Here is a 144,179-nt window from a genome sequence, read left to right on the forward strand (position 1 = left end):
TTCTTTGTATTCTTATCTCTTTGAAAATCCTTGCTTGCTTCCTTCCTTCCTTGCTTGCTTCCTTCCTTCCTCCCTCTTTTCTTCCCTCCTTTCTTTCTCTCTCTTCCCCTCCTGGCACTGTGGTGTGTGTGTGTAGGCTAAAGAACAACTTTGGATTTACTTCATTAGGTGTCACACCTCCCCCCCCCCGCCCCTTTTAAATTGAATTTCTCACTGGCCTGCAAATGAGTAGGCTAGGCTGGCTAGATAGTGGCCCCTAGCAACACCGCCTGGCTCTGCTCTGGCAAGACAAGCCTTGCCACAACACTAATTTCTGGTTTTGAAAACATGGGTTCTGGAAGTCAGGTTCAGCCCTCATGGTTGAAGTCAAATACTTTACTGTCTTCACTGTGTTTCCAGCCCTGTACTATCTTTTATACATCCCATTTTTTATATAGACCATCTTTTGTATATCCCAAACACATATCTACTTCTTCCCTCAAATAAAACGTAAATTCATTTTTTTTCCCTTAACCTCGTGGCACTAGCTATTAATATCACCTTTATTCAACATGTCTTTTGCATCTCATTTCTTCTAGTGAAGATTTTCACGTTATTTTGAGTGCAATCCATATTTAGACGTATTTTACATTGCAACCCAGTTTCATGAATATATATAACAGAACACACACACAACTGAAATAGGAGTGCCAAGAAAAATCATCTCCATTACAAACGTACTCTGATTTTTTAAAAAAATTATTATTTTATGCTTTTGAATTGTTTTTCATTCTTTAATTCCAGCTGATCCAGAATTCATTTTGGAGCTTTGGTGGCTTCAGACTCTCAGGCAATCCTTCTGTCTCATCGTTGGTGGCACATGCTGTGGCATGAACCACCATGTCTGGCACCATTTACTTCCTAAAACGTGCTGCTAGGCTTCCTCATAATCGACCTCTTGACCCTCTAATGAATTGGGACCCATTCTGTTGTAAAGTTTCTTAATTTGAGGCACATAAGCATCCTTTACCAGTCTAAAAACTTGGGTGAAAACACAATTACACTTTCACTTTCACTAACTTCTGACTAAAATTTACACTTTTGTTTTATTATATGAATGTAGGTAACAGGCTGTGGCAATATTCTCAGGATATATATTGTCACCAATAGAAACAGTACACATGTTCACACCACATTGAGTATATTGTAGGTATCCTGAAATATGCTGCTGCTGGATGCTGTTAATTATGCATTAGTTCAAAGAATAGTTAGTATACCGTGGATTCCTTTTGATTATTGCATTCCATGATTGGCTTTTCTGTTATGCTATTCATTCTATGCCTTTATAAACTTTCTGCAATTCAACTTCACTAAACCACTATCCAGAAACATGCTAAGACTCCCTCTCTATAAGTAGGTCTCTGCCTTAGTATTTTTTACATAAGGAAGGATCAATAAGTATTTCTTAAACAATTTAGTTTTTCATGTTGTACAAGGGTAACTGGAACTCAGAAAAATCTAGCCAAACCGAAATCAAACAATATTATACAAATAAAACCTCATGGTCATTAGTAGAGGAAGAGCTAGTTGGCTGGGTAGGGCCTCTGGGAATTAGTAACATCTTACTATTTCTAAGAATTTCAGTAATAGAGCAGATTATATTTAGTGTGATTACATAAATCAAATAGTTAAGTAAAAAAGATTCCTTGTGCTCTTGTTAAAAAAGTTATTGTGTTATAAAATGCACAATTTCATAAGAAATTTATGCACTGTTTGTGAAGATAGAACACAAACAGATGAACATTAAATAAAATGGTCTTACAAGGGCCAAGTATTTCGTGGCATGGAAAACAGTTTGCTTCAGTGAGAAAATTGAGTTTTAAAAGGAAAAAAAATGGTAGATAAGTCTTGAACCATCAGGTACGTTGAATTATAGAAGTCCTTGAAGCAGGCTTTTATTTATTTATTATTGGCCATTTAGGCCAATAGGAGATTTTGAATGAAATCAAGGCAGGATAGAGGCAAAGTTTTAGGAAGCAATTACCTGCTGTGCAGGAGGGACACAACAGAACCTCCAGTACGTACTTTAGCATCACTTTCTGCTTTCTTCCACTTCCTCCTAATCTTATTCTGCAAAGTTGTTTCCAGATATTTCCACAGAGTCTTAAATTTAGTACTGTGTTTCAAAACCAAAGGAATTCTCCTTACAAACAAAGTTTGTATGTTGGAAACTTAATCTCTAGTGCAACAGTGTCTGTGTGTAGGATTTAAAAAACAAACAAAAATCAACAAAAAACAAAGAAGGAATATCAGGAAGATTGCCCTCGTGAAGGGTTTCATGCCATTACTGCAAAATCAGATTCCTGATAAAGGGCTCTCCCTCTCTCCCTCCCTCTTCTCCACTCCATTACCTCTCCAATCCCTTTCCTGCCCCTCTCCACTTTTTACTCTCTCCCTCCCTTTGTCTCTGCCATTGGGTCCTCCCTAGAGCCATCAATTGATCTTGAACTTCTCAGCCTCTAGATCTGTAAAACACAAACAAAACAAAACAAAACAAAAACCCCAAATATCTTCGATTTAAAAAACAGTTAAGCCTAAAGTATTCTGTTAGAGAGGCACAAAGTTAACACAGATAACCTGGAACTCCTGATTTTTACATCTGTGCTCCCTTTTCACCTGGAAGCTGTACGTTGCTTTCTCCCTCTTTATCACCCACGTTTCCCCTGGTTGCTTCCTCTTTGAGCTTATTAAACCTAGCCATCTAAAAAGCACTCATATGTTAAACTTGGGATCTAAACTTGTGAAATCTGAATTTGGCATCGTAAAACAAAAGTATAAGGTTGAGGCAGGGCGTTGCTATGCAGTTCAGGCTGATGGCATGCTCATAATCCTCTGGCCTCAGTTTCCTGGGTTTTAGGATTCACAAACTAGCACCACAATTGCAGGCTAAATTTTTTCAATGCACAAGTGGTTTTGTTCTTTGAAAGATAAACTGGACTCTACAGAATTAAAATAGAAATAGAATTTCTAACCTAGAAATAGAATTTTTTATTTTATTCCCTTCTAAATTTCACCTTTTCCTCCCCAAATAGTCAAATTATACATGATACTAAGATAGATTGACAAGGTAATGTAAGTAGCTACATAAAAAAGGTACAAAAGGAAGGAAATTAGGTGGGGACAAATAATAAATTCAGTTGTATTTATTCATACATGAAGTTTTAAGTGCTGATTTCCACACTCACCCTTTCTACTAATGGTTTGTTCTTTACACTCTGGCAGTTTTCACCCATTTCCAAGCAATTTTTGGCCTAATTGGCTTCTCACTATGGAAGCATCAAATCACACTATGTAACAACTATACAGAGCTTTCTTAGACACAGACCTCTCAGCATTTTGTTGGCAATAAAAGAAGCAGATAGAGTTTCAAGTCAATCAAAATATGTCAAAGCTTGCTGATCAAAAAACACCTCCTTAAATGGGACAAAACAGCTCTTTTCTTGAGCTTCTTAGGTATGACTGATATGTGAGATAAAGAACAAAGTGGCTGGCCAGAAGGTGCTGGCTTTCTTTCTGAGGTCTGCCTGTTCTTTCTTACCACCAGGGAAGACTTTCTGATCTTTATCAGGGCTGGGACCTGAACTCTACATAGTTTCTGTGTAGCTAACCTTTTAGGAATGGCTGAGCTTTTGTTCATCGTACAGCACAGCCCTTTGTAAGTTCCAGAATAATCAAGGACCGACAGGGAACATCAGTTACCATGTGTAGGTGTGTTGTTAGGAGTTCTAGACTTTATCGAATTGAGAGATTTTGTTATATCTGATTCTCTTATAAAAATAAAAAACAAAACAATAAAACAAATAATCCAGTTGAAAAATAAGTGAAGACCTAATGGACATTTCTGGAAGGAAGGTATACAATAACTACATGAAAAAGAATACTTTTACTATTTCTTAGGGAAATGCAGATTAAAAATAATATTATAGAAACTTACTCTAGTAAGAATGACTACTATAAAAAGGACAAAAACATCTAGCTAGGGAACAGAGAATGTGAATTCTTAGAAACTCTTCAAGGACATCTAAATGTATAGAGTCCATGCTGTCTTAGTAAGTCAGTAAAGTGAGACAGACTGTGGCACTATGGGAAGTTGGAATGTCTTATATTGTGATGTTGGCCTTAAAATGAGATCTTTAATAAACAAGAAAAGTTATAGTTGAATAGGAATGTGTGTGTCAAGTTGACAAGGAGTTAATTGTCCTCGTTGTTTTCTATTTGTTGTTCCTGTTTTGTTTATTGTCAGCTTGGCACAAGCTAGATTTGTAAAGAGGAAGCTCAATTGAGAAAATACCACCATCAGATTGCGTGTAGGCAAGTCTATAGGGCATTTTATTAATTAATTATTGATGTGGGAATTCAGGAATTCCCAGTTTACTGTAGGGGATGTCAACTCTGGGAAGGTAGTTCTGAGCTGTATAAGAAAGCAGGCTGATGGACTGGAGGATTGGCTCAGTGGTTAAAAGCATCTATTATTCTTGCAAAGAACCTGAGTTCAATTGCCAACACCCAGATAACTACTCAACACCTCTATAGGCACCAGGCACACATGTTAGTACACATATATACACACAGGGAAAGCACTCACACATACAAAATAATAAGTACTTTTAAAACAGAAATCAGACTGAGACAGCTGTAGAATATCAATAAGAAATGTTCTTCCACAGTATTTGATTTAATTCTTGCCTCTGGCCAGGTTCTTGTACTGATGTTCCTGCTCTGATTTCCTTTTGTAGTGGACTGACTGTAAACCAAATAAACCCTTCCTCACCAAATTGATGTTGGACATGGTAATTTATTATAGAAATAGAAATCCTAACTAAGATACATGAAAACAGTACAATGCTTTCTCAAAAACAAAAAACAAAACAAGTAGGATGCTAAGGAAGGGAGAAAGTGGAGTTCAAGACCAGTCTGCCCTACATGGCAACACCATATCTCCAATATGTAAAAAAACACTTGCATACTAATAATTTGGTTTTGTTTTTGAGGTAAATGCTGGTCTGCTGTGGGGAATAGACAAAAGGTTTTTATTGTCATATAACTAGAAATGGCATCAACTGTTAACTATTTAATTGACAGATAAAGGTAATTTAAGGAGAAGTCTTCTGAGGACAATGTTAGCATCTTTCATAGATTTCCTAACATATGGTTGTATTATTTCCAAGAATTACTCGGTGGGTTATTTGTCCTCTGGAATATAACAACCCATTCAACTTAGATTCAACAAAATCGGTATTCATTAGGCATTTTCCTTGCGTTTTTCCTATGAAGGCATGAATAAGTCTCGTCACTTTAAAGCCATCCACCCTACTTCCAATAACAGAAACAACTATATTATGTCCTGAGACACAGATAATTGACAGTAACCCTGTGTCCCCTTCCTCCACTTTGTTGAACAGCTTTTTCTTCGGAAAGTAGTTTTGTCTTGCAGTAGGAAAAGGCAATAAGAGCAATAAAATTGAGTTGCACTTTTTTTTTTTTTTGGTTTTTCGAGACAGGGTTTCTCTGTGGCTTTGGAGCCTGTCCTGGAACTCGCTCTGTAGACCAGGCTGGTCTCGAACTCACAGAGATCCGCCTGCCTCTGCCTCCCGAGTTTGAGTTGCACTTTTATATTTTGTATCCAATAAAAGAAATATCTATCAGTAACGACTAGTTTCTATTAGTGTCAGAGTAATTATTAGTACTAGTAAGAAGTGTGCCAGCACAGACAAGGACAAACGTTTCTTCCAACAGCTGCGTTTCAGGATCAGAAAGCTCCATAAAGCATTCTGAAGTTGCACGCTAGCGTTCCCTAAATTATGATCCCGGGTTCTCAGATCCGTACACACTTGGGGTTTCCATGCTGTGGACATCAAACACTGAATTTTCTTTTTGCCCAGTCCACAGCAAGTGTGTGGAGAAGGTGGCTTTCCCTGCTTTTGAGGTACCCTAGGATGCAGAGCGTCTGCAGTGCCTGTCTCGTTGCAGCGAACCCAAAGCCCGAAATAAGGACAACAAAAACGAATTCTATATCTCAGGAATCTGGAGGGCAGGGAGGAATGAATTCTCACTTAGGTGCAAGAAAAACAAACAAACAAACAAACAAACAAACACAAACAACTCAGTCTCTCAGTCCCAGCCAATCCTATGAGAGGAAACCTCGACACGCCTCTTTCTATCTTCCAATCAGCATTTACCTCAATAAGCCAGACCCACTGCCTTGGGTAAACCGATTTTTAAATTACGTTAGTAAGGCTTTCTTCTGACCGTCCCCAGTAATTCTAGGCCATTCCATGACTGTGCTCAAAGGAAGAAAACCGGACGTAACAATGACGAAACTAGTCAGTCTGGAGCTGAGAAGTGATAACTCAAAAATTCTAGAATCAAACCCGCCGATTCTAAGGAGCAAGAAAAGGGGTTCGGGTAGGAGGACTACAACCCCCAGGCGGCCGTGCGAGGAGGCGGCGCGCGCAGCAAGAGGGGCGGCCCATTCAAAGGCGGAAGGCCGAGGGTCACAGGACTTCCTGTTCGAACGCCAGCAAGTGGGCGGGACCCACGTAGGCAGGGCGGCGGTTGAGTCGCTCGGGAGCTTTGTCAGCGGCGGGGGCGTGGCCCGCGCGGAGCCTGGTGTAGCGAGCGGAGAAGGACGTGGGTGACGCGTCTCCTTCCAGCTCAGCGGCGTGCGTGGTGTCGGGGCCCGGGCGGCCATTGGCTGTTGAGAGGCGAGTACGCGGCGGCCGTTGGTCGCTGGCAGCACGGAGCGAGGGCTCGAGCGGGCGGGGCGGGGATGGGGAGGCAGTGGCGGCGAAGGCCGGAGGAGGCGGGCGCGGGCGAGCGGGCGGACCCAGCGGCGGCGGCGGCAGTCCCCGGAGCGTCCCTGTGAAGAAGCGTCCCTGTCCGCGCTGCCGTGGGCCTTTCGGGGAGGCCGGCCGGGAGGCAAGCCACTGCGGAGCCGCTCCCCTAGCGCCACAGCCCTTCGGACTCTCGGTCCCAGCCTCGCGCTCCTGCTCTGGCTCCTCCATCTTGGCCTCGGCAGTGACTGCTGCGGGGAGGATGTGCCGCCTCCTGGCAGGGGGAAGAAGGAGGAGAAGATGAAGAAGTACCGGCGGGCCTTGGCCCTGGTCTCCTGCCTTTCTCTCTGCTCGCTAGTCTGGTGAGTAGGGGCGACCTCGCGGGACTTTTCGTGGGCACCATAGGGGAGAGGGAGCAGGTCGGGTCACACCCCCAAGTCATCTTGGCTTTTGGGGGTTGCGGGTGCTCCTGCTTCCCAAGCAGGGGACACAGCGGCCTCCCGGCTCCTCCTCTTGAGATGATCGAGTTGTGTTTTGGAATTTACAGAGTCCGACGAGGGGGCGGGGAAAGGGAACAGAGGGGGATCACTTGGTGCCTTTGTACTCAGGTGCTCCCGCGCTGCAGATGGGGCAGTTTGGGTAGTGTTCAGAGAGCTGGCGAGCGAGTAACTCGGTTTTCCTGGCAGTCATTTGCTTTCCTTATGAGGTCAGGGCATGGGAGAGTCAGGTGTGATGCGTTCCGGACCTGTGATTTTGAAAACGTGAGTCGGCATGAGGGTAAGAGTACCGTATAAAACAGTTGTTCTTCTGGTCAGTTCTCTCGCAGTCTTGACCAGTGGTCCCTTTGGGGCTGCTGTTCTTGAAGCACAGGTCTTATGAAGCCCTTTTCTGGTTACCTTGATGGAGAAGGTATCACGGAGTGTCTACCGTAGTTTTCGGTCATGGCGTTTGGTACTGGGAGAGTAAACTAATCTGCTACCTATTCCGTTCTTTGTCTCTGAAACTTTAAGTTCGTTTTAAGCGTATCTCTGGTTTCTGAGGAGCAGAAATAGCTTGTGAGCCAAAGGATTGCCAAAGGTGTACTTGGGAAAGCCATTCTTTCTGAAGGAATTCCTGGGAGAATTCCTTCAGCGTCGTGACGTTTGGTGACCGAAAGGATGGCCTTTCTGTTGAAGTGATTTTGTTTCTTACATTAAAATCTAGGTAGACTTTCTTATTTAGCTTCTTCAAAGCACTAACAACAATTCCGTTTTATGGGTGTGTAATGGAATCCAGGGACTCTGAAGTTGTAGAGTTGTTGCTCCTATAGAATAATATATTAATAAGGGTGAAAAGAAACCTCCTGTCTGAGAAAATCTGACTGGAAGGGTCTATATTTTGGAGAACAAAATGTTTGGTCTCCTGTTTGTCATTCTGAGCCCTTTAAATACTCCTTAACAGAAACAGGTATCTGAAACGGGTGTGGGGTTAGACAGCAATTTCTTAGAGTTGATGAGCTTCTCCTTGTGGCCATTTTTCTCCTCTTGTCCAGAAGTTGTCTCCAAGTTGTGCTACCCACTTCTGTTTTGTAGTTGGAGTGTTTGTTGAATGTTCATATTATAATCAGTTTCTGGAGTTTAACTCTTTACCTTCTAGTATTACTCATTTTAGTCTGATCTTACACTGTCATCGTTTGATAGATTGTGATAAACCTTTCTGTTTTTGTCTTTCCTGCTTAGAGTATTATAGATTTACCTTAACAGAAAAACAAACCCAGCCTGTCCATCTCATTCATAATGGTTGCATTTTTTTCTTTTGCACACTGTTAATCATAATTCTTGGATAAGTAGGACATTGTATTCTAGGTGTGATTGTAGCATAGCTACAGAACAGCGGTGGTAGCCAGTGTTTGTCAGCCATGCCGGGCATGTGGCATGTGTACATTTTAGCATCTTTGTCAGTACAGCCCACTCAGGTAGGTAATGGTAACTTCATTTTGTATTTTACAGATGAGTAAGTAGAGAGGCTGAGTTAAGCTTGTAACTGAGAAACATGGTTAAGGTTAAGCAGCTACTTCATTCTGGAGCTTAGATTTGAACCTCTTTTGACTATAGGTTAAATAAGGCCCGTGTTATAGACAGATATGGTGCCATCACTTACTAGATACAACCACTCCAACATGTTATATAACTTCTTTGAACTTTAGTCATTGGAGTCTCAGTATGATAAAATTGATCCATTCGTATCCAAGTTACTAGAAGTAAATGAGGTAACACATAGGCCACTCTTTATAGTAAACAGTAAGGACATTGTATTTATGTACTTCATTACAAAAGCATTCAAAGGTGTTTTCTTACGTTATTGTGTAGTAAACATTGTGACTCTTAAAAGTGAGCAGTCCATCTTGTTTTCAGTACTGAAGCTATAGTGGCTAAGAAGCCCCTTTGTTAGTTCCTACTGCTGCTGTAACAAATTACCAGGAATTCAGTGGCTTACACGTAGTTATTTTATAGTTCTAGGGTGTGTGTGCAGGAGTCCAAAATCAGTCTCGCTAGGCCAAAATAGTTAAGGAGGAATAGCTGGTTCATCCTGGGGGATAGGGGATTCCCATTTCTTTACTTTAACTTCTAGGGGTTGCTTGTATTCTTTCTCCTGTCTCACATCACTTCAACCTCTTTCTTCAGCCTTCAACATCTGCTTATGACTCATCTTCTTGCCTCCTCTTCCTCCTCTAAGGAGTTACTATATTGGGTGTACTCCTGGTCAAATCTAGGAGACTCTTCATGTCTCAGAACTCTTAATTTGCTGAGGTCTTCAAAGTCTCTTATAGTATAAAGAAAAAAGATGCTTGAGATGCAGAACTGACAATCATTGGCATGGGAAGTTGATCATCTCACTGAAGTGGAAGATGTGATCCATGCCTTTGAATAGATGTTCTAATTACTAAAACTGTGCATGTGCCTTTAAAATGTGTCTAATTTTTTGTAAGTTATATACGTGTGCTAATATGACATAGTATATTAGTATATATAATTACATAAGTTAGGTATTTAAGAAAGTTAAACATTGTTTTAATATTACTGTTTGTTTCCATTAAAGTTGTAATTTTCAATGAGAGCTGTATGATTGACTAGATTATTTTATATCAAATGTAGATGAGGAATGGTTTACATTGGTTAGTCTTCTTAGCCTTTCTATTTTCTTAATGGCTTATGCTTGTAATACTATGTTGACTGTTTTTTGAAAAAAAAATGTTGTAAGGGTTTATTTAGTTAAAACAAGATAAGATAATCCTTCAATCTTCTTAGCTGGACACATGTGTAAACCACAGTGAGCGAATCATGGTATGCTGGAGGTAAACCCCACTGCTTTTGAACTTCCATTCTTTCTTTGGATTTCTGGCTATAGGTCCTGCAGTTTTTGATGTGTGTCCAGCTAGCCCTTAAGATGAATAAATCTGTACATCAATCTTAGTAAAGGCTTGTTTTTAAATAGTAACAGATCTCTCCTGTCTGGGCCTCAAAGGATGATCTTGGAAGAGCTAATATTTAGACCAATGAGAAGAGCTTGACATTTAACCAACTCTGATATATTTGACAAAAATATAAAGGCACATAGAAAGGACATTAGAAGCATCAAATGAAGAATTTGTATTTTAGGGTATCCTTCCTGTTATTCTATCATAAATTATGCCTTTGGGTCAGTTATTTCTATGAATCTTAGTTCTTGCCTGTTTATATTTTCCAAGGTGAATAATTCAAAGAGGGAAACTTGTATTACAAGCAAAGGGAACATTTTTGTGAGGTTATCTAGAGTGTTTAGTAGGGATGTAGAAAAGGCTAAAAGGAATGTTAGAAGTAGGTTTTTGAAGAGATTTGATTACAATGCAGGTGAACTCTGATTTTAACCAGACAATGAGCAAGTGAAGTAGGTTAAATGAGAACAAAAGAGGCAGGCCATGTTGATATTTTAATTAGATTACTAGCAAATATAAAATTGATTGACAGACTTTGGAGGTGGTAGGTCATTAATGGAGATGCAGTAGGAGAGCATTGGGAGCTGTGTAAATTAAGATGTAACCTTAGGCATATGTCAGTCCAGTTTTCATGGATGGAAGAGGTTTTTTTTTTTTCATTTTTCCCCCTTGGGTTATGATTCTATTTCTGTATTCTTAATTTTTTCCTCTCATAATTTTTTCAACGTCTTATTTTTGTTAATACATGGACAGAAAAACAAGAAACATGAGCTATGTGTTAGCTTTTTCTCTTTATTATTTGTATAAACTTTGAAAATTTCTGTTCTGTCTTTTACCTGGAAATTTTTATGAAAGATTGGGAAAAAAATGGGGTTCGTTCATGTATAGTAGGAGAATAGCATGTGGTGCTTGGAAGCAGTGGTACATCTTTATGAAAATCTGTAGCATCTGTGTCCAGACACAAAAAGGCAAATGACTCTTAATGTTCTTTGAATTATTTTTAGGAGCTGGAGATGTGGTTCATGTTGCCCTTTAAGGTTAGACATTTGAAGATGTTTTAGAATGTAAGTAGAAATAAGCTTGGCAGATAATGAAAAAAGAATCAAAGATATTAACACTTTATTTATCTTTGAGCATTATCATTTCATATTTGTTTGTGACTAGTAAATTATTCTTTCACGTCTCAAGCTGAGCAGAGAAATGAACCCAATACATATAGTTAACGTTCTTGCACTTCTAATGAAAAGGGAGATGCTTAGAAAAGTACTAAATTGCCTTTTTCCCCCCTCAAGTCATCTTCAGTTATGAATATTATACATATAAATACAGTATACACACACTTATTTTGTAGCTTATTTATATATGGAAATAAATAAAACACCCTGCTTGAAACAGTGATTTACACATTTCAAATTGTTTTTTAGTGCCAGCTACCTAATACATAGAGCAGAAAACACAGTTTTTACCTGCATTATCTATTTTGTTTTCAAGACCATATTATGAAGGGTTTTCACAAAGTATAATTCTACATGTCACAAGGGAATGGGAAATTGCTTTTGAGTATTTTCAGTATAAAATACAATCCCTTGGGTTATGCTTATTTCATAAATGGAGTGCTTTTTTGTTGTTGTTTTGTTTGCTTTTGAAGGACCTGTCTTTTTTTGTGTATAAAGCCTTGGGGTTTCTTAAGTGCTAGACAAGTACTCTACCTTGTTCTGCACCCCAACCCCATAACTTTATTTTTGTGATGAATTACTAGCTAAAGTGATTTTTGTATTTTACATACAAGTAAAAGTGACATCTAGCTTTATTTATCAATGTTTTATAATGTTGACAGGGTTCTTAGGTATCTTGTACTAAGTACTACTATTTTGTATGTTCTGATTCATTCCCTCTGGGTACTTTGGTAGCTTATTAAATAAAATAGGAAAATAGGAAAGGCTATAGATTAGTTTTATTGTTGTTTTTTTGAGACAGGGTTTCTCTCTGTAACAGCCCTAGCTGCCCTGGAATTAACTCTTGTAGAACAGACTGGCCTCGAACTCACAGATATCATCCTACTTCTGCCTCCCGAGTACTGGGATTAAAGGCATGTGCCGCCCCTACCTGGCTAAGGCTATATATTAGGATTTAGAATATTCCACATTTTTTCACAAATTTATTTAAAGTAATTCTTTGTTAGCTGCAATATATTTGGTACAGAGAGGGAAGCAGTAAGTGTGGGACTTGAGCTTTGTGTATAAGTTGCTTGTCATAATACAGGTAGACACCTGTATTAGAGTAGTGGAAAGGGTCTGGTATTAATTTTATGATCATTGCAACTCTTGTGAAATATACAGCCTTTTAGTATGGACATTTTCATTTAAAGATGGAGAAGGAAGACACATGGACATTAAGCAACTTGGCCAAGTTTTCTCACAGCTACTTTGGGATGGATCCAGAATCCAGGTAGCTATGAGTTGTGAGCCTGTGTTCTCTTAACCGTCATTTTCTGCCTCTGTGCCAGTAGAAACTTGAACTAGTTTCTTTGCCTCCTTTTTTGCAGACAGATTTCTTATTGAAAAGGTGCCTGGATGAGCCAAGAGAGGATTTAAGAGCAGGAGTTAACAATCTGAAACTCTTTTAAAAAGCACACTTTCCAGCTGGGTGGTGGTGGTGCATGCCTTTAATCCCAGCACTCAGGACGTGGAGGCAGGAGAATCTCTGTGAGTTCGAGGCTAGCCTGGCTAGAACAAGTTCCAAAACAGCCAGAGCTGTTACACAGAGAAACCCTGTCTTAAGAAAAAGAAAGAAAAAAAAGAAAAAAAGTACATTTTCCTAGGATTCTTACCTTATGGGTATTTTTGTTTTTGTATTCAATTTAATGTTACTGGATTAAATAAACTCAGCTATTTTTATACAGCCAACATCCTAGAAATATGATTAGAATGCTATTGACTTGTTAAAAAAGCTGAGTTTCATAGTAGTTATTAAATGTAAAAAAATAGGACTGGAGTTGCTAGGAAGGCTTGAATGTATGTGCCAGTTATAAACTCTCGTGTGTGAACAGGTGCTTCATGAGCTTAAATAAGATGCTCTGATGATGCTTATATGAATGATGGCTTAATCTGTATGTATGTGTTTCACTGCCTGCAGTGAGCAGGTGGTATTTAATTGTCAAGGGGAAAGAGTATGGGTAAATTAATAATGAATGGATAGAAGTGGTAATGCAGTTAAGCCTAAGGAAAAATGGCAGATATATTTGTGAGAGTATGATAAATTTTATAAGTAAAGCCAAAGAGCTAGATGATAAATATCCAACAAGGGAATTTATTTTGAGGGTTTTGTTTTGTTTTTTGACGTTGTTGTGCTAGATGTGTTTCAGAAGAGAGACTTAACGAGAACAGGTACTTTGAAGCAGAGTAATTGAGTTTGCCACAGCAAGAATGAAGAAAGTAAGTGCATTAAGCACACATTTTATGGAAGTAAATGATCTGGTTATGTGGTTGTGAATTTGACCCATAGTGCAACTGTGGAGTGAAAGTCACAGCATTAAGCTAGTATTCAAAAGAACAGTCGTAGTTTGTGTCTAGCCTGCTCTTGTTGAGCACTCCTTTCCGTTACTCATCTCACCGTCAGCAGATCTACCAAGGCTCCTCTGCATTCTTTGTAGGAGTCTGCCAGACAAGAAAAGGTAGTTTATTGAAACATGTAGATGAGAACATAAACCCTTATATCTTAAATTATGAATTCATGAAATAGGTTCAAAGAGAGAGAGAGAGAGAGAGAGAGGAGAGAGAGAGAAATGTGTGCTTTATGTTGGTGGTGTACAAAAGGAAATGGAAGAGTTAATAAAAGATTGAAAGAGGAATGATCCATTAGTTGGAGGGGAATGAACTAAACCCAGAATTGTGTAAGACTTAAAAATGCAGGCCTGAGAGATTGAAGGCTGGAGTTGTCTTCATAGAGGAAATTATTTTTAAAGCGGAATGTTTGACTTTCGAAACATTTTGAGCTTCTTAGATAATAAGAGTCAAAAATGACAAAGAAAGAGCTTTGAAGACCTGGTACACTGATGCCTTGCTGTAATCCCAGCACTTGGTGGGAGGGAGGATAAGCAATTCAAGGCCAGTCTGTCACGTGAGACAGTCAAGGATAGAAAGGAGGAAACTGGAAACAAAGGTGGAAAGACCTTTAAGATCACTTTGTCAGCAGTTAGTGTCTGATAAGGTTGAAAAGTCTGAAAACAAAAACACCTTGTTTTTTAAGAGGGAGGTGTTGATAAACTTTTGGGAATTGAAAAGATGATGTTTGGGAAGTGGCAGACATGCATTCATACATATTTGTTTGGTAATCTGAAGGAAAAAGAGTTTGTAGAATATTTATCATAAAAAAGTTAATGGCTACAGTAGCCTTACACTTTTTTTTTTTAAATTTTTTATGGTTTATTTAACTTTTTTTATTTTATGTGCATTGGTGAGAAGTGTCAGATCCCCTAGAACTGGATCTTCAGATAGTTGTGAGCTGCCATGTGGTTGCTGGGAATTGAACCTGGATCCTCTGGAAGAGCAGTCAATGCTCTTAACCACTGAGCCATCTCTCCAGCCCCAGCCTTACACTTTTTATTTTAATTTTTAAAAAGGATTAATTAAATTTTGTATATATGTGCATATCTCTGTGTGGGTATGTACAGTGTGAATGCAGTTGTATATGGAGGTCAGAAGAAGACATGGAATTCCCTGGATTTAGAGACTGTTTGTTGTAGCTATGCAACTTGAGTTTTGGGAACTGAACTCTGGTACTCATCAAGAGTTAAGAGTACTCTTAACCACTGAGCCGTCTCTCCAGCCCCATACGTCTGATATTTATCAGTCCCTTAATGAAATTCTTTTAAATGTTTGCCTGAGGATGAAAATTTGAAGACTTAGTCTCGAACCTACTTTTGAGGCTTTTTATTGTTCTATGTGTAGATTTCTGTTTTGTCCAGACTATACTGTTACCCTGGCACTAATTTATTTGGGAACTTTATTTGTATTTTGAACCGAAATTACTATAGAAAAAGCACTGTTTTGAATTTTATAGGATAAATACATCTTGCACAATTTCTTAAAATAGGCCATTTTGACTATGATTAGTGTCTGATTATTTTCAGTAGCTTAAAGAAAAATTTTATTGGCAAAATTAGTAATGGTAGGTTAAGATATAAGACATTACATACCTTGCTCAGTGCTTCTTCGTGATGGATTACTGAAATTATAGATCAATCTTTAGTCATCAATCATTGAATAGATTTGATATATGTAGTATAGTGACTTGAGAAAATCCAAGACCAGTTCTTGAGTGATGGTTGGTAATTATCTGAACTTCTAGATTGAGAGGTTTGATTATCAGCAAGCAGTAGAAAAGAGTTTTCTCAGCTAGACTGAAAGGAGAAGGGACACGTTGTGCTCTTACCTACAAAGAGACTAAGAGACCAAGCAGAAGCAAAGCAGTTTTTAAAGAACCCCATATACATATATACATCCATATCTATATGTGTATGTATTTTAAAATTTTAAAACCAGGTTCCCTATCCTCAGCTGCCCAAGGAACTAACTGGGGACATTGCCTTGGGCTCCTGGGAGCCACTCTAGGTTCAAGTCTCTTGCCAACCCTACAGTGGCTCCCTTAAGTAAGAATTGTGGTTCCGTGCTCCCCTGTCCAACCTTCCTTTATCCCAATCCTCCTGTTTCCCCAAGGCCCCCCCTCCTTCCCTTCTAACTTTTCTCTCCCCATCTCCCCTTACGAATATCTTGCATATCACCATAGAACCTTCATCTGGTGATGGATGGAGATAGAGACAGAGACCCACACTGGAGCACTGGACTGATCTCCCAAGGTCCCAATAAGGAGCAGAAGGAGGGAGAACATGAGCAAAGAAGTCGGGACCACGAGGGGAGCACCCACCCACTGAGACAGTGGAGCTGATCTATTGGGAGCTCACCAAGGCCAGCTGGACTGTGACTGAAAAAGCATGGGATAAAACTGGACTCTCTGAACATGGGAGGCTGGGAGGAGGTGGAAACTTGTTTTTTTTTTTTTTCTCCTTTTCTCAATAAAAAAAAAATAAAAATAAAATAAAAAAAAACACAGAACAGAAAGTAGAATCCTCTTCTGCCTTCATATAGTCACAAGCACTCCCTTAGTAACAATAATATTTTAAAGCAATAAAAAACAGGATTTGACTTCCTGAAAAAAAAAATTTTAAAACCAAGCATTTGAAAGAAAAAAAGTTTGTGCCTATTAAGCAAGACTCTGGAAGCCAAATGACAGTTTGGAACTATTTCATCACCAGTGTTTAACCAGAATGACTTCCGTGTCATTTACTCATTTCTCATAAGTCTTGTATTACTTCATAGAACTTCATAAACATAGTTTAAAAAAATTTAAGTAGTAATGTTAAAGAATAAAACCTGTATTTTTCACTGTTAACTTGAACCGTACTGCCCTAAATTGTCAGCACTGTATTCCTGTATGAAGAATGAGGTGTGAATTTGGTATTGGAAGCATTCTTTAGCATGAGTGTTAACTACTGTTCTACATAGTATAGATGATTAGATTCCTTTACATGCTTCGAATAGTTTAGGTTTAGTCCTTGTATGGTTATGGCTATATAAATGCTGTTCACAGCCGATTCATGTTGTATAATCTGATAGTTCCCTTTTTCCTATCATCTTCCCAGAAGTACTGACATGCTTTTACTAAATTTGCTTTGTTTTCTTTAAGTAAAAAATCTTTCCAGTTACAGGGTATACTTGAGACTTTCAAAGACTGATCATTAGGTATGAATTTTACCTTCTGTCAGGCTCATGACCTTTTGATAACCTTCCATCTAGACTGGTTCCCCTGCGTTCCTTGTTTTTAGCTGTCGTCCTGAAGCTACTCTTTCTAGACAGAAGATAGAGTCCCTTTGATCCTTCTATCTCAGAACCATATTGCTGTAATTGTAGCTTCATAGGTTAGTGAGTCCTTGTATGCATTAGAACTGTCTTTACTAGCACTAGCCTACTTTTATTTTTTTCAAAAGGTATCCATCCTTGTTTCTGGATGTGGTTTTAAAAATCTACCTTATATGTCAATAGTTTGAATTGTGTTAAGATGACATTTTTTCAAGTAAAGCAGTTGTCTTGATATTGGCAATCTCAAATAGTTTGATTTAATAGTTTTCATGTTAAGTTTCTATCTTTTATTTATTGCAAGTAAGGACTTATATAACATTTTATAACTAGGAATGTAATTTTTAATATCTTATTTGTAATAGTTAATTCCTTTATATTTTACACTTATGTGAACTCATCTGTATATGATAAACTTATTATTTGTAACTCATAATAATTTTATTGTTACTTTTCCACTTTGGTACTTTTTTAAAATTGATCCCCCCATACAGTATTTCTGATTACGGTTTTCTCTTCCCTTTTCTCTTTCTCAGCTCTGCACCCACTCAATTCCACCCCTTTTCTTTCTCTTTCTCATTAGAATACAAACGGACTTCTAAAAAATAATAACAATATAAAGTGAAAATAAGCAAACCAGAATAGGATGAAACATAAAATGGACTGGGTAGTGATGGCTCACACCTTTAATCCCAGGACTCAGGAGACAGACAGGCTCAAAAAAAGAAAGATAATAATTAAAAGGAAAAAGAACCAAAGAGAAAGCCTAAGAAGCATATGCAGACACATACACACAGAGAGAAATCCCAGCAAAATTAATATATACACGGAAGACTATAAGAGGGGAAAAAAAAAACAGTAATGCCCAGACAAAGCTGTCTAAGACAAAATGCCATTGAGTTCATTTTGTGTTGGCTGTCTGCTGATGGGCTTGGAGTCTGTCCTGAAGAGTTGTTTTTATACCCAGTGAGACTCCATTGGAGAAACTCAGTTTTCCTTTGGAAGCGATTATCAGTTGGAGATAGCTTCTGGGTTAGGGATGGGAGCTTGTGTTGGCTTATGTTCACTTCCCCTCTCAGTGCTGGTACCCCATCTGGCTTAGACCTGTGCAGGCCCTGTGCTTGCTGCTACAGTCTCTGAGTTCATATGAGCATTAGTCCTTCTGGTGTGTAGAAAGCCTAGTATCCTTGATGTCCTTCATCTTCTCTGGCTCTTATAATCCTCTTCTGAAGGATTCCCTGAGCTCTGAAGGAAGAGATTTGATGGAGGCCTCTCATTTAGAGCTGAGTATTCCAAGATCTCTGACTCATTCACTGTACATTGTCCTGTTGTGGGATATTTCTTTTTTTTTTCTTTTTTAATTCTTATAGCATATGATACTAGTGACAGGAGATAGCGATGCTGGTCTTGTTTCATGATTATTTTTGTTTGTTTTTTTTTATACTAACTTTCTATTATATGGCATATATGTTCCTATACTGTATATGTGTGCTTTTCATTTGAAGAATCTTTATAGCTGTGTAAATTTATCCAGTTGTCTTTTAGTGGAAATGGTGATGGTCCTAGGTATGCATTACAAATAAAATAGATTTGTATCTCAACCAGTTTTGACAGTCTGCTTTCTAATTTGTCTTAATTTAGAATGAAAGTAACTTAAATACTAGGCTAAAAATTTGGTAGAGATTTTTCTATTTCATTGTTATGAGGAACTCCTGAGATTATTTTGACATTAAGATAGCTCAGAGATGTTTGTGTAGTTATTTTTGTTGATTGTTTTCAGCTAAATAATCATAAGGTATTCTATTCTTCCTTGCTAAATTGGTAGAGAATTTTTTGCTTTAGAAGAGCTGTATTTTATTTCATAATATTAGCAACCTGTAGTATTTGTACTTATACAGTTTCTGTTACTTCTGGCTGTCAGAATTCTTTATGTAAAAATAGTTTCAAGTTTTAGATCCATGCTTTGAAATAATTGATGCAGGTTTTAGAGTTATCTTTAAATATTTGTAAATGTCTTCGACATCTGGACACTTTCTCAGGAGGCTAACTCTGATTACGTTCTGTACCTGCTGTGAGAATTATCAGATGCTTCTTTTGTGAGGTTGTTTTTATTGCACTCTCTAGAAATTTATGTATTACTTGGCAGTGATAGCAATAGAATTAATTAGCTTTTTCCCTTTTAAGATATTCATACTCTAAAGTTGTGTTCTTGAGATTAGAACAAGAACTTGTTTTTTATTGCCTCAGGTTGTAGTCTATAAAAAGTGTATGTTAATTTCCTTTCTGTGTTGTTCATTGTTGCTGCTGGTTGGTGTCTGCAGGCTTCCTAGTTGGCATGTGTGCTGTAAAGAGAGTTCTTCAGCTTCAGCATCATATTATCCTCAAGACGACAATTGTGCATTAGAAAGTGAAGACGCACAGTCCCAGAAAAAGGTACCTTAAATGGAATTGACAGTCTTGCTTTCTAAGACTGTCTTAATTTAGAATGAAAGTAACTTGAGAAATACTAGGCTACAAATTTGTTGGGGATTTCTGTTTGTTATGAGGAGCTACCAAGGTAATTTTGACATTATGATAGCTCAGAGATATTTGTGTGTTAATTTTTGTTGCTGTATTTCAGATTTTGGTAACATACCATGTTCTACAGTAGGGAATAAGAATGATGTATATTCAATAAGATTGCTCTTTTATTGCTAAAGAGAAATATACTTTTATAAATTAAAAGCTATCAGCAGTAAGTGCTTAGAGAAGTTGCAGTTGGAGGCTTTGTATTTCCTTAGAAATAATTAGGTGCAGTGAATAAATTAAAATACCTGATAGTTTTGAAATCATTTATAACTATTATTTCAAATGATAAAGATAAATATTGACTTGTATTTGTCTTTTGCATCCAATTCTGTGTATTTTGAATTATAGAAATAACTAAGGCTAACTATAAAACAATCCTCTTTGTATTCCCAAAGGAACCTTAGTTTACTGCTTGTTGTGAATGTTCAGGTGTTTTCCTGTGGGTATAGATATACATTTAAATAGGAACACAAATTAATATTTTCATTTCCATTGAGATAACAAAAATGTTCCACAGAGTGATTTCCTTCCTTTTCCAAGGTATATCCTCATGCTCTTTGATCGTTTACTGTTTCTTCAGAATGGCTACATTTTCGTTTTATTATATAGATACATGAGAATGTATTTTTTTCTTCATGAATTTTTGTGTTTTCCTCAGCTTGCCTGCATGTATACCGATATAGGCATGTTAAGCATATGTATTATGACATATTTTTTGTTTACATATTTGGAAGTTTGAGATCTGATAATTTGGATAAGATTATTTAATTTTTTGAGTTGTATAAAATTTATTCCTGGGATGGGTGATGTAAACATTTTGAAAATTTGTCTAAATCTTTAAAAACAAAACATAAAATTTTATGCTTTTATTCACAGTCCATAAAACTTTTCTTTAACTTCTTCTTTGATAATATATTTAAATATAAAATGGTATAAAATGAATTAAGTAAACATTAAGTGAGGAAAAATTATTTCCGGGAACATTTCGATATTTTGTGTGTGTTAGATAAGCTCAGCTTTAAAAAGGTGAATATAACTTTCCTTTTATGAAATGTGTATCCTAGGAAACATATTTAAAGGCATAGGTGTAGAAAATTTTAATGAGCATATCAAAAGAGAGGTGAAATAAAATCATGTATATTCCATGTAATTATGAAAGTTTTACTTTGTTTCTGATACATACTACTTCGTGATGTTTATTAAACAACCAAATGAAGTTCTTAAATAAACATTTTATATTTTAAGTGTGGTGGCAAGGATAGGGATAGAAGGAGATAGAAAATAAACATGTAAATATAGTTGAGAATCAAATGTATAGAAGACTGGTTCTGTAGCAAAGGAGGAGATAGGTTTGATGGCTGATTTTTTTTTTAATAAAATAATTTTCTTAGTCATTTCTTTGTCACAATGTAGGATGAAAGAAAGGAACCTAGTAATGCTGAATTATCAGGAAAATTGAATTCATATTTACCTATCCTTCCAGAAGAAAATAAATTAAAAGATGACTACACTGTGGATGTACAAGTAAGCTTTATATTGCTGTTGCTTTTTATAATATACCTTTGTAGTCTTTTTGTATAGGATTGGATGCCTTTGTCTTTCTTTACTCTAAATTACCGTATAGCAGAATGTAAAATTAGCAATATAAATAGTAGTACTTGTAATAGTAGTACTGATTTTGTAAATGTAAAATTACAGATTTAATAATAAATATGATTGTTTTCTTAGAAGTAAAATTTGAGTGAAAGTATTTATTTCTTCCTTTGTTCTATTATTTGGCTCATAAATATTTTCTTATTTTTAGGTACCGTAATTTTTTTTCTGACCTGCTTTATTTTACAACAGTAGTTGTATATAGAAGAACACAGAACATTTTTTGATGTCAATATTTAAATTTATATAGGATGCAAAGTTAAAAGAATAGATTAGATAGAATGTTTTACCCTTTTTCTTCAGATGATTGTTTTTCATTTTATGCACCAGAATTAATGGAAGATATTAAAAACCTGAATAAAAATATTGTAAAACTTGTAGAATGCTGATACATCTGGAAACCATTTAATTCAACAGTATTTGAAAGAACTAGGGATATTGGATTTGTAGACAGAAAGATTAAGAAAAAAAGCAAAACATCTTACATATTAAATGTAAGATGAGTATTACATGTTCATCACAGTATGAGGGAGTTTTGCTTTATTAGCTTTTGGAAAACATTTGCCAAATATCTATTCACAGACTAAAAAACTGCCATTTGTTGCCCTTCAATTACATGAATATTTTGAAGCATATAGAACAGCAGTTAACCTGTGGTTTGCGATCTTCTCAGGGGTCACAAATCAGATATTTATATTACAGTTCATAACGGTAGCAAAATTATAGTTAAAAAGTATCAATAAAATAGTTTTATGGTTTGGAATCACCACAACATGAGGAGCTGTGTTAAAGGATCACAGCTTTAGAAAGGTTGAGAACCATGCTCTAGAAGCTTTTATCTCTAATCCTTTGAAATTTTACTGTTAAGTACAAAATACATGTTGAATTTTAAGGACTTGGATTAAAAAATATAAAATCACTTCAGAAAATTTTGAGTATATGCTGAAATAATGTAGTATTTTATAATGTCCTTTCCTAAAGACTTCCTGCCTTAAAGAATAAACCAGTATTATTTGTGATAATTTCTCTGCTACTTATTCTCCAAATGATCACACACATTGTAACCTTTTACACTGTCCAATGTCTTCTTTTTGTTTCCATACTGGCTCACCTATTTGGCAAGGCCTACATCATCTAGTCTGAAACAGTTGATAGTTTTCCTCTTTCCTTGAACTTTATATGAATTCTTCTCACTTGTTATTCTTTGTTAAACCTTTAAATGCATTGTGTGATAGACGCTGGGGAAATTAAAGTCAAAAGAACGTTTTCCTTTTTTAATGCACTTATATTATAATTGAAAACAGGAGGGAGACAAATAATAGCAGTTGAGCTATTATGGATGTAATAAGTCTGAGTAGGGAATAGTGGAAATAGAAAGGATGGGAACTAGCTAGTTCTATTGTAGCCGGTTTGGGGGGCTGATAAAGGTTTTCAGATATGAGAAGTGTTTGATCGATTTCTGTTGGGGAGGGGTGAATGACCTAGAACATTCTAGACTGAAAGAAAAGCAAATTATTTATTGCATTGTAATACTTGTGCATATGCTATATTGTTATTTAAATGATAAACATTTTTCTATAAATTTTTAGGGATATAATTACTGTATCATACCATTTTATATTTACATAGGATTCTTTAATTACTGCTAGTATTCATTAATTAAATAGAAGTGGGATTACTTGTAGGACCTGATATAAAATAGGAAGAAAGGAGAATGGGCAAGCTGTGCCTGCTGTATGAAAAATGCACATGTTCTGTATTAGAGTAACAAATTTATTAATTTATTAATAAATAATAAATTTCTTAGGGTAGTAATGTTGGAAAAAAGGATTTTGTGTGTGTGTAAAAGTTTTTCTTTGGTAATTTTCCTTTTTTAGTTCTGGAGAATTAAACCTAGGGTTCCAGGTCTCATGTATATTAAGCACTTACCATTGGACTAAATACCCTTAGATTGTGAACATAGTCATTTTTCAACTTTCTATGAATTTTTGTCCGTCAAAAAAAAGTGATTAATCTTAACAGTTAATAAAACCTTTAATAAAACAGAACGTGGAAACAACAAAGTCAAGTCTACCTGTGGTTGACTCACTCCCTACGGTTGATTTACATGAAGATTCTTCCAGTGTAGTTGTGGACAGTGAAGACATTGAAAATAGCTCCAGCTCATCTACCTCAGAAACAACTCCAGTCTCAAAGCTTGAGTAAGTCTTTATGAAGAGAAGGTTGGGTTGGGAGTGAAGCCAAAACAACAAATTAGAAATATTCCATAATAGGACACCTTAATATACTCAGGGTTGATATTTGTCCTAAATAACAGATAAGATTTTATAGTATCTCTGTCTAATTCGTGTGTACTGAATGTAATCTTAATAGTGAGCTTATTTACTTAGCTGAGTAAATGAATAAAATCGATTATGGCCCGGCCATGAATCTCTACAAAGCACAAGTTCTACTCAGGAGAATGTATGAGTTTGTTTGTGTTTTTTTTTTTTGTAATCTGTGTAGTTATTCAAAAATTAAATGTCAGTTTATTTATTATTACTAGTTTTCAGTGATAGTTGTGACTAGTTATCTTTTTCTAACTCTTAAAAGTTATCTTTAGTAAATCAATTTTGTGCTTTTGAGTTCCTTCAGTTGTATGTAATGCAGAGAGCAAAGCCAAACACCATCTCTTAATATTACGTTATGTATTTACTCTATCCTAAGATTGACAATAGTAGGTAAAAGAATACGTAAGAGCAAATGTTATTTATTGCCACTTTAAAAAATTTTATACTGCTGCAAGTCGGTTGTTAGTGGGCTGGTGAAGTTGTGCACAAAGATAGTGCCAGTTTGGAATAAATGTTGCTTAGTTAAGGAACAGAAAGCATGTTGAGAAAAAACTAGATGCTATTTCAGAAACAATTTAAGACCAGGATACTGTTTATGTAAACAGTAGGTTCTTAATTCTCCCATATTGTTAAAAAGGATTGTGAATTACAAGTAAGGCAGGGGAAAATACTGAAATATTATCACAGTTCTTTCAAAAGTAAAATTGTAAAGGTGCAGGAAAACTTTAGCAGAATGGCCTGAGATAATTGGTAGTTTTGCTGTATGTAATGCTATTAATAGATTCAGTTTGAACAGAAATTGAATGTTAGAGAAGATACACTTAGGAAAATAACTTAAGGTCTTATCTTTTATTAGACCAAATACTAATTTAATGTTGTGTTTTAAAATTCAGTAGTGTTTTAGAACTAGGTACACTCACAGATGGTTGGTTGTACATGATTTAAAATAAAAAGCCTAGGCTGGCCTTGGCCTCTCAGTCCTGTTTTAGCCTCCTAGGTACTAGGATTAAAAGCATATGCCATTGTGTCCAATTTAAAAATAATTTTTAAAAACATTCCATAGATCCACAAAACATTCTTCTTTTGGAGGCTTAGGTTATGTTTCAGTGCCACTATTAGAATTTTAAATTTGCATTAAGTCAATTAAATTATTGGATTATTGTTTTTTCTTTCCTCTTTTAGTGAAATAGAAAAATCTGGTACTTTATCTCTAGCCAAGCCTGGTGAAACGGAGCCGTCTGAAGTTGACTGTGATGCCGGTGAGGCTCCTGATGCAGATGCTCCAGTTGAACAGCCTGCTTTTGTCAGTCCGCCTGAAAGGTGAGTGTAAGCATTTTAGTACAGTTCTTTGTTTTTTCATTTTGTTTTTTAGCATGACTGCATCTTGTGTAGACCGCTAGAACTTAATGTAACCCAGGTGGGCCTCACATACAGGATACTCCTGCTTGGCTCAGCCTTCCAGATGCTGGGACTCCAGACCTGCACCACCACATCTGATTGTGATAGGATTCTATAATTACTATTACAACTGGAATTTTGATAATCATAATTGTATAAAATTTTTATCCAGCTAAAATATGTTTAATATATCTTTTTTTTAAGCCATAAAAGCATTTATTGAGGGAGAGAGGGAGAGATAGAGATAGATAGATGATAGAGAGAGAGAGAGAGAAGAGATAAAAGATAAAAGAAAAGAGATAAAAGGAGAGAGAGACAGAGAGAACACGTGCGCACACCAAGGAAGCAAAAAAAAAAAAGGTGTTTAATATATCTTTTACTTTTAAATAGCCTCGTTGGCCAGCATATAGAAAATGTGTCATCTTCACATGGCAAAGAAAAGATAACAAAATCAGAATTCGAATCAAAAGTTTCAGTGAGTGAACAAGATGGCAATGATCCAAAGTCTGTGTTGAATGCTTCAGTTACTGTGAAAAATGAGGTGAGTTATAACCTTGACTGTCTCCATCCATTATGTAATGTACTTTAGTGGAATCTTGAAAAAAATTGCTAACTGTATTTGTTATAAGATTAGAGATATGCATACAGCTGATATGAACTCTGCTTCTATATATAACATACAGTTCCTTTATAATCTGACTAGTTTTTACATATATAAGTGTTCTGGTATAGATTCTCTTTGGTTTTATATATAATTATACATCTTTCTGCCCACCATCTCAGCTATTTGGGGCCATATAAGTAAAGTCCTCACTTAAGCAATGTTTTAGAGCTATAATAGATGCCACGACCATTAAATTGAAATATCATTTAATTCAATAAGGGCAAATACATGCTTCTCAGCTAGAATATTTTAAGGGCACATTTTTGTTACTTATGTGCAAGTTGCAACTAGATTTTAAACTTCATTCTTGAAACATTATTCTTAAAGTAAAGAGGGACTTTATATAACGGTGAAGCAGAGATGAGATCTTTTCCTCATCTTGAAAGCAAACTAAATTGAATGAAAGAGAAATTTAAAATACCAGCCACTCATTTTCATTTATTCCTTTTAGTTTGGGATGTTCTATTCATTTTAGTGAATTTTCATTTAAACTTCCTAACCTATATATCAGAGCTTTATACTATCGATAGGACGAGATGTGTCTGTCTGTGGTGCTTCCTGGAAACACAAGAACGCAGTTTTCTGTAGTCCAGGTTCTTAAAAGAACTCACTTTAATTTTTTCAGTGGAACCAGATCATCTGTTAAGGTTCTTTTGTCAAATATCACACCCCCAAAATAGGCAAACATTAAAAATGTCTCCTTTGGAGCTCTTTCAGTATCAAATACGAATTGAAGCCTGGCAGCCAGCTCTGTCCTAAATTTACTTGTTTTCAACTAGTAGCCAACCCACAGTATCTAAGGCCTTAGACAGTGAACTTGTGCTAATAAGCAAAAGAATGAAATCTTAATTAAATGTATAATTACCTCCTGAACAAATTAGTATCCCAGAAAGACTGTTAGAAATAACACGAGTATTCAATTTAGAATAATTTTGCCCAGTTAAGTTCATGTGAGCCACTTGGGTTTCCAGTGAAAGCAGCTCTTTGCAGCAGCTGTTAAGATTTGCAGGATAGTGACACCATTAGACACATAGTGTTTTAGAAAGTGGTTCCATTTGTAGGCAGTGCATTAGAAATTGATTTTATGGTTTTGTTAGATCTGTTATTTGGTGAGAGGAACTTTGTTACCTAGAACTCAAAGAATGTACATGCTTTTTTGTTTTTGTTTTGGGGGCTTTACTATCTCAGCCAAGTGACTTTTTATAATTAATTATTTACCAGAGCTAGTTTTCTAAATAGACTTTGTTAATAGGCACATTAAGGTTTTTTTTTTGTTGTTGTTGTTGTTGTTTTTGTAATACCCAAATGGTTAAAACATGACATGACTAGGTAAGTAAATTACTCTGCTTTAGGAAAAGAAAAAAAAAAAGAAGATGTGTGCCCTTTCCTGATTATAGCTCCTCTTCAGACCGCGCTATCATACATTTGGGGATTTTATAATTTTTTATTTGAGGACTTTGAAACAGAGTGTTCTGATGTTCTTGCCTTTATATGGACTTTTACTCAGTTTTGACATTGGGATTTGTCTCTTGTGCTTCTTGATTATTCTGTTACAATTATTCACTTGAGGAATATTTAAGTTTCTGTTTTCCTTATATTAGAAGTAGTGTTGCAGTGTGCAATTACACACGTTTAAAAAAATAACATACAAGCATTTTTACTGACAATGTACAGAAGTGTGAATTAGTGGGTATATATGTATTTTGCAAATACTGTTTTTAAGATTCCTTCAGCAGTCTGATAGATTCCCCATAATGCATTAGATATGTCACACTTTGCCAAGACTGTCACACTGTAAACTGCCATCAGATTGGTAGGATTTGTGTATCTGATTTTATTAGCCTTTCGTGGTTATTTTTATGATTATATTTTCCTTTTGCTGAATTTCTTGCTTCTACTTCTTCTGCTTATTGATTTTCAGTCATTTACATACATTTATTTGTTGGTTGAAAATACTATAAATCACTCTTGAGGCTTGTTTCATGTAACTTATTGGCATAATTTTATTTTTAATTTTTATATAACCAGTGCATGGAGTTTTTAAAAGTGTATTTCATGCATCCATTTTTTTTTTGTTGTTAAACCCTTTTGCTAGCATGAGATATGATCACTTTTTTTGTGTGTGTTCTTTTAAAGTAAAATAATCTTGGGGCTTTTAAAATAACATTTTAAAATTACTTTAAAATTTTTGAGCCTGTAATACTTGTTACTTTTTATAAAGACAATGTTACATCTAAAATTACTCCTTTAATAAGTAGGTGTGTACGTCTTAGATTTATTTTTGAAGGTGGTTGTATTGCAAGTAAATATATATATGTATATATTGAAAAAGAAATATTACTCATTCAAAATACATTTTTTTCTTTTTGAATAGAAATATTTTTTGAAAAATTTTGAAAATATATTTCTATTCCATTCAAAAGAAATATATATATATTTTGAATGAGTAATGAATTTGCTTAGGATATAGAATTCTGTTTATTTTTTAAGATAAATTATGTTTATGTCACTAACATGTAAAGGAATGTATTTTGTAATGCTTGGAAGTTTCATTTCTTTTATATGAACTTGAATTTTTAAGTAAATTAATATTTCATGTTAAAATAGTTTTCATTACAAAAATTAAACTTTAATTTACTGTTGGAGAAACATTTGTGCTTACACTCATTATTTATTAATCTTTGTAAAAGATTAAAGTTTGTTGTTTTTGTTTTGGCGTTTTTTCATTTCTTTCAGAGCTCTGATTATACAAAGTCGGGAGAAACTGACCCTGCACCTGTCACAGGTCCCAAAGATCCAGAAGATATACCAACATTTGATGAGTGGAAGAAGAAAGTTATGGAAGTAGAAAAAGAAAAAAGTAAGGAAGCACTGGGATTTGATTAACTTTTTTCTAATTTTTTAATTATTTGAGGGAGCTCTTTAAAAATGCTCTTTTCTAAAAACTTCATCAGAGAGATTCACCACATGGCAGATTACCTGCCATTTACTGGTAGTGTACATTTTAACCTTAATTAAATTCCATTCTTAGAGATTATCCACTGGTAGTAAAATAAGAAGGAATAATGATATCACTTCTGATTTATGGGAAAATAGTTAGAATGAGGAAAGTTTGGTCAGAAAGCTTTAAACATTTTGTATAAAAATTCTGAGTTAAGAACTGTTGATGTTTGAGTTAGAAGTAGAAAAGGTAAAGCATGAAAAGTCAGGCTTTATTCTATTCTCATGGATGATCTTCATTTTATGCTCTCAGACATAGCTCAGGTAATGTGGATTTTTGTAGTTTATTACTAATATGTTAGAGCACTTTGAATTACTAGTTTGTTAGTTTTGAAATAGGCCCCTGTGTGACCTTGGTCAGCCTTGAGCTAACAGTGAAGTACAAGCTGGCTTCACACTCATGGCAATCCTCTTTACATGGCATCCCAAATGCTGGGATTGCACACATATGCCACTATACCTGGCTTGAGTTTTCTCATTTATTTTAAAGCTGTATTTCTAAGAGTTAAAACCTGTTCATTTCTGGAAAGCAGCCTGTTTGCTACTTTTGAGATCATTGTGTTGCTTGGGGATATTTTCATCATAATCATTATATATATGTTTATAATGAGGTTTGTCTACAGGTCAGTCGTTGCATCCATCTTCTAATGGAGGTTCACATGCTACCAAAAAGGTCCAGAAAAATAGAAATAATTATGCCTCAGTAGAATGTGGCGCCAAAATTTTGGCAGCTAATCCGGAAGCCAAGGTATTTATAGTATATAAGTTTTTTAAAAAGAAAATACAAGAAACTAGCAACTTTTTAAAAACAGACATTTATGATAACTGTCTTTTAATGTGAGTTATTTTACAACTTTATTAATTAATACATTATGCTTTTAAATACTTTGTAGTGTCGATTTTTGGTTATATTGGTTGATAACATTGTACCTTTAAAAGTATCATTTAATAACCTTATTTAACTTTTAAAATAGCTCATAAAAAGTTATTTTTCCTTTATAATAACAAACATTGTAAGTTTCAACATGATAATTGATATAAGGCTAATTTAATGCTATTGCCTTAATGGAAAATTTTAACCATTTAGTTTTTTTCTCCTTATGTATTCCATCATGTGCTTATTTTAAAAGCCTAAAATACAGGAATCTCGCAAAATTTTAGAATTAAAGTATTTTAAACTGTTTTTCTTTAATATATATTCTTTGCCTTGAAACAGAGCACATCTGCTATTCTTATAGAAAATATGGACCTTTATATGTTGAATCCTTGCAGCACTAAAATTTGGTAAGTAATGTAAAATTTTACAAAGTGTATTTTATATGTGTGCATTTTTTATTGGGGTAAGATTGCTATATTTATGTAATTTAATGAGCATTTATGCTTTATTAGTATTGATATCACTTCCAAATTGAGAACAACCTTTTTCCTTTTAAGGAGGTAACAGAAGTGCTAACACTGACAGGCCTGATCAAAAGTACTGTTGGAGTTTTCTAGAAAGAGATAGAAAACCGAAGGAGAAATTCTTAAAAGAGTGTAATTCCTTTGCTGAATCTTTTTTTTTTTTTTTTTTGGTTTTTTCGAGACAGGGTTTCTCTGTGGTTTTGGAGCCTGTCCTGGAACTAGCTCTTGTAGACCAGGCTGGTCTCGAACTCACAGAGATCCGCCTGCCTCTGCCTCCGAAGTGCTGGGATTAAAGGCGTGCTCCTTTGCTGAATCTTGAAGGACACATAGGCAATGGTAGATGACTGGATGACTATATAGAAACAATTTAGTAGTGGCAAAAATAAGAGTAAAATTATGTATGACAAAAAATATAGGTATTATTATGATGAGGTCAGAGCATTAGTCTAGCTACAATCAGACCATTTGGTGCTGTATGTATGTACTCAATTTGACAATGTGCATGCCTCCCCCACCCCATCCCCTATGTGTGTGTGTGTGTGTTTCACTCAGAGTCTGTGTAGGCATACATGCTTGCTCTGGATGGAGGCCTGGTGTGTTTTCTTTATTCATTCTCTACTTTAGATATTGAGGCAGGGTCTCTCAGTTGAACCCAGAGTTTGCTGATTCCATTATCTAGATAGCTAGCTTGCTCCTCGGATTTTCTGGGATTATTGGCAGTTCTCATACACACTCAGCTTTTACCTGAGTGCTGGGGATCTAAACATTGGTCCTCAAACTTGCCTAACACTTCCCCACTAAGCATTCTCCTCCAGTTTAACAGTTTGTAAGACCTGTAGGCTAACATTTATTTTAAAGAAGTGACATTATCTCATTAGCATTTAAAAAAAGAATGGCCTACAGGAAAATGCAGTGGAAGTAGAGAAATGAGATGGAAGACTGTTCTCACAGCCTTGCTCTGAAATCATGACCTTGAGCTATATAATTGGCAATTTGAGTACAGAAGAGAGCACTATATCTGAAAGACATTTGAGCAGGTAAAATTGACAGCTCTTAGTAATTTGGTATGTAGAAGAAAAAGCCATCTAAGAAATGCTCTATTATTTTGGCTTTACAGCTTTATAATTCTTTGATTAATGAATACTATAGACATGGGAACAGATTTATGGGGAAACAATACACTTTTATTACAATTTTATCTATTACTTATTTATTTTTGGTTTCTTGATACAGGATTTCACTGCCTAGCCCTAGCTATCCTGGAACTTGCTCTGTAGATCAAACTCACAGAGATCTGCCTGCCTCTGCCTCCCTAGTGCTGGGATTAAAGGCGTGCACCACCACTACCTCGCATATTGCATTATTTTATTATTTCTAAAAGCCAATCGAAGGGACTGGACATCTGACTCACAGCTTAAGAGTGCTTACTGTTTTTTTTAGAAGACTCAGATTTGGTTTCCAGCACCTACATGACAGCTCACAATCATCTGTGACTCCAGTCCCAATGTCTCCAATATCCCCTTCTGGCTTCTGGGTAGCAGGCAGTGTAGTGCACATAGACATACATATGTTACATATTGTTACAAGCACTTTGCCAACTAAGCCATCTGCCCAACCTCTCTATAGTGTCTTTTGATGAAAACTTTTCACTTGGTTTTGATCTCTCTGGAATTATTTCTTACATTGTGTTTAGAAAGAATTCTTTCCCAACTTCCTCATTTTCCTCTTGAGATAATTTTTTATTCAGTACTTTATTCTGTTTCTTAGCTTCAAAACCATTATCACAAAGTTTTCTTACATGCACTTTTGTTAAAATGCTTCTGTCCGTTGGTCAGTTCATCATTATTTGCATCAATACCACCCTGTATAGCCTTACAGATCTTAATATCTAATAGGGTAAATTATTGTGCATTAGGACTTTTTATTCTTTTGCCTCTTATTGATTACTGTTGTTTTTAACTTTTCTTGTTGAACTCCTGATTTCCATTTTATTTTATTTGAAATTGTATTGAAACTTTAAATGATGGCTACTAAGTTTTTCTACCAGTAAATAAGCATCCTTATTGTTTAACATATTTAACCCTTTTCCATAACTTTTCTGAATTTTGTACCTCAGCAGTTTTTTTGTTACTATTTTAAGAACCTCTGTTGATGGAAGTTTCTTTCCTTCCTGGTCCCACAGCCATTCAGTATCAACAAAATACACAGAGGCTTATATTAATTATAATCTGGTTAGCCTGTTAATCAGGCTTTTTATTAATTAGCTTTTATGACTTAAATTAACCCATAGTTCTTATCTGTGTTTAGTCACATGGCTTGGTACCTTACTCAGTGAGGAATTCCTATCTTGCTTCCCCTGTGTCTGACTGATGACAGCAGACTGAGCCTTCCCTCTTCCCAAAATTCTCCCAGTCTGGTTGCCCGTCTATATTTCCTGCCTGGCTACTGGCCAATCAGCATTTATTAAAACAATACAAGTGACATCTCTTTGCAGGGTACAAGAACATTATCCCACAGCAAACCTCTAAAAACTGTTATATGTAGAGATACAATTAATCTATTATACATAATCTATTATGTATAGACTATATTATATACTATAATGCACAATATTATATATTATATTATATATTATTATATTAATGCACTATACATAATCTTATGTATAGACTATATTATGTGCTATGATGCACAATATTATATACTATATACTACATATATATGATATATATGTGTGTATATGTATATATGTATATGGAGAGAGAGCTGCCTTCTTTTTTTCTGTTGCTTACAGAAAGTAGTCAAGAAGCTTCTATATAGGGAATTCTATATAGTGTTACTATAAAGTAATCTTTTAAAACTTTCCAGTTCTCCTTATCACGTTGACTTTTCATCAACATGATGATTCCACCTTGACAATTGTTGAATAGAAAGTGACAACACACATTCTCAACTCATTCTGTATTTTAAAGGCAGTGCTGCTAACTTTGCACCTCTATTATTGTTTTTAAGATGTCTTAGGAGTGTTTTGCTTGCATGTATGTGTACCACATGTGTGCCAGGTATCCTCAGTAAGGCCAGGAGAGGGCATTAGAGCCTCTTGAAGTGAAGTTACAGATGTTTGTGGGTTACCCTACGCTAGCTCTAAATGTATTTTGTAGCCCAGACTGATTTCATACTCAAAAATTTTGCCTTTTCTTTTTATGCACTGGGATCATAGAAATGTACTATTCTGTCTACCTTATATTGTAAATATTTAATTTTTTGTGGCTAGATTTTCTGTTCTTCTTGAGTTACCTTTTGTGGTAGTTAGTTTCTCTTCTGTAATATAAAATGCCTTTAAAAAAAAAAGCCAAAGGAGGAGGAAGAATTTAATTTTACTTCAGTTTCAGTCTAAGGATCTATTATTTTGAGCCTGTTCATGATGAGCAGGAAGCAGAGACAGGTGAAAGGTCTGTGGGAAAAGATAAATCCTCCTAAAACTCAGCCCCTACTTTCTTCAAGTAGGCCCTATGTCCTGCTAGTTCATTCAGATCTAAATTCATGACCGGATAAATCCATCCATGAAGTTAGAGTCTTTATAGCCAATCATTTTTCAAAAATGTAGTAACTTGACAGCTAAGCCTGTATGTAGGTAAGACCTTTCACTGTGGAAATTGTAGATTTAAACTTCAAGTTTTTGATAAATTACATATTGTAGAAATAAATTAATATTTTCAGTTTTATAATAAAAATTTCAAAGTATTGTCTTTCTTGCATTAGAGATCTATTCTTTTAAAAGTAGTATCTAATGTTTATGCTTCCACCTTTATCTTCATAAAGATCTTGTCATCGTTTATTTCTTCTGCCATCTCTTCTTCACTCATAGATTTGCCTAAGTCATGAATTTTATATATTTAGATTTGTAAGATTCCTGTACTATAGATGCTTAATAGAATATATTGAAATTGTATTTGTTAGTATAGTTTTATACAACATTCGTTTAAATTTACACATTCTCTCTGAGAAAATGAGAGATATAGTGTCGTGGACCAGCCCTAACAAAAATACCTCTTGCCAGGGTATGAGTGTGGGGTTTTTGAAATATATGTAAAGAATATGAAGACGCATGAAAAATATAAGAACATAAACCACTGAAAGTACTGGGAGGGCATTCCAGTGAATTCTAAAAATTGTCCTCATTTATTTTTCCATGTTTTTATACTCATTACAAATGGGGGGGGTGGGGGGAGAGGAACAAAAGACTATTAACATAATACAAAGGACAGCTCAAGCAATTAATCTTTAATGAGACATCAAATCATTAACATTCTGTTGTTTAGGCAGAGAAGCTGCTCTAGACCAAGTGGTTGAAGACAACCACTCACCAGGTAACCTCATAGTTACAAAAGAAGGAGCAAAAGTACATTTTCATATCCTGACCACCTGTCAGGATGGCATGGTCCTACTCATATGGACTATCTTAATGTCAAAAGTATTAAATAATCACTTCTTGAGTTGGGACATGCAACTACACTTGTCAGCCACTTTGAGCAACCTCCGACTCTCTGACCATCAGACAAGGTGGAAATAGGCACGCATTTTTGCGCTTCTACAGTATAGGTATAGTGAAAGATTGACAAAGAAAAATCTGATAAGCTATAGTAACCGATGTACTAGTATTTCCTATAATATGAGGCTTTTTTTATTGGGGTTATATAGTTATTTAATTATGTTTTCCAAGTGAATTGACTTGATAGTGCATTTACCTGAAATATCTTTATATATAATATTTATGACATATTAATACAGTTTTTATCTCTGAAACAGGGAAACATTCTATGTAAAAAATGAGAATGGAAAAATTAGCTTGGTCTTAGAGAGATTAGAGATACAAGGATCGTATCTAAATATAATAAAAGCAATATGCAGCAAGCCAACAGCTAGTATCAAATTAAATGGAGAGAAACTCAAGAACAAGACAAGGCTGTCCACTCTCTCCATATCTCTTCAACATAGTTCTTGAAGTTTTAGCAATAGTCATAAGACAACATAAGGAGATCAAGGGGATTCAAATTGGAAAGGAAGAAGTCAAACTTTCATTATTTGCAGATGATATGATAGTGTACATAAGTGACCCCAAAAACTGTACCAGAGAACTCATACAGCTGATAAATACCTTAAGTGATGTGGCAGGATACAAGATCAACTCAAATCAGTATCCCTCCTATGCACAAAGAATAAAGAAGCTGAGAGGGAAATCAGAGAAATATCACCCTTTACAATAGCCAAAAATAACATAAAATATCTTGGGATAACACTAATCAAGGGAGTGAAAGACCTATTTGACAAGAACTTTAAGGCTTTGAAGAAAGAAATTGAAGAAGACCCCAGAAAATGGAAAGATCTCCCATGCTCTTGGATAGGAAGGATCAACATAGTAAAAATGGCAATCCTACCGAAAACTATCTATAGATTCAATGCAGTCCCCATCAAAATCCCAACACAATTCTTCACAGACCTTGAAAGAGCAATAATCAACTTCATATGGAAAAACAAAAAAATCCAGGATAGCCAAAACAATCCTATACAATAAAGGAACTTCCAGAGGCATTACCATCCCTGACATCAAACTCTATTACAGAGCCACAGTAATCAAAACAGCTTGGTATTGGCATAAAAACGGAGACGTTGACCAATGGAATCGAATTGAAGACCTGGGTATTAATCCACATACCTTTGAGCACCTGATTTTTGACAAAGAAGCTAAAATTATACAATGGAAAAAAGAAAGCATCTTCAACAAATGGTACTGACATAACTGAATGTCAGCCTGTAGAAGAATGAAAATTGATTTATCTATATCACCATGCACAAAACTCAAGTCCAAATGGATTAAAGACCTCAATATAAATCTGACCACACTGAACCTGATAGAAGTGGAAACATACTTTTACGACCTTTTTTTTCCCCGAAGTAGTTGTAATATGACATTTTACTATATTAGTAGGCCTCTCACATCCCCTCCTTTTTGGTGGGGGGATGTCTAAGTGATAGGAAGTGAACCATTGATCTTAATCTTAATGGACATTTGCTGCTTCATTGTCCAGGAAGACCATAAATTTTTAACCTTTTCGGCTTAATATTTATTAGGACAGACATTTTTGCTTTTTTTCAATAACCTTTGCAAAATGTTAATATAAAGGTGACATTTGGGGCAGTGTTGCCTTCAGATAATTTTAAAGAATATATTGCTGAATCAAAGACTTTCATACTCAGTATATATCAGATTATTCTTGCCAGTTTATAATGTCACAAAATTTTTTTGTAAAATCATTTCATTAAAAGAAAGGTAATTTTAAGATGCTTGTCCTGATCAAGACATTTTTACTATGTGTAAGTTAGGTTACTAATGCTACTCTTTTGTTACATTTTAGTAACTTGTAGATGTCTAGTTTATACAGATGTTTAATATGAACCAGTTTGATTAATTTATTTAAGTAACTGTCTTATTTTCTTTTAAAGGTTTGTTATTGAACTTTGTGAGCCAATTCAAGTCAAACAGTTTGATATTGCAAATTATGAATTATTTTCTTCTACTCCCAAAGACTTTCTGGTTTCTATCAGTGACAGGTAAATAAATTCTTAAGTTATTTCTTAAAGAGTCCATGATAGAATTTCAGAATAAAAATTAAATGCACATGCCAGTCTGTTGTCTTATATCATCTTAGTTTTTATTTTAATATCAGTTTGTAGTAATATTTTATTGTGGGCTCGTGTTAATGATTTATCTTCGCTCTTGTAATATACAATCTGTTATGTTACTCCCTCATAAGCTGAAGACACAGATAGGGGTTAGTTTCCTTAAGTCACGTGATTAGTTATTTGGGATATGCAAGATTCCAATCTAGAACTATGTAACTTTTAATCATTATGTTTATTGCTTTCAGACAGTTCTTTAAAACTTACTAAAAACATGCTTCATTTTATATCACAATGTTTATTTTTGGTGAAGGGTTTCAAAAACTTGTTTTATTTGCATGATTATGGAAGAAATGAAAATCTTAAAAAATTAGAGAACTATATTCTGTTCCTAGGTAATGAAAATTTACTATTCTTAGGATTTTAATATATTCTTTCCAGCTTTTCATGTGTATTTTTTATTCCACTAAAATGTGCATCTTCATATTTCTTACATCCTGAGACTTTTGTCTTTTAAGCATAGCAGTTTTAATTAGAATTTAATTTTATCTGACGGTCAGGGTGTTTATCTGCTCTACAAGTACATTAGTGTGCTAGTGATTTGCCATAAGGGTTGTTGTGACATCACTATGCGCTGCCATTGATTATCGAAGAGTTGCAGTGGTCTTTCTTTTCTTCACCGTCGTTATTGTGTCTGTACAGCTTTTGAAAGCTTTCTCAAAATTTCTTCAGAATTCCATTTACTGTTTTGTTATTAACTTTTTTTTCAGATCACTCCCCCAATACTGTATGTGTTAGATGATCATACCTAGCTCTGAAAATTGAAGTATGCATATTTTTTAAAGATGAGAAGAGAGAACTCGGTATTTTGAGCTCTTTAAACATTATAAACAATAACAGGTGTAGAGTTTGAATGCTAGATTCCCTTTTAAAGAAATCAGCAATGGAGGATATCAGTTTAAATACAGTAAGATGTTGTTGTCCCTTGTCTTCTGTTTGTTAATATGATTGTTCAAGTAGCCCTTTTCAGTGAAGTAGAACTTGTCAGTTTAAAAAAAAATTAACTTAAAGGCCTGTTTTATTTAAATTCAGTGTGCTTAACATGAGAAGAACTGTACATGATACATTTATTTTTGTTTTCTAGATATCCCACAAATAAATGGATCAAGCTGGGCACTTTCCATGGTAGAGATGAGAGGAATGTCCAGAGTTTCCCTCTGGATGAACAGATGTATGCAAAATATGTGAAGGTAATCTTTATGCATATAGAACTATGTCTTTCCTGTAATGAAAATCTTATAGTTGTTCCCCCTGCTCATTTAGAAATCAGAGAAACTAAGAGGAAATTTATAGCATAATACTATTTAATTAAATACATCTTACTACTATGCATTTTTTATGAGACAGATGGTACTCTGACATTTTTATTTTCTTGGTAACCTAGAACAAAAAAAATTATTTCTGGCTCTAATAAAATGCCAAAATATAAGTTTTGTTTTGGAGTTTTGTTTTTGTTTTGAGGCTGAGTCTCTTGTAGCCACCTGGCCTAACTGACCAGGTGCTGTGGAGTACAGTAGTGCGGCACCATGCCAGCATGCTTGAGCATCTGTAAGTTGTCATCAACCTGGAATTGTATTCGATTTTGAGACTTAAAACATTGCTACTATTGGAATCTTTTAAGTAGGTCTGATCTGTTTTTAATTTTTAAAATCTAATTCAATTTTATTTTCAATTTATTTATGACTCCTTTTTATATTCAGGTGAAACATTTTATGCCCATTTAGCAGTGTCAGATAAAAATTTAGACACATAACTATTTCCATTGCTTCCTTCACCAACTGTCTTGAGTTGAATTTAAATAATATTTGGAAGTTTCTGTGCCTCTCTTTCTTGCCCCCCTTTTTCTGTAATAGAAAGTAAGAGAGGTTTCTTAAAGTACCATAATGTTAATAATAAGGCCTTTTAGAATTGCAGAACTTCTAACTTCTATTCATTCTTTAAATTGTAAAAACTTATAGCTACTTGATTTTTGTCTTCTGGGATTTTCCTCTCTCTGTTTAAAGCATGACTCAAATTGATTTCTACAAATGGGTAAACTTGTAGTATTCCTAATTTCAGTATGAAAGTGCTAGATTCAATATTGAAAATGCAGTGGATAATTTCAGTATAAAAATTGCCATGTAAAACTCCCAATTTTATGGAGAAGAACTGTATAGAATGTTTTGAATTGTTTATGACAAGTCTGAAAACCATTTGCTTGTGATCTGTACAGTGATCAGTGCTGTCTGTGCACACAAATTCTTTCCTGGTTTCTGCTCCACTAAAGGAACTAAATACAAATACACAAATTACTTTTTAAAATTTGCATTTTGTAAGTGAAGCATCTTTCACTTGTGTTAGTTATATATGAAAAACTTATGCTTTCCCTGAAACACATTGTATATAATATTTTAAAACCACCAGAAACACTTCATAGTAAACTAATTTGTTTAGTAATCTATACATTTATTCATAGATATATACATTTTAGCTGGCAATTTAACATTGGTTTTAGAATCTTTTTTTAATCTAACAGAAAGCAATAGCAATGGCTATAGAAATTTCACTATTAACTTAAAGCTAATCTATTACATGTATTCAGATTATGCTTTTCAGTCGTTATGGTATTAAATGGAAATTATGACTTTTTTTGCTTCTGCAAAGAATTAAGAGTACTACAATGTTACCTGTCACAGTGCGTTGCCTTCTACACTTAATAAATACCATATGGGTGCGGATACTTAAGTTACTTATGGCATGTTATCCAGACTTTGGAACTGATTCCTTTTTCTTTTCCTTTCTCTTGCTTCAGATGTTCATCAAGTACATAAAGGTTAGCAACCTTCTCTTTTGCAATATTGAATAACAGAGCATGGCATATTAATGCATTACAAAAGAAATTTTCCAAGGCTTTACAAGTATTGATTGGGGGAAATGACTTTACTTTTAGAAATGCTATAATGAGAAGACTGAGTATACTGCTCACCTCACAGATGCACTGCTGGTTTCCAAGTTCATCAACTTCTATTTTTCAGGTGGAGTTAGTATCACATTTTGGATCAGAGCACTTTTGTCCTTTAAGCCTAATAAGGTAATACAAAGCAAAATATTTCCTGTTTTTACAAGTGATATAAAAAAAACTAATGTTTTTAAAGTGAAGAGATATTTTTTCTTATGTGAAGTTAATACTATAGAGATATAGGGTATTGAGCCTCCATTTAAATTTATTTTAGAAAAATACCAAGATAGTCTGAAAAAAAATATTTTTTACGGTTTTTCTGTTAGTAAACTTTCTGTTTTATTGCGTTGATAATACATAGAAGCACAGATTGGTCCTTATATTTCTAAATGCTTTGTTACATTTATATTTTAATGTAGTGGATGAATAGTTGTAAGAAATACATTATTTTGATTGCAAAAGGTAGTATTTGTGATCTTTTTACTCATGAGTTGTGAAGTGTTGAGCCTTAGTAACTTCTATTTTAATGCAAACCTTCAATGAAATTGTTACTAGGGTTTTCGGTACTAGCATGGTAGAAGAATATGAAGAAATTGCTGACTCCCAGTATCAGTCAGAACGTCAAGAACTATTTGATGAGGACTATGGTAAGTGATTTTAAGTAGGTGACTAGCGGGAATTTTCTTTCTTTTTCTTTTTTGTAATTCAATAGTAATGGATTACGTAAATCAACAATTGTGGTCACTTTAGTTTATTTTATTGTTTTTAGCCCTAGTAACCAAATCTGTCTTAAATGATGTTCTCGTGTGAATGCTTTCTACCTTACATTCCAAACTCACCAGTGAGTTCTTTGTACCTTACATTCCAAACTCACCAGTGAGTTCTTTGCAATTGCGACTCTTTTGTAACACCAGCAATATAAATTTTGAGTATTCCCAATTCTGGGTTTAAGAATCTGTTAAACTTATATGATACTGAAACAGCAGAAGTCAGTATTGAGTTCTTTGCTATGCCCTGTGCCGTGTAGCAAGTACATTAAGACCACAGTCTTTTAGAAGCTCCTTTGAGTCTAGGTTTAATCCCCTGGCTACTTTGTTTACTGAAAATGGTATAAACTGTAATTTGAACAATTTAAAGTTTCTTTTGACATTTTCCTACAAAAAATACAAAGACATTTGCTAAAGGTTGGAAAATGTTAAAAATATGTTTAATACTTTTAGTCAGCATTACATGTATTTTCCTTGATTTACAGCGGATAAAGGCTTCTGAACTTCTTTATGTGGACATGTTTTAGGTTTATAATTAATACTTTCTATATAGTGTTTTATATTTCAGTTGACTGACAAAATATAGGTACTTTTAAATGCTTTTAGTAGAACTAGTTCTCATTAAAATTATTTTTGTCTTAACAGATTATCCACTGGATTATAATACTGTGGAGGATAAATCTTCAAAAAATCTTCTTGGTTCTGCTACAAGTGAGTATTTGGGGTTTTCTATTTATATTATTAAAGTCTGTTTCTCTTGCTCTTCTTCTGACAGGCTGGCTGTTGCAATGTAGTTTAGAATGCTTGTACTCCCACTTTTGAATTATATTAGCTTTTGGATGGACTTTCCATGGAAATGAAATATAGTAGATGAAAAGGAGGAAAATGTAAGCATCAGATATCAAATTTGACGAGCTTACTGAAGAAAGGACTATAAATTTCTTGGGAGAAAATTAAGAAAGCAGCACACTAGTAAATTTTTTGTGAGTGAAGGCTTAGTAATCTATACTTATGCCTACTTTTCTGTTCAATTGCAAAAATATAAAAGCTGTTTCCAGTGTTCACCAATAATAGTAATAATATGATATGGTGTTTTCAACTATAAAGAAATGACTACTTGGTGGTTTAGTTTGTTGGTCTTCCAAACTTGTGTGAACCTAGGGGTAGGCTCGCTAAAGATACTTTTAGATAAATCCTACCCACTGAAATATTATTTTTGTGCTTAATACAAAACTTAACTAAGAATTTTCTATTTATTTAGAGATTAATAACTGAATAACTAAAGGTCATACCAGTGTGTGTGCAAACTTTAATAAACAGCTTATATGCCATTTATATGGAGTTGAGTCACTAATTCTTTTCATCTTTCCTTTTCTCCTTCTATCTCTTTTCTTCTCCATGGAGGATTAAAAAATTTAGCAGTCTCCTAGGGATGAGAATAAAAATACTAAAAATACCTGGGAGAGTAGAACCCATTTATGTAATGTTCATTACATATTAGTTCATTATACTTCATTTATATTTGTTTATTTTGTTTTCTTTCATATGTGAGGGTAAGCTCTATAGCACTGAGCTTAAACCCTAGCCTCTTGATAATTTTTGGCTTTTTAGGTTTGAGCAACTATTTTCACTTAGGATCCAATCTTATTTTATTGCTTGTATAAAAATAGTGCTGTGATATAACATTATTCTAGGGGTGAAAAAAGATGGTATGTTATATATGAATTTTACTATGATTTTAAGTATATATTTATGTTACATAATAGTCATTATTCTTAATGATGTTAAGCTAGTTTTGAGGAAGCATCTTTTCTTTTCTTTTTCTACATGGTTAGAACCAGTCTAAATGATCTTTAGCTTTTAATGGTTACCAGAAAGGAGAGGGCACAAGGGAGGTAGTTTTTTACCATAGTTTTAGGTAAGAGAAGAAAACCCTGTTAATATTCTGTGTTTTATTTTTTTTCTTCCTATGGTGTTTGTCCATAGCTACCATTAAAACATTGTTAGTTATATGCCAGTGTAGGACATTTTCATGCATGTAGTCTGTCATATACTGTTTTAATTAATTATATATAGACTATTATTTTGGTCTAATTTTTTTTGCCTTTATCTTTGATAAATGTGTTAGTTGTTAACACTTTATTTTTTTCCTTTATGGGTTTTGAAAGGCAGTCTATTTACCTTTGTGTGTTCTGAGTATTGAAAGAATTTACATAGTGAAATGATAGAGACAGGGAGACGTTACCTGATCTTTAGTATGGAAATTAACTATTTACCTTTGTGTGTTCTGAGTATTGAAAGAATTTACATAGTGAAATGGTAGAGACAGGGAGATGGTACCTGATCTATAGTATGGAAATTAACTTTTTGTAATGACATATACCTCTTAAAGTTTCAAAACGAGTGGCCCCAAGAACAGTCTTACTTTGCTGTCATGAAGTTTACTGACCTGGTCTGTATAGTCTTCTCTAAAGAAACAGGGTTTGCCTTTGAACCTGACTAGTTACATCCTCTATGATAGGATAGCTAACAGTGTAAGAAGTGCACAGCGTGTAGAATTAGTCTAAAGAACCCGTGTTTAACAATCGAATATCCAAGTTTTGCAGTTCTAAATGAGCTTGAAATCGGGCTTATGTGGAGCCCAGCGTTTTGGTGCTGGAAAGTGGACCTATGGCTTTGCACGTTAGGCCAGCACTCTATTACTGTATTAAGTTATCTTCCTACTCTTTAGATTTTTGAAACAAAATCAGTGTAGCCCAGGTTGCTTCAAACTTGCCATCCACCTGCCTCTACTTGTCAAATATTGAGATTAGAGATGTGGACCAACATACACAAACTTTTCCTTTTTAAAAATTGTACAGAATTTGTAACTTTGCTCTTAATAGAAAATCCCTTTTCCTTTATCTATTGGGTACATATTTAGTATCCTTTAATTGAGATACTTTGAACCAGAAGTATTTCACAGTTTAGATTTCATAATATTTGTGTTTGCATAATGAGATATCTTGAGACTGGGATATAAACATGAATTTCTGTTGTAGCTTATGCACATAGCTTAAGGTAATTTTATACAGTATTTGTAGTGTGTCTGACTTTTGACTATGATCCATCATAGGAGGTCATATTTAAAATTTCATACTTTTGGATGTAAGAACTGTTAGTGCTCAAAAGTGTATTTTGGAGCATTTTGGCTTTCAGGCTTTAGCGTTTTGGAATAGGGATGATTACCCTATAGTTACTGTTCACAGAAAATATACATCAGCAGACATGCTTGACACTGTAGAATATTACAAAGGGAGAAATGGCTGTGTGCATGTGTGCATGCCTGTTTTGACAGCTCTTGCGACTTGCTTATCTTTTAGATCAGTAAGAATTCTCCCTAATGCTTCTGCTTCACTGGTTGGTGCTTTGCCTTGTAGATTTACTAGATGGCCATCTACTTTGATACTCTTATAAGCTTATCTTTTCTCTTAGATATATGTTTTGCATTTTATTGAAATCTCTGTATCTCCTAAACACATATGTACAGGTTAAGGACAATGCAGATTTTAAGTCAATGTATTTTAATTTTGATGTGGTAAAATACAATAGTTTGAACAACTTGGTTACTGAGTAAGTGGATTTTGTATTGCCGTTTTTTTGTGTTCCTATAAAGAGGAAGTAAAGTAATTACCGGGAGGGAACAGTACACATAGAAGGGGGTTGTCTTTTGGTTAGTTTATTTTGGAATATTGAAGCATAGACAAAAACTCCCCATTTCTGCATTGTAGACTAGGAAAGAGTTTGTATTCTGTAGCCATCAAAGTATTGGAGACTCAGCAATAATGTAAAAAAAGGTGTTTGGTCGCTAGGAATGTTTCATTCTTAAGGGAATAATGTGGGATGTGTAACTTGCCCAACTCAGAGAAATGAGGGAAATTAATCTAGTCTGGGATTGTGCTTGATGCTTCTTCTTTAGTAATTCTAAAGAGATTTTAGTGGCTTATGATGACAAAAGCTGCCCACATTTGGCTCTAAGTGGGAATGATCAGAATAGATTATTTACAAAGTTGTTTTGTCTCCAAAGACCAAGGGGGGGGGAGGTAACGTTCTATGAACATAATGAAATTGTTTCTTTTAGTTAGATGAGCTGAGAAAATAGAAATCTCCCAGATTTTGCTTTTTTTTTTACTAACCAATCTCCTAAAATGATGACAGATAAGTCTTAAGATGGAAATACTGTATGTCTTATTGTTAAGCTATTAATAAAATTAAGTTCAAAATAACAAAAAAATAAGTTCTTTATACAGATTAATGTAGGTGTTTGTTTGTTGAATTTTTAATGACCTAAATTGGAAATCTGAGATATAAGTTTACTTTGAATACAAGAGAATATAAAATTGAAAAATTTGATTTTTGTAAATCAGACAGATGTGACTGAACTTTGGATGGCAGTGTAAAGCAGAGGTTCATGTCCAAAGGGTGCTATTATTGGCATTCAGAGTGGGTTCATAAAGAAGCAGGAGTTTCCATTCCTGATGAGGTTTGTGAGGCGATGGGCATTCCTCTCATACCTCAGCTTAAGTATTGTCTAACGTGAGTGACAAAACAGGGCTAGGGCTGTACTTCTCTGTTCTACTTCTCTGTTCACCAGCTTGTCACATCCAAGGGCAAGACATTTAAAAGTGGCAGCCTTTGTGTTATTCTGATAAATATAAATAAGTACATTTTTTGTTTCATATGCAGATGTATAGCAAAATTACTCTACTTGGGAGTTGCCTTTAAAACAGTCAGAAGTCTTTTCCCACCCTGCACACACATATATGAGTCTGTGACCACACTGAGCTGGCTTGCAGGCTTCTTGATGTGCCTTCTCTTAGTACTTTTCACATCTTTGATTTTTGTTAAAAGTGTCCTGCAGACTCTATGGATCACTTTTATGATGAGTCTAAAATGCTTAGTACAGCTTCTGCCTACTCAGTGCTTTAATAGAAATGTATGATAGTAAAGAATTGACTTCAAATGGCAGTTCTCGGTAGACTGAGGAAATTCCTCTGAATATTGTTACATTATTAGAAAACTTCACACTCTGTCACCAGATTCTTGTGGAATTCTGCCATTTTTTGCTTCTCATGTATTATATATGTCTTAATATAGAAATTGAGGTTTATACTGTCTTTATTTGTTAGCTAAATATTCCCCACTGGGGGGAGATGGGCAAAAAATCAGAACAACCAACTTCACAAATTGTTCTATCTATTAACTTTAGTTTTGACTTTAAAAAATTTGAACTTTCCACAGAATCAAAGATATTGGGGGCTTTATACAACCCCGAAAACATTGTTTTGCCTAATTAGTTTGAGAAGTCATCAAGGAATTTAATTGTGTATTACAGGTTTATGTAATCAATAGATAATTATATGATAATATAAAATTAATAATAGTAAATTTCTGCCTTTCTTTGGATAATAATCTTCCCATTTTATTTTTAACGTATGTAATCACTCTTTAGAAATTGCTTTGTTTATATAAGTTGTTTTTTTAACTATAGAACCTTTAAAAAACTGAAATATGAATTTTGAGCATCTCATTTTTTTCATGTTCCAGTCCAGGTTATATGTTGAACTGTAATTGAATTTTTTAATGTGCTAAACACAGTATTTCGTAAAAGATAGGAGGAAATTTTATTTTAAAAAACTGCATTCAAAATTTCTTCTGAACATTAAAATTTCAACTTACTCTGGTTAAAAATCTGTGTCCTTTATTGGACTTTGATAGGATATACAAAGGTAACTAACCCAAAGAAAAAGGCTTAAAGACCTTTATGGACTTTTTAAAAATTATATTAAGATTTTAATGAGACTGTTTAGGTATATTGGTATTGTTTTTCTGATTGAATTCTGTTTTAGATGCCATTCTAAATATGGTGAATATTGCTGCTAATATTCTGGGAGCAAAAACTGAAGACTTGACAGAAGGTACCTAATCATTTTATGCATCTTTAAAATAGCTGGTTCTTCATGGATCCTTTAAGCTAGAAAAAGGAAGTAATAAACCAATAAAATAGAATTTTCATTTAGAAATGGAGAGACCATTGAAAAGAACTTAGCAGTCCTCTATTAATCATCATTAATTGAACTTCACAGATTCTTTTGTTAATGAAAGATCTACAGCTGCATAAAATTCATGAATTGATCCCTGCCCCCTCTACACTCCTCTCTCACCCTGGTAGAATTGATCACTCCAGTTCATCACATCTGCTATACAAGTACTCTTCTATTGAGCATTATTCCTAGGCTTTAAATTTTTTTTAGTTTTGAGACAGGTCTTATTAAATTGCCAGACTGGCCTTGAACTTAACAGTCCTCCTACCTCAGTCTCTCTAGTGTCTGGGTGGTGGCAGGTGCTACCACCCTGCCCAAACGAACTGATACTTGATTCTTCTTAGCTATGACAGTAATAATTCCATGCCCTCATCTCTTTCCTGAGAATTTGAAGTCCTAGTGATACTTCGTATTGGTCTTTCATTTGTGTAGCAGAAATATTAATGTAGTAAGCCATTTTTTTTAGAGAATGGCAAATAATATAATTACCAAAGAATAACAAACGGTGCCTTTTATTTAAAAAAAAAAAAAACCACTAAGCCAAGTGTAAGCTTAAAAATTACCCATTTTGCTTCCTCATTTTCTAATAACTTTCTGGTCTAGAAGCATATTAATAATGTAAGACTATGCAAAATTTATAATATCAAATAAGTTAAGGAATAACATTCATTCTTTATAGTTGTAATCATGTACAGTCATGTCTTTCTAAGAGAACTTAGATTTAAAAGAAAAAACTCCTTAGTAGCAAATGTGTTTGACCTTTTTCTTCCCCTTCCTCAAGAGGCTAAAGCTCTTTTTAATTTGTTACAATAAAATATTTTATGGTACAACTTTTAAACATTGAACTCAAATGTGGGCATCTTTCTTAAAATAGGAAATAAAAGTATATCTGAGAATGCCACTGCCACAACCGCACCTAAAATGCCTGAATCAGCTCGTGTTTCAACTCCTGTTCCATCACCTGAGTAAGTTATATTGTGACATTAGTTCTGTTAAAACAGAATTGAGTGTATTAATACAGCAAAGAGCTTGTAATATATATGCAGTCATCTATGAGAGCCTGAATCATAAGACGATATCCCTACAGCTACTTAGAACTTCAGTTACTTCTTTTCATTCCAGTATTTGTGTATTAAAAAATAGCACTGCATTCCACACCACACATTGGTTGTTTTGGTATTATGTATTATTTTCACACATTGAATCTTTTTTTAAGAAAAATATTTCTTTACTGAAGGTGGTTGTTCTAGGCTTGAGGATAGATTTCAAAGACTTGTGTTTTTAATTAATTTTGAAAACATTGTATATATGATATCCCTAGGGTAGCCAAAATATCTAGAGCAGTAGTGGTTTTTGAATTACATTTGTCACCCAGCAAATTAAGTTGTTCCCTTTCTCAAACTGATTTGTATGTTTTTTTTTTTCACCAGTGGAACACTTGGGGCAGTGTTGTGTATATAGGTAACATAAAGTATCTTCATTTGAGGGGCTTTCTTACCAAAGACAGTATAGGTACATATTATTTGTAGGTACATATTATTTATAGTAGACAATAAATTTAGTTATTTGGCTGTTGAGTTGTGGTTATTGTGTAAAATCTGAAAATCTTTTTTTCTCAAGAACTCTAGTAGAGGGGCGTATATAAATTTGAACTATTTCACAATAGTAGAAAATCAGAAATGCAATGTGTATGCTTTGAACTGTAATACCCAAACAGCATGATAATTAAAAAATGATCTTGTGGGGCTGACAAGATGGCTCAGTGGTTAAAAGCACTGGCTGCTCTTCCAGATGACTTGGGTTCAAACATTCCCAGCACCTACATGGCAGTTCACAACTCTCTGCAACTCAGTTCCAGGGAATCTGACACCATCACACCAATGTGCACAAAATTAAATAAATTATTTAAAAAATGATTTTGTGCTTTGAAGAGCAGAGTGAGATATTTATATTCTGAAAGTGGCTGAAAACATTTATTAGGTGATTGGAGTGAAAAATAAAGCATATGTGTTACTTATTCTTAAAAAGTCCTAAAATATGTATTAGTGATAGAGACATTCATAGTATTTCTTATTATCTGGGGGTATAATTGCAGTTTTTGATTTTATAACTAGGCTTCTTCAGTTAACTTTTTGGTTTTTCAGGACAGGGTTTCTCTGTTGCTTTGGAGCCTGTCCTGGAAACTAACTCTTATAGACCAGACTGGCATCTAACTCACAGAGATCTGCTTGCCTCTGTCTCCCGGGTACTGGGATTAAAGATGCGTGCCACCACTGCCCGAATTAGCTCACTGTTTTTAACAAATTAAACAAATTATTTATATACATATATATGTGCACACATGCAATCATGAATATTTGAAAGGGGATATTGTTGAGACAAACATCATCTCCCTATGTAGTTCAGCCTGGCCCCAAACTTGTGATCCTCTTTGTTCTTTCTCCCAAGTACTGGATTTATAGGTACAAGCTACCACATTGACTTTTATTATATATCATTGAATATTAAAATTTCTTCATTTGTTAACTCTAATTTTTAAAAATTATTTTAGAGTAGTCACTTGGTGAGATAACAAAAAAGGCAGGACTCCATACACAATATTACTAAAAGTTATGGAAAGCTGTTATTTTCTTTTCCTATGCTTAAGTTTTTTTTTTAACTGTAACAGACTAGAGTATGTACAACAATATATAGCTAAACATTTTCTCTTCCCTCTCTCCAGACTACTCCTTTTTACTGTCATAGTTTGTTCAGTAACTAATAGATGATGTGCCCTTGAATATGTAAGAAATACAATTTGGTACTAAATGGATCTATATGGCTATGGATAGCTGTTTCTGTTCAGAGAAGCATAACCTAATTGTTTTATCTTAACTGGTTAGTATTTTGCTCTCAGCAAAAATGAAAGTCTCCTTAAATGCTCTTTGTCTTTCTTTTGTAATTGTGGTGACAGAAGTCTGTACTTGGAAACATTAACTGGTAGTAATTTTTTAAGTAGGAGATTTTGCATGTAAAGATAATTTAGTTTTGGTATTGATATTACCTGAGTTCTTCAGGTTTTTCATTTGTTCTTTAAGATTGTACTCAGAAATCATCTTTGTCTCAGACAGAACCATGGGCACTGTAACTTTCTACTATTACTCCACCCTGCTAGGCCCAACCACACAGGTGTACTCTAGAGACTATGGTGAGGCAGGCTTAATGACATTGTTGGTTTTTTATGAGCCAAGACTTTTTATTAAAGTGGTCATATATTTGTCTTTTAGTAAGAAAACTCAGATGATAAGATTGTATTTCCTTAAAAGCAGGCAGTCTTCTGTGTGTGTGGTGGGGGGACAGGGGGATCCTCAAAATCTATAGAAATGTCATTGAGAATTTGAGCTACCTTCTACAGATGATATTAAAATCCTGGATTCTAGTTCTAGCTCTTGAGCATCTTAATTTCTAGTCTATAAAGAGTGGTGGTAAGGCATGTAAAGAGTAAGTCTGTTATGGAAAGGCACACCATATCTGCAGGCAAGAGAATTATTCACTTATTTAGAGTCAAACATTAAAAGGAAGCAAATTTGATATGGTAAAATACTGTGGTTTGAGCTACCTGGTTACATGGTAAGTGGATTTTGTGTTGCCATTTCTGACATATACATTTTTTAAAATATAATGAAAAAATATTTTATAGGGAAAGCTCAGTTCAACTTTGTACTCACTATTACTTCTGTAATCCCAGTCTTTATGTTGTGCTAAGACATTTTCCTTAAGCTTATTTTAACATTAGATTTCTAAGTGATATGTAATTATATCTATGTGTTTCTAGATATGTAACCAATGAAGTCCATACACAGGACACAGAACCATCAACCTCAGATACTCCAAAAGAAAGTCCTATTGTCCAGCTGGTTCAGGAGGAAGAAGAGGAAGCAAGTCCATCCACAGTGACCCTTTTGGGCAGCGGGGAACAAGAGGATGAGTCATCCTCCTGGTTTGAATCTGAGACACAAATACTTTGTAGTGAACTGACGTCAATCTGTTGCATTTCTAGTTTTTCGGAGTACATTTATAAATGGTGCTCATTTAGAATTGCTCTGTATCGACAACGCAGCAGGACTGCTATGAGTAAAGGAAAAGATTTTGTGCCAGTTCAGCCATCGTTACTACTTCCAGTTGAATCAGAGGTTTCAGTATTGCAGCCTTCCAGTGGAGATGTGGACAATGAGAACATGGAAAGAGAAGCTGAAACTGTTGTTCTTGATGACTTAAGTAGTGTGCACCAAAGTGATTTGATAAATCACACAGTGGATGCAATTGAAATTGAACCAAGCCATCCTCAAACTCTTTCTCAGTCTCTTCTCTTAGATATTACTCCAGAAATCAATTCACTGTCTAAAGTAGAAGGATCTGAGTCTGTTAAATATGAGGGAGGACAAGGACATACACCATTACAAGTAATGCCCCAAGAGAGTTCTGTTGAGTCTGATGATGAAACGGAAAAAAAGCCTGAGAGCTTTAGTTCTGTAGAGAAGCCTTCTGTTATTTATGAAACAAGTAAAGTTAATGAGGTAGTGGACAGTACTGTGAAAGAAGACATATCCTCCACAGAAGTTGTCATCAGGGTCTCTGAAACAATACCGCTACCTGTAAGCACAGCTACTGTGCCAGACACTGAAGACGGGGAAGCCAAAATGAATATAGCTGATACACCAAAGCAAATAGTGACTCCGCTTATGGACCCTTCATTGCCTGAAGGAAAAGAGGACGATCAATCTCCAGAAGATGCCCTTTTAAGAGGGTTACAAAGGACAGCTACAGATTTCTATGCTGAATTACAAAATTCTACAGATCTGGGATATGGTAATGGGAATCTCGTACATGGATCAAATCAGAAGGAGTCAGTATTTATGAGACTTAATAATCGTATTAAAGCCTTAGAAGTTAACATGTCTCTCAGTGGTCGCTATCTGGAGGAGCTTAGTCAAAGGTAAGCTTTCTTTCTTTTTTTTTTTTAAATTTATTTATTTATTAAGGATTTCTGCCTCGTCCCCGCAACCACTTCCCATTCCCCTCCCCCTCCCCCGATCAAGTCCCCCTCCCTCATCTGCTCGAAGAGCAATCAGGGTTCCCTGACCTGTGGGAAGCCCAAGGACTGCCCACCTCTATCCAGGTCTCGTAAGGTGAGCATCCAAACTGCCTAGGCTCCCACAAAGCCAGTACGTGCAGTAGGATCAAAAACCCACTGCGATTGTTCTTGAATTCTCAGTATTCCTCAAAGGTAAGCTTTCTTATACATGAGCACAACCCATTTCACATGGTAAGTTTGGTAGCTGAATAAGATCTACAAAGACATTTTTATGGTAATGTAATAAGGATGATTTTAACTGGAAAAAGAGGACAAGCCACTTGGATGGTGTTCAAAGCTTTTCCAGAATTGTTATCTGTTTTGTTTTTATAAGTTCTTAGTGACATGCTGCTATTATTATTAGGCTAAAGCATTTTCTATATCACACTTTCTCCTTTATAATTTTTGTGTTCTTACTGTGTCGCTGAGATTAGTCTTGAGCTCTTAGACTTATGTGATCTTATCAACCTCTTGATTAACTGCGACTGTAGGTGTGTGCTAGCGTATTCAGCATCACTTTCTTCTTCTGTTGCTTGACTTTAGCAGTTTTTACCGATTGCCAGAGAGAACATGGGAAAAGTACCTTAAAGGGCTTGTAGTACATCTGGGTCAGGTATTGAAGAGTTTAGATGTATAAAGATAAGGAAAAATCAAACAAGATTTCAGCATTCATATATGCAGATAAAATATGCAGCATTTACAATCAGTACATCTTTTATGTAGATCACAAAATCAGTTCCTTTGTCATAATTTATATCCTTTATTCCTTAGTGTCAGTGCACTTACACAGTGATTAAGACTCCAGGCACAATCTTCTTGTCTTTATACCTGTATTCTGTTTCATATTCCGCAAATGTCCAATATCTGTCCTAGAATTTCTTTCCCTTACATTTGCCATCACTTGGGCACCAAATATCTAAAGTTCTCGACATACCACTTTTTCTTATCCCTCTTAATTTGAAATGCTACTAATGAGATGTCAGTAAAATATGAGAAAAGATATTTGTTCCTGGTCTTTCCTCACTGTACTTCATCCCAAAGGAATCATACTAATTTTTTATAGCAATGAGAATAGACTTGATGTTCAGGATCTATTGATTAATACCTTTTGTATGTGTTACTGTGTTTCACAGTCCTGAATAAGTCATTTTAAGAAAAGTGAATTGTCCAATCTCAAAATCAGGATTATTTTTCCAGTACTTAATGATAAGTGAATTTAAAGGAATTTTTACTCTGTAGGTACCGAAAACAAATGGAAGAAATGCAGAAAGCTTTCAATAAAACAATAGTAAAGCTTCAGAATACTTCAAGAATAGCAGAAGAACAGGTTGGTTTCTTCGTTATTGTATATTTATTTTTTAGAATGTAATCTGATATGCATATATCTTTGTGGAGTGTAGCATAATTATTTTGCATGTACAATGTGTAATAGAAAATCAGGGTAATAGGTCAGTATTCTCTAGTTTCAAATGTATCATAAATTATTTTAACCAGTAGTTTTCCACTGTGCTATAGAAGAAATTCTACTCTATTGTGCCCTTTAGTGAACATCTTTTCATCTTTTCACCTTCCTGCCTATGTAGATATTCTTAATAGTTTGCATAGATGAGTAAGAATATATGGCACATGTCTTTCTGTGTGTGGTTCATTTCACTTGAAGTAATAGCCTCCATATTGATCCACATTTCTACAAGCAATGATATTTTATAACTGAATAGTATTCCATTGTGTAAATATACCAGTGTTTTTTGTTTTTTGCCTTTTTATTCACAGAAAGTCAACTTGAGTTAATGACATATTTTATCTTTTATAAATAATTCTGCCATAAATGCTGGAAATTGTTTTATCTCCTTTGGCTACATACCCAGCAGTGCATTACTAGGTGATATGGAAAGTCTGTTTTAACAGTTTGAGTAATTTCATACTATTCTCCATAATGATTCTTCTGATTTACATGTTGCTTTTGAAGTAGGTACTCACTGACTTTGGTAGGATGTAAGTAGCAAAAGTTAACTTATTCACATTTTCCTCGTAGCTTTGGAAGGTATCTAGCTATTCATCTAGGAAAACATTTTTTTGAACATTGAATTCATTTTGTGTATACAACCTTTCTGCAACTTTCTAAAAACTGCAGAAATGTTTTTGTGGTTGTTCTCTGTAGTACTCTGGTTCATTACAGAAAAGAACAGCTTTATTTCTTTTTTTGATTCTTCCATCTCTTTTATGTATTTATCTCTTGGCCCAATGTAGATAGTGATAACAGTATGACTGGTGATAACTTTGCACCTCTGTCTTAGGGAGAAAAATTTCAGTATTATGTGTATATCACAACCAACAAATATTATATTGAGTTTTAATCTGATAACGCCTTTATTTTCTCTTTCTTTATAAATAGTAGCTGTATCATGTCTCAAAGACCTGTATAAGTACTTTTAATCTTAGCAAGTAGGTTGATTAGAAGTGTTAACCAGTTTAGACTTGTCTTTAGGCATTTGTAACTATCTCAGGCTAATCTGTTTATGTTGAGTTTTCAAAAGGAGTGGTTTAATAAATCACTAATAGTATTTTAAGAAGGTAAACTATACTGGAAAGAATCAAAGGTTTGTAGAAATGAACCCTTTTGATAGTTTTATATACCCCTCTTTCCTCACACACAGTTAACACTTAAAAACTTTTTTAATCAAATTGAAAATCATAGGTCTAGAATAAAAAATGGTTATGTAGTTTCTATGAGGTCTTATGTTTGAGTTTTCAATTTCCTGGACTTACTTCTTCCCTCCCTCCCCTCCCTCCCTCCCTCCCTCCTCCCTTCCTTCCTTCCTTCCTAGATTCATTAATAGGTTTGAAATTCTAGTACCATTTGTCTAGTATACAGTATGCATGAGAATGATAATTTAAATAAAGACATACTGATTGTAAAAGCTTCTGAATAAATATAGAGAGGTGGCTTTGACCTTATTTTCATCTGTAGGAGTATAGCATCAATTAGATGACCACTCATAGGTATGACAACCTTGGTTGATTGTATTTTGCTGCGAAAGGAACAATTTTTTTTTTAAAAAAAAAAAAGTTAGTTTGAGCATTTTTTTTTTTACTGACTGTTTTACTTTTAAAAACACTTAGTGAGAGTAGCAGATATGAGACTGGTGATCCACCACTTTATACCTATGGAAACAACATTAATTTGGACAGTAGTTCATTAGCTTCTGTTAGATGGTATTTTTCATCCTGAGAGCGACAAAGTAATTCTTTTTGAAGGGAAGCTAGACCACAACCTAAGATTCTTTTTTTTGTTTTGTTTTTTTTTTAATTGATTTTTATTGAGCTCTATATTTTTCTTTGCTCCCCTCCTTGCCTCTGCCCTCCCCCCTTCAATCCTCCCCCAAGGACCCCATGCTCCCAATTTACTCTGGAGATCTTGTCTTTTCCTACTTCCCATGTCGATTAGATCTATGTAAGTCTCTTAGTGTCCTCATTGTTGTCTAAGTTCTCTGGGATTGTGATTTGTAGGCTGGTTTTCTTTGCTTTATGTTTAAAAACCACCTATAAGTGAGTACATATGATAATTGTTTTTCTGGGTCTGGGTTACCTAAGATTCTTAAGGGTTTTATATTTTTTTAAAACTTTTCATCAAAGTTTGTGTTTACCCATTAAGATCTTTGTAAAACTACATTTTAAAAGAACTTAGTGGTTCTTCCAAATTATACATTTTACTATAATGTGGTTAATGTACAGATGAAATATAAAGAAAAATGATAATCTTTTGTTACAGGATCAGCGACAAACTGAAGCCATCCATTTGCTACAGGCACAATTGACCAACATGACACAGCTTGTTTCAAACTTATCAGCAACTGTAGCAGAATTAAAACGGGAGGTAATTGTTCAACTGCCTCTCTTGTAAGACACTGTGCTCCTAGGAAGGTTGTCAGAGGGGCAAGCTTATAAACATGAACATGATAGTTCAAAGCTTGAACCAAACAAAGCTGTCACTTACATAGAACTTTTTCAAAACACCAAAATGCATTACTTTACTGTCTGGGAACTATACTATGACAGTCTTTTGTAAAACATGACTTTCATTATTTGGTTTTACTTATAAGGCAGGTATGTTAATTCTGTTAGGTCTATTGAAAAAAAAAAACAATTCAGTTAATTTTTATTCTGGGCATTGGAAATCATTGCAAATCAATTTTTAAGTAAAGAAATTATCTATGTCTTCTCAGTAATGCTTAACGTGTTGAAAAATTCTCATTTGGTGCCCTGTTGAAAATGGTCTGTTTACGGACAAGAACAGAAACAGGAAAGGAGCTTATTAGAAGGCAATTGCAGTAACTTAGGTGAAGTTAACTTGGACCAGGATTTTAGAAGTACAAAATAGTATAAGGTTAGTTGACTTAAGTATATATTTAAAAGATAGAAAAGTGAGCCTTAATGAAGTATTAAGTATGTAAAGTTAAGGAATTGAGGTTGAGTCTGAGGGGTTTAATAACTCATATATAGTGGGAAAGGCTACGTGTTAGCATGCTTATCCCTGACGAAGGGAATACAAATGGAAAGACAAACTACATGTTAACAAAGCATTGTGGTGTTCATTAGATGGGAAGAAACAGCAAGAACAAACGTCCAATGGTTTGTTCTTAGGCAGCATGCTCTGTATTATGGCTTAGGAGTAAATTGACTATTTAAAATTACTCATTCTCTGAATTTTAGATTCCATTGTATATCCTTTAAAGTACTTTATTATAACTATTGTTGTTTATCTTTTTAGGTTTCAGATCGACAGAGTTACCTTGTTATGTCTTTGATTTTGTGTGTTGTCTTGGGACTGATGCTCTGTATGCAACGTTGTCGAAACACTTCTCATTTTGATGGAGATTACATTTCAAAACTCCCAAAAAGTAATCAGTATCCAAGCCCTAAAAGGTAAGGTTAGCATCATAGATCACAGTTTTCTTCTTTCATCCCTTTTTCTTTTCCCCAAAGAAATGCTGAGAAGATAAAAGGACATTAAGTAATTCCTTCTTGAAATCAGGGTATTAAAAACATCCTGGTAGCAAGAGGGTCACTATAATTATATTTGGAGATAACTTCATTGAATAATCGAGAGAAACTAATAATAAATGCATGAAACCTTTGAGTCATTTTGGTTGAGAAGGGTATTCAGATGTGGGCTTCAGAGATGGAAGAGAATCCACATTGTAAGATACGACCTTACAGATATGTTCTACTCACATTAGCAGTGTTAGGCTTGTTCCATGTGTTATGCAGTTCTCAGAATCCTCCATTTAAATGGGCTATACAGTAAGTTAGAGATCATATACTCATAGTGCTATGTTTTCTTAATGTATTAGGTGTTTCTCTTCCTATGATGACATGAATTTGAAAAGAAGAACATCGTTTCCCCTCATCAGATCGAAGTCTCTGCAGTTTACTAGCAAAGAAGGTAGATTTCTGTGACTATGATATATGTGTTTATTATGTGTATATCTATATAGTATGAAACTGGCTTCTGGCATGTGTATAATTTACCTGCTGTGTTTATGACCATCTGCAATCAAAAACTGAATCAGAGTTATCTTTGTGTTTGTGCTAGTCAAAGCCACTCTACCATTTTCATACTTTAAACCTCTTTGTTCCTTTGCAAGCCCAAAAGGTGGGAGGGGGACTTAGTTTTAAGTAGCAATGAGTAGTTTTATTTGCACATGCTCCTGTTTAGAAGTATTTCTTTTTAGAAAGGGATGTTTGAGAAAGTTCAGCAGCTATGGAAAACCTGAATGCTCAATGTGCTCCCATAGCATCCTGTGCTTTTCTGCCTCCTCTTCTTGTGCAGGTAGGACCCTTTTTGTCTCTAGTTTAGGACTTTTGAGGCACTTTCATTGTCCCAGAGTTTATAATTGGGTTTCATTCAAGACATGCTAACATTTGGGTGAACAGATGAATACTGAATAATTATTTTTCTGTTTTATTTTCTTTGTAACTAGTACTTAAGAAACTTAACAATTTATCCATATAGAAAAGGTAAAATAACCAGTTATTTATATATTTCATTTAGGGGTGCTTTCTGAATAAGAGCTGTTCTCCCTTTCCTTAGGATTTTAGTTATTGATCAGAATGTTTCCATTGTTATGTCTTGCAAATAATCACTCCTGAGCCTGATTAGTGAAGCTTACTTAATCCACTCCATGTGCAAGCTTAGATAATTTTTACAAACTCAGTATGCCTGTGTAATCCACATTCTAATTAAAAAATGGAGTGTATTTTTAACACCTCTAAAATACTTTGTGCATTTTCCCCTCCCAGTATAGCCAGTATTTTGTTGTGAGTCACCATACTGTCTAATATAGTTCATTCATTCTAATTCTAGTACAGCATTCCACTGTACAGATGCTGCCCATTAACACATTTACCTTTGGACTGTTTTCATTTTGAGATTATTACATGTCTTTAAGTCAACACATACATGCATCTGCCAACAGAAATGGAAGTAGGAGTGCTGGATCATAGCATATGTGTCAGCTTTAGTAAATATCAACACATGGGTTTCTGAGTGTTCTATGGATGATGTCCCATCAGCTTTGAATGACTTCTTCCCAGCTTTTTCAGTTGTTCCACATTCTAGTAATCACTTAATAATTCGGGTCTTGTAGTCATTCTAATTGTTGTGCATGCATTTTGTAATTGAGCTAGATTCATGCATTTGGGAGATAAATTTGTTTTCATCAGTTCTAGTCCTATCTCACATTAAGTGAACTAATATATTTTATTATTTAAAGACAAATAGAATATGCTTTGTTCCTGATAACAGAATTGCTTCTGTTTTAAACAGTGATGTAATCTTGACGTATCCTTGCTTCTAAAGAAAGTTGAGGACATTAGGCAGGAAGGAACTGACTTTAGTCCTGTTTCTGTTATTCATTTCTTTATTTTTCTTCAGTTAAAACTCTTGGGGCATTTATTTAGTCTGCCTTGAATTTTCCCATTTTATACGTATTTTCACTTCTTAGCTTAGAAGGAAGGAACCAATGTCAAATTGGTTTTTTTTAAGCAACAACATAAATGTATCATTTTAACCATGTTTTAAGTATGAAATCCAGTAATAAGTTCACATTTTTGTGAAACCGATCTTCAGAATATTTTTATCTTAGAAATCTGAACATTGTGTCTGTTGTCTATAAATAACTCAGTGTCCCCTCTACCTGACCTAAATACTGTTGTAGTTTATGTTCCTTTTCATTTAAATACTTAAATACTCCATATTCATGGTGCTGTCTTGGTTTTTCTGCACATGGTTTATTTTATATAGCATACCTTCAGGGTACATCCATGTTGTAGTATGTAATAAGATCTCCTTTTTAAAGCTGAATAATTTTTTTCAGTTTATTTATTTATTTATTTATTTATTTATTAAAGATTTCTGTCTCTTCCCCGCCACCGCCTCCCATTTCCCTCCCCCACCCCCAATCAAGTCCTCGTCCCTCGTCAGCCCAAAGAGCAAAAAAAAAAAAAAAATTATTATGATTTTGTTCATAGTCTATACTAAAGTATTCTTACTTTTACTTCATTTGTTATATTTTGAATAACAAGAAAAATACTAGAAAGCTTAAAAAAAATAAAGCTGAATAATTGTCCGCTTTTTGTATATACCACGTTTTCTTTCCATTTTTTTCCCCGTTTCATTAGTGTATACACTCATGAATGCATACATGTGAAGGGCAGAGGACAACTTTGAGAGTCAGTTCTCTCCTCTGCCATGGACTTGTGGATCCTAGAAATCAAGATCAGGTTGTCAGCCTTGGTTCGGGTGCCTTTCTTTACCCAGTAAGCCATCTCATCAGCCTTTTGTCTTCTGATGAGGATTACTGTAGCTTTCTGATTTTGTTGTTTTAAGTAGTGCTCCTTGCTATGAGCATGCCTGTACAAATACCGCTTTGACAATCCTACTGTCAGTTTGTCTGGATATATAACTGCAATGGGATAGATAGCTAGATCATGTGACAGTATTTTTCATTTCTTTTTGGGTAATCTCCATACTTTCCATCGTTACTGTACTCTACCCAAGCAATACTGTTCCATTGTTTCCATATTCTCATACATGTTATTTTTTTTGGTTTTTTCTAATAGTAGCTTTCTAATATATATGGGATATATTACTGTTCTTTGATTAGCATTTCTCTAATTCATTATATGTGCATATATATACACACACACATAAACACAAACACTTGTATATAAATGTAAGTGTCATATATTATTTAAAAATATTTTCTCCCTTTCTGCACATAGCTTTTATCCTATCCATTTTGTTTTTATTGTCAGTGTCCTAACCAGGAAATCTTTATGAAGACCTGAACCCTAAAACTTTTATGTTTTTTTTTCCCTTAGGTTTATAGGCTTAGGTCTTTATTCCACTTGGTGTTGATTTTTGTGTATGACATAATGGTCCTTTTCCCTCTGCTCAATTTGCTGACTAAATTACCCATTTGTCACTGACAGTAGTCTAAGAACCTTCTCAAAAATCACTAGACTATATGCCTCCATACTGTGATGCCCTGTTGTTAAATGTGTATGCACTTATGACCAGTATGTCTTTTTGGAATCATTATGTAATTTTTATTTCAAGGTCAAAAGTCTGCTTTGTCTCAAATGAATGTAGCTGCTCGTTATTTTGTATTTAAATTGTATTTTTTAGTGGTAATAGTTGGATCTCATTACCCGATTGACTGGCAATCTCTGTTAATCAGTTTATTTAGACCATTGATTTTAAAGATGGTTTTGACTTAGTTAGAACATTACCATATTATTGTTTTCCATTTAAGTTTGTTTGTGTTTTTGTCCTCTATATTATTTCTACTCTTTTTGGTTATAATTGAGCATTGTGCCTGATTCTTTTTGTTAGCAGATCCAGCATAATTCTTCATAGAGTTACTTTAATGATTGCTTGTTTACAGTATACATTTACAACTAACCCACCTCCACTTTTCAAATAAAGCCATACCCTTTCACAGGTATGGTGATAGCACCAAAGTAATACTAAATCCTGCCTCCTATCACTTGCATTATTATCATTCGTTCCATTTATACATATACATACTTACACACACAAAATCATATTGGTATTAATTTTAACATAATTATCTGTTAACCAGGTAATGATGAGAAAAAATGAGTTTTTCTTATTATTTCATTCTAAACTATTACTATTTCTTGCAAAGCAGGTCTGTAGGTTCCTTCAATTTTGCTTATGAAGGTCTGTTTTTTCTCTTGTGAAGAATGCATAAGCAAGATAAGAACCACATCTGATTTTTTTCCTCAAAAAAACAGAATTTCATTGTTTCACATCTTAATGTTTCAGGTGTTGCTTCCCTTCCTTCCTTCCTTTCTTTCTTTCTTTCTTTCTTTCTTTCTTATCTTCTTAATAAGCTTCTCTTTCATCCTGTTGAGATATGCCATAGTTAGAGACCATAGGCTTCCTTTTTAATTAGTAGAGTTACATGGGTATGCAATTTTCTTTGTAAGAGTAGTTTAGGGTGTTTAACTTAAGTTGTGGTGATGAATTTTTCTGGTACTGTTAAATCACAATTCCAAGAATGTGACCATTTTCTAAGTATGCATTAGCACACATTTAGAACATTAGGTGTTGTGGTGGCTTAGTGTACTCTCCATCATCATCATTGTAAGGAGGCTTTTTCTTAGGATGCAGTGGATATTTAGTTCCCTATTATAACACTTAGGTTGAAAATTGTTCATAGTCATTGTTCTTTATAGGTCATTTCAGAAAGGTACAAGTATTTCCTGTCGAAAGGAACATTTCTACCTCTTTCTGAACCAATATAATGATCTTATTTATTAACAAGCAAGTCCCTGTTTATTATGCTCAGTTTTGTTTTACATTAGTTCTAGTTTTTCTGCTTAATTCTAACTCATGACATTAAATTTCGTATTGTTTATCGAAATTTGCCTGCGTATTTCATTTCATTTGTCATTAGATCTCAAACGCTCTGAAATACCTTTTCCTTTTTTTTAAAGACTGGATGTTTCTATGTAGTTCTGGCTATAAGGTCTGCCTGCTACCACACCCCTTAAACTACTATTTTAATTTTTCTTTAATCCTATGTTAGATTTGTTGAGCTCTTTAGATCTCTACATAGATATTTTTTGAGTAATGGAAAATTATCAGCTTTGGTTTTTCCCCCTACATAATTACTTATTCCTCAGTGTCTTAAGTCCCCAATTTCATTAATGTTTTAATCCATCCCTCTGTATTCTTTTTATTTTGTAAATTTTGTCATTTTTATTTTTAAGATTTATTTTACAATGAAGTATGTGTGGCTGTATGACTGCAAATGCAGTGCCCTTGGAGGCCAGTTGATCCCCAGAGTGTGAGCTTCTGACATGGGTACTTAACCAAACTCAGTCCTCTACAAGAGTAGTACATGCTCATAATCCAGCCCCTTTTTGCTTCCTTATGATACATTTTTCATGATTATTTTTTTTCCTAATCCATTTTCTAAGTTACACAGTCTACAGCTATATCTAATCTGTTACTTAATTCATCCATTGAGTTTTAAATTTTATTTACCACATTGTCTATTCCAAGAAATCTTTGTGTTTTGTTAAAAAGCCTTGTTTGAGTTTCTTGGTGTGTGTGTATGTGTTTCTTGAGATACTTTCCAGCTTTTTAATATTTAGATACATTTAAGTACAGTGTCTTTATAGCCCACATTTGAAATCAGGCACATTTACGGTGGTATGGGCTTTAGATGATACTAGTCTGTGGTCATCCTGGTATCCTAAATATTTGCAAATCTTCATTTATTTGTGTTTATAGGCCCTTGCTTACAGTGTACTATGTCTTTGTGTGCCTGTTCATTTTTGTGCGCTTTTCCACTTTGAAAATTATTTGTAGGTCTAATCTAAGAATTAGGTTGTGGTGTCCTTGGCAGGTATTCAGTGGTGTTAGCTTTGTTTTTTTTTTCCTTTTCCCACCACATTTGTTTACAATGTGGAAGTCAGTCTAACAACAGGATTCCTAGAGGAAGGCATTGTGATGTTTTTAAAAAGTAACTGGAGATGAATGGCTTGATAGGGATGGCTATTTAGAGGAATATTTGTATGCTTTGATGTTTTTAATGGCTTTTTTAAGAGTCTTTGAGGAATAATGATAATGCAAGTTGTCACTGATTGGATCATGTTATTAATATGTTTCAAGTATGTGTAACTTAATGATAAATTTGCTGTTTACTAAATTAGTCTGTGTCAGACTGTGAATTGTTGAATAGGGCTAAAGTTCCATAGCTCTGATGAGAGGTTTGTTGTAGGGAGGGATAAGAGTGTCCCGAGTAACAGAATTGTTTAAACAAAGAGATAAATCATCTAATGTACTCATCATGTCAGAATGTTTTTTCAGGAGTATGTGGTCACATATACTACATGTTCAAACTGTTACTGTATTTTAGAGTTAATAATTTTAATCAGAACTATAAAAGGTTAGAAAAAAGCATTCCCGAATTTCTCTTTATATTCTTCTAATTGGCATCTATATGTGATTCCAAATGCTTGACGTATATCATTAATGCATCTTTCTGACTCCATCTTTTAGGAATTACCTGTAGGCTTTGTATTGGCTTGCCCAGTAATGCTGTTGTTTTCATCATGTGGGGAATGGATCTCGTTCAAGAAAGGGACCCTTCCTGTATCAATTGATGACTGTTAATTTGGAATATAAAATGGAAAATTCTTGAATGTTGGTTGTCTTCAGGGTTGATAACCAGCCTTCAAATAACTGACCAAATTCAGAGCCCACCTTGCCCATTCTGGCTTACTAATTTTCAACCTAGAAATATGGTTATCCTGTCCTGATACCTGTCATCCATTTCATTAATAAAATAATCACTCATGTTGTTTTGGGTGTTTAGTCATAGCATAATACACTTTTCATTTTACACCCCCTTTCTTACTTACAGTAGACCCAAATGATTTGTACATCGTAGAACCCCTCAAGTTCTCTCCAGAGAAAAAGGTAATACTTGTTTTCTTTTGAAGTCTTTTGTAAGCTGTGTGTTAGTAAATAAAAGACAGATACTGAAAATGTTAATATTTATTCCTTGGCATAATGTTTATTTTACTTTTAATTTTTCCTTTTTAGTTGTTTTGGGCAATTTTGTTGTTTTTACATTTATTTAAGGTGTGAAGGCCAGATGATGATAACTTGGAGAAGTCAGTTCTCCACCCTGTGAGTTATCAGCAACCAGTGACTTTACCTGCTAAGCCATCTTGCTGACCCTGCTTTTTTTTTTTGTTTTTTGTTTTTTGTTTTTTTTTTTTTTTTGAGACAAGTTCTCACTCACACTGTATTTTCTTGGACTATAATATGTAGCCCTGGCTGGCACCCATCTCACTGCAGTCCTCCTGCCTCTATCCCTCCTGCAAGGGCTGAATAATTGATGTGAGTGAGACATCATACTCAACCATAATGTTAATTTTCTTTCTTTTTTTTCCCTTGGTTTTGTTTGTTTAAGATAAAGTTTTATGTATCACAGGATGGCCTCAAACTTGCTACGTGCCTGAGAATGACTGATTCTCTGTCTGCACCTTTGAGTTCCTATGCTAAGTTACAGACATGCATCACCATATTTTATGCAGTATTCGGGATCAAACCTGGAGTTTCATTCCTATTGTACAAGCACTTTACTAACCGAATTGTCTTCTCAGTTCCCATACATTCGTTTTCAGGTATAAATAATATCTAGAGAGGTCATCAAACTGTAGCCTATTTTCTACATTATAGGAGTCAATAAGTATTTTCTCATTTTTAAAAGATTACAAAGTAAAAATCAAGAATACATTTATGAGACGTTTAAGAGGCCTGTGATGCCTAAATTATTATTATCCAACCATTTAGAGAAGAAAAGTGCTGATCCTTAGGTGAAAGTCATTATTTACTGAGCTTCTGATGCATGCCAGGCACAGTGCAAGCACTGTTCTGTAATCCTCTCAACAGCCCGTTGGTGCTGACAACCCCATCTTAAAAGTTTGAGACTGGTTTACTTGGATGTCTCATTAGATAGTAGGCAATCTTTACGGTCTTGAGATTTTTCCACCTTGGCTATAAAGCCTGATTTTCTTTTTAACCTCTCAAATTACATAACATTTGATTAGCAATAATTGACTGTAGATAATAGAATTTTTAATTAGTGCGAAGTAGGTTACAGTTTGATTCTGGCTTTGATACTCTGTTTTGTAACTTAGGCAGGGAGCCACATCTCTAAAGCTTGATTTTTTTTTCATGTAGGAGCCAAAAACAAATTATCAAGGTTAACATATAAAATATACAAGGGAGTAACTTGTGTACCATCTGACACATAGAGGTATTCAGATGTCAGTTGTCTCTAAGTCTGTATGCATGAGTGACTATAAGCTGTTGGAACTTTGAATTGAAGTAGCATTTACAAACTGGGATGTCAGTGATTCCATCTGTTCACAACAGAAGAGTGGTGTGTGTGTGTGTGTGTGTGTGTGTGTAAAACACTGCTTTACTTCTCATAGGCAGTAGTACTTTCCTCTTTTATATCTCATATCTAATAAGAAGGAGTAATTTCTGTGCTTTCTTTTATTTCTGTTATAGAAGAAACGTTGCAAGTACAAAATGGAAAAAATTGAGACGATAAAGCCTGCAGATCCATTGCACTCTATAGCCAATGGAGACATAAAAGGAAGAAAGCCCTTTACGAACCAGAGAGATTTTTCTAATATGGGAGAAGTTTATCACTCTTCTTACAAGGGCCCTCCATCTGAGGGAAGCTCAGAAACTTCATCACAGTCAGAAGAGTCCTATTTTTGTGGCATTTCAGCTTGTACAAGTCTGTGCAATGGACAGACCCAAAAGACAAAAACTGAGAAGAGGGCTTTAAAACGAAGGCGGTCTAAAGTCCAAGACCAAGGAAAATTAATAAAAGCTCTTATACAGACTAAGTCGGGATCATTGCCGAGCCTGCATGACATAATCAAAGGAAACAAGGAGATCACCGTAGGAGCATTTGGTGTTACTGCAGTCTCGGGACATATCTAAAAGGAACTGGACATTTGTACTGAAGACTTTTTTTGTTCTTTGGAGAACAACCTGTGGTATTTGAAGGGTTTAGGGGAGGGGTAAAATATTGGGGAAAGTATTAAAAAATTATGGTTTTTTGCCTTTTTAGAAAGGAAACAGGATTGTGTCAATCTTGGCTGATGAACTACATACAGTTTTACAAGACTGATCTCTCCTTATAAAGATGATAGACATTTTATAAAGATGTTTTTTCACAGATAATTACTGGGACAAAAGTTAATTTGGAAGCCCAGTTCTTTGGGTGGGATAGGAATGAAAGCCTAAACCTCTTCCTTCAGCTTGGTTCCTATTTCTTGCACCTTCCCATATTTATGTGCCTTTGTCTATTTATAATGCCACTGGAAGAGGAGGGAGGATTTTTTTTTGTCATTTGATTTGTTTTGTAACTTTATTAGGTTTTTGAAGCTGCAAACACTACAAGGCTTTAAGGTGGTCCGTGCCTGAAGCTCAGCAGTGTGGGTCATTTGCATAAAGATCCTAAAGACTTGCCAACTTAGAGTTGCTCAGCAGTCTCACTGGAAATAAACACCTTCTGAAATTTTCTTAAATCCTTTTCCATAAAAGGTGATGATTCATCCTTGCTTTCATTGAATTTAGTTGAATTGGGTTATTTGTTTTCCTGAGTTATTAACTCAGTGAAATGGTAAAATATTTTCTTGGAAATGACAGATACCAGAAAACAAATTTATTATAAATTCACCTTTCAACACACTTAACTACTTGATGATTTTTTTACATTGCATTCTGAATGTTCACTGCAAACACTAATCCTCCAGATGTTCACATCACCAAGACCAGGTTTCCCATGGCCCAGTCACTGCCATTGTACATAGTCACAGAAGCAGCCAGTGAGTGTGTCAGGCCTTACTCAGTTAAATTGGTTAAGTCTAACAAGATTATGATTCCTTGATGTTTGCTTTTGTTGGCTACAATGTGCAGATATATATGTGTGAGGTGTCAACGTCTGTCTCTGTTGGTCCCTTTTTCCCTTAAGAAATTGGCAGTGTCTGAGTAAATTGGTTTCTTGATGTGTGATTGTACAGAGATGAATGAAAGTGAAATGTGTTTCTGAGAGAATTGACCATTTTGTGTTGTAAAATTAAGTTATAACTTATTGAGCACTTTCGTTAATAATTGTTTTTAAATTTGTCTAGTACCTTTCTTGGTATTGTTTGTAATGTGATTTATTTAAAGCCTTTTTTTGTTTAAGTTGCTGCTTTAGGTTAACAGTATGTTTTAGGAGATGAACTCCCCTCCCCCTTCCCCGCTTCCCGTCTGCACAATTAGCTATTCAAAGCAACAGGACCTGAAGGTACAGCAGGTCCTTGAAAAGAAATCCAGATGAGAGCCAAGCTACAGTGGTAAGTCACACTGTTGTGTGTTGTGAAGAGGGTTTTAAATATGTAACTACAAAGCTGTAGTACCACTAGAAACTGTGAATTTCCAAATAAATCTGAACACTCGTCTTTATTAATTATTGACTCTTCTGTCCTTTAAAAGGTTGCACACATTTATCACTCATAGATTTAAGCTGGTCTTTGTTTTCGTTTGCCATCTTTCAGGCTCACATTTCAGGCAACCATAATGTACACTTTCACTTAAACATTATATTCCCTAATAATCATAGTTCACCTTTTCAAACACTAAAATTATGGTTCTAATAATAAGATGCATTATCTACCCAGAGAATTAAAATTTTAGTCTGCATTTTCTTTCTCTTTCAGAGTATTACTACACATAAGAGGGAAAACAACCATAACCCAAGTCTTTAATAAGTGGAGATTATTGCCAGCAGCAGATTTGTGTCTGGTAAAAAGCAGCAATCAAAATCCAAGGGTTGTAAAATCCTAACATCTTAAATTACTGCTCGATTTTTGAAGTATTTGTAGCACTTTTGGATTTTAAATTTTGGAACTGAGGATGCCTACCCAGCATATATAATTAACAGAATCTAAAAATCTTCAAAATTAGAGACATATCTCCTGAGTGGTTTAGACAAGACATACTCAAACCCTTACGTAAATCTAAAAGATTTTCAACATTCCCTAGTAACCAACCTTATTTTATTTGTGGTGCTAAGTAAGGTATTAAACCCAAATGAAATTTACTGAACTCAAGCAGTCAGTTCTTTGGGTTCTTAAATATCTGTTGAGGGTTTTTTGTGCATATGATTTGAGGAATTATATAGTTTTTACAAAGCTTGTGCAGAGGTACAACATTTTCTCCCTCGTGCTGTCTCACCTACCTCTCCCCCCAGCACATCTTCTCCCCAGCAGCGTCCAACTCCCAGTGCCTACCTTGTGTCAATCATATGCACACAGGAGCAGGCATAAGACAGATGTAAACCTGTATTTGTTTACCTAGTCTAATCATCCAGTTTAAACCCACAGTAAATAATATAACTTAGAAATAGTTCTTTTTAAACTATATTTTATAAAATAGATATTAAGACCCTGACATGCTTTTATTCTACTGTAATCTGAGAAATTTTGAAACTATGGAAAAGTGCCATAACCCATATTTACCAGTTGTTGTTTTCCGTTTTTTTTTTGTTTATATATGTATGTCTGTGCATGTATATATATATATATATATATATATATATATATATATATATATATACACACACATATATGGACATAGATGCAGTGTATATTATGGGTATATGGTATGTGTGTATATTTAAGACGTTTGGTAGATGTGCTGGGACATATTGGTACATCATAACCCTTCATGTTGGATAACTTCGTGTTTTTTCTAGAATAAAGATATTCACCTTACATGACTGTATTATTCAGGATTCTCTAGAGTAACAGAATTTATCAGATGAGTTTTTATATTTAAAAAGGAATTTCTTAGAATGATTGACAGGTTGTGGTCCAGCTAATCCAACAATAGTTGCCTATGAACAGAAGAAGTTCAAGAATACAATAGTTCTTCAGTCCATGAAGCTGAATGTCTCAGCTTGTTTTCAGTATATGCTGGAATCCTGAAGAGGATTCTCTAATGCCAGTGAAGGAATGGACTTGTTAGCAAGGCAAACAAAAACAAAAAAAGGCAAAGCAAAAGATTCCTTATATTCCAGAAGAAGGCATGACCCAGGTTAGAGGTGAGTCTTCCTACCTCCAAAGATTTAAGATATGTCTGCCCACTTCATAGCAAGTAGAGTTCTCTCACAGGTATGCTCCTCCATTTTTAGGTTTTAGTTAATTCCAGATGTAGTCAAGTTGACAAGCAAGAATAGCCATCACAAGTCAATCCTTTGACAGTTTGGCATACAATCATATATCCTTGTGATTAATTTCCAAATGAAAACAATAACAAGGTCATAATTACACCTAAATTGATATAACTATTCCACATATCATTGCATACGAATTATATATTTAACCAAGTCATAGTTAAACCTAACATGATATAACTGTCCTTTATATAACCACAAATGCATTATAAATTTAAACTAGGTGTCAATGTCCATTGAGGGAATGTATTTTAGTATATAAAATATAACAATTGATATTCTTGTAATTGACATTACATCACATGATAAGGAAAGAAAACACAAGTATCTGTACCAATGCATTCTTAATATACCAGAAACACTCAATTATAATCCTTGTTTCTGCAACTGATCATGTGGGCTTAGCTGATATTTATAACTACCTTCCTCTACTACTTGGGTTTATACAGTTTATACCATATTTCTCTAGCTTTCATGGTACCTGTGAATGTAATTTCATAGTAGCTACAGCTAGGCACGGCTTCGTGTGACCAGTGTGGTGTGGCTCATGTAGCAGATGGGTTCTTTGCAAAGAAAAATTCTGCTTAGAATTCTGTTTTGATCGTTCCCTTAGAGCAGTGGTGTAGTGATGTTTCATTTGTATTTTAATAAACAAAGCTTGCCTGGAGATCAGAAAAGTAAAGCAGCCAAGCCACTAGAGAGCTCTTACCTCTATAAAATCTTCAGACTGAAGAGAGAGAGTTTCTGTCTTACCCCGCCTTATATTCCTCTCTAGTGCTAGGATTAAAGGCGTGCACCACCACTGCCTGGCCTCTGTGGCTAACTAGTGTGGCTGCTGGGATATAGGACACCACCACAGCCAAATCCGAGCACAAGCTGATGCCCTCAGTCGGTGATGTCTGCCCTCCAGTTGTCTGTGAAAGCCTTCCTGTCCTTTTCACTTCACTCTCCACTTGGGAAAACTTCTCACTCTTCATCCTTTAGCAGAAAAGACTAGTTGTGCCACACAGTGGTTCTCGGCCTTCCTAATGCTGTGATCCTTTAGTACAATTTCTTTATGTTGTGGTGACCCTGACCATGAAATTATTTTCGTTGCTACTTCATAACTAATTTTGCTACTGTTACGAATTTAATATAAATATCTGTGTTTTCCCAGGGTCTTAGGTGACTCCTGTGAAGGGGTCTGTTGATCTCTTCATGGTGCCATGACCCACAAGTTGAGAACCACTGTCTTAGAGGATCTGTCAGGTTTAGTTTTGATTTTAAGATTTATTTTCATGTGTGTGTGTGTGTGTGTGTGTGTGTGTGTGTGTGTGTGTGTGTAGGAGAGAGTATGCAGAGGCCAGAAGAGGCATTTGGATCATCTGGTGCTGGAATTGCAGGTAATTGTGAGCCATGCAGTGTGTGAACTAAGGACCAATTCTTGGTCCTTTTGAGCTGTGAGTGCTCTTAATTGCTGAACCATCTCTCCAGCCTCTGCCTGATCCAGAATTCATTCTCCCGTGTTCACTGTTTTAATGGCTGATGTGTAATTATATAACTCTAAAATGTTTGTGGTAGTCTATATCCAAACGAATATATTTATATTAAGAATTACTTTGTCAAATTCTCAAGACTTTCTTTCAAACTTTTGTTTTAATTAAAATATAAAAATCAATATGTAGAGAAATGTTTATTTCAAAATGTTTGTCTTTTTGAAGCTATGTAATTATCAGGATTGCTGTAATATGCAATTCTCATATTATTGTTGCCTTTATGAATGAGGTGCTTTAAATATATTTTCCAATAATTTTTTGATAATATGAAAAAAGACAAGTGTTATTTAAACATTGTATTACTTTACTGGATTAGGTTTTTTTCTTCTGTTGATTCTTTTCCATGTAGTCTACCCACATCACATTTCCCTCATTTCTATACCCTTACCTATTTTCCTTTGGCTTTTGCTTCACATTTTCTGGGACTTGATAAACAATGCTTAGCAATAGGAATGCTGGTAGGCATCATTTTCCTATGTATAAATTAGAAATTTTACAGTGGTTTGTAATTAGTATTAGTGGTTAGTTTCAGATACACGCTCTGATACTTGGGTGCAGTGGCTCACGATAGAATAGTAATGCCTAAGTAGGCTTATGGAGGAAAACCACTGGGTTTGAGGTGAGCCTGGACTACAGAGAGAGACCCTGCCAAAAAGCAAAACAACAACAAAAATTACTTTATTATTTTGTTGAAAATTCTTTCTTAGTTTGGAATACATGGTAGATTTTATTAAAAATGTTTTGAGCATCAAGCAAGTTAGCACTTTTCCCGTGATCTCTCTTGTGAAATGAATTATTTACTGAGAAGTTATCCAGTACCAAGTCATCCTTCATATTAGTTAGAGAAATCAACTTGGATTTTGAATCTGCTATTGTACATTGGCTCTGTATTAGTTGACTAGGGTAAACTATATTTTTATAACAAATTAAATCTGAAACCTCAATGAATTAACACATGAAATCTGTTTGTCATTTATGTAATGTCTGATAGAGCCTGGTGGCCTTTCTCTGTTGTCTTAAGACTTCAGAACACCCAGTCTCAAAAACTTGGGCAAAAATGGAAGAGTGGGCACAGGGACAGCACACCTGTTTGAGAACCTCAAATGTGGAAGGAAATGTTGTTTATATTCATATTTCAGTGCTGAAGCCAGTGACATTGCCCCAAATTAAGCAAACCTAGGAGATCTCCTGTTTCTCTGTCCCAATATGTTTTGCAGTAATTTTGAATAGTATAAGGGAAAGGCAGAGGTTTGATTTAATCATTTTAAACAATTTGCTGAATTCTGTTCCATGGGCGGCAGTGTGGTAAGTAGGCTTTGAAGCATTTCCAGTCATCCCTCTTCTGATTTCTGTGGAAAGCTTTGATGCTGGTACCCATGCCACAGTCTGCTCAGGTGCTGCTCTGGTCATATTTTCCCAGTTAAAGTTTGCGCTGCATCTTCACTATGTTCTTTCCTTGCTTTTTTCTCCATAGGTTATTAGACACTTCCCTTATCCCCACCTTTTAAGAGAAAAAGGGCACATTCAGAACTGGTTCTTGTGCCTGTTTACATTCTGTTTGGTGTAATAGGAGAACTACGCATTGGTTTCCCAGCTGCCCAAACCCAAATAATCACACAGAAACTATAAAAATTGAACACTGTTATTTCTCACTAGCTTTTATATCTTAACCCATTTCTATTTATGTATCACTTGAGGTTGTGGCCTACTGGTAAGATTCTGGCGTCTTTCTCTTTTGGCAGCTACAGGGTGTCTCCCTGACTCGACCTTCTTTCTCCCTGCATTCGGTTTAGTTCCGTGCTATCCCTGTCCCTCTCCCTCCCCACCTAGCTCTATTTGGCCTGCCATAGGCTAGAGCAACTTCTTTATTAACCAAGCATATGGAGGGGAATCACACATCAGTTTGGCATTTCACTTTACCTTTTAGGATATGTTTATCTTAAGATTATGACTCAGGTTATCTCCCAAGCCCTTACCCTTTAGCTGGTATTATGGCCTAGTGTTTTCCTTTGAACTAGTAATTATTTAATGCCTATACTGATTATTCTGAACTAGTGGAATATATAATTGTTTTTAATTCCATTATTCAGGAATTACTGTGGGCTTGCTTTCTCTTTTTATCTATATTAGTTTTAGGGGCTATATTTTTGAGAACGCAGTATCATGTACTTCATGGCCACTATCTCCTGGGACATGCTCTGTCTAATGGATGTAGTAATAAATTTGGAAATCTCAAAAAGTAGCCTGTTTGACAAAGATGAACATCCTACCTTCTGATTAGTAGTCTGTCTGAGCCCTGGGGCATATAATGCATGAGTTATAAGGTGCATTTTAGTCTATATCTTTTTTTTACATACGCCTGTTTCTTGATTCACCTTATCTCTCCTCCCCTCACATGTATGGTGGGTCTTCACACATCAAATAATCAAATCAGGAAATGAGGAGCCTGGTGGTGGAGGTACACGCCTTTAATTTCAGCCCTCAGGAATCAGAGTCAGGCAGAATCTCTGTGAGTTTGAGGCCCAGTTGGTCTACAAAGTAAGTAAGTTCCAGGATAGCCAGAGCTATTATGCAGAGAAACCCTGCATCGAGAAATAAAATTCAATTAAGAAAAAAATAAAGAAATGAGGAATCAGGGAAATCCCCAGTGGCTCTCCTTTTAGTTCCAGCCAAATATAACCAGCACAACTGTCTCTAGCCTTTCTCTGCTCCTTCAGGCAGCCCAATGGAGAGAGCCCAGCTCAACCCCTATATAACCCCAAATATAACCAGCACAACTGTCTGTAGCCTTTCTCTGCTCCTTCAGGCAGCCCAATGGAGAGAGCCCAGCTCAACCTACCAGAAAGTCCTTGTGTGGGATTGGTGTTTCGTCTCCAGAAAATGTTCATTCTTGGCACACAAACTCTGGGAATGCTGCCCAACACAGCAGCGAACCCTGCATTCATAGTATGGGGGTAGTTAGCAGCAAGCCTTTAAACTTTCTAGTGTTCTGGGTAGTATTAAGATTTTAGCTTGTACTGCTGAGTTCCTCACAGGGACAAGGACAGTGTCACTGTAAGTACAGTTCTTGGCATGAGGCCAGCAAAGCTTTCCCCATAACGTTTTGTAGACAGAGCCAGTAAGACTTAGACTCAGAAATACACTAACTTTATACCCAGAAGCTACTGAAAATGTTACCTCATTTTCTATTTGTCTTGTTTCCTCGTTGGCTGGCTAGCCTTTGCCTGACTCTGCCTTCTTTCTCCCTGCATTCAGTTTAGTTTTCCTGCCTAACATACTCTGCCCTGCCATAGGCCAAAGCAACTTCTTTATTAACCAATAGTGATAAAACATATTCATAGCATACAGAGGGGAATCCCAGCCTAGCATGATAGCTCAGCTCTGTAATCCTAGCAAATGATCATGAGTTTGAGGCAAACTTAGGCTGTATGGTGAGACCTTGTCTCAAAAAAGAAAACAGAAGAGTTTCAGAGTCTGGGGATGCAGTTCAGTGGTAAGCCTCATCCAAGAGGTGTGAACCCTGAGATCCATCCCAGCACTGAAAAAAAACATTCTTTAAAATGATATTTTTCAATAGTGTTTAGAAGAAAAGAGCATAATTTTCTTTGAATTGGTTGTGGGCAACAAGAAATTTACTGAGATGATTGCTTTGCACACACATGAACATTGATTTAGTGTAGTGGATTAGAATTATGAAAATGTTCCTTAAAACATTCAATTTATGGGGAAAACATGTTCAAGAATATGTCTAATATTTACTTGTGACAAGTCCATTGAAAGAAACATTTTTGTTCAATGAGGTAAAACATTTCTGAGCATAATGTGCCCATCCATGTCTGATTTCCCACCAAAATCCCTGAACACTAGTGGCCTGTGTCACATGTGCTCCACCTCAGCTTCAGTAGACGTGGTTCGCTTGTCTCTGTTCTGGAGTAACTAGACTGAACAAGCTGAAACACACAGTTGTACTGCCCATGCAGACTGGCTCTCAACAGTGTTGTCTCCATAGTTGAAGTTATAGAAGATAAATAAAGCTAGGTGTTTTGAGTGCTCAATTTCTTCCCTATGAGATGTTAATTTAAAGGTATCTCTTGCCATTTACTTAAAATTTAGTGGATCTCTGTATGTTACCAGGAGTGGAGCTGGTGCTCGCTCTCATATGGTAACTCTTTTAAACTGATTCATACACTATTTTCACTAAGAAATGAATAATTCTATGTTTGAAAAGTCCTGTGGGTCTGCATCAACATTTTATTAATGTTTATGGAAGAGGCACTAGTATAATTAAAAGGTCACGCATTATGCTGAATGTGAAGAAATGAATTCTCTTCAGCATTGTCACCGAGGGGTATGATCACTTTATCCACTTCTCTAAGACCAATACAGACACACACACACTTCCACAGGTAATTAAGTGTGATAATGTTCCTCAAGTTTGTAATCTGACTTCAGCACAATTTTATAGGTCTCAGGGCTCTTTCTCTATGGAGTATAATAACAGCCAATATTAGCCATCTTTTATTGTTTGGCCCATATCCAAACATTTCTTCTGTAGGTCAGCTTAATCTTCACCATCCAGTAATTAAGCTGTAAGAGCTGAAAGAGCTCTGTGAGGATCCAGAAGGTTCAGGCTGTGCTGGATAATATATTACTCCATGGTGGAGCCACAGAAAAGAAACCAAAGCTTAATTGTTCCCCAGTCTTGGTCTGGGCCTGATCCTCTCCCCCAGGAGAATTTCTCAGGCAAGTCCTTAAAGACATATATGCTTATGCATGTGATATATGACTTTGGAGGAAAAAAATGTGTAGCTTTCAAATGAGAAATATGTGCACATTTAGAGAAAAAAGTTCTAACCCCTGTCTCTGCGAACATGCCTGTGTTCTGTTTAGTTGTATGTGTCATGACAGTTTGCTTATATGTCAGTATACTTTTCCTGGTTACTGCAGTGAGGTGGAAACCCAGAACAATATGAAGATTAGTATAATTCAGTCAAATTCCTGACTCCTAGTTAAAATGTGATTGAAATTCCTTCATTTGCATTTAAGAGGCTTCATCAAGACCAGTGAAGATACTTTAGGGTGGCAGAGTGGTTTTAAGTGTCTGTTATATGCTCCAGACAGTCTTTTTTTTAAAAAAAAAAAATTATTTTTTTTATTATGTATACAATATTCTGTCTGTGTGTATGCCTGCAGGCCAGAAGAGGGCACCAAACCTCATTACAGATGGTTGTGAGCCACCATGTGGTTGCTGGGAATTGAACTCAGGACCTTTGGAAGAGCAGGCAATGTTCTTAACTTCTGAGCCATCTCTTCAGCCCTCCAGACAGTCTTTCACTTTAGGAATTTCATAGTCTGGAGAGGAGGCTAGATAAAAATAATGTGAGCAAATACCCATTAATATATTTATATTAATATAAATGTTCAACAAGCCCTATAATTGAAAATTAGAGGAACAAGGATAATAATTCTCCATGGGAACAAGGATCTTTGCATAAAAATTTCTCTTAGTTGAGTCTTGAAGGATGGAGTATATGAGCAATAAACTCAGCACTGATAGACATTGCCAGAAGAGGGTAGGTGTTGAGAGTGGGCATTTGGAATATGCCATGCAGAAGGAGTTCAAGGAACCCCTGCCCTAGTTAGCTTCTACTCTCAACTTTACAAAAGCTAGAGTCCTCTGAGGGATTCTCAGTTAAGGGATTGCCCACATCAGATGGGTCTATAAGCCATGCTGTGGGCATTATCTTGACGTGATTGGTATAGGATTCAGGACATTTGGTGGCACCGTTCCCAGTAGGCTGACCTTGACTAAATATTTGAAAACTAGCTGAGCATGAGTGATTGAGGGAGCCAGAGAGCAAGTCTGTGTAAAGCTGTGGATAAGGAAGTCATGATTTTTTTAGATATTAGAGTCATTAAAAATAAGCCAAGTAGTTTTCATTTGGACAATAGGAAAGGTACCTTGAAGGTTTTGATGTGGTGAGACTTCACAAACTTAAGGGTCCTGTAAATTCATTTAAAACACTATGCTTTTAGAAGGGACTGCTAGTGTGGTCTGCTCACAAAAGGCCACTTAGGAAAGCATTTCTTTGTGTTTAGCCGTCCTCACTCACAAGTCACTGTAACTACTGTCCAAGGGATTCCTGGATACTGCGTGAGCTGGCAGCAGATTGGTGTCATCTGTGCTGGTTTTGCAGGCATAAACATGCATGAGTTATGGGATCCTGGAGACTTCTACTTAGGTTTCAGAGAAAGGCCTGGGAGGCACAACAGTCTAGCAGGTTAGGGACACCCTGAGAAGGCAGATCCAAAGATGCAGTGGAGTTTCTGGGATGTTGATGTGAGGAAATGGAGACGAGTGTCTGCTGAGGAAAGCTTAGGCAGCGAGTCAAGCACTGCTTACCAAGAGCGGTGGCATGGGCTGCAGATGGCAATGCCACAGCAGAGAGGCTTTCCGCACCCTTCAGAGCTCACATCCTGTCAACATCTGTCCCAATGCTGAATATGGAGCTGTGGATTTAATGTTTCCCGCTGAGTTCTGATCTTTCCTTGCTGTTCTGTTCATCCCTCTAGAGATGAAGATCTGTACTTTGAGCCTTTGAACATTGCCAATAAAAAATGTTCTTTTGGAAACTCTAAGGACTCATAGCTAAAAGTCTTCCTTTAATCTCAGAAACTTTTAAAAAGTATTTATTTTTTTAAAAATATACCTTTACTTTCTAAAATTAAAATACAATCATATTTTCCCCTTCTCTTTTCTCCAAACCCTTCCATATACCTCACTCATCACTCCCTTGCAAATTTATGGTATCGTTTTCTTTGTTGTTGTTACATATATGTATAAATACAAACTGTTGAGTCTGTTTAATGTTGCTTATATGTAGATGGTGTAAGGACTGACCAGTTGTGGGCCCTGTGAGACTTCCCCCTGTGGTGATAACAGCCATATTGTTGAGGTATATGGGTATGGCTCCCCTGTCATTCCTCAGAGAGAGGTGCTCACTGCAGACTTCTGACTCTGCCAGCTCTTACATTCATTCTGCCCACTCTTGGGTGAAGCTCCCCGAGCCTGGGTCCCCAGGAATAGTTCTCTGCATTTGACCAGTTGTGGTTCTCTGTAATGGCCTCTGTCTGCTGCAAGGAGAAACTTCTTTGACAGAGAATGAGAGTCATGCTTGTCTCTGGGTACAGAGGTAACATTTAGAATGCAGTTAGGAATTGTTCTGGTTTAGTAAAGCGATGATATAAGGTTTCCTCTAGAAGTGTATTTCAAGGAGTGGGACGACGGCTCTCAGGCTGTGAAATAGCAGAAAGTTTTGTGAGCAGGAAAGATGATGTCCTAGGTCACACTTTGTGACTCAAGCCACACAGTCCCGAGAGCTTCAATGCTTTCCTTTTAGAAAGGCTGTGAAAATAAAAGAACAACAAAAACAGATAAAAATAATACTTTTCAAAATGAAACTAGAGGACCATGGCAAAAGGGCAGGCCTTATGCGTATCTCCAGCTGCTGCCTGGAGGCGAACTTTGCTTGCCTTAAACTTTTGACCATAGACAGCTGGAATGGCTGATTACAAGTTGCCCAGAAATTCAAGATTCCTATCAAGAGGTCACTGGACACTGTTTTATGATATTTCCATGTTTATACAGTGTTGGTTTTAAACCTTTTGTCGGTTGCTTGTCCCTGTTCTTAACATTTCACTGTGCTTCCTACAAAGAAATCACTTACCTCCATAGGTTGCTTTCTTTGGAACAATGAGTCAAAGATGGCCTGAAGTGTAATTCCTCGAAGGAGGAAGTCAGATAGGAGCAGCTGTCGATGGCACTGTGGCCAGATCCTTTCCTCATAGCCCATAGCCTGAAAAACAAACTTTAAAAATAAGGTGCTAATTACTAGTCAGGGGAAGGGGACCCAGATTATATCTTTGGTCCTGGGAGAAGATGTGACATTCTGAAAGTCATTAATGGATGACTAAGTTCAGCTCTGAGAGCGCTAAATCTTCTCTAACCACTGTCCAGCAGGAGGCTTTCTGAAATGAATCCATACATGCCATTGTCCCCTTCGGTAATAGTCAATCCAAACAGGCCTGCCCATAACCCAGACAGGACATGGTCACTTGGGAAGGTTGCTAGTTCTAATGATTTTTAAAGACAGAATAAATTAGCTTGCCTTGTGTAGTTCAAAACAGTGGTTCCTTTGGCCACATGGTCTACTCCCACTTCTTGACAACAGGTGAGCTTTATGATAATATCTGCCTATTTTTCTATGCCATTACTTTGTGTATCTCATTTGAATTCTGCTGATTGAGACCACAGGGGCTGAGGAGCTGAAGGGAGTCCAGATTTTGATCTTGGTGACACTAAAACTTCAAATAAAGTTTTTTACTTTGACACTTTCTGAGTTTAGATTGATCAACAATGATTTCTTAGCTAAGACTGCCAAGATAAAATACCATTAAATGGATGGCTTAGACAAAATCTATTTCTTACCGTTCTAGCAGTAGAGACTCTAGGATAAGGGCTGCCAACACTTTCTGGTTTTTGAAAATCATCATGCTGTGTCTTTCCATGACAGAAAGCAAGCTAACGAATGGACGCCTTCTGAAGAAAGGCTAATCCCATTCATAAGACGGCAACTCTCATGATCTAAGAGGGGGTTTTAAATTAGGAATTCTGAGGGACACTGAGATGTTCAATTAATCATAAGTAACATATATTTTATATATTACTGGTTCACCTCAATCTCATCAAACTAACTCATTTGGACATTTCATATATTTACAGCGGTGGGGGAAATATTCTAAACACTGCTACTAGTGCTTCTAAGATAAAAGCTTGGGCTTCAGCAGCTCTTCCCCAACCTGTCAAAGTGACGAGTAATAGTAAAAGACAAAGGAGAATTACTCAATGTGGCCACCTTGGGAAGAGCAACAAATAAAGGGGTTCAATGACCCCCCAAGTCTTTAGGGACTACTGCATGAAGTTTAGGCTTAAAGAGCGGGAGGTATATATAATGAAGCAGCTCTGGTCAGGGTGTAGTCCTGCCAATTGTAGGCTCATATTAGTCATCAAAGTGACCCAAAAATTATTAAGCTATCAATCTCTTGATCTAATAGTGTAGCCTCATCTTTGTGACAGTTGTCCTCATGTAGGGAATGATCTTTCCTGGGAGATTTTGCTCCTTTTGGAATTCAAAGTGATGCAAGAGGAAAGGTTAAAGATAGTAATTTATCTCTGTGCCGTCACCCAAAGTACAGGTACAAAACAGAGATAGAGATGCCAGACTTTCATCCTGTTCTTAGTTGCTGAGTGATAAGCCAGTGCCTTTTAGCCAAAGCAGCTTCTAATTGCCTGTTTCAGTACCCGCTGGAAGCTCAGGTCAGGAATCAAATTAATTTAATATATGTTTTGCTGTTAAATGAGTTATGGAGAAAAGGTTCTCTGATCTTTAGGGAAGAGGGATTGTAAGTTTGTGTGTGTGTGTGTGTGTGTGTGTGTGCGTGCGTGCGTGTGTGTATTATACAGTAGGTCTCTACAGCTCAACAAGTAAAACACTGTATCGAGACCATCCATACATAGCCTATTAAAAATCAGTCGGGTATTGCTCTCCAGTTTCCCTAATGTCTAGAATTAGTCTGAGCACTGTGAGTTGATGTGATAAAAAAAAATTAATCTTCGGTCTTTCCTTGCTCAATAACACATAACTCCTCAACTTCCTAGACCCTCAGGAATGATAGACATGTTCTTTGTATGCATAAAGGATTCTAAATGTTGTAGACACATAGAGAGCTTCAGGGTGGGAACTGGCAGCAGAAAAGCCAAAGTGTGTTAGAGCATTTCCATCGTGACCCTACTCCATGAACTTGAGGAAAGAGTAGGACTCAGAGATTGAGTTAATCACTGTGCACCAATGATATACTCAGTCATGTCTAATTACTGAAGCCTCTATAAAATTCCTTAGGATGACTCAAGAGTTTCTGGGTTTTTAACAGGACCAGAAGGAATTGGTCCTCCCCAGAGCAGCGGCTTTTCATTAGGGACTCTTCAAAGGATATGGAACCTGTATCCTTCATAATATCCTGATATATAAATGAGTAAATATGAGTAATTATCCCTAAACATATGAACAGAACTGCTTCAGAATTCTCATATCCTAAGCACTCATATAAGATAACATGTTGTTTGCATGTAGCCTATATTCTCCTGCACACTTTTGTCTATATCACCTGTAATATCTACAGTACAGTGTAAATGCTGTGTGAATTAAACTCTGTTGTTTGGAGATAACATTATGAAAAAATGTACATGTTCAGTATACTATATTTTTTTCAAGTATTTTTCAATATGTGGTCAGTTGAATGGTAAATTGCTATTTCTATAGCCATGTTTCCTACATACATCTGTCTGCTGTTATACCCAAATCCGCACAGTCCCCCAAAAGCCAACAAGGAGACCGAGTCCCAAATGTAAAAACAAAGAGCCTTTATTTCATGCATTGATTAGCTGACATTTGTCTAGGGGTGTCCTGGTGAGTGTGTGCTGGCAGGTGATCCTATCTACAGCAGTTGGAACGTTAGGCATTTCCTTTGGATGGTCTGTTCTTGGGTGGTGCTCAGGTAATCTCAATTGTGGTTCTTCCTGCAACCAGGTATTGCTTCAGGGTAAACTACTGAGACCCAGGCCTCCATTAAACTTATCGATGGCTGAGTCCTACACTGGCAGGTGATAATGGTTGGAAGTAAAGAACTTCCTTTGGGTGATCTGTTCATATTTAGCTTCTCATGACTGGCTCCTACATTTGCCTGTCTGTACATCCATACATGTATCTGCCCATCTATCTATCCATCCATCCATCTACCTATCTACCTACCTACCTACCCATTGCTTTACTGATTAATTATCAAATACCTGTCACCTCTATTTATCAATATGTTTACCTGTGGCCCATGTTAAAATATTTATCAACATCTATTTTATTTTAATTCTAAGCACATAGGTTGTCCACCCGGGCACTTACCCTTAACTTTCTCTAGCTAGTGAGCCATGAGGAGAAGGGATGCCTTGTGGACTTGTAGAAGAAACACTTAAAAGCAAATTACCTATACTTCCACCTCTTCTTCTCTCTATGGTGACTAGCAATGCAAATGATAGAGCCTTGGCTGTTGAGGGTTCCTTGACACTGCAGATTACCAACTGTAGACTTTCTAGAAATAAAAATACACAATCACTGTGGCAAGCCAATAGGGCTTTGGAATTGTTTCTCACCTAACCTAATTAAAACTTATTAACACACTGCCTTGCCTGTTCCAAAAGTATTTCAAACAAGTTATCGCACAATAGAATAAGAAGTGAATCAATGCCAGACAGGGTTATATAAACCTTTTATCTCAGTACTACTGGCAAGGTGGAGGCCAGGGAATCATGAGTTTGATGCCAGCTTGGGTTACAATAGTAAAGTCGAGGCCAGCCTGGGCTATAATAGTGAGACCTGGTTTCAGAAGACAACGATAAAAATTAATAAGGATAATGGATAGTGGCGTTTGCCTTACTGAGCCATTGGGGAAAAACATACCAATTGTGTGACTGATAACTAGCATATATAACAGTATAAGAAACAACCTTTTAGCCGGGTGGTGGTGGCGCACGCCTTTAATCCCAGCACTCGGGAGGCAGAGGCAGGCGGATCTCTGTGAGTTCGAGGCCAGCCTGGTCTACAAGTGCTAGTTCCAGGACAGGAACCAAAAGCTACGGAGAAACCCTGTCTTGAAAAATAAAAAAAAAAAAAACAACCTTTTGTATTTTGGTTCTTCAGTATGTGCAGTTGATGATTTGTCTCACTCAGGTACCTTTCCCCCTTTGTATTATAAGAGAGGAAACCTTCCTCAGTTTACCTACTTACTATCACAGTCCAGTTTCCTCTACTCATACTCGCGTCCGCCATTACTTCCTCCCCCCGTCACATGTATCACCATACACCAGACTCTACGTTTTATTTCGTTTTAGGTCTGTTCCCTAAGACTAGACTGGAAACTTTATGGAAGATGAGTATCTTTATTTACTGTTATATCTCCAGCATATAGAATACTGTATGATGTGTCAACTTGTATTGCATACATAGTTTTAAATATATTATGAGCTAATAATTATTTTGTAGAGGAGTCTTAGTACTGACTACCAATGGGGTGAGTAACTACTTGCCTGAAACCTCAGTTTGAGATATGGAGACATACACACCATTTGAAGAACACTTTCCTTGAGCCTAACCTTCCTGAATCTTCTATCTTTATCTCCTCTTTCTGAATTCTGGATTTAGACATGCTTTCCACTAGATAAGCTTCAACAACCATAATGAGAATCAAGTAAAAGGATGGTAATTATGGAACACTTGTGATTTATTGACTCTATGTAGTCTAACTTCAAGGCTAAGTATTTTTCCGTTCATGGTCTAATGTGAATTTTAATAATCCCTATAGTCAGTGCCATTATGATTGATCCTCATTTGTATGAAAAAAGTGCATAGAGGCACACAGCTAATGAGTGGCGATATGAGTATAGATAGGCATGTTGCCATGTGATAAGACATAATATACAGTGGTTCAAAACAATTATTTCTCATGGTTCTGTAAGCCAAATGGACACAGCGAATCATTCTCTTAAGATCTCTCATGTGCTTGTATATATTGTAACTAGGTGGACGATGTCTGTCTTGGAAGCGAATAATTGACCCCATAGTAAACCCAGCTTTCACACAGTTGGTGTCAGATGGCATGGAGAACACTTAGGGATTCCAGGGCATCTCAGTCTCCTCCCCGTGGCATCTTCAGTGTTAGAGTGGGCCTCCTCACAGCATGGTGGCCACAGAGTAGGCAGCCTCTGCTGCAATGGCTGGGTTCTTCACAGCTGGTCTCGCTTCCTTTGCAATCTGTTAGTCACACCGGAACGTTTCAGATTCCGTGAATACCCTACTGAAGGCATGGCTCCTCGGGAGATAATAACAAAGACTAGTAATTAGGGTGGAATTTTCAAACCTCACACGCTAAATCCAGGCCTGAAGTTGCAAGTTCTCTTTGTCCACAGGAAGGAGAAAGCGATGTGTGTTTGAGCACACGAGGCAAGACAATCCAGACTAGGGCAGACTGTGGTGACCCGGACAGCACAGGGCGTATTCAAGAGACACTTGCTACTCATCACAGGTCTTTGCCTTCAAGGTTACCGGCTTCATGGTCCTGCATCCTCTGAATTTTTAAGGGAATGTATCAATTCTATAGAAAATATTCTAGTGGAAATAAGTTATTTGTCAAGCAAAACACTTCCGTGACTGACCCACGGGTTTCCAGCTTGGAAACACTGCTCTACACGACCAAGGTGATGCCGACACTCAGCACAGCACACAAGGTCCTGCGGCAACTCCCTCACCTGTTTGTTTAGGTTCATTTCCAGTCCTCTCCATGTGCACGCATGCTGCAAGTGATTACTGACTCTTCCTATGGGACTAGCCATGTTCTAGGTGTGTAGATACAGCGTAGAATAAAGCACTTCCTGCCTCCAGGGAGCTCATAATCTAGTTAGGGAGACAGTCTGAAAAGAGAATTGCAATGTCAGATAACACCAAGTACCATGGGGAATAATAATCTTGGCTGGGTTCCAGTGTGGGAAATAGCAGGACATTCCTTTCAACTGTGTCATGCTCTTTGTCTACCTCGACCGACCTTCCTTTCCCCATGACTTAGCTGCCTCCAACACCTCGCTTGCACTATGGCTTGACTGTCTTATCAGCTAAAATGTATTCTGTCTTCTGCCTCCATTTTGCCAGTGTAGAATTGGTGACCCCCTCTTCTTTCTTTCAAGTGCCTGTTCCCACTCATTCTGCATGGATATCACTTTTTAAAGTTCACTCCCGCATCCTCCTCAAGTAGAGTAATTTTACAGCTTCTTCATGTCCCTTTCTGCCTGTGTTGATTGAAAGGACTTCTTTCTGAAAATGTTCAGAGAGGGAGCCACTTCCTTAGAGGGAGCCTTACTGAACTGTTTTCTACTTTCATTTCTTCCTAAAGAAAAGTACGTTCTTTCCTATGCTGTCTCAACGCAGAACTGTGCATCTGGTGTTTTGGAAAGCCAGCTTGAGAGCCACTGTGTATGTCCCTCATTTTAGGGTAGGTTCTCCCTGAGAGTGTTATCTATTTCCAGTGTCTCAGTGGAGCCCATGCTACCATCACCAGGTGGGGAGATATCAGATGCACGTTCATATATATCCCGTGCACATAAACACGTTAAGCGTGTGGCCATGACATCTAAACGCAGGGACTTAACTATATGCACAGACACTCCTCCACTTAGACAAACAGGATGCATTTTGACCACAGCAGTCAAACATAGAAGCTTCTCCCGGCACCGCTCTCTCTTTGCTCAGTGTCCGACCTATGCACTGTGGTTCGGTCTGACCCTAGCTGCCTGTGTTTCCACTAGCTAAGCCTCCCTAACTGTCTGAGGTGCCTGGAGACCAGCTGGGGTTTCTAGAAGACTGGAGGCTGAGGCTCTGTGGCCTCATGTGGTGCTGCTCCATGGAACAAGATGAAGCCGAATTTCTGTTGTTCTGGGGAGGAGGCACATGTTCCACCGTACGCCGGAACGCTTGAGCTTTTGAGCTAGACCACAGAGTGCTGTGGGCAGATCTATCTGCCTCTGATCTCGCTCACCTCTGGAAACCTTGACTTTCAAGCTGCTTTGAGCCTCTCTAAAAGAAAGTGGTCAGAGTTGAACTCTGCTCAAGGACAGCTAGCTGCCCTGCAAGTCCGTGGTCTAAAAAGGTGGCTGAGAAAGAAATGATGGCCAAGAGGTGTCTTTATGTATCTTCTCTTGGAAAAGGATGGTTGCAGGTAGGATAGAACAGTCAAGTGAGGAGGCCAAGCAACCTTAGCAGTCGGGCAGGATTCAAACCACATATCAGATTAACTTCTGTTGAATTTTTTTCTTCATATGATCTTTTTAATGTACCAAGTCAAAGTGTTAACTTTGTTTAAACAATTAAATGAAGATTATGAGGTTTGTTTGTTTTTTTTAAAATAGGGTCTATCTGAGATCCTAGCTGTCCTAGAACTTGCTATGTAGACCAGGCTGGCCTCGAGCTCACAGAGATCCTCCTGCCTCTGTTTTCCACATGTGGGATTAAAGACATGCGCCACCGTACTCAGTAAGATTAGGGACATAACATCAGACACGGAGGCAATCCAGATAATCCTCAGGTCATACTGTGATCTTTTAAAAGCACCATTTCACACGTGACCTCCTCCATGAATATTTTCCTTAGCTCCCAACTTTGTCCATTCCTCCAGCATCCTGTTCCAGGATCCTCTTTTCTCTTTAAACCAATAAGAGCTTATTGGTTTCTTGGAGTGTTTTTCGCAATTAGTCATAATAATAGTTAATGGCACATGGGTACCTCCCAGGTTTAATGCTGTGAAGGGCCAGAACACAAGGGTTTGGCTCTCTGCAGTGTTTGATGTAGAGTCTATCTTCAATGGTCAATGACAGAGTCATGGGACTCATCACCTGGCCACCTGCTTGTCTCCTCAATGGACTTGTGTCCTATAGTTGTCACATGCTGTCATAGGAAAGTCAGACAGTTCTAGTCACACTTCAGACCTGAGGGGGTTTCACGGAGCATACAGTATGAAACAAGCTTCAGAAACATGTGCTGTCTTGTCCGCCCATCTTCATAACTATTTTATGATCAAAGAGCTTCCGGTAAGACTCCAGCAATACTTTTCTGCCTAAATTCCTTAAGGATAGGATATTTTGCATTCTATTGTATTTCCTCAGTGGGACATGATGCTCAGAAGAAGTTAGTGAGACAACTAGGTGAGCAACCTGGCTTTGCAGAGGCTCATCTATCTGTGATTTGTACCACTTGCCCTCAGCCGTGGTTGGAGAGGATAGACTAATGGTTAGCACAGATCACCCAGAAAATGGGACACAGCTTAAAAGTATGTACTCCTAATAAGACAGAAAGGTTCAGTACTGTGCCGTTGTTGAGTCGTTCCTGCTTGTGGGGGGGGGGGGTGAACCCTAAAGGGAGATAGTCATGAGGCAAGAAGGGCTTTCAGACCTGGATTTTCCTCATGAATGGAGGAAACTTAGGTTCCAGTGATCCTGAAAATATATCTGGTGAAGAGCTACCATTTCAGGCATTTTGAAATGCCTTTACATAAAAAGCTGTATTCTAGGGACCCAGAAAGCCTTGTGGGAGCCAAGCAAGCAAAACCTCATCAAGAGCAGTTTCATATTCTCCCACTAGAACTCAGTGGAATGTTCGGTGGGTGTAGCACGAAATGTCAGCTGAGATGAGCCTTCTCCTCCGGGGGAGCTCTGCTTTGCAATGGGGTCTCCTGGTTAGGATCAAGTACCCCCATTTGGGAGGGGCCAACTTTCTGAAGAACTTACCAGAGATCCTGCCAGCCGCCCCAGAAACTGTCACCCCCGCCCCTTTCACTGAAATCTGTTCAAACATCCCCAGTGTCTTTGTTGTGGGTGTGGATTGAATCTCTCATTCGAAAATCACAGGAACCCGGCACAAATTGGCTTATGCTAAGAAACTAAAAAAAATAAAATAAAAAATATATGACTTTCACAATTTATAGAATTGAGGACTTCTCAAATTGGAATCTGATACCCCAAGGAGATTCATGAGTCTCTCTGTCCATTTCTCTAGTCTTTAGATTCCCCCATATATGTGGTTAAAAGAAGCAGCCCGAGACTCTACATCTACATGATGAACAATTCCAGTAGCACAAGATCTTGTTTTATATGCTACCCCCACTCTAGGTACCAAAATAGCTCCATAATGAATCATCTTAGAGTACTTGATGCTATTAGGGTTCCGGACAGTATTGGGACACAAGGGGTCCCAGAGTTGAATGGAGTTCATCTTGGGTCATTAGCAACTAGACCACAAAAATGGGGAGGACAAGTGGTTCTTCAAAGAAAATTGGACTGTTGTTACCAAAGATGCGGTGGTGGGTTATAGGACAAATTTATATTGCAATGAACACGTTCAACCTCTCGATAAGGACCCCAGGTATAGCAGTATAACAGTGTTGTCTGTAGAAACATTCATTTCACCTCAGCTGATCTTTAAAAGCTGGGTTCTTAAAGTTGGGTCTTACCTTCTCTCTGCCATATAGAAACAGGTTTAATAAAAGACGCGCCATGTTCTGGCTTGGGGGGGGGAGCAATCACCAACAGGACAAACCATTTAGTTCTTGTTCAGGCCAGAGAAATAAGAAGTATTATCTTTGCTTGTTGACCAGTTATCTGAACAGAATTATTTCCTATATTTTCTAAATGGAAGCAAAACTGCATGTAGTTCAAGGCCCATCTCCAGGCCAGGCAAGGCTCTTGGAAGTCCTGTGGGCAGAATATGTTGGGAGATTGGAGGTTTGAGTTCTCTGAGGATCTTCACCTGGATTTACCTGAGTAATTAACGCCCTCCCCCTCCCCCTCAATTCAGCTTTCTCACCTTCAGTATTGTTTTGAACTCACCATTTTCTTTCCAGTGTAGTCTATCTCATTTCTAAATAGTTTTATTTTGTGCTGTTATTGATCCTCAAACACTGTGTTGATCTGGGCTATGAGCATTCTTGCTTCCTCTCTATTCTGAGACAGGAAAGCTAGGTAGAAGGATTAAGCAAAAATATGAAAGGAGAACATGTCTAGATGACACAGAGAGGTGGGAGTGAGCAGCAAACAACCCTTCCTCCACGGTAAGAGGTTTCTCTAGAACATTGTGACCCAGGGAAGATGACACTTGGTTTTGGAGACACTAAACCATCAGTGTCTGCTGACCTTATGAAGTGGAACCACTGTGGTGGTTTGAGTCATAATGGCTGCCATAGGCCCACAGATTTGAACACTTGGTCACCAAGGAGTTGTGCTAGTTGAAAGGATTAGGAGTTTGTTGGAGGAAGTGTGCCACTGGGGGTGGGCCCTGAGGTTTTAAAACCCCATGATATGTTCAGTCTACCCCCTTTCGCACCCCTCACCAGGAGATCAGGATGTAGCTAGCTCTCCCCTACTTCCCTGGCACCATGCCTGCTATGCATGCTGCCATGCTCCCTGCCCTGATGCTAATAAACTAAGCCAGTCCCCGGCTAAATGCTCTCCTTATAAGAATTGCCTTGGTCACACTATCTTTTCACAGCAATAGAACAGTAACCAAGACAAGTGCTCACCAAAAATGATCCAATAGCCCTTGAAGTCTGGAATTTTGGAGGGCAGGAAGTAAAGAAGGAGAGATCCATACACAGAGACCCTAAGACCTGATAAGTTTAATGTTTTATATTTTCTTGTTTGCATGAAGACATTTCACTGTTGGGGACAATACGGTACCAGCCGTAATGCTAGATACAGTTTGGGAAGGCTGTTCCGTTTCAGATTTTCACCTGGTTGGGATCTAGAAGTAGGTACTACATTTAGCGCTGTGATACATTATATTCTCACAGCAAATGAATGAATGAATGAATGAATGAATGAATGAATGAACGAACGAACCCATGGCTGGAAAGAATATAATGCAGAAGAGATTTTCTCACAGAGGTCATGCCACTTAGCTTCTGCCCTCGAAAACCTTCTGTCACAGGAAATGCCTGCTGCCACCTCTTTGACTACTTCCTCAGTAACCCACCAACCTGTTGGCTACTCCTGCTTTACTGTTGAGGTGGAACCCAAAGAAATATCCAAAAGAGTTGAGGGGGGTGAAACTGGTTCCTTAAGTACTTTTACTCTCTGCCTTCTGCTCTTCTTCAGCCCTTCTGTGTGAGTGCTGTTGGTGAGAAGGAGTTTTTGAAGCAGGGCAGGTCACATGCTGTGCACAAGGAAACAGATAGGGGAGGGCAGGGAGAGAGGAGAGATAGAGGAGAGAGAGAGAGAGAGAGAGAGAGAGAGAGAGAGAGAGAGAGAAAGTGTTGTAAGAATAAAGAATGTGTAGCCCTATGAGAGAGCTAATTCATAGGACATGAAAGCCCCAGTACTGCTCTTCCTTCTGCTGAATCCCCATGGGTGATAAATGTCAGAGGAGTGGCAGGGGTCCAGAGCCAAGTTCACCTCCTCTTTATGATCAACAACCCTTGATATGTGAGAAGTTCGAGGGCAAAGGAGGAAATGCGTTATTGGATTGGTGGTTTTCAAAAGTTCCTTATCTTTGATAAAGCAGCTGACTCATCCTGCTGGCTCTCATCTTGGAAATAAATTCAGGTGGCTCAGGGTATGTTACAAAAGATTCCATCTGGGAAAGGTGGACCAGACGTAGGCAGTGAGTTGTTAACATTTTCCTCTGTAGCAACAATGCAGATGGATTTCTGATGCTGGCAAAGAAAGTCCAGCAGGCTGACCTCCACATGGCCACAGAAGGGAGGAACTCTGAGGCCGGCCGTGTCAAGGCATGTCTTAGGGTGTTGCATCAGCAAACCTCAGGCAGTAGGTGACAGAGACTAGGTACACATAGGAGACTCTAGGGCAGAAGACCAGCATTTGGAAGACTGAAGAAGTAGGAAGGGGCCTGACTCAGAGCAAAGCACAGGTGAGCAGGCCTCCAGAGAAACAGGGAGCAGAACTCTGTTCCTGCAAAGCAGTGTTATGGACACCGAAGCCTTTCACTTTCAGCCTGTTTTGTGTTCTGGTTGGGTTTTTTTTTTTTGTTTTTGTTTTTGTTTTGTCAATATGACACAAGCTGGGATCGTCGTAGGAGAAGAAGGAACCTCAGTTGGGAAAATGTGTGCATCAGACTGGTCCGTAGGGCATTTTCTTGATTAGTGAGTGATGCAGCAGGGCTCAGCCATCTGTGGGTGCTACCGTCCCTGAGCAGGTGGTCATGGGTTGCATAAGAAATCAGTCTGAGCAGGCCAAGGCACAAGCCAGTAAGCAGCAACTCCTCCAATGTCTCCATCCACCTCGAGTGCCTAATTCCAGCTTCCTGCCCTCAACTCCTTCTCTGGCTTCCCCTCTTGGATGGACGCTGAACGGTAAGGGGTAACAAACTTTTTCCCCACATTGCTTTCCGATCAGGGTGTTTACAGAAGTAATAACAAGCAAACTGTGACACCAGGAATTGAATCATTAAAAAGATTTTCATTTTATTTTGTATGTATGTTTATGTGTGTGGGAGGGGGACATATGGAGGTCAGAGGACAGCTTGAGGGAGCTGATTCTCTCCTTTTACCATGTGGGCTCCAGGACTTTAGTTTAGACCCTCAGACTTGGCATTAAGGACCTCCACCCCTTTAGCTATCCCTCCAGTCTGGGTTTGAGCCAAGACACTGCCATTTGATAGCTGCCTACATAACTTTGTAAAAGCTCCTGCATTTTTTGGAACCTGCCCCCCTCTTCTGCCAAGCAAGGACATTTGCAGTATTGCCACACTGTTTTATTCTGAGAAATGTGATAGTCCATTCAGAGGATGCAACTCAGTATCCCACTCACAAGAACCCTGTGACCATGCCTGGAGACATCAATGGAGACTGGTAAGCACCTGAGGATGAAGGATAGACAATGAAGGCAATCTTCTTCCAGGTTCCCTTTTCTCTGCCTAGGAGTTTGATTGGTTCCCAGGCATGGGATGGCCCTAGCCTATACAGTAGGACCACATCATCCAGCTGTCAGTTGTCCCAGCGATTAATTCAGGTGGGTCAGAGTGTGTTTTAAAAGGCTCTGATAAGAAGGGAAGACTAGGTGTGTGTGGTTGGCTGCAAGCTCATCTTTGTAGTGACAATCTAGGTGGATTTCCAATGCTGGCAGTGAAGTACAGCAAGCTGGCCTCCCCAGCACCTACAGGAGACAGCATGGAGGTTACTGGGGACGGTGACAGAATGTACAGGTAAGTTCTGAGGAAAGAGAGAGCTAGGGTATGCAGCCCATGGGTCACAGCTTGCGGGAGGGTGGTAGTGTTTATGCCATCCCATTATTTTGTTGAGGTCTGATGCTTCTAGATGGTTAACTTAGGGTTGGTGAGGGTATAACAGACAGGAGGGGGCTAGGAAGGGATTTTTGTGGTTTTCCTGTGGGGCTTGCTTTCCTTGCACTTTGGGTGCTGTGGGCATTAAATCTCTTTAGGACTGACATGGGGTAGCAGCATCTTGCAGACTCCAGCTTCACTGCTGTGACTTCTGCTATGGGCTAGAGAGACCCGGGAATCTAATCATGCCCCATAAGCATCTGTATGGGGAAGGAGACAGGAAGGCCCACTCGCTGTTCTGCCATGTTCTCCTCTCCAATCGCCTTCCAGTCTCCAGTTTTCACTTTCCCTTTCCTCAGTGACTCATTTCTTTTCCTTCTTATACCTCTTTTCCTTCCATCCACCCCATCTTCTACTCACCCTTTACTCAACCTCAGCCTGGAACCATAGTCTTTGGAGAGGAAACAGGAGGGATCTCAGAGACCTTTGCTACAGGTCTGTGCCCTGAACTTTGGTAAACCATAGCTTATCTGGTAGTTGGAATGTCTGGGACAGTGACTGCTCAGGGCAGCTCATTCTCCATGTGGCATTCCTTGGTGATTATGATAGTGGGACCGAGGGTCAGAAGCTGTATTTCTTCCAGCCCTCTAGGATCTCAGTCTAATGGAACTAACTGCCCTTGCAGTCTGGCTCCAGCTTTACCCATAGAGTCCGAACAGGACAGCAGTGACCTCAGCCAAAGGCTGAGAAGTAATATTAGCAGATCTTGTTGAGGATTTCCTATGAACCAGCCACTAAGAGATGACAGATTCTAAACTTCACACCTTGAAGCATCCCCCACAAAGAGACTTGAGTTTAGAAAACAGAGACTTCCAGTTCCTCGGTGTAGAGACTGTTGAGCCTCTGAAGTGGAATATGCTGGAGGAGGTGGTCCGGTGGGGGCGGAGCTTTCAGAGCCTTGTCCCACCTTCTGTCTAGTCTGGGTTTTTCTGACTGTATTGTAATGTGACCAACGGCTGCTATGCCATCCACGCCAGGATGGACTGTATCTAACTGTACGCCAAAGCCAAACAAAACCGAAAGCCTTCTTCCCTGAAGTGACGCCTGGTCGAGTGTTTGGTAACAGTAAGGAAAGTAAGCGACCTTTGGGGAATTTGCTTTTGAAGGGCAGGCATCCTGTGAGGGTGTGAGAATCTGCAGGTGATAAGAGACAGGTGTGAGAAGATGAGGTCTGCTAGACAGACTTAAATTCACATCCAAGTTCAACTGTTTCATGAGTTCTTTAACGTCTCCGAAACACTTGCAAAGTGGAGATAAAGAATACTTATCTAAGACGGCTCCTTGAAAGTCAAATAAAGTTGGTGTGTATTGTTCCTAGAACCCTGCCTGGTGTGTAGTAGACAATAAATACATCTTTCTTTCGACTCTTCCTCTCAATCTACCTCAAAAGAACATTGAGTTTATATTTGGTCATGAAAACCACGAATGTTCAAAAGTTGAAAGGGTGAGGAGAAACATAGGAACATGAGCTACCGTGTGTGTCTTGGAGTGCTGGAGCTATGGCCTCTGTCCTGTGCTTACATCCTCCACGATGTCTCGAGTATACTAGATGCTGAATGCATGTGAGAATGAGCCGAAACAGAGACCAACTGTTGTGTGTTTTCATTTGCAGACATCTCTGAGTTAGTGGGAAGGTACCAGGAAACAGGCCATGTTTTCTTCCCTATTCTTTCTGCCTGTGAGACCTTGGAATCTTGAGGAATTCTCTTAAGTCTCTTTGTGAAATAAGGGGAAAGGTGAGAAGAAGGGGCCTCAGAACCCACTGGCTGTGGTCAATCTGACCTTGGACTTCTGGCCTTCTGAACTGGGAGGAAATGTGTTTCTGTTGCTTATGCCCCCCAAGTCTCTGTTATGTCTAAAGCAGCAGTAGTGAGATCATTTTCAAATTGGGCTCTGAGGAGGCTTATAAAATAGCCACTACAAGAGGCTCTAATTTCCCTCTTCCTCCAATGTCCCTGAAACACAGTAAGTAAATCTATGACAAACAGATTAAGTGTGTACTCAACAGTGATTTCTCATGAGATTCCCCTAAGGTTGGGACGCTCTCAAAGCATCCATCTGCGTACCCTACTCAGTGTCTGCAAAGCACTGAGAGGAAACAGTGGGTGACAAAAGCAACGACCTTGACATTTAAGTCAGCCTTCGGTGAGTCTGCTTTCCCACAAACCCACCATGACATGTGTTTTTGTAATGAAGAAGTTCAAACATCAAAAAGAGTCCCATAAAAGATCCCTCGAGATAGTTAAGTGTGGTGGTGCAGTTATGCCGTCCAGGCACTTAGGGTGTGGATGTAGGGAGGCTGGAGTTCATAGTTACTGTTGGCTACATATGTAGTGAGTTTGAAGCCAGCCTGGGCTACGTGAGGCACTGTCTCAAAAATAGATGCCCATAAGACCCCCACATTTCTGGTCTTAATAGATGTTTGTGAGGTGCCCCACCCCCGTCTCATTTCCTAACTACCCTATAGGCACCAGACTCTTCGTCCTTAGCCACTTGAATATTTTTATGGTCGTTCTCACATTAGGTCCTCTCTGGGCTGTAATTTCAGCTAGCATGTCAACTTGTGACTACAGAGCCTAGATACTTCAAGACCTTGGAGTAAAGAAGTTCAAATAAGTGTAGAGTTCAAATTTTACCTAAGATCAACGGGACGTCACTGATGTGCTGTTTGCAATGGCACAGGGACAAGAGCACATTCAAATTTTCAGAAGTGGCAACCTCAAGAATCATATGACCCAGGGAAGAAAGGGAGATGCAATGTCATCAGGCCCCAAAGTAAAGTCACCTGCTGACTGATGCCTAACACCTACAGTGCCCTTGGCTCCTGGAACACAAAGTATTCCTGGCTGAGCTGGCAGAAGAATCTCAGTTCTTATCAAGGGATCCTGTTCCTGACCCAGGACTCTCTTGCCTTCATCCATCAGCCAGGATCCACTTATGAATTCATTGATTATGAATATAAATATGGTTATAATTATGAATAAGTAAAAACAAAGCACAACATACCATTTGTTAATGTTCAGTGCCATCTCCATCCTTCTATCCTCCCACCCCATGCCCTGCTTCTAGGAATTTAAGCCTAGAGATTATAATGTTCATTCCTATTCTCCATTACAGGTAGGATCCCCTAATTAGAGTCCACTGACAAGTGACAACTGAGTGGAGGGGGAAGATGGGAAGGAGAAGCACCCGTTCTTCACGGTAGCTCCTGGAGGACCAGTGAATATAACAGAGGCCAGAGGGTGCTTCTTGTGGTCTTTGGTGGCTGCCTAACCACCACCAATCTCAGTGCTGTTAGAAACTGGAATTTTTGGTTTAACAAGACCTCCGTCCCTTAAAGGTTTTAAAAATTGACCTTAATAACTTAAAAAAACTAGCCTTTAATTATATTAAATCTTTCATTGTTCCTCATCCTTAGAGTAACTTCCATTTTCCTGATCAGCCCTGACTGATATCCACAGGCTGTAGAAGGAAAGTGAATAGTTCTCAGATCACAATACAGTTGCATGTGGTATAAAGGCTGAAGCATAGGGTCCACCTATTGCTACTGTCATCACAGGCTGTTGACAGCCCCCTTCAGTCTGGTGTAATAAGAAACAAGTTACCCTTGATAGCTTTTCCTTTCACATTAGAAAAAGACCTATCAAACTTTTTCCTCTTGGAGACTAAACCTATTGAATTTAATGTACAGGCAAGGGCTAGACATTTACCTATTAAGTTGAATAAACAGTACTCTTTCTCTAGTAAATTTTCTTAAACTAATTGGATCACGAATGAGGGAATAGAGAGGGTTCCACACATCAAACAGTAACAGAAAGATTGCATATCACTGAGAAATGATACACTTGGCATGAATAAATCCTGTTATCATCACCAGGATTATCTTGGTTCTCTGGCTCATCTACAAAGAAAATATGCTAATGTCCGTAGGATCACCACACATACTTTCAGTGCTGGTAATGATACTAAGTAAAGCACTTCTCTTGGGTTATTTCAATTACAATTACTAGTCTGCAGGATATTTTTTAAAATAGGACAGTTTTCTCTGCTAACATGTGGAAGATTAAATACACAAATAGTTGTTAATTTTTTTAAAAAAAAAAAGAGCAAAGGATAAGGAGATTTTTGCCTAACTAGGTGTCAATAAATTTAAGACGTTTGCAAATTTGGTAGGCATGGTGGTGAACCTCTCTAATTCCATAATTTAAGGAAAGGAGATGGGGGTTGCTAGTAGGAGGCCAGGCAGGGTGCGTACTGAGTTGGAAATCAGCTTGTCTCTATAAAGAAAAAACAACAACAACAAGAACAAACAAGCAAAAAAAAAAACCCATATCTACAATGCTGTGACTAGGAGGACTGTATAATTTTCTTACCAGGAGAGTAGGATAGACCAAATAAAACTAAGAGCTCTTAAGATGAATCAGCTGAACTGATTCAGCAGAAGAGAAGATGCTTTGAGTTGAGAGAACTGGTTCACACACAGTACAAGATTTGCATGTATTTTTATGTCTCATGTGTGGGTGTGTGCACATGAGTGCAGGTACCTGTAGGGGCCAGAAGAGGGTGCTGGATCCTGTGCTGGATCCTGCAAGTTATTGGAGGGTACCTGACAAGCACGCTGGGAAGTGCTGTTAACTGCAGAACCATCTTTCCAGCCCCTGCTTTGAATTTTAAACATCTCAGGGCTCATGCACTGGAGGTTTGATCTCCAATGCAAAGGGGCCTCTAGGGGCTGAGTAATGTGATCGTTACAATTCTGGTCTCATGAACTGAATAACTGTGGGAAGGAAAATTGTAATAAATGCAAGTCCTGTGCTGGCTGACCACCATGAGGTGATCAGATTTGCTCTACAATAAGCTCCCTGCCTCCTATGCCTCCCATGCACTGACATGACTCCCATGGACAAAAATGAACCCTCTGAAGTCACAAGCAGCCACAGCCCAGCTGCAGCCTGGGTTCAGGTCCTGAGATGGGGAAGGGGCGTTGGTGTGACGAAATTTGTCTGACCACCAGATAAATTTCACACAAGTGGCTGGACCCCAAAATAGCTCCAGCCATCTTTATGTATACATAAAAAATAAGCATGTTTTTTTTTTCCATACTAACAAACTAGTTTTCCCCATTCTCCAATGTGAAGCTCCAGCAAAACCAAATAAATTTTCTCCCAACTTTTACATCAAAACATCTTTAAACCAAAAACAATACTTAATGTTAGCTTGGCCAAATATCCAGCAGGTACATCCCATCTTTACAAAAACTATAAAGTGATCAACAAGGGTACGCGTTTTCAAGACCAACAATCTCATTCAAAACATATTTACAGAATAGGGGTAATCTGCTTCTATTCATGACAGCACTGAATTAGAACAGCTCCAGGGGCATCCCAAACCTAAAGAGCATCAACTCCCAGAGAATTTTAGGGGAAGATGTTTGAGAAAAAAAAATGGGTTTTCCAGGAATGATCACATCTGTCCAAAGCATTATTGACAAAAATGATGCTAAAACCACCAAGAAAATCATCAATCATAAGAGAGAAGAGAGCGTGAGGCTGTGTGGTCCCAGCAGTATTCTGCACTGTCCCCAACGTCCGCTGATCCTTGCCAAGTGAGACTGTCCCTGTGGGTTTTTGCCTCATCTGGAGACCCATTAGATAAGTGCTCATATATTGTCTGAACCCAAGTTGCACAACTCTCAACCATGAACAAATCAATCTGTCTTCTAAATAGATTTCTCTCAGTTCTTTTTGTCATGCACACAGACAAAACTATGGAGACTCCTCCTGACTCATAAGCAAAAGTGAGGTTGGGGTGTATTAAAACCCAAGTGTGCATCTGCGTGGGTATGAGAGAAGACATTGCCAATGTCTGAAAGCAGCCATGGGTTGACATCTAAAATATATATGAAGTATAAGAAGATCCTGCAAATCAGTAAGGAGGGTACAAACAACTTTTAAGAGGCAAACAGAATATACATATAAGGAAAATTGATCGCCCAACAAATGCATAGCTGATGTTCAAATTCATAAGAAAGCAGAGAGGAGGTAATTAGTAGACGGTGAGATTCCTTCATAGGCACAATGCTTAGGAAAATCAGAAAGGTGGATACTACAAAGCAGGACGCAAAGCAGAGGCTGGGATGGTCCTTTTGTAACTGCTAGTGATGTCAAGGGGCTGAGCTGCTAAGTGAGCATCTTGGAGGTACTTAGAGAAGTACTAGGCTCATGCTCATAAATAAACTCAAACTTGGAGGGTACTGTGGTCTTTGCTCACATTTGCGATCTTCCTGTCTACTTGACAGAGGGCTTTTCTAGGGCAGTTACGGTAATCAGTAGGTTTTCTGCATCCCCCTCTGCTGAGTCATCTCCAGAGCTCTGGCCTGCAGTCTACTGAGTCAACTCTCCTGCTGATTCCCAGGTATCATAGGAGACGGAGAGAACTCAGCTTGAGGTTCCAGCACCCAAATGGGGTTCACCAGCCTGGAGGCTCTTCACTAGTTTCTTCTTCAGCAGTCACAGTGCTAAGATCTACTTTGAATAACAGTATCTTTTCTTTAATAATATATTGGTACCAATATAATGGGTCCCCGTGACTGTCCAATAGGGGTGTTTCTTCTTTCTTCATCTTGCCAGGGTGTAATGCTGGAGAGCACTACCAAACTCCAAAGCAGTTTCCAGAAGTTTCTCTCTTGTCTCTTTCAGCTAGGTACTCCTCTCCCTGAGATTGGAGGGTGGTAGGGTAGGCATGGGCTTCTGATTCCTCTATCAAAAAAAATAAATGACTCAAAAGAAGGGCAGAGAGAGACATGGAAGGACAGAATGATTATTGAAGAACGTTGGGAATCTGAGGTAGGAAAGCAAGAAGAGACCAACCAGGGCCAAGAGTCATGGGAATAGTGAATGAGAGGAAGATAAGAACTGTGTCTCAGGTGAAAAAAAAAAGAAAAGAAAAAGGAAGAAAGAAAAAACACACCTGGATAATCAGGAATGTGAATTGCCAGCAGACCTCATGAGGAAGAGGTTGGATTCACAGCTGGGGTGAGCAGGATGATAGCAACAGGAAAATGACACTTATCAGTAGGGTTAGCAGGTGAGAGATGGAAGGATGATTATCTCAGAAATCCCAAAACATGAGATAAAAATTAAGAATATCTAAAAAGTAGAGCTTCCTCCAAACGGCAGAATATAGAACTTTATTGGGATTTATATGGCTTATATGGGAAAATGAAGGGAACTGGGGCTGAGTTCTTAGAGGTTATTAGACATAAATGCTGTGTGTGTGTGTGTGTGTATCTGTGTGTGTGTGGCCAGAGAGTGAAGTCAATTCAGGCAGAGTGGGCCTTGTTAGAAAGGCATAAGACATATATTTGATTTTGCTGTAGATGTTGAGTAAAGTTTTAGTATGTTCTATGTGTTGCCATAAAAATTATTTGTGGCTTATCCCAAACTCGTCTGAGTTAGGCCCCTCAAGTTTCATCAGGTGACCATAACAGGGATTGCAACAACAAATGTTTACAGAGACGTGGAAGGCCACTTCTCAGGGGAAGTGGGATAGGAGGCACAGTGGGGCCAGAGTAGCCTGGAACACCTGCGACACATTCCTGGTGGAAGTTGATTGACATTCAGAGATGGCCAGGGATGTCTAATGTTTTACTATTTTCAATGAGAACAGAAGTGTGTAATCTTAATGTGTGCGATCCCAATTTTGAGAGTGGGCAGTAATGGAAGAAAACACTGTCGATAGTAAAGCAGTCCTGTGGTACCACAAGACATGTAGGCCCCTAGTTTGTAACCTCTGATCTAATCTGTGGGATGGGTGGGGTAGGTTTTATCCTTTCAACTAGGAATGATGGCAAGCTGCAAGGCTAAGGTAAGTAGTAGTCAGTTGAGGGAAGGGGCAGCAACAGGGGATTAAATTCCCCATGCAAAAGCTAAGACGTGGAGATAGCTTCTCTGGTCAAACTCCACAGTCTTCTTCCAGAGCATCAGCGCCAAAACGCCACACAGGACATTTCCTTGCAGCTGGGCACCAACTAATGTCCTCCAGGTGAATCCGGTGCTGGCTGAACAGGACCTCAGGCACGCCCTTCTCAGAACAAAAAAACGCCAATTGGAATTTCGAAGACTTTCGTCAGAAATTTGTGGGCGGAAACTTCCTGGGGTTGCTGAGAGCCCTTTGAGGCTTCTCAGCCTCGGATGCAAAGTGAGTGGGTGTCTCACAGAGAAGTAAAGAGAGAAAGAGGTGTTTCCCTTGACAGTGGAAACTTTATAAAGCGAACTCACCCGACTTCTCTGGAACAGTCAGCGTCAGGAACCCTGTTCTCCACACTTCAAGAGTCTCCGCAAGATTGAGAGAAGAAAATCCTTTCCCGGGGCTGGGTGCCATGCAACAGCCCTTGGATTATCCATGTCCCCAAATTTATTGGGTGGACAACAGTGCCACCTCTGCTTGGGCTCCTCCAGGGTCAGTTTTTCCCTGTCCATCTTCTGTGCCTGGAAAGCCGGACGAAAGGAGACCACCACCACCTCCACCACCACTACCACCTCCATCACAACAACCACCACCACCACTGCCTCCACCGCCCCCTCTAAAGAAGACGAAGGACCACAACATAGACCTTTGGCTACCGGTGGTGTTTCTGATGGTGCTGGCGGCTTTGGTTGGATTGGGATTAGGAATGTATCAGCTCTTCCATCTGCAGAAGGAGCTGGCAGAACTCCGTGAGGTAAGCCAGGAACGGGCATTTATAAGGCCCCCAAGTCCCTGGGTGCAACACGACTTTGCTGTATGTGGGCCATTGCGTTGCTTGCAATGATTTGGGTGTGTGTTTGCTTGTTTGTTTGTTTTAATGGTAAAGATCATTTTAATCCCCTCCTTTCAGGAAAGGGTTGTTACTTTATTTCTATTCCATAGTTGGAGAAATAGGCTCATTCTCCAAAGGTATGTGGGTTGCGTGCGACCCCTCAGGATGGTTGAATGACTTTTGCATGGGTTGCACATCAGATATCCTGGATATCAGATATTTACATTGTGGTTCATAACAGTAGCACAATTACAGTTCTGAAGTAACAATTAAAATAATTTTGTGTTTGGGGATCACCACAACATGAGAAACTATATTAAAGGTTTGAACCATTAGGAAGGTTGAGAAGCACTAGTCAAAGGGAATAGTTTCTATCTTTTAGAGAATCCGAGGCAAATAGTTAATTCTTTCTCAGTTGTCAAGAGGATGTTGAGCTTTTTACAGCTTCACATTTAGCAATTCAAGGGTAAAAAAAAAAATCAATTTTGAATTTTTCTTCAAAGTGTAGACTAAATCTGTTTGAAAAGAGTTGGAAGTCTTAGTACTGCTCTGAACACCATTGTGTGGCCCAAGTCTAAGTCAAGCCAAGATCCAAAGTATCTGAATTCTCTTTCTAGGGACTGGTGGGATTTTTCTGCCTGCTTGGCTTAAATAACTCCATTATTTATTTTATGAATCTTTCTCTTTCACCAGTTCACCAACCAAAGCCTTAAAGTATCAACTTTCGAAAAGCAAACGCGTAAGTACTTTTATGTGTGTCTTTCGGGTTTCCCGAAGTGGTCCTCAACACTTCCTCAAAGTTGAGGATGCCTAGGAGTCTGCTCCAGTCTTGGGATTGTGATTCCTAGGCAAAAGATCCTGGGGACCTTACACTCTGCGATCAACCTGGTTCTGTGAAACACAGGAAATGTTGGATGCCATTTATTGTTCAATGGTCATGTATCTCAATGAACACCACACATAACTCAAAGAAACTTGGACTTGACTTTGGAAAGAGACACACATATAGCTCTGGACCTTTTCCCCTGGCTCCTTCCTTGGGCATATTGGTCCCATCTCTTTTGGTGGTAGCTGTGATTCCTCAGGACAGTAGAGGAGTAGAGGCAGACACAAATGTTTCTGAGGATGTCCTCTCCTCCTTTCAAACTAAAAGTAATTACTCACGAATCAAGCTGTATGTTTTAATTATTTTCTATGATACAACAACAATTTTAAGAAGGAAACTCATTTCATTAGTGTGCTTCTTCTGAAATTGTAAGAAGCTTGGGGAAGACTTTAGACATTTTTCACAGGACTGTACACCTTTCTCACAGAGGACTTAAGATGCCTTTGATGAGTTTGAGGATGAATCACCCCCCACACACACCACCACACACAGATGTATTAGATCCAGGCTAAGGGGAAGATGACAGGTTTGAACATAAAATCTCAGAGCATTGTACCGGAGAGTTCAGAATCTGCATTGTTTGTCTTGGAGTCAAGTTAATGAAGCTTTAAATTTGAATTAGAAAGGAGCTTATAGACAAAGTGGTCTATTTTCTATTTTCAAAGAGATACAAAATACTAGATCAGTTAGGTGCAATGCCCAAGCCTCTTGGTATGAAACTGGCTCCAGGAGAACAGTCTCCCCCCCCCCCCATGCCCCATTATATATAGGGCTTTCTGAGTCATAGAGAAACTCCTACCTCTCAATAATGGCCCTGAAATGATAAAAAAAAAAAAGCAGTTATCTTTGCAAAGGCAAAAGAGCAGCTTTGTCCTCATAACTTTGAAGAAAGCTGAAGGGCAATAGACAACGGTGGCCATGCATTAAGGAGAGCCGGCTCCGTATTCAGAAAGTGATCATTCAGCTCCTGTCTGAGAACACACGCTCTTGCAGGGTCACCGTGGTGTGCTCTGGCTTTTAGCTCCACATTCAAGTCTCTAAGTACCAGAAAGCCCAGATTACGCAGGCACAGTGGAAATAACTTGTTAGAAAAATGAAACCTCTCAGGATTTCTAAAGTGAAATCACTTTGGAAATTAGTGGAATGTGGCTTGTGTACTGGTGTTAATTACTCCCTGTCGCCCACTCCATGGAGTCATTTTAGCGAACAAAGGTCAAATGGACAGATGAGTCAGGTCTACCTACCCTAGTAGTTATCTTCTTTATATCATTGTAGATGGCCAGAAAGTGATAAACTGTCACAAGGAAGTCAGAATAGTAACTTTACTTAAAGAAAGGGATATTTATTTCTTCCATCAAATTCACAAAAACAAGAAAACAAAGATTTTCGAATAAATGAGAAAAACAAAAGGCCATATCTGGTACAAGTTTCATCCAGCATGCGTCGGAATTGCTCTAAGTATCCTGAAGAACACTAGGAAAGTTCATTCCAAGGGTTTGACTTGTTGGTTTGCTTTGCAATCTTAAAAGATTTTCTTCGGAAAATAGTTGGAGGTATAGATAAAAATTTATCTCTTTAGTAAAGTGTTCATCTCTTCCTTCTTTCCTTCCTCCGTCCCTCTCCCTTCCTTCCTTTCTTCCTTCCTTTCTTTCTTTCTTTCTTTCTTTCTCATCTTGAAGGCATGCACCACTACCACTTGGCTTTTTCTTTTTTATAAGATTTATTAATTTTGTTCTATGTGCGTTGGTGTTTTGCAAGCATGTCTGTATGAGGGTGCCAGATCCCCTGGAACTGGAGTTGAAGACAGTTGTGAGCTACCATGTGGTTGCTGGGAATGGAACTCAGGACCTCTGGAGGAGCAGTTAGTGCTCTTAACCTCTGAGTCATTTCTCCAGCCCTATTTATCAGTTTCTTATAAAACAACAATTTGAAAGAAACCTAGCTCTCAGAGTGGGGAGATGTGTTGAATACATCGTGGCACATTAATAGGAGACCATCCTGAATGGCACCAAAGCATCTAGTAGGACCAGTTAGTAGGACTTTTAATGCCACGAATATTGTGCACTTTGTATTGTTAGGTAAACAGAGAAGTTATCAAAGGCAGTTTTTAGTTCAATACTCACTATGAAGTACATATGCATGTTTTTAACTTCTAAGAATCACAAGACAATTAGTTAGTGTTTTTTTTTCCTTAGGAGATACTATAGCTATTATAGATTTTTCTTCCATTTAAAATGCTTTTCAGACACTTATTTATTTTATTGTGTGTTTGCATACACGTGTGCATATGTATGTGCCACAGCGTGTATGTGGAGGTCAGAGAACAATGGATAGGGTTGGTTCTCTCTTTTCACCTGTGGGTTCCAGGGATCAAACTCAGTCCTCAGGCTTGGAAGCAAGTGCCCCAGTCATCTAGCCAGCACTATTTATCATTATGCTGCTACTTTCCCCACGGTTAGGGAATTGAGATTTTATTTATATACAAGGATTTTAGAAAACCGCCTATGACCGAGGCTGGGTCTTAATTGGTGTTTGAGAATGAGAGAAAGATGGATGTCTGTTCTCACGGATCTTATAGCACAGTAGAGAAGATGAACAAAAACGAGTCAACAATACAGTTTCCAGCAGAATTAAGGGTGATCCAAAGCAGAGTGGTCTGGACAAGCCCTTTATAAGGTTGCCTATGCTGATGCATGAAGTTGCATGTATGGGTCATGGAGCATAGAGAACATTCCACATTGCACATGCAGAGAGCCTGGGGCAGGAAAGAGTCTTTTTTGTATTTCTGGACATTTCTAGGGCCTATCCAGCAGCTAATTATAGGAGTGTATTTTATGACAGTAACATTATACTTGTCTCTGTGAGAAATATAAAGATAAGCAACATGTGGTTCTCTGCTCCATTTCCTGTTAGTGCATGGCAGAATGCCAGGTCATCTGCTCGGGTGGTTTGTGGTATATATGAAGTCCAGCCTTGCCTATCCTATTCACTCACACTTCCTTCAAGATCTGTTCTTCTAGGTGCCAGAGAGGTCATGATTGTTTAGATAATATTTTCAGTAGACTGGAATATTTTCATACCCCATGTATATTTTATAGTCTAGTCCCAAATCTGAGGTGGACAAGTACCTTCCTATAAATATTTTTTGAATGTATTCATTAGCTGAACTTATGAAGCCTAGTACTAGATTTCTACCTTAGCTGAAATATTTGAACTTAGAGAAACAGTGTTTGTTTGAAAAGATATGTCAGTTTTCGTGGCTCTGATTTTATTTACTGATGCTATGCTAGACAAGGCTAAAGGCTCTTGTGACTTTACTATATAGTAAAATAACGTTAGAGAAAGACTTGGTAACCAGGATCCCAAAGTCCAGAAGTGTTAATGCTAGTTTAGACTGTAAATGGTTTATTCCAGAGAGCTGCTATTTTCCTGGACTAGAAGGAAATAAAGACATTTTGATAGTTGCCCCTGCAAGGAGGAGCCACACTACAAGAGAGGCAGACAAAGGGATCTTAGGCTTCAAAGGTTGAGGGGTCGTATTTGACAAACGGTGTGGAAGGGTTTCCCAGAGGAAGAGCAGTGTAAGGTGGTCATTAGAGAGCTTATGGGAATTTAGCACAGAGATCTCATCTGAAGGGTGTTCCAGACAGAATGAGCAAAAGCCCAGAGGCAGGGAAGAAGGGGGCATAATCAGGTCATAGGATTCATGCTGTGTGCGAGTATCTAATAGGATGGAGTAGGGAGAGTAAGGCTGATGCCATGTACAGAGAACATCAGGCTACAGCGACAAGAAGGAATAAAATTGTGGACAGCCTCTTGGTCCGTAAGGAGGTCTTAATATAATCAATTTGGGAATAGACTGTAGAATAGCGGCCAAGAGATGAATGAGTCCTCTTTTCTAGACTCCATCAGTCAGCAGATCGGGGTGTACAGAACCCTGGATTCACAGTCAGCCTGAGGTGTCGCTTGCATTCACCAGTATAGTCAATCAGCTTCTAGTATCTTTTGCCAGTTATAATTAGGGCAATAATCTTAATCTAAAGAGGTCAAGGCAAGTCCTAAATGAAGTAACTGAAATGGCTGCTTTGTGCAGCAAAGTTTGTATTCACTATGTTTTATCATAATATAATTTATGTATACATATGTCTTTCCCTATCTTGTCTTTTTAAACTATTTTTGAATTACAGACTCCCATAAGTCCCACAGTTTAGATTTTCTTAATAATGAGTATTTCTTCCTATGCTCTGAACATCTTATATTTAAATGGTGGGATTTATAGTTTCAGTCAAGATGGTAATTGGCATCTATCACAATAATTTTCATATGCCTTTTATCTCTCTGTCGTGCAGAACACCAGAGTCGACCCTCTGAAAAACAAGAGCCGAGGTGTGTGGCCCACTTAACAGGTTTGTGTCTGGAAGAACTGGGTGAGGACAGAAAGTCTTTGGGAAAATGTCAGCTGCCATTCTGGACATTCTGACCTTTTGTTAAGTAGGGGCCCGCAGTTTTGCCTTGGAAGTTTAGCTTGTCAAATCTGTGAGACTCTCTGGATGAAAGTTCCTCTCTGGTTTATTACAGGCAACCCCAGCTCAAGGTCCGTCCTTCTGGAGTGGGAAGACACATACGGAATTGCTCTGATCTCCGGAGTGAAGTATAAGAACGGTGGCCTTGTGATCAATGACTCTGGGTTGTACTTTGTATATTCCAAAGTATACTTCCGGGGTCAGTCTTGCAACAACCAGCCCCTAAACCACAAGGTCTACATGAGGAACTCTAAGTATCCTGGGGATCTGGTGCTAATGGAGGAGAAGAAGTTGAACTACTGCACTACTGGCCAGATGTGGGCCCACAGCAGCTATCTGGGGGCAGTATTCAATCTTACCAGGGCTGACCATTTATATGTCAACATATCTCAACTCTCTCTTATTAATTTTGAGGAATCTAAGACCTTTTTTGGCTTATATAAGCTTTAAAAGAAAAAGCACTTTAGAATTATCTGTTATTCCTTGTCATGGGCCCTAGGAATATTGTCTTGAATGAGAGTCTTCTTAAGACCAATTAATTGAGATTAATTGAAACTGAGCCACAAAGACGTCGTGATCACAAGGTTCAACAGGTCAGCTATCCTTCATTTCTCAGAGGTCCATGGAGTGGTCCCTACCACTCCCATCATGAGCCAGGTGGAAGGAGAACTGTGGCCAAGGAACATAGAACTTTGGGCTGCCACGTGCTGATACAGAGGCATGGAGAAGGAACTGTCTGATGCTAAATGGCCAAGAGAATTTTAGCCATTGAAGAGGACACTTTTAAACTCACCTTTCGGGGGTGGGTCTGCTTACTACCTCAGAAAAGGCCATCTTTAAGACACATAGTTGTGATCTGAAAATACAAGGGATGGGAAAGGGGGCCGGGTTTGAATGATAAGCTACAGACTGAAAGAGGCCAATGTCCCATTGGCAGCATGTTTACTTTTAACTGGTGTTTTTCTGAGCCAACCTTTGATGGTAACAGAGAAATAAGAGGGATGTGTACCTCCAGTGCAATGGTGTCTGTGTGTGTTTGTATGTACGAGAGAGCAGACAGACTCATATAAATAGAATGTGTACATTACAAAGTACATATCAGAAGCATGTGTGTTACATTTGATGGTAGATATCTAAATGTTTCTTGGCAATAAACTCTAATAGTCTTCAAAAATCTTTTATTATCAGCTGCTGATGCTGTTTTCCTTGAATACAACTAGTATTTATATATTTTGTGCATCTTAGTGAAGGAAAGACAAATAAAAATTCTACTGTAGATCATAAAAAATACAGTGTTTGGAAACCAGTAAGATACGCTTGTTGTTTCTGTTCTCCATGGTTTCTTCATCCACAATGACTTTGGAGCATTCTGAAAAGAAGTTGTAAAGGTGAGTGGAGCTGTGTGACAAGTTCTTCCCTCGTTGTCAGTTTGTTTGTTTCTTCCCCCTCTCTCTAGTTACTTTTCTCTGGACCTCACATTACTCTGAGGTTTGATTACCAACATTATGGTCAATGTCAAGCTGACCCAAATTTCCACATATTTGATGGCAACTCATCTTCTCTGGGGGCAAAGCCATGGCAAAGTGGAAAGGATACATGCTTTGTAGTAAAACGCCTGGAGCTGAGCTTTGTTCTTCTTAGCTCACTTTGCAGTCAGGTAGATCACATGCCCTCTGATGTGCAGAAGAGTTGATGTGTGTGTAATACCAGTGCAGCCTCTTTATAATGTGTATGTTTAATAGAACTTTGTGCAGACTATCCAAAGGGGCTTGGAAGCCACAGATAAGAGAGAAAGTTAAAAAGAAAACTGAAACATACCCCAATCCCTAACACTAGATACAAGAAAGATATTACTAGGTAGCCGACATTTCCAGGAATTAAATAGTGGAGGAAGAAGGGAAAGTGCCTAGTCAACAGAGGCCAAACTGCCATTCAAAAGAGTCAACAAATGTTTCCTGAAATGTGAGGGACAAAACCAAAGCTCCAGGTTGGAAAGTATCAGCATCTCATCTTCAGACTCTTCTGTCTGACGTTTTGGGTGGGTTTGTTCCTTTATGGAGAATGTCTGGGAGGTATTTGGTCTTTAGTTGTAGATTTATTTTTCCAGCTATTATGATGAAATCCCCTTCATCTTTTCCCTTATATTTTGACCTCAATCATCAAAGATGCCTATTCCAAGGGTCATGGGATGTTTTCTAATATTTTTAAAAAATATTTCGTATTGTTTATTTACTTTATTTTATGTGCACTGGTGTGAAGGTGTCATATGCCCTGGAACTAGATCTTCAGACAGTTGTGAGCTGCCATGTGGGTGCTGGGAACTGAACCCAGGTCCTCTGGAAGATCAGTCAGTGCTCTTAACTGCTTAACTCTCCAGCCCCTTTTCTGGATATTTTTATGCTCTTTGTCAATGGGCATTTCTAGACAATCGTACTAGAGCAAAGAAGAGGTAAGAATGGGGCAGAAGCATCTTGAGATTGGTGGATGTTATAACCTGCCAGTCAAATTACCCTCATATTCATCTCTTAAAGGTGCCTTTGGGGTATAGTAATAGCTCACTACACTTGAAGTATTCTGACACTTGGCCTTTTGTTAAAGATCAAGTATAGTATTAATTCCAGTGAGGAGATGCTATCAATGCCTTTAGAAACCTTAAGTTGTTTTTCTTTAATTTAAAACACAAGGAATGTTAAAACCAAAATGCGTTTGAATGTATTCATTGAAAATGGGATCTCCCCCATTGCTTCTTAGCGAAAGATGATTAAGCACGAAGTTCAACACAGATGTACATAGAAAAGTCGCTTCGAGTTCAACAGTTTGAGGTTTTCTTTTCTAACATCTAACAACACACAACACCCCTTCTTTTCTTAGCCCCTCAGACTGGTGGCTTTGTGTTCTCTGAAGTAGGTTTTTTTCTGACCGCAGCTTAACAGGAAAGAGGTGTTCTGTGGCCATCATCAGAAGGGTGTCTATTCTGAGCCTCTTTCAGAAGAGGGAAATGGAGGGGGACAACTGGCCCCTTAAACCAAACTAGATGTTTGCCTTTATGGGTTAAGCGTTAGACATGCCCTGGCCTTTATTGAAAGAAGTGCAGAGGCCATGTGTTAAATTATATATATTTATAGGTGCCTGGGTAGAAGTTCTACTTTATGGGCTCCTTTACCTAATGTAAAGTGATCTAGAAAACGAGAGGTAGAACACATCACTTACGGTGTTTGTACTCTGCAGTGAGCCCAGCTGAGAGGTAATGAAGCCTTTGATAGTGCCAGGGACCTTTAGGATTCACCTGGAAACCCATCAGACTTGACCACGTAGGTGGTTAAGCAGGCGTCTTGTTCCTTGCAGTTCACTTAGGTGGTAGCAGAGTGTCATCTCAATGGTGACCTGCTCACCTCTCTCCCCAGATCCACCAAACTGTGACATAGTTCTCCATACTCCTGAAAATGCATCTTCAGAATAAGGCAATGCAACTTCCATCCTGTTCCACTCAGAGGTTTCCTCAGAGCTGTGGGGTCACCCTTTCTTCTAATTCTATAGAAGGACAGACACGAACCTCACACTCATGTTCTGTAGGAACTCTAATCTTCACATTTTCTAAGACTGTCAAGGGAGATCCCCATTCTCTATAAATGGGCAATGCCCATTGTAGCAGGTTTCCTGGCTCCCATGAGTTCTAGCTATGGGTGCTCTCCTGGGACAGTTGCCACTTTCACAGTAGAGTACTTTATTGCTTTCAAGGCATCCCTACAACAATGTGTGTAGACAAAGCTTACAGAAGGTTTACAGTAATTCAGGAAAATAGAGTTATGTATGATACACATAGTATAAGCTACATGTAGAATTGAGTATTAGATGTCACCATTTCCAAACTCACAAATACCTCCTCAAGTAGACACTCAAAATTCTGGTATTTAAAGTAAGTATATGACATTCATTTATTCTACAAGTGTTTTTGCTTGTTTTTATTGACTGATTTTATCCTTTGACAATTTCATGCATGTATATAATGTAAGCTGATTACTTTCTCCCTATACTCTTCATTAATTCCTTTCAACCTCCCTTACCCCTTCCCAGTCCCATTCTAAGACATTCAGTTTTGTTTTGTGATTCATTTAGTTTAGCCCAGGCCAGCTACGTGAACAATTAGAGTTGATCTATTTGAGTTTGGTGGGGTCATCAGTGGAAATACAACTGAAGGCAATTACTACCTCTCTCCATGCATCTATCAGTAGCAAACAGTTCATCAGGGAAGGACAGGGATGTATGGAATGCTCCTCTATCTGTGTTTGACTTTGTTGATGGGCCTAGTCTTGTGCAGCTCCAACGCAAACATATGCAGGTATCGTGAGTCTATGGTACAATTGCCATGTCTTACCCAGATGATAGCATTCTGCAGCCCCTCTCTCGATCTTCTGGCCCTGACACTCTTTCTAGCCCTCTTTCATAATATTCTCTGAGTCTTATGAGTATGATATAAATGTCCTGTTTAGAACTGAGCACTCACTCATCACTTGTTCCCAGCACTTCGTATACAATGAACCTCTTCACTCACTACCATTCACCGAGAAAAGAAGCTTCTCTGATTAAGGAGCCACATTTGTCTGTGGGGATGTTGTAAATATTTATAAGACAGTTTGCTGCTATAAAAATTTAGTTTAAACCATAATATCCAACTTCCCCTGCTAGGGTCTATGATTCCCCCAGTAAGGATTTTTGTTTGTTTGTTTTTTAACCAGATTTATATTACTAGAATGGCTTCCCTCCTATGAAGCAAGTCTCAAATCCAGTTGAAGAGTTGTTTGTTACATCTGTAATGAAAGTGCCACTATAGCACAAGCGGGTGCATCTTGCCTGAAAGTTAGCAAGAGTCCTTTTTTGTTTTTTGAATGTCAACCATATAGGAGAAAATTTCCTAGAGGATGCAATAATCAAGCTCTTTATGGGGTTTATTTTAATGACAAAGTGGAAAACAGGCAAGAAAAAAATTAAAAATGTATAGCTACATACCTGTAATTCATATACTTAGGAGACCAAGGTAGGAGGATTGCAGGGTGAGGTTAGTTTGGGTTACATGAGTTCCTGTTTTCAAGGAGAAAGCACACAAATATTTAATGTCATGTGGTGGTAAGTGTTATGAAGAAAATTGGGTAAGGTGGCAGAGTGATAGAAAAATGGTTATTGGAAATAGGGAAAACAAGGCACACAGATATCTAGCGCAGAGCACCACAAGCAGAGAAATTGCACTTGCAGAACGTTAAGATAGAAAGTTGTTAGGTTTTATCCTAGTGTACTATAGACTCGTATGTTGATCCTTGAAGTGGTGGCTTGGGGACGTAGGACCTAACTACTAAGAGGTTGCTAGGCTATGAAAGCAGAGCCCTCATGAATGGATTTATTTTATTTTTTCCATCGGTCCACTATGTTTTCATTTCCCTTTTTTAAATGTGTGCTCTTGTCCTTTCACTTTCTGCCAGGTTACAGAAAAGCACAGAGACTGTCGTCAGATGCCACCACTATGTCCTGCTCATAGTTATGCCCAACTTATGCCTTCCCAGCCTTTACAACTACATTCTTCACCTTAGAAGCTACTCAACCTGTGACACTGTATTGTAGCAACAGAAAACAGAGTTAGAGTAACTATATAGATAGAGATCACAGGGCCTTAGAGTTGTTGTTAGTTTTTCTCTAGCTTCTTCCTAAGAGTTATGTACTCCCTGCTTCCATCTGAACTCCCAGAACAGCCACTCTGCTGTCAGTAGCAACTCGTTTGTCTCAAGGTAAGAAAGGAAGAGATTGAGCTCAGGATAAGAAGGCCTGGGTTGTGTCCAGACTCTGCTACTTGACTAACTATGTGTATGATTTAAGTCAATCCCATGAACACTGTGAGATTCCTATTCTTTGTGTGTGTGTGTGTGTGTGTGTGTGCTTCAGCCAAGACTATTTTTTATTTAAAAAGACTTTTTCATACAATATATTTTTACTGTGTTTTTCTTTCTGAATTCTTCCCAGATCCTTCCTACCTCCTTACCCACCCAACTTTATGTTACCCCTCTCTAAAACAAATAAGCAAACAAATATAAAACCGACTCTCTCTCTGTCTCTCTGTCTCTCTCTCTCTCTCTCATACACACACACACACACACACACACCACCCACCACCTCACAAAAGCAGACATCAAAATAAACGAGTAAACAACCAATAAGACCAAAAATGCTCACACAAAGAAAAAGGAATAAAAAGCCCACACAAATACCCTTGAGTTTGTTTGATGTTATCCAACTGCTCCTGGGCATGGGGCCTGCCCTGATGTGTGTTTTATGTAATACTCCATTGGAGAAAGTTGATTTTTTTCCTTTGTCGGTGGGTATCAGTTACAGGTAGCTTCTAGGTTAGAGGTGGGTGTCCATGTCCACTGCCCTTCCTCAGTGCTGGAACTCCCGCTTCACCCTGTGCAGGTCTGTGCATTCCACCACTTTCTTAGCCCTCCACAGAAACGCTGTTGATGCCCAACAAGAGGAAATCACTTCATGACTTGGAAATACTACTGGTGGGAAACCAGTGGCACCGCCGTAGTCCTTAATAACTTTCTTCATGAGTAGATAACTTTCTGGGCAAGTGAGAAGGCTCTGCAGGCAAAGGTACTTTCCTTATAAAGCTAGTGATCTGAGGTTAATCCCCAGAAATTGTGCAAAGGTGGGAAGAGAAAACTGGCTCCACAAAGTTCTCTTCTGACCTCCACACATGTACTGTGTGCCTACACATGTCACATACACACACCATGTATTTATACACACATACACAGAGAAAATTTAGATTTCTTTCTCTTTGATTTTTTTATAAGATACATATAGAAATACCTCATCAGCTGTAAAAATTACCTGGATGAGCAGGAGATAGGAAAATATCATTTTCTGAGGTATGAAAGTAAAAGAACACAATTTTATATTAACCATAGTCTTTAAAAATTATTTTATAACTCTTGCTTAGTACTATCTTTGATGGTAGCTGCCCTCTTCATTAAGCCTGGGATCACATCAGGAGATGAGAGCTGCCAAGGGAATCCCCCTCCTACAGTATAGCTCGTCATAGAGGGACCAGAACCTCTTCGTTCTTATGTTATAGCCCCACTTTCTGTGGGTGAACCACTTCAAAGCCCATGTGAAGTTTTGGTAAGAGACACCCTCGATGCTATCACCTTTTAAAGTGTTTGAATATGTAAGGCAGGCAAGACTAGAACCATTGCAAATGGGACAACAGTCATTTGTTGGCGTTGCCAAGGCTCCTATGAGCATGGATGGATCTTTTGTGTTCATTTCTTCTTGATTTCACACACCATCCTGTTTCAACCCAACACTGTTCTTACTCTACTTCTAATCTGTAGCAAAAAATATGTATACAGTTTTTGGAAGGGAAAGTTCTAGAAGTTGTCAATCATTGAAAGAGAAGGTTCATGAAAATTTCATGGAGCTACAAACAGACTTTTTCTGGCCTTGAATAAATGAACTAAGATTCCTAGACCTTCCCCCAAAATATTAAAGTGTAGACTGAAGAGACTTTAGATTCATTGAGAAGAGACAACACCCTTTAACTAGCTGGTAAGAAAGAGACACGGAGGTGTTAAACAGAACTCTGAAGTGTGAGCTCTAATGGAAGAATTATCTCAACCTCAGCATCCTCTTTGCATCATTTAGGTGGCTGCATTCTGGTTTCTAAGAAATTCGGAAGGCTTTTGCAGGGGTCTGGGAAGGGTGATGACGAGAAGAAACCAACAAGGATAGAGTCTGCTCAGAGTTCCTTTAGAGCTGTGTTTTGGGGGTCCTGTTGTTGCTGACTAGGCTGGCCAGCCAGCTTTACCAACCTGTCCAGTGAATGTGAAGATTGCTTCTGCTCTAGCAGGGAATGTAGCGGGAGTCGAGGTGAGCGCATGCTAGATAAGCATTTGCTTAGGAATGCCCTCTCTGCCTTACAGTCAAGTTTATTTGTGGTTCACTGGATGGGTAAATATGACCTTTAACTGAAAAGTGATAGAACATTTACTATAAGACTTTTGTTGCTCTCAAAGCAAGTATTTTGCACATGATAAGAATGCATTGCCTCTCTTTGAATGAGAGTTATATAAAATGCCTATATTTAGGTTAGGTCGTCCACATAACAGCCGCCTTAGCCAGATATTACTGACTGCAGCTTGTGAGAAAGCCGCTAGACATTTGCAGAAATTAAGTAACTTGTCATAGGTCACAGAGTAGCAGAGTTAGAACTCAAGAATAGGTTTTTCAGATTCAAAGACTGTTACCTGTGTATCAGTTTGCCATATAGCCTCATTAGAATTACCAATATTTAATTATTTAACAACCACTTGTTAAGTACATGCTAGGAATCAAGCATGTTTGTTTGCAGGGTAGAATGGTGAACAAAAATGTGATGTTGATTATTCTTTTATTAATTTTTATTTTGGGTCCTGGAGAACAAACCCAGGACTGTGCACTTGCTAGACAAACCCTATTATTACTAAGTACACCCACAAATTCTGGTTCATTCTTATTAAACTTAATTCTAAATGTGGAGAGAGAGATAGAGAGAGAGAGAGAGAGAGAGAGAGAAAGAGAGAGAGAGACTAAACAAGAGAATAAGCACACAAACTTAGAAATTACCAGGCAATAATAAATTCCATTTTGAGAATTAAAATAAATAAGTTACTAAAATAAATAAAAGACTAGATAATGACACTAGAGAGAGGAGTCTCTGGGGAAGAAAGTAATAAGCCTGTGTGTGAATACAGTCAAAATACGTTATATGAATGTATGGAAATGCCTTCATGAAACCCCTTACTTTATATATTCAGTATATGCTAGTGATTATTGCAAATAGAGTATCAATGAAAAAGAACAATGCAGAGATGAAGATGTAGTTTAGGAGTTTAATGCCTGTGGGAGTCACTGGGTTTCATCCCTAGCACTATCATAATAACAAAATTATAAGATAGCATACATAAAATAAAATGATAATACAACCACTGGGTAGAGAGCATTGTATAGAGCAGAAATAGTCTTCTGTGGGCCGGCTTTGGGCATTTTGGATCAAACAATCCATGAAGGCAGAGGATTGTACAGCACATGGCAGTATGCTTTCGGGAGCATTCCTAATGTCAGGCTTAATCTACCTGTCATTGTGATATCAAACATCTGGGCTGATTTCCAGATTCCCCACTGGATGTGTCTTTCTCCTCTTTTCTTACTGAAAGCCGCTAGGTGATGGATCTAAAACAGGAGTGTACTTCATATGTGGGATGGATAGAACGAAGAACCATGTGGCTGGACTCCTGGGGATGGCAAGAAATGGATGCTAGAGAAGTAAGCAGGGTAACAACGGGGCAGTGCTTTGGAAGCTGGGATCAAGAGTTCCAGCTTTATCGAAAGGACTGAGGGAAGCTGCAGGAAAGAGTCAGCGAAGGGGAATGGAGGAGAAGTGGAAAATGTTGCTACATATTTTGATAGCAGAGCTTTCAGGTCTGATGATTGGGTGTTGGGTGCACTGGAAAGAGATGAATCAAGGATCACGCCCACCTGTTCTCTGTTTCCTTTATAGCACTTACCATAATTATTTCCTAGACTTATTTTTCTGTTTGTCTGTTTCTCCAATTAGATCCACAGCTGTTTTTATTCTGGTGCTAAGATTAAGTGCCCCAATAAAAAATAAAAACATTAAAAATATCTCCTCTCCACACAAGCAGAGCTTCCTTCGTCTTAGTACACATAGTTCGTTATTTCCCTAAAGGTACTTAGGTTGCTCTCGAATTTTTATTCTTTCAAAAAAGTTTACAGTGACTATGTTTATGTGTCAATATTTCTGCTACTCTTCCTTTAGGAAAGAAAGAATTAAAGGATCTAAACACATACTGTTACTACACCGTCTGATGCGTTGGTCAAACTGTTATTTAAAATGTAGCACTTCATACTGTTTCCTTATTACAATTTACATTTAAAAATACTTGGGGTGTTGGTATTTTTATTTTTGTTTTTGCCAGTGAATTATCCGATATAATTTTATCCTTTAAAATAGGCTGTTGTGGTTTCTTCAATGGTCCATGATTTTTGTGTGTGTTAATATAGCATATAACATCAGTTGTGTGTGACAGGTATTTCCTCCAAATATGTCATCTGCCTGTTAATTTTTTCCACATAGAAATGTATAAGTCTTGAAAGCACACCTCTTTCTGCCTTCTATAGCTTCTTAGACTTACCTCATTTTATAATTATAACCTCTTATTTCTTCTGTGTTTTGACTCCACAATGCCTTTAAAATCCGTGTTGGTGCAGTGTGGTGGAGGGAGCGAATGGGATTTTCAGAAGCCAGAACTGAACACAGCAGCACCATCTTTGTGGTTTTGCTACTTTGAAACGACAGCATTGTCTTAGTCTCTGCTCCCCTTGACGCTGATGTCCGGTCTGTCTGTCCTCTGGACCTCCTGAAGACTGTACTACTGGCTCTAACAGCTGTGTCTTTACAACATTTTCCTTCAGAGTCCTCCGGTAACTTTTGTTTGAAGAAAATTGATTCTTCCTTTCCCAGAGGGTGTAAGTGACAGTTCCGTTGTCAACCTTAACCTTTGCTCTAGTGGTTAAGTTTTTATTCATTTATTCATTTAAAAAAATATAACAAGATAAAATATAAGATAAAACAAAAATTGTCACATTGAAGTTGGGCAAGACAAATCAGCAGAAAAAAAAAGAGATCAAGAGAAGGTATTAGAATCAGACTCACTTATCCACACACTCAGGGAATCCATAAAAAATGTACAATTTTATATATGGTCACTTTACAGGAACCTTTTATTAAAAATATTCAAGCCTTAAATGACTGAATTTTCTTATTTTCTTGGGCATGGCTTTCATATCTGTGACCTCAAACCATCTAATCCTGCTTCCTCAGGAGCTCGGACTTTTGGATAGCCGAGGTTAGAAATATGTAATAAAACGTTAACTCTTAGGTAAGGGGTTGGGCCCAGTAGGAGGGGCTCAGCAATCCTTATTTCTTACTCCCTTTTGTCTTCAAATCAGTCCTTTAACTTTTCCACTCTGCCGAGCAGCTGTGCTGGACTTGCCAGATCCCCAGAGGCTTTGGTGTGGGTGGTGGGAGGTCAGGAGGGAGCAGGCAGGACTTCTGGTCCTTTCCTTCTTCCTTCTTCCTTTACACCATAGCACCAAAGCAGCTGCAAGCTAGCCTGGCTTCGTATAATCCATGAGTTCGCATGTTAATGGTAGACTGGTGATATCAAACACATCCAAAATTCCAAGGGACAAATGCTATGGGTGGAAAAAACACAAAATATCATAGGAAGACCAGGAAGGGGCCCTTAAGTCAGCTTTGGTGAGCAAGGAGGAAGGTCTCTCAGGGAAAACCAGTCAGCCAGACCACCAGGCTGGCAAAAGCAAGAGGCCCTTCTTCAAGGTAGAAAAGTCAAGAAGGGATGCCTAAAAGATGCTCTCTGACCTCTAAAAACTCTCTGTGTCATGTGGTGGCCACCCCCCCCCCCACCACACATTTCTTGATACAAGATCCAAGCAGCTAGAGCACAGGGTATTTGTGGAAGAGCTGCAAGCACTGTAGCAATAGGACGACTCACGAAGGGTTTTGCACAGGCCCCAGTGATGTAACATTTGCTTAAAACATCTTCTTTCCCCTTCCATTCACCTGTAAATTTCCTTGCCCTGGCACAATGAACTGAGATGGTTCCACCTTAGTGAAGGGCTATTCTAGAAACATTCTCCAAAGTGTGATTCTATTAGACTATGAACAGCCAGGATGAAACTCTTTCTTTTCAGGTCTGTATCCTGAACCTCCAACACCTGGTCCATAGTAGTACTCAATGCACTTTTACTTCCTCAATGATGAAAAGAATCATATTCTTAGTGACCATGTGGCAACATATTATTTTGAATTAAGAACTTGTGTTTCTGGACTATCAGTAGTCTAAGTCTCAATGGATTCTAATAATCAAGCTAAGCACAGGTATGATTGATTTGGAAAGGTTGATGATCAGATTTTCTTATCCAATATGGGAAAATGTCTACTTCTAGAGAAGAAAGACAATAAAATCTCAAGAGTAAGAAATGTCAGTAGTACCAAGGCTGAGAACCTCTGAACTAATGGTTCCAACCATTGATGAGTTTTGCTTGACACAAATATTCTGCAAATTTGTTATTTATTCTGTTTATTGTTTCAAATTTGGTGAAGATCTCTTTCTCATCATGTAGCCATACTTGATTACTTTAAGATTCTCATTTTAGGGTATAACGGCTAGCAGTAGACTGGGATGCTAGGAAGAAGAGTCAGAACAATATAAGTTTCTTTGCATCACTGAAGTCTGGGTAGTTGAAAGTTTAGGACTGAGATTTGGTAATATTTAGCAATTAAGTAGTTGCTACAGGTAAGCCGATGTCTGAGGCTGAAACTTTCTTACTGAATGGGCGATTGTGCAGTCATTAAATAAAAGAAAAAATGAGAGAAGAGATTTAAGAGGCCGAGTTTGAAGCAAAACTATCACTCAGCAAGTATTTTCTTCCATTAGAATCATTTTCTTGAGCCTTTGATGTGTTTGAATGACTTTGCTTGCCTACTGGGAAGTAGAGGAAATTTCTTTCTTTCTTTCTTTCTTTCTTTCTTTTCTTTCCTTTCCTTTAAAGAGGCACTGCATATTTCTTCTTGGGGAACTTCCACCATCAGAAGAATTCATCCCTTTAATCTGGGCTCCATAACCCATGTGCACACAGAGATCTGAACTCTCACAGCCTAGAACAGAGCTTCCTAAGCAAGTCCAACACAGATGAACTGCAGTCAGCCTGCTGTTCATGAGCTGGAGAATCAATGTTTTTCATCACTGCCTTTTGAGAAGTTTGTGAAACATTAATAGGGTGGCAACTTTTAAAGCTCAAGGATATACACATGAAATCATATAGTAGAGAATTGTATACACAGATCTCAAAATCAGATGATGATGATGATGAAGTAAAGATGGATAACGTATTGGAGACAGAACCACAGGTGATATTGACATATCAACCATCTTTCTGTTGGACATGTTTGACTCTCAGCAGTGGTGGTGGCTTCTATTGAACATGCCCGATCCTTAGTAGTTTGGTGACTTCTGTTGGACATGCTTGACTCTCAGTAGTGATGGTAGGTATTCAGTGATGGATATTACCAGCTTTAAAATGTAAATCAGGATGTAGACACAATAAGAACCCTCTGCCTATACTACTGAATTATTTAAAACTAAGTCACACAGACTGTGAATTGTCTAAACCTAGTTTAAAAAAAATTACATCATTTCTTATTCAGAGTAAAATTTGCTATTCTGGATTTGAAGGAAAGTAGTTCCCACTTCTCTTGACTTTCTACCCTAGCTTTTGACTGAATTCTATCTCTACAACAAAAGCTCTCTAGACTCATAAATTAGTCTTTATTAGAAACCACTTAATATCTCCCCTGGAGATTAATTTGTCCATTTTTATCAATCTTTTCTCAATATTAAATCAAAATAATATGTCCTGACCAGCAGGACACGAATCAGGAGCCGGACACTGAAGGAGAGGAATGGGAGGGACAAGAGACACGAGACATGGACAGCAAGTCTGTATTCTGATCAAGCTGCAAATTTTATTTTTTCTCTGGAGCATTATTTAGCAAAAATGGCAGGGGTGTGGGTAGAATGCTGGAATGGCAGGTCTGGAGACATTCCGAGCTGATAGGAAGAGATAAGAAAATGCTGAGGGTCTGTAAATGTTTATTAACAGGGGAAATGCTAATTACTTCTGGAGCCTGCAGGTCAGCAGGCATACTTAACTCACAGGGGAAGATAAGGGTTATTTCCTGGGCCCGGAACTTGCCCTACAGAGGTGAATATTTGAATTTGTGTACTAGAATGGCTTGACTATAACCAAATATAGGTCTTTGCTTCCAGCAATAATGTATTGTTTTTCCTTTAAAATACTGAAAAGCTCATTTTATTTCACAAGATTGGAGGTTCTTGTTTTATGTTAATGTTCCACAACTGTGAAGGTTTTTCTCTCTCCCTTTCCTTGCTTCCTCTTTCCCTCCCTGTCTTCCTTTCCCCTGTATTTCTCTTCCTTTCTTCTCTCTCTCTCTCTCTCTCTCTCTCTCTCTCTCTCTCTCTCTGTATATACACGTGTCAGAGTGTGCATGTTTGTTTGTACACCTGCACAGGACAGACGTTTGACACTGGTCATCTCCCTTATTTGTTATCCATCTTGTATTTTGAGACAGAGTCTCTTATTGAATATGGAGCTTACCAATGTGGGGTACAAATGTGCACTGCCGCACTCGGCAGTGCTGTGGGATGAACTTAGGTCCTCGTGGTTATATAGCAAACACTTTGTTGACAAAGTCATGTCCTCAGTCTACCCTTCCTTCCTCCTTCCTTCCTTCCCTCCCTCCCTCCCTCCCTCCCTCCTTCCTTCCTTCCTCCATCCCTCCCTCTCTCCCTTCCTCCCTTTCTCCCTCTCTTCTTTCCTCCCTTCCTTCCCTCCTTCCCTCCCTCCCTTCCTCCCTCCCTTCCTCCTTCCTTCCCTCCCTCCCTCCCTTCCTCCCTCCCCCTCCCTCCCCCCTCTCTCCCTCCCTCCCTCCCTCCCCCCTCCCTCCCTCTCTCCCTTCCTCCCTTTCTCCCTCTCTTCTTTCCTTCCTTCCCTCTTTCCTGTCTTTCTTCCTCCCATAGTTATAAATGTTTACTTTCTATTTTAATTGCCACAGTTTTTATGTGCCAGAATTACAGTCATACCATGGACCGTAAATATGCTTTATCTTGATGGGGCCCAGACCCTCTGCTCCCTGTCTAGATGGGACAGAACAACTTGATTTAAATTAAACCTCACTCCATGGGATGATCTAGCTAACCTTTAGAGAAACGTCTTCTCTGGAGGAGCAAACTGAAATGAATTGTTTAATGCAGGGAAGGAAGACAGAATAAAGGCAATGCCATTTCTTACTCTGAGGATGTGACTTGGCTGAAACCTGCAGCAGAACAGGGGAGCCCTAGTAGACAGGGGATTATGAGGAAGCAGACACCTTTGACTTTAGAAATAGCATTTCCCAGTTTGGAAATTGAAGCAATTAGTCTGGCTTTGAGCATTCTGGGGTTGAAGTCAAGTGTTTTCATATGGCGTCCACTTGGCAGGACTGACACATGAGGAAGATGTAAGATACATGATTATGATATGTATTATACATGGTTAGGGCTTACCTGAGATTTCAAAGTTTTGAGAGATGATGAGGAATATGGACTGGAAAACTTTGGAGGCTGAGGATTGAACCTTGGCTTGTGTCAGCCCTGTCAAATGATGGAGTAAAGCCAGTGAAAGAGAAAGATCAGCTTATACAGATAGAGAGTTGTGACAATATAGCCCCTTTCATGCAAATGATTGGCAGGATTCTGAGAAGGAATGTGTGGTTATTAATGTCTGGGACTAATGAGAGATCAGGAGGCTGAGAAGTGAGTAGAAGTCATGTGACTAGATGACCAAAACCACGGGGTCCGTAGGAGACAGTTTCAGTAAGAGGGTGCAGATGGAGACTGAGCACTTAAGATTAGAAAGTGATTCTGTGGCGAGGAAATGGGAGATGAGGACAGGCAAGGTTTCCAAAAACATCGGCAGGAAATGAAGAGAGGAAGTCTAGAATGCAGTCATTGTGAGCTGGGAAAGAAACTCTGGAGTTCTTCCCTTCGGGTTCTACATTTAGTGGTGTTTGCACTACAGTCAGCTTTGTTTTTAAAGCATAATTTGGAATCATTTCTTTCCTGACTCTAATGCATGCTTTGATATGTAATTTTTACTTTCGTAAAATTACTTTTGTGTTCATTGTTTTTTGAAAGTTGCTGCCTGGGTTGTTTAAGCTTTAGGTACCCAAATCCGGATAACCCCCAGCAAGGAATTGTGTTCATGTCTTCTGTCCCATCTTCTCAGGTTGAAGACCAGTTTGTGTAGAGATGAGAACTGATTCTCCAATGACCACACCAGCATGGTGGGCCCAGCCAAGCAGATACACTTGTCTGGTGACGGAATGCTGAAGGGGTATTTGAAACCCCCTTTTCTTTTCTAAACTTTTCATTAGAACAATCACTAGATCAGATTTGTTATTAATAGTGTGGAAGATTACCTTAATGGGCGAGATTAAATAACTGATTTTTGTTTGTTTTGTTTTTGTTCCAAAGAACATGGGTGAGGGACTTCATGGGGATGGAGGGGCAGAAGGAGAAAGTGCAATAGTGAGGCGATTGGATCTGAGAGGACCCTGACGTGGACAGGATGAGAGGTTTTGTCCTGGTCAGTGTTCTAGGATAAAATGGCATCGTTTCCTGCAGATGGCAGGACACGGGATCATCTGACAAGAAAAGGGAAGAAATCAAGTTGAACCCTGGAGGGTTTGCAGAGGCAAGTGTGGGAAGGTAAGGGTGATGTCAAGTGTGGGTGTGGCCACCTCAGAGACCTCACTCACAGGAAGCCTGCTGATCACTGACTCATTGTGTGGCCAGCTCTTCCTGTGTGTTAGTTTCCTCTCTCTAAGTAAGATGAAAAGAGCTACATAAAGGACTGTGGGAACCCAAACTAAGCAAAATAACCTCCAAAACACTCGTGCTGTATAAAAGCCATTCGTGGTTTCTATGGTAATAAGCTTGGGCTAAAGTTAAATAACAAAGTAATTAAAATGCTATCAAGTAAGAACCCCCCCCCCCACTGATTAGCAAAATGCTTCCTGTGTTCCTTCCCTCTTTCCTTCCTTCTTTATTATTCTGAGGACTATCACTAAAAGAAATAATATCTTGAAAAAAAATCAGAAGCAAGCCTCAGGGTTGCTCACTGCCATGAGAATATGGAATTAGGTACACCCTCTTTGCAGTAGGAAAAGAAACGATGAGTAAATATTGGTTCTGCCATACAAGATAAGATCTGCTGAGTGCATACCGTGAGCTGGTCTTTTGGTAGTGCTTAGGTTGCAGACATGTAAAGGGTAGATTTAGCTGCAAAGAAGTGAGAAGAAAGCTGCACAGCTAGTAGTGATTGCATGAAGCAGAGGCTTTCTATCACAGAGGGAGATGACCAGTACTCTGTGAGGTCAGGCAAACCGGCCACGAAAGCTCCGAAGCTGGTGAGAACCTGGCATAGAACAGCTTCTAGCAGGTTAGAATGCGGAGGTTCTTAGGAGCCGACGCAGCGTAGCAGGATATGGAGAATTGCTCCACTCTGGCAATATGCCTCAAGTCAGACTATTCAAATGACAGTTTTGATGACAGATTCATCTTTATGTGTCCCAGGGGTTTTCCCCAGACTTTTCCCCACTGGGAGCCTTAACAAAGATTTCTGCTCAATCCATTTTGTTGTCTAAAAGAATTCAGTGGCTTGCAACTGATTATGAATATGCAAAATGTTCACCAACTTCTGGACTATGAAGATTTGCATGGTCCTCACTCACCTGGAGTTTCCATTCACCCACTTGGCCCTATCATTTGTCCTGTGATCCCTACTGTCTAGGTGTCTGTGGAAAGCCCTCCTCTCTAAGGGTCTGTAATGGCCAGCTCATCTAGGTAGGTTCTTCATATTCCATTAAAATGTTCTCCGTCACTTACATGCTGTCACTAAATATTATTTCAATATTAACTGAAGTAGTAACATTTATTGAGTTTTACTGTGACACTATGCTCTTTTCTTATTAAGTATTGCCTTATTTGGTCTTACCACGTAAGATCTGTTGTTATTATATCTGTTGCATGGAAGAGGAATTTGAAACACAACAGAAACCAAGCAAACTGGCCCAGGAAACACGTCTAACACCATCACGACAAGCTTAGAAGTAAGGATCTTAGATTCTGTGCCATTAAATATACTGTTCTGAGGAATCTTAAGTCAAGCTGACTAAAGCTGGAGTTGCCAGAAAGGAAGAAACTACAATTGAGACAATGCCTCCATGAGATCCAGCTGTAGGGCGTTTTCTTAATCAGTGGTTGATGGGTGAGGGGCCCAGCCTATTGTGGGTGGTGTCATCCTTTGGTTGTTGGTCCTGGGTTCTGTGAGAAAACAGGCTGAACAAGCCATGCATCAGTAAGAAGCAGCCCTCAGTGGCCTCTAAATCAGTTCCTGCCTCTGGGTTCTCACCCTGCTTGAGTTCCTGTCCTGGCTTTCTTCAGTGATGAACAGTGATGTGGAAGTGTAAGCCAAATAACCTTCTTCCATTCTAACTTGCTTTTGGTCACGGTGTTTCATCGCAGCACTAGAACACTGTCCAGATACTTTTAAATGTTGCCCTTTGAATGTTTACAATTTCACACAGTATTAGGATGTGACCATGAATTTCTTTCGGACTGGAGCTGTGTTTCTGCAGTTTTAAGTAATCTGGTACATTAAACTAAAACTTTCTTGATCACATTTCTTTTTGTCACTCATGATATCAGATCCTTGGTCTTTAGGAAAGGGGAAGCCTAAAGGAGCTTTCTTGCTTATCTACTCACCAAATTTTTCTTGTACACAATGTATGTGATAGCAATGAACTTGTGTTCTAAGTGTGGGGGGTGTTCCAAGGCAATGAACCTCAGACATTTCACCTGGGGATGTCACTGAAAAGCATCTTCAGACTCAGGAGAACGTTGATGGGGCCTGAGACTCTGCATTTCTAGTAAGCTTCTAGGTGAAGCGGATCCGATTTGTTGAAGATCAAACTCTGAATAGTAAGATCTTAGAGACAGTGTAATACAGTCCATTCAACTCTCCACAACCTCATCCTTCCCCGAATTTATTCAGAATTCATGGCCAACAATATTTGTCTTTTATAAACCCAGGATTCTAACTGGATTGAATAACTTCTTCCTTTATATCAATATTATTGATTTTTTTCTCTTTGTAATGGGTTACTAGAATAGAAAGTGATATCTATTTACTAAACAGTTTAAAGATATGTGCTGATATGGGGACCATTCAAGGGTAAGTTCTGATTGACACTGTGACTTTGGGTAAACCACATCCATTTAGAAACAAGGCAGTCTTGACCTTGCTAAGTACCACATAATATTCCCAATCATCTCTAGTCTGAACTGTAGGAGGGAGAGTCTCTGGGGTAGAAGGTGGTCCATGTCTTTCTGAGGTGGGGTTGTGGATTAAGACCTTGCACCTGATAAGATGGACTTGGCAGAGATTTTAAAGAATGCAGAGAGCAGTAATGCCCTTGGATTGTGTAAGCACCAATATACTGGCCCTTTTGTCCCCGGAGTTAAGCAACTGTGACAGAGAAGCTTCGGAACAAATTGTAAATAGACAAATCATTTTGAAATCTTATGTCGGTCAATGCTGTGACTTCTCAACTCAAGGAACCTTTAATATTAAGTCTAAGAAGAAACAAGAAATGATTAGTCATCTTAACACTAGGTACCCTCACCTCTTTGATCCTGTGAGTGGTTCTTATAAGACACACCCATTATTAGCAGAGGAGCGGGGGTATGGCGACTGTTCAGATAGACGGTCAGGGGTCGGCAGACTTCTAGTTGCCTTTGATTTTAAGAGAGTGGTCTCCAGCCATAAGCACTGTCTTCCTGGCTTAACCTGGATGCAGAAGAAAGAAATGCTTTTGTAAGTGAGAATGTAGAAATGTAGAAACACTTCTACACATTAACATCTATGCACCATCTTTCCAGTTCTGTGGTAGCCTTAAAACTTCACATAAGGAGAAAGAAACAAGAGGAGCTTGGTGGTTTTCCCAGCTCAGAATCACTCAGGCTACTCATAGGTGAGATACTTATTCTCGTGTGTGTGTGTGTGTGTGTGTGTGTGTGTGGTCACAGTGTGCAGACTATAACAGGCAAAGAGAGGCCCCAGACTTCGCCCTTCCACAGTCGCTGTCGCAGCCTCCCTGGCATACCTAGCACTGTCTTAGTGACCACTTCTGAACCCCTTCCAAGATGTCACTACAGGCAGTCAGGCACGGTTTGCCCAAAATGATGAGCTGTCATTTAACAAAAATCATCTGAAGGCCTTGAACCCCACTTCAGTCTGTCTTTCAGAGCTCATTCTTTACTAGAAGTCAATCTCTCTTTTGCTCCCTGAACAAAAGCAGACTCTGTGGTGGTTTTCATGTGAGCCCTTCTTGAGAAGAGACATTTCCTGGCAGGGTGTACTGTGGTCTTGTCTGAAAGTGGGCTTTGGTTGAGGTTTAAAGACTTTTCATAACGACCAAAGGTGTTATAATGGTGAGACATAGAGCAACTCGATAAACAGACATGGGCTTGGGGATGATTCATCTCATCATGTCGTGCTGCCATTTTACAATAATTAGGATACATTATGCAAAGCAGGAACGCATCAAGGATTATTGGAGACGTCAAATAGAAAGGCCATCACCATCTTACTAGGCATTGGATAGAAAACATGGTTATTTTGCCATTCTACGATGAACATGTATTTAAAACACCAAATTCTACACAGTAGCTATATATGTATTTTGTTCATTACAAACATCTACATGTATTTATTAGTTCCTTTGAGAATTTTGTACAGTGTATTTTGATTGTATTCACCACCTTTCCCCCAGTTCTTCCAGATCCACAGCTCCTTCCAGGATTTCTTTTAGGCCACCAACCAGGACTGAAATCATAGCATGGAGACTTAATTAGTCATGTATGCTTAGCCTTATCTTGTTCTTGTTCCACTAGCACTTACAATTTAATTTAACTTTTTCTCTTCATCTACGTTTTGCTTTGGAGCTTTCTACCTTTCTTTCACTCTGTGTGCCTGATGTAGGGTTCCCCTCTGTATGTTCTGAATATGTTTTATTACCATTGATTAATAAAGAAGCAGCTTTGGCCTATGGAAGGGCAGAATATAGGGAGGAGGGAAAACTTCAAGTCATCTTGCTGGCTGGTGGCTGCCTGCCTGCCTGATCTTGGGTGTCTTCCTCTCTTTCTCTTCTCTCCTCTTCTCCCCAGCCTAGATTCCTTCTTTTACTTATTCTCTCTGCCTGCGAGTCCCACCTATCCCTCTACTGCCTAGCTATTGGCCATTCAGCTTTTTATTAGGCCAATCGGATGCCTTAGGCAGGCAAAGCAGCACATCTTTACAACATTAAACAAATGCAGCCTAAACAAATGTAACACATCTTTGCCTCGTTAGACAAATTCTCTATAACACTTGCCCATCTCTGTGCCACCACCCCCACCACAGCCAATTTGTGCTGCCCAACTATCCTTGGATACAGAGCTTTCCACAGGAACATGGCCGAGTTATCAGGATCTGCATTCAAACTAATGCTCCCTCTTCCAGCAGGTAAAAATTGTCAATAACTCCGCCGCTAGAGGAGAGACACTTTCTGTCCAACTCCTGCTTTATGGTGGGATTTGGCCTGGCTTGGGCTTGCACATGTCTTGTGCAGGCTCTCACAACTACTGTGCGTTTATGTGATGTGCAGTTGCCCTGCTGTTCCAGAAGACGCTTTTTAAAAGAGGATATGTTTCATCTAGTTTGATGGATTTTCTTTCCCATACCATCATCTATAAATTTTGTGTTCCTCAACCAGCCCTGAACAGAAAGCAAAAGACTAAAAATCAAAACAAAACAAAACCCTAGAATCTACCCCCTTCAATGTAGAAAAGCCCATTACATTCCAAACCATGTATTCCATAAACAAAGGATGCTCCCTGAGCCCTCAAAGACTTTCACATGGTTGGTGGCTGTTTTGAATTTATTACTTTTCAAGGAGAATATAATCCAGATCGTTGGCTTGCAGACTGTGTGTGGTGAATACCAGGTATTCACTCTATTTAATGGAGACTACGAGCAAAATAGATTTTCCCCTAAGAGTATGTATATGATTTTTAGTTTGTTTGTTTGGTACTGAGGACCAAACCTAGGGTTTCCCACATGCTGGGTCAGGTGCTCTACCAATGAGGTCCATACCAGGTCTTTTTAAATTTGGAGACACTATCTTATTAAGTTCCCCAGGCTAGCCTTCACTTCATGACTTACCTATGTTGGCCTTTGGAAAACTTGGGTTACTGGTGAGTGCCACCATATCCAGCTAAATCATGTAGGTGACATACCTACATCCACATGTGAAGACTCCACTTTAATTTCTGTTATTTCGGTCCCTTCTGTGTATGAATTCTAGGACCAATGAAAGGCCCTGTGCTGAAGTGCCAGTACTGATGTTTGGTTCTATATCAAGCAAACAGTGTTACTTCTATGGAGAGAGATAATCTGAAATGAACACGGAAAAGTTTAAGCAACGGAATGGAACACATTTGTGGGGACTCACTGAAGATCCTTATGTCACAAATAGTTGTTGCACCAGCCAGGGAACCAACCAGAAGGCTCTGGGTGTATGAATGGGTTGTGGGGGCTCAATGTGTATAACTTCTCCAATTCCAGATACTCAAACTCAGTGTTTATCTTAATTAGGGTTTCTTTTTTTTAAGATTTATTTTTAGTGTGTGTGTGTGTGTGTGTGTGTGTGTGTGTGTGTGTGTGTGGCATGTGCACATAAATGCCAATGCCCACAGAGGTCATAGGTATGAGATCCTCTGGAGCTGGGGTTACAGGCAGGCATGAGCCACCTGCTGTGGGTGCTGGGAATCGAACTCAGGTCTTCAGGAAAAGAGGTATGTGCTCTTAACCACTAATCTATCTCACCAGTCCCTTAGGGTTTCTATTGCTGTGAAGAGGCACCATGACCTTGGCAACTTTTATAAAGGAAAACATTTAACTGGGCCTGGTTTACAGCTCAGAGATCATCATGGCAGGAAGGATAGTGGGGTGCAGGCAGGCATGGTGCTGGAGAGGAAGCCAAGATCTGAAGGCAGCAGGAAGAAAGTGCCACAGTGGGCCTGGCTTGAGCATCTGAGCACTCAAATCCTGCCCCCAATGACACAGTTCCTACATCATCAATGGCACACTTACTCCAACAAGGCTACACCTCCTAATAGTGCCACTCCCTATGAGCCTATGGGGGCCATTATTTTTCAAACTACCACAGTGTTGTAAATAAAGCTTCCAGATTTCTCTGTTTAAATCTCTCTCTCTCTCTCTCTCTCTCTCTCTCTCTCTCTCTCTCTCTCTCTCTCTGTGTGTGTGTGTGTGTGTGTGTGTGTGTGTATGTGTGTGTGTGTTTTCTTTCTCAGAACAATGAGAAGGACACAGTCTTTGCTGCCCCTTATACTGCTTGAAATGAAGGTTCCTTAAGCTGAATTTCTGGTTCTCTTAACCCCCAACATGCTCCACTTCACCGCACCCCCATTCTGAATCTGAGTGACGGATTAGTGGAGACTAATAGATCACACTGTTAGAAGTCATTCCTAGTTCTCTTTACCCCTGTGCCCACCAAGTCAGCACCAAGGCTTCCACTCACATGCTTCCCATCAGCTACGACAGGTTCCCACCCTGTTCCTATTTTGCTCATGGCTCACTCTCTGGCCCCACTCTTACCCTCCAGGAGTCAATCTCCATGCGAATGTGACATCCCTCTACAATCACGCACCTGCTGCCTCCATCCATGACCGTGCTTAAGGCTTTCTAGTCATACTAGTGTGACTATAGTTCCATATATTCATTTTGTAAAACAGACTCACACTGTAGTCGAGGCTGACCTGGATGGAGCTCACTACATAGCCGTGGCTGGCCTCAGACTCCTAAGTGCAGGTATTACAGACGTGAGCCAGTGCCACATTCTAGTTTTTTTGTTTGGTTGGTTGGTTTTAAATTTTTTTTTGAGACAGGGTTTCTCTGTGAAGCTTTGGAGACTGTCCTGTCACTAGCTCTTGTAGACCAGGCTGGCCTAGAGCTCATAGAGATCCACCTGCCTCTGCCTCCCGAGTACTGAGGTTAAAGGTGTGTGCCACCACCACCCAGCTATGCTAGTTTACTCGCTGGTAGTAATGTTGTCTCTGTTGCCCTGGAGCTTCACTTGCAGCCCCTTCTCTCTTTGCTCAGCAGCACTGGAGATGGTCATCTTCTCGAGTCCGTCTCCTGTTTCCTCTGGACTGTCCTTTTACCTGTCACTCCCTATCCCCAGCCACGCATGACGACACTCTTTGCTTAATTAACTTCCCTCCCCACTCTTTACTAGATTTCTTTAAATAAATACCCACGGGTTCTGATATTTTCCCATGTGGTACTTTGCCCAACACAAATTTCTTCATTACATACATCTGAGTATTTAATAAGTGTCTTCCACACTCAGTTTCAGGGAGAGTTCCTCACCAGTCTCAGTAACCAGTGCTGTGTCTGCACAGAGATGCCCCCCACACAAACGCTTATGATGATCAATACTAGTTTTTGAATCATGATGTTTCTGCCAACACGTAGTGGGATTCCTATAGCAGGCGTGATTTCTTTAAAGTAAGTCACAGGCTCACTTCTGTAACCACGACAGCAGGTGGGGGAGGCTTCAGGATTGGTTCCCACCTGGTGAACCAAGAGGTTCTTACAGAGGTAATCACATTGCTTCCTTCCACACTGGCTTTTTCTGGAGACACTTTTCATGGGTGGCCTCTAGATACATCCACAGTCTGTCTTGCTGCTCAGCAAACACAGGTAGGAAGCATCTATGGCCACACAAACCTTATTAGGAACCCAGGCGGTGGGCCCCCTACAACTCCCAAGGCCCTCTGGACCAATCCTTATATTTCTTTTATGCTGTTATTGCTCATGCCTTAGTGTTCTAGTAGTCTCAGAGATTCCATAAAAACCAACACTGTGGCCATGCTCTTTATTTAAGACTTCTTGATTAAAGTGGTAATCACGGTGTTCTAGTTCCTTCTGAGGCATCTCTAGTGAAAGACACCAAGGAAGAATGATGACAAGAGAAGATTCCCTCTTCAGCTTATCCCGATTTTCCTTGTGCTTTCCAGGGATTCAAAATCAAACCCTGTGAGTGAGATTTACCTTTTAGGACAGCTGAAACTGGCTTTTATCACCTTTTCTGAAGCAGTGAAAACATACTGACTCTTTGCTGCCTTGCTGGTGAGCTGGTTAGCTTTTGTCAACTTGACACAAACTAGCCACGGGGGAAGAAGAAACCTCAGTTGAAGAGTTGAGACGAGACTACATGAGATTGGCCTGTGGACATACCCATGGCAGCGTTTTTTTTTGGTTATTGACATGGGAGGGCCCAGCCCACGGTACATAGTGCCATTCTCTGAGCAGTTGGATCCAGGTTGTCTAAGAAAGCAAGCTGAGTAAGTCGAGGCAAGCAAGTCAGTGAGCAGTGTTTGCCATGGTCTCTGCTTTAGCTCCTTCCTCCAGGGTCCTTTTGAGTTCCTGCTCTGGCTTCCCTTGATTCCAACAAACCAAACCAAACCAAAACCAAAACAAATAAGCAAACAACCAACAAACAAAAAATGAAAAACAAAAAACCCTTTCTTCCTCCAAGGTTCTTTTGACCATAATGCTTATCACAACAAACAACAGGGTTTTCAAAAATCTCATTTTAGCTGGGCTTGGCACAGCAAGGCCGAGGCAGGAGGATCGCTGCAACTTTGAGGCAGACCTGGTCTACACAGTGAGCAGTAGGATAGCTTGTTCTGTCTCAGAAAAGTAAAAAAAAAAAAAAAAAAAATCAAATTCCCACATTCCATCTTGAAACAGTGCGAATTTGGGGTTGATCGTGTACAATTGGTACCTGGTATTTATTTCCACCATAATCCAGTCTAGGCCTAAACTTAAAACATGGGATCTGAAACTTGTGGCTTAATGAAGAGACAAAACTTTTTCTATTTTCTGTATTCTGTGGGAATCAATAATAAAGCTTCAGGTTATTTTATTTGACACAATATTTAAATTAAAAGGTATCTATGTATATATGAGACAGAAGGGGACAGAGAGCGACAGAGACAGAGAGGGGAAGATGATCTTAGTGGTAAAAGCAATGACTGATACTGTAGCTGGGCCTTCATTCACACTGGACTGAGAGTGTCTGGACAGGAACAGATTCAAATGAGGAAGACCCTGGCTCTGAAGATTCTGAGAAAAGCACTTTCTCAGCAGAGGCGTGGGACTTGGGTTCCACCGTGGCCATACTGAAGCTTCTCTCTGTCTGATCCTTCTTCCCTGCTTCATTAGACTCCGTGGTTGTTGTTTCTTAGTTTTCTTCATTATTGTTCTTCAGCGAGTAGATGCTGTGAAGCCTGGTGGGAACCCTCCGTTTCTCACCACGCCTGTGTGGGAGGTGGGCATTCCCTCCCTGAGCCTGCGGACGACACCTGCTTCAGCTGACTGGGCTGGAGCGACCTGCACAAGCTGGAGCTTTGCTTTTCATCTCCCGTGGAGTGGTGCTTCCCCGCCTCAGGTCTGCTGAGCACCGATTTCCACTGCAGATAGAAGCCTGAGCCTGTCACCGTTTCCCCCTAGTCGTCAACTTTTACTTTTTGTTTAATCAGGCAACCCCGTGGGGGTGGAATCCACCCATTGTTCCTATGAACGCACAATCAAACAAACTGGAGGTTTGATGTCTTTGGTGCATAAAACAGTCCGGTATCTGCGCCCCTCAGCTGTAGTCATGATGGGTGTTTTCCAGGTGCGCCCCAGGAGACTGAGCTACCTCCCCTTTGTGAGGTAAAGCAAATGAGATGTGGGGGAGGATGGATGAGAAAAGGACGTTTCCTCTGCTTACCTCTGAGATGAAGATACGTGTGAAATGCCTACGCAGGTATTCTGACTGTGGGTCTGTACCTTGCCCTCCGCTCACCCTCCGATTCTGGATGGACCAATGCAAGAGGGGGAGGTTAGGCTGACCTCTTTTTTACCCTGCTTCTATAAAAGGCCCTCTAGAAGTTGTTTGTTTCTTTGCTTTTGTTTTGCTTTCCAAACAGGGTTTTTCTGTGTAGCTTTTGGTTCCTGTCCTGGAACTAGCTCTTGTAGACCAGGCTGATCTCAAACTCACAGAGATCTATCTGCCTCTGCCTCCTGAGTGCTGGGATTAAATGTGTGTGTCACCACCGCCTGGTAAGAAGTAATTTTAGTCTCAACAGTAAAGGCTGTATATTGTTACTATCTAAGTCCCATTTTGCACTTGAGAGTTGCTAAATAATTCTCTCTTCTTTTTTTTTTTTTTTTTTTTTTGGTTTTTCGAGACAGGGTTTCTCTGTGGTTTTGGAGCCTGTCCTGGAACTAGCTCTTGTAGACCAGGCTGATCTCAAACTCACAGAGATCTATCTGCCTCTGCCTCCTGAGTGCTGGGATTAAATGTGTGTGTCACCACCGCCTGGTAAGAAGTAATTTTAGTCTCAACAGTAAAGGCTGTATATTGTTACTATCTAAGTCCCATTTTGCACTTGAGAGTTGCTAAATAATTCTCTCTTCTTTTTTTTTTTTTTTTTTTTTTGGTTTTTCGAGACAGGGTTTCTCTGTGGTTTTGGAGCCTGTCCTGGAACTAGCTCTTGTAGACCAGGCTGATCTCAAACTCACAGAGATCTATCTGCCTCTGCCTCCTGAGTGCTGGGATTAAATGTGTGTGTCACCACCGCCTGGTAAGAAGTAATTTTAGTCTCAACAGTAAAGGCTGTATATTGTTACTATCTAAGTCCCATTTTGCACTTGAGAGTTGCTAAATAATTCTCTCTTCTTTTTTTTTTTTTTTTTTTTTTTTTTTTTTTTTTTTTTTTTTTTTTTTTTGGTTTTTCGAGACAGGGTTTCTCTGTGGTTTTGGAGCCTGTCCTGGAACTAGCTCTTGTAGACCAGGCTGATCTCAAACTCACAGAGATCTATCTGCCTCTGCCTCCTGAGTGCTGGGATTAAATGTGTGTGTCACCACCGCCTGGTAAGAAGTAATTTTAGTCTCAACAGTAAAGGCTGTATATTGTTACTATCTAAGTCCCATTTTGCACTTGAGAGTTGCTAAATAATTCTCTCTTCTTTTTTTTTTTTTTTTTTTTTTTTTTTTGGTTTTTCGAGACAGGGTTTCTCTGTGGTTTTGGAGCCTGTCCTGGAACTAGCTCTTGTAGACCAGGCTCTTCTTATTAAGGAATAAAATTAAATGACTGGTAAAAGCCCCGCCCATTTCAATGAGAAGAGAACCACGCTACCCTTGCTTTTCATTTCCCACTCAAGAGTATAAGATTGATGTGGTAGAGTAAGATTGACATGGTAGGATAAAATTGATCTATGCCATTGAAAAACTAGTTCCAATTTTAAATAGACTAATAGTTATTAAGAGAGAAACCAGGTCTCAAAGCACTTGGCCCCTTCAGTCCATTTTACCCCAGCATCTCTTCAAGACATCCGTACAATTTTACCATTCTACTCTTCCTTCATTCCAAGGCTAAGAGCATCCTCTGGACCCCATGGACCAGCTTGCTCTGTGGCCTTTCATCTTGCCTGCCTCCCCCACCTCATCATGTGCCACCCCCCCCCCCCCCCTTGTGCACAGTCCCAAGAGAACCGCTATATGACTGCACACTTGGAGTGTCTCCTCAGCCCTGTCCTTCTCACTTGGCGTGTTTCTCTCACTGTTTTGTCCTCAGACCATCTCTACAAAAGGTCTCCTAGTGCACTAATCACAGTCTCCCTTATGCTCTCATGTCCTTATTCTAGAACACCGTGCACTTACCAATAATGCTCAGTGCTCGTTATCCATTTATTCGTGTGCTCACTGTCAGCCTGGTCCTGTTGGAAAAGCCTGTCTGTCTCTAGTATTTTTCTTCTTTGTCTCTCTCTCTCTAGTGGTACAATTTGCTTACAATAAAAAAAGGAAGGCATGATTTTACATGTTTAGGAGCCACTGATGCTAAGAAGGGAGTTTTTCCAACACTCTCATGAAAGTCCTCCCACCCCCACTCTCCCCACCCCTGTCTCCAGCTGGCTAATCACATAGGCCACCCTCGACTGACTGAGAACAGGATACACTACTTTTGCCTGAGCTTGTCTTCTTTCTGCTAACACATCGGTCATGTTGGTCTCCATGCGTGAACTCCACTCCTATCCTTTCTAGTGTATGAACACGCCAAAATCATCACCCCTCTGTTCTATGTTTACAGCATGTGGGTTGTTTCTGGTTTTGATAATTATGGGAAGGCTGTTATCAATGCTTGTATATAAGCATTTATGAATATAGGCATTTATTTTTCTTGGGCAAGTATCTAAAACTTCTGGATTACAGGGCAGATGTATATTTAGGCATATTTTTAAAAGTGACTAAAACCATGTTCAGTTTGATTTAGTCACAAACATTCTCAGTTTCTATTTCAGGGTCTGATACATAATTGTTGGCTGTCTTTCTGATGAGTGAGCTGTTGCTGCTGATTTTAGTGTTCTGATTTCTAAGAGGCACCTGCCAATTTTTATTCCTGAATTTTCTACCTTTTTTTGGAGAAAATATAGCTTTAAAGTAAAACTCAAGCATTTTCTTTTGCTGTATTTTGGGTTTTTTTTTTTGCCCCTTTCTTCTTCTTTTTTCTTCTTTCTCCCCCTTTCACTATTCTGCAGGAGGAAAACTTTGTTTTTGTGTATGCATATATGTGCATGTGTGTCTGAAGGTGTCTGAAAGGTGCTTGTGCGCCTGTATGTGTATGTCTGCATGTGCACGTAGAGCTGAGTGTGCCTACATGTGTGTCTGAGTATATGTACCGTCTGTTCTTTTTTTTTTTTTTTTGTAAGGCTCTCGCACTGGCCATGAGCTTACCAAGTAGGCCAGGCTGGCTGTCTAATGAGCCCAGAGACACACCACTCTCTGCCTGACCAGTACTGAGATTTCAAACACAAGCACCTGACTCTTCTGTGGGTTCTGGGGACCAACCTCGGGTCCTTTCAAGCCAAACACTTTATCAACTGAGCTATCTCTTCAGCCTCCACAAAGCCTTTTCTTTTTAAATGAGTGAGTGTGTGTGTGTGTGTGTGTGTGTGTGTGTGTGTGCAGGTGCCCACAGAGGCCAGAAGAGGGTGTCAGGTTCACTGGAGCTGGAGTTACAGGCAGTTATAAGCCACCGCTAGAGGAGTAAGTGCCATCTCTGCAGACCCACCAGGAAGACTTTCCTAGCCTCTTACCTCTGCCTCTGTAGGTTGAGCTTCATGTTGACTGTGGGTGTAGCTTTAGTTCCCCCAAACTAAATGAATTGTGGGAACTCATTGAGCACCCTTCAGGAAACTGCTTAGTAAAACATTCTGTAGCTCTTCCAGAAGGTCAAGGGCAGGGCTGAAGTTACAGCACTCAGCAATCCTCTGAAAACTCATCGCTCCCCATCAGTACCGGTGAGTCAAGTCCCAAATCAAGTCTTGGTGGGTGGAGACTGTGGGCACTTTCTGAGGGTAAAGACTCTACAGGTTCATCCCTGTTTTGGTGCTATTCATGGGGACTCCCAACTTCCTCTTGTACTCTTCGGCCCTTTGATTTTTCTTTGGAAATCTTCATGGGGTCTCTGGGGGCTCCAATAGGTGGGCAAACATGGATGATGGAGAGATGGAAATGAGGATGGCTGTGGGAGGAAGAGGGTTGAGTGTGGTTAACAATTGCATTTATTTTAAATATCAGGTGTTGGTTTCATGAGTAACTCCCTAAAAGGCAAAGTCCTTCTGTGGCTCAGGAATATTTGCATAACTGTTAATTAATGCTTGGGAGAACTGAATCATCAGAATGCCGTGGGGGCTTGTTATTTCTATTAAGCTTGGTGGAATCTTATGGTAGGCATGGCTTGTGATATCTGGGTGCAAAAGCCCTTTTCACTTGTAGTTGATTAGGACTGTAGTATTTATTAATACTAATGACCTACAAGCTTCCAGCAGTTATAAGGTGGAAGTGGAAACTCTTTTATTTCCTTTTATGTCCCAGAATGTGAGAAAGAGCTTGGGCAGTATGGAGACAGGACAACTTTGATATGGCCTAAATCCATTAAAATGATATTTTTTTCCCCAAAATTCTCACCTTTCCTATTTTTAAAAGGATTTAAAAGCTGTGATTTTCAAGAGATAAAAATATAACTGAAACTGTAGGGAAGGGAGAGTTTTACAGTCAAACTGAGATGCTGGTGTTAATCTCAACATCAGGACCACACACTGATTTTACTGGTCAGTTTTAGACAAACAACAAGAGGAACAAAAATCAAAGCAAAACAAGATACAAAGGATGACATCCTTCTTGTTATTTGGTAAAGAGGGCTATAAAAATGATGATACAAAGGATGACATCCTTCTTGTTATTTGGTAAAGGGGGCTATAAAAATGATGATACAAAGGATGACATCCTTCTTGTTATTTGGTAAAGGGGGCTATAAAAATGCAATTGGAATACAGACACACACACATGTTTATTTGGTATTGACTTTGTGAGAGAATATAACTTAGTGATTTCCTTGTAGAAGAGGAATAAAGAAGTGGAAAATATCTGAAAAGATGCCCTATGATCCTGTGGTAGATACTGCTTTCATTATGATAGTTTTAAATCCAAAAGGTCTATCTGGTACCTGCATGGAGCCTTCATCCTACATTCTAGTCTCTTTGATGTGAGAAGGTACTCTCCAGGCTTTTGAAAGACAAAATTGAACATCAACACAGCCACAAAATCCTCCACCTACAATCTGTCCTGTCTGCAAGATGTACTAGGGCAATGGCGGCACAGAACTTGTCCAAGTAATGTTTGGTTTAACTTGAGGCCTGTCCCAGGAGAGAGAGCCCTTGCCCTACACTGCCTGGATGGCCAGGAGCTGGAAACTGAATAGCCCCGAGACCTGGGATAGATCTAAATACCACTGGCACACGTGTATGCATGCACGTGTGTGTGAACACACATCAATGAAATGGTTCATAATGGTATTCTGATATGCTCAATAGATTGGTACTTTATCCAGTGTTCACCAGAGAGGCTTCCCCTGGCAGCAAATGGGAGCAGGTTCTGAGACTCACAGCCAGACATGTGGAAAGAATCTAAATTGTAGGTCTCCACTGAGTCCCTCCCCCTGGAGATTGGGGAACCCCTGCAGAAGAGGGGGCTTTTAGATTGTAGACCTCATAGGGGATGGAGGACACCAGGAGATCATGGCCCTCTGAATCAACAGGGCTCACATGGTCTCACAGAGACTGAAGGGGAAAGCATGGGGCCTGCATAGGTTTGCCTCAGGACTTCGTATATATGCTGTGACTGTTAGCTCCATGTTTTTATGGGACTGACTCCTGACAGTGGAAGTGGGTGTATCTTTGACTCTTTTCCTCCTATTGGGTTGTCTTGTCCAGTCTGGATATGAGGGCTTTTGCCTGTTTTTTTTTGTTTTTTTGTATCTTGTTTTGTCCTGTTTGACTGTCATCTCTTAGAGGCTAGCTCTTTACTGAAGTGGAAACAGAGGGGGAGTGGACTGGGGGTAGAAGGGAGGTGGTGAGGAACTAGGAGGAGTGGAGGCAGAGGAAACTGTGGTCAGGGTGTATTATATGAGAGAAGAATCTATTTTCAATAAAAAGATAATGAAAGAAATAAAAAACAAATCCAAGAGCATAATGTTCTCATCGGAGAATTCTGACAAATGTTGTTAGTAGATTTTTGTTTAGAGAATATCTGATTTGATGCTTTATTAGAATTTTGTGAATTTTTTGCTAGAATTCTTTCTCATGCTGTAACCCTTCCTTTAAAATGGCATTTCTACATTGAGATGAAAAAATGCAATATATTAGCGAAGATGCATTATTTCACCTTAAATTTAAGTTCTTGGAATTGCTGATATCTAACAATAAATTCTTGGGATCTATGGGGAGCACTTAATGAGTGAAGCTTCGGGTAGTAGAAGTGTGTGAGATAATCCATCTTCATTCGTTTTTGTTAAGAGCTTGTAGGATTCAACCCAGTGTAGCAGCACCAGACACTGTAGTGTAGTGTCCACTGCACAGTGTGCTGTGTTATGATCCCATGGTTGGCTGGAAGCTGTGGTTTATTACATCAATGCTCACTCAGCATTGTGAGAAGGTATTGGATCATACTGTTATCCTGAAAAGGAACAGCTTCAAAGCTTAAAGAAGGATAACCACTGAATGCTGTTTTTGCAACATCTTTGAGTAGAAGAGCCTTCGGTGAAGCTGTTTTAGGGCATGATCATGTTTTGACATGGGCCATTGATTGACCTAAGACTTTCTTAATGACTAGAGAGCTATCAGCCTTAGATAACAGGAAAACACAGTTGCTACCACGTGGGAATTCACTTTAGTTGTCAGCTGCCTTTTATCTCTTTTCTTGCTTTTTAATTGTTTCTCAAACCATTGTTTGTGATTGTGTAGGTGCACATGTGTGTGTACATGCATGTTCTTAAGCATAAACAAGGCCAGGGAAAGACATTGAGGGTGTTTCTCTGTTACTCTCCATCTTATTCCCTTGAGACAGAGTCTTTCAATCTTCATTAAGGAGAGTACAATATTTTAAACAATGATAATGGGGGAAAATCATGAATGTGTATAATAAGGTTTTTGCATCATCAACACCAGACTTCTGGAGGAATTCTTAAACAAAAAGGAGCAGCGTCAGATGGTTACCTGGTGCTAAGACAGTCAAGACTAGCCACACCTTTTCCCCTGCTCTCATTTATCTTTTTTCTGACCCATAGCTGACAATGAAAAGAGGAAAAGAAAGAGTGGAAAAAGGAAGAAAGGATGTGAGGTGAGAAAAACATACTGGAGAGACAAGGAGTGGGTGGGAGGAAAAGGGCAGAGAGCCCTCGTTTGTGTTGATGAGACACTGTTGCTCTTCACCCTTAGGGATTTTTTAGAACTGATTCATATTGACTGCAGGGAACATTTTTTTTTTTTTTGGTTTCTAGAATGATGTACGTTAAAGCATGGGCTGAGGACAACCTATGGTACTTGTTCTAAATTAGATTTCTTCTTCTCTTACCCAGTGTCCACTATATTCCCCATGGGACTGAATATGTGCATTTGAATTAACATGGGAAGTTGAATTAACTTAAGAAGTTAATTCAAGGCAAACCTCTGACGCTTACAACAGGGAAAACTCCTAAGACAGAGTGTAACTCTAGTCCTTTTTATGTGCAAGAAAAAAAATAATTTCCTTGACCCACGCATACCCAACTGTACAGGAGTTGGGGGTTCTGATAGTTCGCTAAACATCAGATAGTATTTATGTTAATAAATATAAACATCAGATAGTATTTATGTTAGCCCATTTTCAGTCAGCAGAAATGGTGGACAGCACACTTAAGCCGCAGGGCTCTGTGTTCTCCTTCCCAGCTTCTACAAAAAAAAGAAGGGCTAGGTCAAATGTAGTGGCACAGACCTGTAACCCAATACTTGGGAAGCTGAGGCAGGAGGATCATGGCATGAATTAGAACATGTAGTCAGCCTGGACTATATATCAAGTTTCAGGCAACTCTGGACCTCAGCATGGGATTACATTGAAAAATAAATAAAAATAAAAGAAGCAAGTTCTCTTACTGGCATTGAATCTGTGACTGTCATTATTTTTGTCTGTCATTCTCAGACAAAAGGCTTCATAAGTAGAAATCTATATATTGAAATATACTTCTATTATTCTCTAGGCAAGACCAGACTAATGAGAGTTCAAATGTCGCACTGGGTTTCCAAAGCACAGCTTCTATTACATCACCTTTTGTTTTACTGTTAGCAGTGAGGACATTCTGTGCCACTTGGACCGAGCGGTCTAACGCAGCCTCACCTCCTGTAGATATTAACCAGGGCATGTCTTCCTGTAATTTTTAGTCCCCACTTTTCTTTAGATCTCAGAAAATAACCACATAACACTGAAAGGATCTCTTCTTATTCTTTTTCTCTCTCTCTAGCCACATTCTACACCCCAGATCACAACCAAATCTTCCTTAGACATAAAGGAAAACCAAATGAGATGAGAATTATACTGGTCAAAATGACACAGGACAGAGTTATCCGGGAAGAGGGATTATTAATTGAAGAATCGACTCCATAAGATTGGCCTATAGGCAAACCTATGAGGGTATTTTCTTGATGGCTGATTGGTGTGTGTGTGTGTGTGTGTGTGTGTGTGTGTCGGGGGGTGTACCTCAGTCCATTGTAGGTACTAGGTTATATAAGAAAGCAAGCTAAAAAAAAAAAAAAAAAAAAAGAAAGCAAGCTGAGTAAGCCATGGAAAGCAAATCAGTAAGCAGTGTTCTTCCATGGTGCCTGCTTCCAGGTTTTGCCTAGAATTATTGCCCTGGTTTCCTTCAGCGATGAGCTGTGAAGTATGAGCTGAAATAAATGCTTTTCTATTTTGAGTTATTTTTGGCCATGGTGTTTTATTGCATTAACAGAAAATCAGATTAGGAAAGAAATGACACCAGCTAAATGTGCAAAATTCAAAGAGAAGATCTAAATGACCAATCTCTTTCTAATAAAAAAATAATTAAAAAGATAAGCTTAGTGTTTAGATTTTTTTTTCTGTTCTTTTGAAGCAAAAATGGTGACTTTTGTAGAATTTCTCTTTCGTCTTCCTTTCACCTACAAAGGGAGCTCTTGAAATGACTAAGGGCTGGATTTCTCCATCTGTAATTTATGATCTTCCATGGGTCCTCTCCACAAAGAGTGTTCACTGGTAGAAGTTCAAAGATGGCCAGAGAGCATGACGCTCAGGCCCTCACCACTTTCTTAGTTATCTCAGGACCGCTGTGATTTAAAGAAAAAGAGGCCCGACTCTGGGAGAATCTTCTGTTTCAGAATGACAATGTCTTTGTTTCTATCACCCTAGTGACCTTCTTCACACTTTTACAAAACAGACTGTGTGTTGAGAACAAGCTTGTCCCCACTGTTGGCTGACCTTATGCTCTGCTGTGGGCTTCCTGACACGGCATCACTCCCAAGAATAGGATATCTTAATACTTGGCTTCTGCCTTCATTGTTTGCAACAGCTTGAAAGAGGCTTTGAGAAGACAACCAACATCCACCCTTCTATGTACCCAGGGTCTAAATGGTCCTGCCAAGAATTGTATTTGCTCATGTTTTAGTAATTCCCCAGAAGTTGGTAACATCAGTCAGGTTGTTTTGTTTCCTTTGGGTGTTCAAAGTCTCATGGAAAAAAAAAATGCTACATTTACCCTCCCCTGTTACCAGTCGCTCTCAGCCAGACAGGGTTGATGTGCCTTCCCCAGTCACTGACTGCCTTCTTCATTGATCTCCTCAGCTCCTTAATGTCTGTTGTGCCTGGATTCGGCTGGTCCAGAAGTGTGCTATTTCCAAGGACAACTGGATACTTGCACTGTGGGACTCTGTTGAATATGAATTTTAACTTTCCCAGGGAGACTAGGCTATGGAGAAAAGAGAGGAGAGCGATGACACGTGGCAGATCTGAATGAGGTCTGAGGGTCTCTGTGATCTTCCCTTCTCTGCACTTGTTTGACTAGACGTGGGGTTCTGTGTCTCCTATATGTATTCCAGGCAGGAATACTCTGGGCAAACTGACATGTTACTGGTGGGCAGCTGGGATGCAAGAGGTTTATTTTGTTTGTGTGTGTGTGTGTGTGTGTGTGTGTGTGTGTGTGTGTGTGTGTGTGTGAGAGAGAGAGAGAGAGAGAGAGAGAGCGACAGAGACAGAGAAGGGGAGAGAGATACATGCACGGAGCTAGAGAGGGTGTCAGGTGTCCTCTTTCTCACTCTTGACCACACATTTTGAAACAGGGTGTTCTGCTGCGGTTTTGACTAGCCTGGGTCATCAGTGAATGTCCATGGCCTACCTCTCCCCATCCCCTCAGTGCTGGGATTACAGCATGTGTGGCCACGCCCTACTTTTACATTAGGCTTTGAACAGGTCTTCTTGCTTTCGCAGCCAGGACTCTTAACCACTGAGCCATCTTCCCAGCCTCAGTCAGAGTATTTGGGGAGCTAGGGTGGGGTACCCTGCAACAGATGAGAATATGAGAAACTACAGACAGCCACCAGTGACTTAAGGACCCTGACATAGAGAGTCTAGTTTTGCATCCATATGACCCAGGAGCCAATCTAGGGCCTCTGGGTGCAAGTTGCAGATGGTCAGATTTAACTTAAGTATAAGGGAGAGATATTTTTAATAAAAAAATTGGATTTTATATATAGGGGTGTTTTACCTGCATGTATGTCTGTGTACTATATATGTGCTTAGTACCCACCAAAAGAGGCCATCAGATTCCCTAGAACTGAAGTTATAGACAGTTGTGAGCTGCCACATGGGCTCGGGGAATCAAACCTGGGTTGCCTGGAAGAACAGTTAAGAGTTCTTAAAAGCTGAGCATCTCACCAGCTCAAGAAATAATTTTAACCAAGGACAATTCTTTATGTACAGGTTATCTTGCTTTGGAAGGCAGCGGGGCCTATTGACAGTAGTGAAGATTTATGTTGTAGAAGCCATTCTCTCAAGAGACATTTGATTAGTTTACCTTTAAATTCCTATTCTAACCCTTGAGATCTGCCCGAGGAAATTTAATCTTGTATTTGTGGAAAAATTCCCGCATTATTTAAAGGAAGCAAGCTATGGTATAAAATGGTTGGTTTGAGTTTCGTTCCTTGATGCCTGAGCCCCAGGTCTTATGCATAACCAGTTACAACTTCAGCAGAGGAGGGCTCTGGACAGCCATGAGACAAGGACAGCATGAAGGTCCCCTGGAAGACACAGGCTATTCTGATGTTTGCCCCAAAGCATCATGGTTCAGATGGGCTGGCCTGCTTATAGTCCAAGACATAAAGTTCTTTCTTTTGCTTGAGAATTTCATACAGGCATAAAATGAATTCTGATTAGGTCCACCCTTCTCTTCCCCCTCCTTCTCTATCCCCCTCATCACCTTTTCCTCTCAGTTTCATAGGCTGGAACAACAACCCACAGAGTCCACCTGTATGTTTATGGATGACCTACAGGAGTATAGGTGTCATTATCGGGACCACATCTCCTCTAGGGGCGAGTAGCTCCTCAGCTAGGGGTGGGACCTCAGGGGACAGCTATTTTGCCAAGAATGTCACTGATCTGAGGATTAAATTGCTACTAACACTTTTGGACCTTTACCTTCAGAGCCACAGGCAAAGACCAGAGAAGTCTTTCTCTCTTAGCATATGCTTGATGGCATTTAGGGTGTTATCTTCCATCCTCTTCCACTAATGCCTCCCTCCTAGCCTCACCTCCTCCTCTCCATCAGATATTTTCTGTCACGTGATGGAAGAATGCAGCAGAGACTTATGTTTCGCCGTTCTCCTGGGAGACCCAAAGAACAAACAGAAAACCAGCTAAACTGATTCAAAAACGTAGTTGAAGTTAGCTTGAAAGGCACTAAGAAAGCCTAGCAGCC

At 38.5% G+C, this 144,179-nt stretch overlaps 2 protein-coding genes across 4 annotated transcripts; both read left to right on the plus strand.

Moving 5' to 3' along the window:
• The first annotated feature begins 6,765 nt into the window (after positions 1–6,765).
• Positions 6,766–67,423, plus strand: Suco (SUN domain containing ossification factor). Of its 3 annotated transcripts, none has more exons than XM_041662509.1 (24): positions 6,766–7,174; positions 19,502–19,613; positions 21,162–21,272; positions 23,448–23,602; positions 24,914–25,051; positions 25,520–25,670; positions 28,530–28,653; positions 29,405–29,541; positions 30,010–30,077; positions 36,699–36,806; positions 38,020–38,125; positions 39,727–39,747; positions 39,950–40,005; positions 40,429–40,520; positions 41,286–41,351; positions 46,529–46,597; positions 47,598–47,688; positions 50,538–51,698; positions 53,076–53,163; positions 55,609–55,713; positions 56,608–56,762; positions 57,191–57,282; positions 63,803–63,858; positions 65,464–67,423. In XM_041662509.1, exons 1-24 carry the CDS (start codon positions 7,113–7,115, stop codon positions 65,905–65,907), a joined length of 3,768 nt encoding a protein of 1,255 aa, XP_041518443.1. In that variant the 5' UTR covers positions 6,766–7,112; the 3' UTR covers positions 65,908–67,423. The 3 variants fall into 3 exon arrangements, with proteins under 3 accessions (XP_041518443.1, XP_041518441.1, XP_041518442.1); XM_041662507.1 differs by having other exon boundaries at positions 6,970–7,174; positions 29,417–29,541; XM_041662508.1 differs by lacking the exon at positions 39,727–39,747 and having other exon boundaries at positions 6,970–7,174.
• A 32,684-nt stretch (positions 67,424–100,107) lies between these two features.
• Positions 100,108–107,066, plus strand: Faslg (Fas ligand). The gene is made up of 4 exons (XM_041663077.1): positions 100,108–100,449; positions 101,221–101,266; positions 105,763–105,819; positions 105,992–107,066. Exons 1-4 carry the CDS (start codon positions 100,108–100,110, stop codon positions 106,384–106,386), a joined length of 840 nt encoding a protein of 279 aa, XP_041519011.1. The 3' UTR covers positions 106,387–107,066.
• The last annotated feature ends 37,113 nt before the right edge of the window (positions 107,067–144,179 follow it).

Source organism: Microtus oregoni, unplaced genomic scaffold (assembly GCF_018167655.1).
Source record: "Microtus oregoni isolate MIOR12 unplaced genomic scaffold, Mior012 000013F_ref0000133, whole genome shotgun sequence".
NCBI lineage: Eukaryota > Metazoa > Chordata > Mammalia > Rodentia > Cricetidae > Microtus > Microtus oregoni.

What these genes read in the sequence shown, in the direction of transcription:
- Suco (XM_041662509.1), top strand. Translation starts at nt 7,113, where the DNA reads ATGAAGAAGTACCGGCGGGCCTTGGCCCTGGTCTCCTGCCTTTCTCTC. An exon ending in ACTCCAGTCTCAAAGCTTGA is followed by an intron (nt 23,603 to 24,913) that starts GTAAGTCTTTAT and finishes TTCCTCTTTTAG; the next exon opens with TGAAATAGAAAAATCTGGTA. An exon ending in CTGGAGGAGCTTAGTCAAAG is followed by an intron (nt 51,699 to 53,075) that starts GTAAGCTTTCTT and finishes TTTACTCTGTAG; the next exon opens with GTACCGAAAACAAATGGAAG.
- Faslg (XM_041663077.1), top strand. Translation starts at nt 100,108, where the DNA reads ATGCAACAGCCCTTGGATTATCCATGTCCCCAAATTTATTGGGTGGAC. An exon ending in AACTTTCGAAAAGCAAACGC is followed by an intron (nt 101,267 to 105,762) that starts GTAAGTACTTTT and finishes TCTGTCGTGCAG; the next exon opens with AACACCAGAGTCGACCCTCT. An exon ending in GTGTGTGGCCCACTTAACAG is followed by an intron (nt 105,820 to 105,991) that starts GTTTGTGTCTGG and finishes GGTTTATTACAG; the next exon opens with GCAACCCCAGCTCAAGGTCC.